Consider the following 118,906-nt stretch of genomic DNA (forward strand, 5'->3'; position numbering starts at 1 on the left):
CAGACCGCTTTTCTATTTCTGGAAATAAAGCTATTGTAGTGTCAGTCGCCATTACAAATAGCCCAGACTTCAGAGCGGCGCGACATGCAAACATAACGCACACAAGTAAATGATGAGTAAATATTATATTCATAGCTGCTAGGATTATAAACTAAGCATTGAGGTCAGTGGAACAGATGCAATAAGCCTTGATGACCATTAGGTCAAAACTTGTGGCTATATATAAAGAATTTGAGGATTCTAAGGCAAAACTTCTTTTCTCTGGATTTGCTTTATCTATAATGTCTTTGATAACTAATTAAATGTTTTAGGAAACCTAAATTTACTGTAGTATTTTAGAATAGGATATGTATTAAACGAGCACATACCTATTGACGTCGTTTGACCAGTGACTCACTCTGACTGACTCTTTCCAGGTCCAGATAACGTTTCAAAGCTATGGACTAACTCCACATTGACACAGTTTGAAGTCTCTGGTTTCGATACTAAAAGATTATGAATTAAACATTTATGATAACATTTTGGGGACATGAAATAATCAAAACTCTAGCTTGAAATGTCATTAAATAGTACGATAACATTACAACTTCAACTATTTTCTTCAAGTTCAACTATTTTCTTCAACTATTTCTGTGACTTAAACGTCTCAAACGGATAAACCTATAGGCTATTTAACCAGTTTTCTTAATGAAGCAAAATATTTATCTTATGAGATTCAACAACTTACCTGCACATCATTAATTACATTTCATATCATCATGAACTTGTACATGGGTTATAAATGGTAAACCAGTCCACACTGCACCCAGTGCATTGACACACGGCGTCTTCAAAATAAAACCATAGTGGTTACCTTGCTCAATTGCTCAGACGACCGAAATCAACGGGTCGTATGCGAATGCACCCGAACGGCAATCTCACTCGACTCGGTCGGTTCGTCCCCGTCGCCCCGGCGCGGCCGTCAGTACAGAGGTGTCCGCGGGCGAGGCGGCACGTGCGGTGCACGCCTCGCTTCATTGTTTTGGCTGTGTACACCATTGTTTTACTCCATTCGACTGCAATCAATACGATATTCAGTGAAATACGACGGGCGGCATTATTTACGAAGATAGTGCTGAATCGTGCAACGACATTAAAGGTCTTATCTTTGCAGATAAGTACTTGGTGGCTTATTGACAAGTGAAACTCTCGATCGTCCCATTCATATAGGACGGTATCGTTTGTGTTTTGTTATTGGACCATAAATATTGTGTAGTGATCTCTCCCGTAAGGATAGCATGCAAATCAATAATCAAGTGGATGCCCAGCAGCGAACAGAAAAGAGCTCTTGCCGTGCGGCTTATAACACGGTTGCATATTGATTGGTCCAACCGGGATCACTGGAAACTGTCGTCCTATTACGGTAAGTAAACAGAAGCCTAATTTGGGGTAATAACTATAATCAGAGTAACAAAGCCAATGCACATAAAATAGAACTTGCACTTAAATACTAAGGACCCCTGGAAGCAATTTAGCTTTAAGTTGAAACAATGGGCAACACAACCATTAATTAACATTGATGATAACCAAAACATTGTTGAACTACCCTAGCGTTAAAATCAGTTATTCCTGCTGGTAAAATCAGTCAGTCATCAATCAATCAATCAGTTAAAATCAAACTTAAACCTAACTGATTACAAAATAATTTCATTAGAAATCACCCTTACATTAGGTAAAAACGATTAAGCTTTTTTAATAGAACCTTCAATTCACTGCAACTATAAAAGACATATGTTTTCCAAAGAGAAAAACAAAATGCCAAAATAACATCATTCGTCCACTATAAAATTTAAGGCCGACAATCTGACCAGTTTCATGGTGCTTTCCTCAATTTTCTTTCCGGGTCAACATTACGTGACCTCTTTTTTCTGACCTTGTCTATAGGCTTATATCTAAACACCTTTAATAAGGATTATGTTTAGAGTTATGTGCAGGACCTACTCGTACTTACATAAATATACAAATTGTAACTTTACAGTTTCGTGAATATAATTGACCGAGTTGAATGCAATATAAGTCCTTCAATAATACAGGGAGTTCCCTGTATTGTTGTTCTTATCCCTTACCAATTGCCAGGAAAACCGTTGCTTGTCTATGTCCTGTAGGTTTATGATGCTGTCTTGATTTCTGTAGAATTGAGAATAAACGAAACCGTTATTAATACGAGTTTCTGGTCTGGTTGCAGATGTCGCTTGCCATTTTGACAATTGGCAGATACAAAGTTCGACAATGATGCACCTTGCGCGCGGCTTCGTACTTTTATTAGAATCTAAACACTGCATCTAAATCAATATTTCTACATCTAAATAAGGTTTCCACCACTGAATATTACAAAATAAATATAATAACTGAATAATACAAATCCAAAAAACTACAATAGAGGTTTACCATAATAACATTTGATGTTTATAGAAATAATTTGTAAAAATAAATCAAGATTAAAAAAAAACATGGTAACATAATACTTAGATTTTAAGAAATCTTCTCAAAATAGTGGTTAACCTTTAAAATATCACAATATTAATCTTTAAAAAGCTTAATAGCATGTATATGACATTTAAAACACTTCCTTACGTAACAAAACACTATAGAATGAATAATTAATACTTTTCTTTAAAATATTACTAGAAGGTTTGAAATTAATTTTAAATTATTAATATAGTCATTAAAACCAATTTATTATCTTCAAGTTTTAAAAACCACGATTTACGATATTCGAGCATTTGCAATTCAAATTGGACCATTAATATTATCAATCCCTGTGACAAATAGGAGCTAATTCAGCAATTGGAGTTTGGAAGTAATTAGTGTTAAAATAATCGTTTGCAACGCGATCCAGCCTTAATCTGCCTTCTTTTATAAATCTATAGGAAAACAATATAGATAAATCAACAAATTTTTAAATCAGAGAGATCAAGTATGGATTGTCATTGAATTCGGTTACTAGACTGGGACTGTGCCCAAACACTCTCCGAACCCAAAACAAAATAAGGTAGTATTCCCTTAAAACCGCAATTTTATATTCTAGAGGTGGACAAATAAATTTCTCCACGCATATAATGTTGACTTGTCTGGTACTGCAGATTTTAATTTTGGACGACAGTAATCAAATAACATCAAGGTCACAGGCAGGGTCATTGAATAATTTATTAACACTCTAGATTTTTGTATTTTCTTCTAGTACAGTCTGGTAAGAAAATAAGAATGAAGAAGATCAGGTATCCTAAACTTTAATACCTAGTTTCAATAAGTACAATGTTTGGACTACCTGAACGGCAGCACATGCTTAACTGCACAAACGAGATAATAAATTTATCAATGGAACTCTAGATAACGTTGTTGGAGCAGCCAAAATTTATTTCTAGCATAGCGTTGGCTATTCTATAAGAAAAACGTCAACAAAAGACCTGTGTCTGTAATGACGTAAATAATAAAACTCTATGGTCAGAATGGGATTTTAGTATTTATATGATTATATCAGTTACTGTTATTATTTTGCTATAATTTTATTAATTGATCAAAAGATTAATTCCGTGCTACTCTCTAAAAATAAAATAAAAAAATCTTTCATAATTTTACAGCGAAGAAAGTTTTGTATCTTATTCTTATCAGGGCTTAGTTACGACATCGTAATATAAATTTTCGAGATAAAGTGTGATTTAACTTTATAGTTTACGATAAATTGTTGCAATAAATACTCATTTCTGTATTTCGCCTCAAGGTAGATTTACCACTTAAGACTGTTATTTCAATTCCTCATTAGGTTTTCACTAGCACTAATGTAAAGAAAAGAGAGATATTCTACAACTTAATCAAAAACATGCAATTTTAAATTACTAAGTTAAAAAATGTATTGTTATATTCAGCTGATGAGAAGATATTAGATCTGAAATGAAATAATATTCTTCTCAATTTCTGGTTCATATTTAAAGAGATGTGTGACTTATTCCCGATATTGTTCGGAAGCCCCTTTCTTATAGTGCATTGTGTAAGAAATCTGGAAGCGCAGTGGCTTAACACACCTGACCGCAGAGACGAGGTAACCAGTTTCACCACCTGGCCGCACACATACGCTGCAAAATATAGATTTGTTGCTTAAAGGTACTTTATAAATGCAAATATTTATGTGGGTAGTAGTATCTTTTAGTCATGAGTACTTTCACCCGTATTTCGTTACCTCGTAAGTAGCGAAGTAAACAAGTTTTTTTTTGCTGTAAACTGAATCTTTATCACAATAACAAATTATTTTCTGCAAATTTTAAAATATTGCACTAGAAGCAACAAACTGTTGGCTGTACGTTTTCATTTTACCTATTGACCTATTTATTAATATTCAGTTATTATTACATTATCTTCATTATAAATATCAAGTCTATTAACAAACAAAAACGTTGATCCGTTTGTGAAAGCAATATGCTATCTAATGAACAATTGATTAAAAGATCTGCAATTATAACTTCTATTAAACAGTCTTATTAATATTCAGTACACTTTCATTCGATTACACCAAGTCTGCCAAATTAATGATATTACTTTGTTTTTATTTCATGTTTATACTTTCTACAGTAATTACAGAAAAAATAGCAATGCGAAAATATTATTTTGGTGTGAAAGTTTTTCAATAACTTAAATAACAATGGATATTATATTAGTCATCGTTTTAAAGCTTTGCTCATAGTGTTCGATGTTATGTAACTTATTCGTTAGATAGTTTTCTAGGTGTCTTTTTACCGACAATTTCTAAACGCTATAATGAAAAAAAATTACGTGAGCCTAAAAAACAAAAATTGAATTTAATGAAAAAAAGGTTTGCCGGTAACTATCCGGTGGTATCCAGCAATAAAATACAATAATATTTTGTTTTATAACATGCACAACAGCTACAAACAACTTAAGCACTATGTTTTGTCAATATGTACTTACTTAATAACTTCGACTTCTTAACAAGTTAATAACATTAATTGTCGCATTTATGAAAAACAATAGAACTGTTGGTAATATACTTAAAATAGATATACACATGTTTCATTCCATTTAGCATTGGAATGGAAAAAAACTGTAAGACGTACATTTATTTGTACACGCATATCTTTATCCTGAATCATCCCATTTGTTGGGACCCTCAAAAAGGGTTTGCTTTGTGGTTGGAAATTCCAGAGGTCCCTGTGATTCAACAATCTTTCAATTATTTACCAGTGTCATTAATGTTTTATTTTTGGTAAAGAACTTTACAGTCTTGAGAACCTATTAAATACTAATTATTGCTTACCCATTTTAATATACGTAACAGCAATTCGACCTCTTGACTAGCATCATAAGCGTTGTTTAATGAAATCGAATGTTTACTTCAGCAAAGTTTCTGAGTGTACGAATAGACTAATAGCTAACATAATTGCAACAATATAATTTAAGTTATACGCAATAGCAATTTACAAGTAACAAATGAGTCTTATGTGCATAAGAAACGGAGCTCGTGCTCGTTTTTTTAGCTCACATAAACATGACTTTAATATAAAAAAAAATCTATTTCTCAAATTTTGCTGTTAGTCGTAACATCGCTTTAGTCACTGTGATAATTGTGAGGCCGAGTCTGAAGGACGAAATCAGTAGATTGCGCTAGTAATACAATGTTAACCCAAGTTGATGACTTTGGATGTCTGACTTTAACTTTTATTTTTTTCGGTTCCTCTGGGAATAATTTGAGTCATCTGTCACGGTCATTATGACTTACACCAGAGTTTTATAGTTAGTTAAGACTTAAGAGTCAGATTTCTCATTCTTTTCTTTTACTCTTTTAGCTCTAAATTATTATATAAAATTTTATTACAAGTATTAATTAGCTTACGTATTATTGTAAGTATGAAAACAGCATACTTCTTTTTAGTAGTGCAACGCTTAATCCAAGCAAGTCTTTATTTAATGAACAAATCCATGCATATTAAATTGTATCAGCATTAGGTTGGCGGGTAAGCTCATTAATTTGGTTAGTTACATTTCAAATATATACGCTATCTGCGACCTTAAACTAATTTGCTCGAGGTTTGTTATTTTTTTGAATGCATACTCTAATACTCTTCTGGTTTCTTCGGCAAGGTTTTCCTTAATACTAATTATAAACACTGATTTATGAAACTTTTGACTCTCGTCATGGATGCATAATAAAATACAGTATATTGTTATAAGACGTGATCATGACATACATGCTGAATGGCTAAATCGCATTAAGTTAAATACTTTATATTAGCACTTTCATGAGCAACCTAAATATTTAACAATTTCCTCCGTTTCCGTAATGTTAGTACGGTTTAAAAACTAGGGCACTAATGTAATCCTTGCATACAATTTGTAAAGTTTATGTAAATGTACTTGTGTACAACATATCACCATCGCTTAAAATGGTTACAGTTAACATTTACGGTCATAACACTTCTGTTTACTTAACGGTGATATAAAATGGGTAAAGTTGAAGACAACAACTTTGCTGTCAAATGTGAACTTATTATCTATAGTAGTACTCTTGCGGATTAGAATATACTATGTGAGAATTGCGATTTTTTTAATTTCTACACCTAAATCTTAACAATTTTTGTCTGTTGTGTTGTTTAGGTGTTCGTAAATATATGCCTGTATAAGTATTAAAAGTAGGTATCTTTTGTTACTAACGGATATATCAAGGTGTCGAAAGTCAAAGCTCTTTAAAAGATGTCCGTAGCAGGAGTATGCTCACCTTTATTTTCTCCAGCTTGGTCTTAAGGCTGCATGTATTGTTAATTTAATACAATTAAGAAGCCTCACTGGGAACAAAATAACGCTGAACTTAAATCACTGATGTCAATTTCAGTAAAAATATATTGATAACTAACAGGACGCTTGGCATGTTTGGCGGCAGTTCCAATAGAGTCAATACAAACATATTTTTAACAGACTTCAAAAAGGAGGACCGACCGACAGACCTTAATTCATCGCAATCTTTTTTTTAAGTATGTTACCCGATTAGTCGAAGACGCCTGAACAGATTTCAAAAATTCTTCTTTGGTTTTAAAGGGCAAACTTTTCAAGTAGTCCCATTTAAATTTTATCGAAATCGGTCAAGTTGTTATTAAAAAATCAACAATAATGTAACCCAAATTTTATGTAAGTAATGTAAAGCAAATTTTTTAGTTCCTGGACGTATCTTGAAGGTGGTTTTTTTTTTGATAATTTATAGTGTACCTACAGTAATAGGCACTTTGGCCATGAGTCAAGGGATTTTACTTAAATATAATCAGTGTCCTGTGGCTTAAAACATAACCGGATGCAAAGCAAGTATTACCAATTGAGTCGCTTTCCCACGCACTCGGAACCCACGCCTGTGATGTACTAATAAGTACAGAGCTACTGGTTTAGACTGTCATATGGTTACAATTAATATTATCTTCAATTTGCAGATTTTCCCTCTCTGCAAATTGAGCCAATTCTGCTTTTTACAAATTTCTAACCCGCAAACACCAAATTGATAGTGTTCAAATAGCGCTATCCTTGTCTATGTAATACATTGTGAAAAGGACAGCACTTTTAGACCTGTCAACAGAGAATTGAATATAGTTTTGATTAGAGTATTGTGTACCTACCTACGTCAGAATCGGCAAAAATATTATTAGAAAATATGTTCTTAATATTAACAAACTATCAAATACAACTAAGAATATTTTCTAGCCATACATATTTCTATTACATCTGTATTATTAATAGGATTACTGAACCATATATTACAATAGATTGAACTCCTTTATACTTAGATAACTTAGATCGTGATGTCTGGATGCACAAAGTAAGAGATATTTTGTAGACATGAGAAGAAAATAGAAGGGTCGTGTCGGAGATATAGCATAAACCTATACCATCTCCTCTATATAGATATGGTGAAAACTGTCAGTTATACACAGGGGACATTATTCTATCAATGAAATTATATACCTATCGTTTTTGGCAATCGCCTCTTCAATTCCAGCTACTATTTAAATAAGAAGCAGAAATACAGATTGCACCTTAATTAAAATCTTTTGTCACGTTATCATAAATTGGCTTGATTATGTGTCCACCCAAATTCCTAAATCCTTGCAATAAGAAAATGCCCTATTTACTATTCCATAGCAATAACCAACACAGGAGTTTGTGCCTAAGAAAGTTAATTTCGTTTGACACAGTTATAAAGCAACAGTAAAATCGTAATACAATAAAACAGTGTAACAGTATTAGTTCAATTGGTCACGTATTGAGTACAGTAACACGATGAATGTAAAACATACGTTCATACAGTTTTTTCATGAAAATGTTTATTGCCATCAATTGGGATGCTTTAAATATATATAAAATGTCGTGGATGTGAAGAAATAGTTGGTAGGAAATGAGTTTAAACTGTATTTTTGAAACAGCCAGCTAATAAATCCATAGACAGAATAAAAAGAAAATTAAATGAACTAAGATGGAACAAATAAAGTGTCCGTTAGACTTCAGAAAGTTTGTAAATCAACTTTAGGCGTGCAAAACGTCACAGTCTTACTAGATCGATTATAAAGGACAGAGGGTGATAACTAAAGTCCTTAAATACTTGTAACCTTCTCGCATATCAGTTTTCATCAAAAAGATTCTCTTACACTCGCTAATAAGGGCAAACAAAGGGTGAGGAAGATCCAGACAACCAATGTTCTTCATACATGCGCTATATTTGAAAATATTTTTAAGTTAGTGATGTATCTTATTACTTATCCATGTTAGACTATAACATTTCAGCATATAATTTACAAATTTATTTATAACTTGCAGTTGCCCGCGACTGTATCAACGTTGGTAGACGATAATAAATATTCCTGTATAAACTTTCGCACCCTTTTGTACACGTCCTTTCCGGGTTGTTTTTCAAAAGAAATATTTCTTGGCAATTTTTATTGAACTATTAATCTAACTAGAGATTTTCCTGCCTCTAATTTTAAAAAGCATGCAACTTATGTCCAATCTTTCAAACCATATCCTAGAGGTGTATCTCAATTAGTTGCTAATAAAAAATAACTGCAGAGTTCTAATGCTCAAAACATGATATTTGACACGGTTCCTATATATGTGTATGTTTTTGTTGTTTATATGTAATGTATACATTTTGCCAAAACTTATCAAATGAGACCAAACTAGACTGGTTGCATAGATGCATTACAGAGTTCCTATGGCCACCTTCCAGCTCCGCCTCATCTCCGTCAGGACTATCACCTCCATGCCACAAAACAGCACTGTCAATACAGCGCAATTGGGAACCCAGAGATGCGTCAAATTAAACTTGCATAATTTGATTACAGGTAGACTAGATACTGGGATAGGTGAAACTAAATAGTAGCTGGTAAAAAGGAAATCTTTTACGACTAACTAAATAAGATCAAAATACAGACCGTTACTAGGGTAACAGCCCCATTATGCAGTGTAATAAGTCGTACAGAAACGCTTGTAGTAAAGACCAAATCAAAATAATAATAATCATGATTATGAATAATGCAATAGAGAAAATCTTTTATTCGCAGAAGTAACGTAACTATATAATATTGTGACAATCAGTTTATCAGTTCTTCATAGATATCAATCGTTATACTATTCGTATCTGATTAGTTTGTTCAGACACACTCGTAAATAATAATGTCAATTATCAACATGCAATAACATAACAGTCTTTATGTAATCTATTGTCTTTTTAGCCCTGCTCCGAAAGAAAACGGTATGTAATAATGTCGCAACTTTCTCTTGATAACACATGCATTCGAATAAAAGAAAACCTTATTGGTTTTAGTAATTTTATTTATTGTTGTACTTACTAAACTAAATCTTACATGGCACAATCGTATCAGTACAGGTAAAAAAATGGAGTATACGTTCCGTAACTCGTATTTTTAAAATTTCAAAATATAACAGTTAATACATACTCTATTTATTACCGCGGATGACTCCGACCTCTGCAGACTATTATACAATTCGTCTATTGCCCCCTGAGTTCATTATAATCACGTAAAAAAAAACAATATTTCAGAGCGGTTAATTGACTTCCGCACAATTAATGGAAAGAATACAAGCACAAGTCACTTTCATCGATCTTCGTCTAACAATCCGCTCGGTCATTTACTATTAAATTATCGTGTCTTGTTAAAAAGTGTATGCAAAGTTTAATCAAATGCTTCCTTTACAATTTCACTTTACGAGTTACTTTGTTAGTCAATGGCAAATTTAAGTGACACTGTCACGATATCTGAACAATAATTTATAAGTGACGTTACGTTTTATTCACGTGTTGATAGCATTGTGACCATGCAAAAAACGTGAAATAAACTTAATATTGAAGAAGACTCCAGCCTGAACTTAATCGCAATCGAGTGTGCTTCGTCCTCGGTGCAATCTCTCCTCACCTTGGTAGTATACACCATAAATTTTATATATAACTATGAATTTGGTATTACTCATATCTATTCTTTGTCCTAAATATAAGGCGCAAGCCGCACGAAATTGATGTGGCTTGGACATCCCAAGGACTTTCTCAGTTTTTTAATTTAAATTTCATACAAAATACATGGATACATTCACTAGTTGCTCTTTTAATACTTGCAAATTCCGTACTTTCATTAGCTTTAAGACGGAGGTACTCGTGTATTGAGAACTTTAAATTTGGTAAAAAAATATAAATCTGAATGCAACGTATAGTATATAGTATATAATATACGTTGCATTCATATTGCATAAGCAATAAAATAAGTAAAAAAAGAATGCGCGTTTCGATGGCTATTTTCCTATATTAATAGAATGTGAAGATATACATACCATAGGACAATCCTACGCCCACGGGGGTGAACGTCCAAACTACAGTTAACATTTAATTTAATTACACTTCGGTCTCATGCACCGACGTGACTGACAGTCTTAATAAGTCCGGGAAGCCGGACTAAATAAGGATATAATATGTTCATTAAGTTGTTCTGCTGATTCATTTTTGACGACGTTGTCTGCATATTATATCAAGCAATCAAAAATACAAACCTATCCAATTATCCTATCCTTCTCAACCAGATAATGCCTAAGATCATAAGTTAACCGTGTAGACTTGGTTTCAATTTGACATGATAACTGGTATACGCGATTTTACGTAAATCCAGTAAATCATCATAGTATCTGTCTCGAGCTATGATGTTAAGTTTTTCTGCTTACAAATTCGCAGAAAGTACCTCGCGACCCGTAGTACAGAGTTAGGACTTAGGAAGACGGCGTTGTTCCTAGTCAGAGAACGTTAAGACCTTGGTTCTGTCCATTATCCCTAAATATGGAATTTGTTAAAACCCGCCAATCTGCATTGAAACAGTGAAAAAGCTCTAAATCCCACTCATATTATATAGAGAGCTTTCCCCTGTGGCATAGGGTGTTTATTTGACCAGAATGAGCAGACATAAATAAAATAATAATTTCTTTCTCCAATACGAATTTAAAAATAGTTATAGGCGATTTTGGTGGAATAGACGCCTGTCCCTCTGTAATTGCTAAAATAAATTGAGATAAATTAAAATGGCCCAAAATTTTCAATGCGTCGTGTTACCTTAATAGGCTGAGGATGATGATTAATAAATATTTTCTTCTTAATGTAGGTAAGAGTAACTAAAGACTATAAAGTTTTATAATCAAGTTTATTCCGCATAAAAACGCAAAGGGCCCGGAGTAACGTCCGCTAGTAATCGTAAAACTTAATTAAAATTCAGATGCACACACCGCGCGTCCACTTATGGCCGACGCGACTAGACTCGGTTATAAATTTCCATTCACAAACATGCGGTGTTTCCATTTATATAGGTATAAAAATATAACATAATATATATATCAGCAATACACACATAGCCATCTAGCCCCAAAATAAGCGCAGTTTGTGCTATTACCTTTCTTCTTAGATCCTAATTGATGAATATTTTATGAATAATATACAGATAAACACGGGCACACTGAATACATCCATGTTCATTACACAAACGGTTTCCAGTTGTGATTGTTACCTCTGATTTAGAGAGCAGCGTCAATCAACGGTCAAAAAAATACAAACATAGCATTAAATATTGTAATAGAAATATGTAAAGTAGAGATAAAACGTGAAATCTTTAGAACAAGTTAAGATATGACCACAGACAAGAAACCTTATTCACTAAAATGTACGGGTTTAGGATCAAACATGTTGAAGTTAGATTTTTTTTAGAGTTTGATGCCTAGACATAAAAAAAATTACATATTTAAAGGCTGAAAATATATTTTATCGAAACAACATTTTTGACGAGATGACTTACGTTACACACATAGGTAATAATAGTAATCTAGGAGCAGAAAGTTTTGGTTGAAATAAGCCTTTCTCAAATCCAGAAATAAAAATAAAAAATAGGAACTAGAGTCGTGAAAATGTAATAGGCCGTGGACGTTTTGACATTTGTCATCGCGACGTAACTAGTTATGGAACCATTAGACTCGGGACTCTCGATAAATCAATTCAAGTTTGTATCAGTACCTACTTGATTGATATGATTATGTATTGTAAAGTGTTCGTTCGTTCAAAGTATTCCTTTAACTTCACAACCAATACGCGTGACTGGCTGTTGATTATACGTCCACTTTTCAACATGTTGAAACAGAGTTAGTACTATATAACAACAAACACAAAAATCGAGTCATCACTATGTTTAAGTTAATGTCCAAAATAGAAGAGCCATAGTTAACGTAATAGTAAACAATATATATCAAACTTAAACGAGCGCACAGTCAACTTTACAAGATGAGAAACGAAAAACTGCGCAGTGCGCGCGGGGACGCTTCAGTCATGTGCCGCTTGGTCAGATACATCAACTGAGACTCATTATTTAGAACCCATTTTGAGAACCAAGCTCATTCTCTGCAGTAAAGATAACTACACAATATTTAATTTCGATATTCAGTAAAAAAATGGTTACAGCTCTAATATAAAAAAAAGACTGAGAACGTAACTGTTTTCGGAACGTTTCGCAAGAATTATAAATTGCATGCTACTATAAAGAAAGCGCAAAAAGAATACTCGCGATATATTCTTTTATATTATTTAACGTCCCAAAAATTTTTTTTTTTATTTTTTAAAACACTATGTAATTGATTTTTATTTTATTGTTTCTTTCAGTTTCGTTCCAAGTTACATTCTATGACCGTTTTGACATTTGTGCAAGACCTTGCACAAATGTCAAAACGGGCCTATTACATTTTTACGACTATAGAAAGTTCAAAAACATCGCTTTAAAAAGTCCATTACTGGCAGTTTCATAGAAACCATCACAAAATGCATCACAATACATTCTATTTGCTGTTTTATTGTATATGAAAACAATAAACATCACTTGGTCGCTAAAACATACGACACAAACAATTCTCTTGGAAACATACTTCTACATTACACCTACAACTATCTTCGCAGAATTAAGAACATACAGAACCTTATTCTTATTCAGTCAATATGGCATGCAGTGCATTATGACCAAAAACAGTGAAAACGCCATTTTATCAAAAACGTTAAGAACATAAGAGGTAAAATAATTACTGTCTAATACTAAATGGACTTAAGTGACTAGCCGCCTGTTTTGATGCTTGCTTGCTTCAATATTAGTCGTGTACATGATTTCTGCATGTGCGTTACCTTATGGATCTCTTTTGCTCATGCGTAGTTTTACATTACATTATTTCCGAACATCCAAAAAGCTTTAAACAGGCATCGTTTCAGAAAGTGGACCCACTGAACACCCAACTTAGAAATACATAACATGTCGTCTCAAGTAAACATACCCTTGTAGATCTCTATACTGTCGATACATTATAGTACGAGTAAGATAACTCAATACTACGCGAAAAATAACTAAGAATAATTATATACATCTAAGAAAACAGTTTTTTTGCAAAAAAACAATAATGAGATGAAGTAGACCTGAGACAATTCTCAGAATTCACATGATGGTGTGCATCCCAAATCCCAAAAATTCAACCTGTCGGGTGGACTCGTGGCAAATACGGAAGTAAAAGTAATAATGTCTCACTGGTTTAGCCTAAATTTTCAAGGACAAGATTCCCGTTGTTTTGGCCCTCATAAACTTCGTGACTACTAAAAATTCTTGAGTAAATTTGTCCTTTACGATCTTGGGCGAACACGCACTCAATATAATTGCTCGAACCATCAAAATTCCAGTTGTAAATGGTAATTGCTTATTACATTCTCGACTCTTAAAATCTAAGAGTGAAATGGAGTGTAAACGTTTGCTTATGGAATCATAGTCTTAGCGTTTACGGTTTGGTAGTTACTCTTCTAAGCAAAACCTATGGAACTGCACGGGATATTAAAGTCAACTCCACGCTGACGAGGCCGCTAATAAAATATTAAATTTTCGCCCAAAATTCATATGCCAAAATTAAATCCTAGCACCCTTTACTTAAATCACTCCAGGTATGCAAATTACGGCGCCTTGTTTGCGGCTGCTTTATTAATTTTGCTAATTTGAAATATTTTACACCGGCCTTAATTATTTTACACGAATCACTGGATTATGGTTATTTAAACAAGGCTTTAATTTTTATTAAACTAGATTTTAAAAATGGGAATAATTTCTTTGGGACTTTACTGTGTAGGCTTTATCGAACCCGTAGCATGTTACTCGATTTGTTGATTACTCAAGTTAATATTAACGACACTCTAGTTAGGTTAAGCTAAGTTTATGCATTAAGCGCAACTAAAATATATTTTATACAGTAAGCGAGGTCAAAAATATCAGTTATTTTATGTTCGTGGTTTTTTCTATTCTTAAAGGTCAAAAAATTTCCTTTTATAATTTCTCTAATAAAATCCTTGATTATGCATTTCTTTTTTAACATTATTGCAAAATAGGATTAAAAGAAGTACGTGCTAGTAACACATGACTGACAAACTCGACGAATTTTCATATTTTAAAATGGCGCCATACAGTCGATTAAGTTCTCTCCAAAATTAATAAAATCAGTTTCAATCGGTATGATATGAGAATTCTAATGATGCCTTACAAATCCAAAGCTGGTCAGGTATTTAAAAGTTAGGGGATATCAAAGAAACTCGAATCATACAAATGATACATATCTGGGCACTCGTCTAATAAAATGTAAGTAGGAACTAAATGTATAAATAATGTAAAAATTTAGTAAGTACAGCATAATATATTTTGAAATTAAGAGGTCTCGCGGGAATTACCGACCTAAAATATGTTTAAGGCTTCTGAAGTATTTTTTTAAACGGATGTTTATAATTCCAAATTTCATGAGACAATATTTCTAAATCCGCGCACAAGGTATTATCCCGACACAATAGCTTGGTGAAAAACCGATAATGGAATTCATGAGGGAAACCGACGCCACGCTCCACCCATTCATGTGTCAACGGCTCGCCTCGTAACAAGAGGTTATTGATCTAAAAATATAAAAGCTTTCCTTCTGGCATTGTCTTAAACGACCGAGTTAGGATGCTGAAGTACGTTGAACGTGTTCAAGTAATACCAAAGCGTTTAATAGCAATGTAAAGGATATTTTACACGATGCGAGTTCTTAATCTGAGGGGCAATTGTATAAAAAAATTCATATGCTTAAATGTATACAGCTTAACATGTATAGGTTAATAGATTGTTTGGAGCTTTAGTGCATGTTTGATTGATTTGCGTAAAGATGTTTTCAACATTCAATGTTATAAATGATAAATAAATTTATTTTTGGTAATATAAATAACAAGTTAGTTCATAACATTCAGTTTAAGACACTATAAATTTACCTATAATCGCATTAGTGACAATAAACAGCTACTCCTACAATCATGTAGTGTATACTGGTGAGAGTCTTTACTCTTTTGCAACCTTGTATATCAAAAGGACCTTCTGGTATAGTTCCAGAAGGTCCAGTACTACTAATATACACACACATACCACATAGATTAGATTAACATGTTGATTAGGTCAAGTGAGAGTAACTAGACTACACTAGAATTAAATAGAAGCAGGTGTTAAATTGCGGTTTTAAAGCAAACTTGTATATGTTGTTTATTTTACTTGCTACCGTGCAACCTAGGCTTTACACACTAAGTACAATGCTATTTATGATCCATACGCTGCAAGTAAGATTCGGCCGTGCATGCAGCTCTATTTTAAGCAAATGCTTGCATTGCACAATATTCTTGGTAGTAATACTCTCTTTAGGAAGCTTTTGCAAGTATTTAAGGTATTTTTTGTGTTAAATAAAGATAAAAGAATTAAGCATATAAGTTCCGGCTACAATACTTGAATGTTCTCTAAAATGGAAGAGTAGAATTTATAGAGCGCTATCGAATTTTGTAAAACCTGTCATTTGCTTAGAAAGCTAACCACATTAGAAGTAAAGAGAAGGGTATTTGGTATAAAACTATTCAATGTCAGCCTCTTTGTTTTCCTTGGTTTGCTAATGTTAGATTAATAAGAAAATAGTTAGTATTACCTCATAGGTTGCGTTCTGGACATTATCCATCTAATAAGTTCGCGTTTCTAATGAAGAAAGCTAATTCTGCCTACTGCGGTATTTGCGGTACGATAGATGATATCCAGCATGTACTGGTGGAATTTAGCAGAACCAATTTGGAGCGACTCGATGTTATGCGGAGGTACAACATCAACAGATTTGACTTAGTTGCTCTAACGAGCCTTCTCTCTCAACCGACCATGGAAGGTTTCAGGTTTTAAAATTAAAAAATTAACATTATAAAATGTCTCACGGTTTCCGAGAAAAAGGAGCGACAGACAGGCGAACAGCCGGTAGAATGAGTAATCCCAAGAAGGTTTCATTTCACCTTTGAGTGAACGAAACGTTAAAAGCAAAACTAATTTCTTGGTTGTTGCCCAAAATTTACAACACGCATGCTACCTCTACCTACGTGCTTGGATAAAAATATCTTAGGCAATGAATCTGTGACATTGAGCTTGTTTAAATTCGGATCGACGTACGAGGGTAGATATTTATAAAGTCACGCTCACCGCAAAACGACGCAGCTTTCAGCTTCAACATACTGTAAGACTTGAGTTTCACAAAATGAGGTATTTGGCCACCAGGAATTTGTATCATATGACATAGCCAAGATCTTTGGGTTTCGATGATAGTTTTACGTAGTTTTGTAATCTGCTACGGCAACTGGCCAAGACGAATTTAGACGGTAGCTACGTAACGTAATGAAATAGGTTTAATGTTTGAAGTTATACTTCTTTTCGTGTGCTATCAAAATCAGATGAGAGATTTTTTCCCCGAATAGAATCATGTTTTTTTTTTAATTAATTTAAAATGTTAGTATTTTTAGTATTATTTATAGTATATGATGTTGCTTATGTTTAAATAAGCTTGAAATAATTAGAACTCTTCATTTGTAATTATACGCCAAAGAAAAACAACCTTTTACGTGCGTAGTACGTAGTAGTTAAGTACGAGTTTTACCTAAGCTAAGATAAGTAGTCGATAAGTATGTTAAGAACACTCGAAAGTATTATATTTATGAATTATTCATGCACTAATCCTTCCGATCCCGCAATGTGCAATTTAACGTACATTTTGCCTTATAGGTATACACTAGGTATACTTGTGTCAGCGGAATCTGATATCGGTCATTTAAACACTATAATGCCAGATGTGACCAAATCATTCTATTTTAGAAGTACGGTGTATGGGTAAGGGTACATGTATGATAAATATATATATAAATAAAATAGTCATAACGTAATCGATTGAAGTACAAATTAAGAAATTAAAGAACTCTGTTCCGTGCAGCGTTACAAAGTATGAAATATCGTTGATTTAATGTCTTGGTAAAACATACCTATAATCCAAATAGAAATAATTACATTACAACATGCATTTACATCTTCAAATAGAGGTCATATCAAGTGTTAGTATAGACTCCTTTGTCTAGAGTACCAGCACAAAACTGGACAGCGGCGTTTAATAAGATTGTTTCACGTACATAAATGTTGTAGAAATATTTACAAATATCCTGTAAAATTAAAAAAATGTGCAAATTAACAACAATTTTCCCTTGCGGCAATACACAAATTTGCATTTGCAATTATAACAGGTAGGCTTATTTGCTCAATGTTGCTTGTACCAACCAATAATGTATACAATTACGCGCTCCGGTAATAAAAGGGCTTAACAGTTGTGAAGCTTCCTTATACTACTAACCACTTAAAAAAGATCTTAAAACTATCACAATAAGAATCAAATTTGCATGAAAATTGTAAGATTTATAACGTTCTCCGTACGGTATTGGTGTTTTGCCATGAATCGCATAATAGCGTGAGATTGCTCTACGTTCCTTGAAGAGAGATTCTCAGCGTAATCGTTACGTTGGTATCAAAGAGTTGGCACGCGCGAAGAGCGCAATTAGTCACAGATAACTTGATCAATCATCACGCTATGCTGAAGAAATTACATAGTTTCATGGGCGTTAGTCTATAAAAAACTGACTATACTATTGGATCACAGCAGTAATACCCGCGATTTCGAGCTAGTGAAATTTGTCTTTTCCTATTTCCTGCGGTATAAAATGCCTAGAATAATTTATATCTCTGAGTTTCTTACTTCAAAAGTTTCTTTAAAATCGGTTTATCCTTTCTCTCATTCCTCTTCCTCATTCTCCGTTCTCGAAATTCGTAAGGGACCAATAACATAAACATCTAATCAATTTAACTGTTTTGAAGCCTGTCCCAATTTTTAGTTTTAATTTTATGCTATCGTTCCAAGAATCCTAAGAATATAACAGTTAAAAATAATCATATAACAGTTACATTTAAATCGCAGACCAATACAACCATTCTATTGATATGAATAATGTTAATAATACTTTTATAAAGTGGGTAAATAATTTAACTTTGGATAGCTATAATTTGATTTATGCCAGATATTTTATAAAATGTATTAGCATTTTAACAAATTTGCGGATAATCGTTATTTAATTAATAAATAGTTTACAAGATATAATTAAAATATATTTGATTCACAGTCAATGTTCATGACATTGTAGCTGTATATTTTTGTTGTAAATACGGGTGCATTTTCAATACACTTTAGTCTTGTATGAGACTCTAGATCGTGCAAAGAAACTTTACGGTGTCTTAGTCGCTATCGTATATATTAAATTCGATGGACTACATATCTATATATGAAGTCCATCGAATTTAAACCAAAAATCTGTTATTATGACATTTAAGAAATGAACAATAACAAGAATCAGACTATACGCTATACGTTACTAAGCATTGGGTTATTCTATTTTAGGATCGGATTCACCGTCCGACGGTGACCGCACTCGACAAAAAACCTTTAAGCCTCCCATTGAGATAAAATATGAAAAAAATTGCACAAAAGGAGCCTCGCGTAAGAATTAGGAAATTGGACTTTATTGATATAAGACGAGGGCCCTTTTTGTCAAAAAAGCTACAGGAGTAAAAAATTACTTTGGCACATGGAACACGGACGGAACTTTTCGTCTCTACTTAGTGCTTGTTCTTCTTTAGCCCTTTGATACAGTTGAATACAGTTTTGGAGTTCAAAGGAGAGTTTTTTCATAATCAGAATCTTTTCACCTTGGTATATTACGACATATTGTTAAGACACAAGCTTTGTAATACACCTAATCACAAAAACGGTATTGTGAACCTATCACTGTGAAATCTGGTTGCAACTGAAATTGTTCTTAACCAAAAATCCAGTGTATCACATTCTACCTGGCGTGCCGTCTTCTAACGTTGAGAATCATTGGCAACTAGGGAGATCCCAGCACTTAATTAAGATTTGGTGCCCAACCTAAACCATTGATGTCAGTTTTTCAGTTATTTCTTTTTCGGCCTTCTTCTGCCCGCCAACCTGGTATAATTAGTTGAAGAAGTCACTTTATCATGTTGTGCAAATTGACAACTACTTTAGCAATTCCTTTTGTATCCTAATAATGGTACCACATTGTAATTGTTGTAACACATTGTACAATGTGCCTCCCAGTTTCCATCAACCTTAGGCTTAGGAGTTAAGCCTCATGGGCTTTGAATTACACCGGCTACCACACCCTTCAGACCGAAACATAGAAATGCTTCTTAGAGCTGCAAAAATAAGCGCTCTTACAAAAAGACCATATTTCTGTAGTTAAGTACAGTCTACTCATTGGGTAGATAGTGATAATATAATATGTATAACAGGATATTACAGCCAATCACTTTTCCGGTGGATTCAGGCCTCCAAACATCCGCGCTTACCTTCCGTTAATTCAAACACATTTACCCTTAATCCGTCAGCGTGAAGCATTTTCATCCCGCCCTGACCTACTTTCAAATACAACCCACTTTCGATGTCAATGTTTATTGATTTTCTTACATTTACTTGCTACAAAGTTATTCGGTTAACATATTTTTTGCTATTTTATTACCTGTAGGTACAGTTTTTGTGATTGTATAGTAGAAAGTAACGTTAAAATAGCCCCATACTATTTTATTAGCCAAAAGCCACAGAATACATAAGGCTTTATTGCCTTTTTGTATTTCGAAAAGTTACGAGGGAGACCCACCCAAGAACGGAACCCAGGACTTCGTGATCCGAACTCAGACATTCTCTACGTGGTGTTCCGAAAATTATCATCGCTGGCCTATTCAGCTGAAACAAGGCTGGACAAATGAATTTGTGTCAAGAGGCCAGTTGGATAGTGCGCAGTAAACACTTGTACTTACACGAAACACATGATAAATAATGTAAATAGAACGAATGTAAGAACTATAATCATAATAATAATAATAGTATAGTAAGATTTTAAAATAGCCCCATACTATTTTATTAGCTAAAAGCCTTATTGTCTTTTTTAAAGCACTTTTTTTTTAATTGAATAAACTGTGCTATCTAAGCGCACTTAAGGTAAATCGAATTGTTTAGATTTATATTTTGCTTAGCTCCAAAGTCCTTGCCTAAGTTTATAGGAATAAGAATATTTTTTCATTATGTCCAAATAATGGGCAACCCTCCTAGTACTATCATACTTTTAAAGAAACATTATTTTTTACTACTTTTTTTGTTTGGTTCAAAGATCACATATTGCAAACAATATATAGCTTGCATCCTGGAAATAGACAACGCGTACTTTTTACACTGTTTTTAAGGAAATTTTGAAGAGTTAAGGAAACATGGCATATTTTTCTTACTAATGGTTCCCATTCACCCGATCGGAAGTAATTAGAGCAATGACCCAACTCTTCTTCTTAGGGTGCCGTCTCCGTCTCGTCACTTACGAAGGTTGGCAATCATTAGGGCCACCTCTACTTTGGACACCACTGCTCTAAATAATGATTTGGTGCTCTTTTCAAACAATTGTCGTAGGTTTTTGAGCCATGGTATTCTTCTACGGCCAGGCCTTCTCCTGACACATTACATCGTATAATAAGTCGGAGAAGTTCAAGTTTCTAAAGACCCACCGCGCTGTTGAAATACGGGTTTGAAATCCTTTATTTGTATTTTTTTATAGGAAACATTGGATTGTTATAATGGTTGCAGAACAGGCGCTAAGCAACAAATGATAGTCATATATAATTATGCCCTGACAATCCAAGACTAAAAATTACTCCTTTTCGTAGCGGATTTTAAAGTTGTTGTTTTTTAAAGAACTTTATACAAAACAACATAGACAAAGGCATAGAACACGTAGGCGGGCATTACCTTCTGACGATTTGGTCGAGTGAGGTCACAAGTCGCAACTCACAATGTCTTAATAGGTAAATACAAGCTTAATGCTTATGTAATGAGGTTATTGACTCGCGCAATATAAGGAACAACTACTTCCTTATTTGTTTACATTTGCATACTCCAATTTCCATGATGATACTAAAAGGTTATCCGTATTTGTGCAATAAAGTCTACATACAAATTCTAACAGATTTCGTAAAAAATAATAAATGTCTATCATCATCATTATTACCCATTACTGATCCACTACTGACCCAATACAGGGCACGGGTTTCGGGTTTAGGTCATAATCCATCAAGCTGGCCAAGTGGCTGGTAGACTCCACACGCCACTGGGATTTTAGCATACTGGTTTCATCAGAATGTTTTCCTTGACCGTTACAGCAACTAATATTTAATTGTTTAAATTTTATACTCATATAATTTCGAAATGTTATAAGGGATACTCACCAGAGAATGGAACCCAGGACTTCGTGATCCGAACTAAGACGTGCTAACAATTTCTCTTCATGGTCTTCCGAAAATTATCAACGCTGGCCAAATGAATTTGTGTCAAGAGGCCAGTGCGCAGTAAACACTTGTTCTTACACGAAACACTTGATAAATAATGTAAATAGAACGAATGCAAGAACTATAATCATAATAATATCTTTATTGGCCAATAAACGGAACATCCACACAAAACTCCTTATAAAAAAATGGTTACAGAGCGACATAAAGCCAACAACTTGGGCACTTTTTATTGGAAAGCCTGTATCGTGAGTACATGCAACGGCATAGATTGTAGTTTAATAGTTCTAAATATTGGATAGAAGAATTTTTTACTTTGGAAAAAAAAATCCATAATATATTATGAAAATTAATTAATTTCCTATACTCTAAGATAGATTCTTTTTTGCGGAGTATACCAAATTTAGCTTAATTTTCATAATATTGTAGTTGTTGTCTACTTCCTTAACACATGTCAATTCAGGCGGTACTGCTACTTGAATGATCATCATCATCATATCCACCCATTACCGGCCTACTACAGGGCACAGATCTCCCACAATGAGAAGGGGTTAAGGCTGTAATGCGGATTGGTAGACTCCACACACCTGTGAGAACATTATTTAGAACTCTCAGGCAATCAGGTTTCCTCACGATGTTTTCCTTCTCCGTGGAAGCAAGGGATATTTTATTTACTTAAAACGCTCAAAACTTAGAAAAGTTGAAGGTGTGTGCTGGTATTCAAACTTACCCCCTGAAAGTGAAGTCGTGTTCCTACTCTGGAAATGTTCATTGAATGTTAATTGCGAACAGTGTGTTATTACGTACGCCATCTTAAAAACTGACCTTTTCGAATATGTTGCCCGACTTCTTTGTTTCTCAAGCATCCCGTAGGACAGTTTTTTGGCAGATGAGTGGCATTCAATTAAGCTTTAGGTTATTTTTAAGTTGTTTTTAAAATCGGTGTAGTTTTAAAAAAGATTTTATTTTAAATTTCAATAACTTCTAAATTAAATGTCCAATAGAATTATACAAGCTTTAGGTCATTTTTAAGTTCTTGTTTTTAAAATAGGTGTTTTTTTAAAATAGCTTTTTCATCATTATTTTTTTAAATCTAAATTAAATGTTCAATGGAATTATATAAATACCCTGGATGATAAAAAATTTTAAAATACGAATTAATACTGCGATACTCATGTAAGCTACTTTTGTTTCCATCGGCGATTTAATAGAATTTTAGAAGACAAAAGCTTGTATTGCGACTTAATTATGATAGTTAGATATACTTCCTCGTGGATTTTATGTTGGTAATAATGGGTACTTTAATCATGTAGTTTAAACTATTGATGATAGATAATTTTTATGTATCATCAATAGTTTTCAGCGCACGCCGGTAAAAGTTACGAATTTTATAGGCAAAATTTTGCTACTTTGGGTTACATAATCGCAATTTGCTTGAGGATCTCCAATTTTATTAGAAACTAATTATAACCTTTGTTACTTCGTGATAGTTTAATAGCTTTATATTAGCGAAGAAATGGTTAAAATCGATCCAATACTTTTGGAACCTGTTGGGTACGAACAAACAAACAAAAAATCTTTCCTCAATATAATATAAATAAGTATAGATAGTATAGATAAATAACATCTTGCATATGTTAATGTTCAGAAAACCCTAAGTTTTTCGTGTGTTTTCGTATGCTTTCATCCACAAAGTTATACTACTGACCGGGAACAGATAATCATGCTATAAATGAAGTGTATTGCTATATTTAGTGTTGTGTGAGACTTATAATATTTATGCTCGTTTAAAGACTTTGAGTCACTCTGAAATAATATTTTTATCTTCATACATTTATCCTCTGTCAGTATAAACAACTAAGTAACAACAATTAGGTACAACAAAAGTACTGTTAAGGTTAACAGCAAATGTCTCTGACACTTGTTATCTTCATAATTATACAAACAAGCAAACCTATCAGTACAGCCTCGTATACGATTTATGGAGTCTGAAAGCAATTACCAAGTGTCGAAGAGGCGAATAGAATTAGGTAAATAGACAGAGAGCTTACGATAAAAAATTATAGGTGAGAGCTTAATTTCGTGATTATGTGAAAAAGGTTAGCCGACACGGGATGCCTCGCAAATGTGGACAATGCAAACTATTTGGGATAGAAATTATGCATGAAATGTCAGTTTATGAAAGGAAATAAATACGGCATAACCAAACTTTTGGCATAAATTGAAAAATTCTGATTTCTGGAAAAATATTTTTTCTTTATTTAAAAAAATATAATGCAAAGCCATGCCAACAGTAGATCAGACAAGTCACGTTATATATTTCACATTAAAAATATACAGTTTACACGATCAAGTGGATTTAGTTATTCATAATTAAAAATTAAAAAAATAGGTATGTTATTTCATAATTTTCCGTAAATGTAGGCATCCTATTTTCTTTGCTTTTTAGTAGAATCTGTGTAATTTTTAGTCACTTCAACAGGGTTTATTTTTAATATATAGTAGATTACACGCTAATAATAAACGTGACATAGCGATTCCTTTTACAAACACTTCTTTTTCGAATAATTAATTGCAGACAGGGAATTTATTCAATATACAAAATATATCAGTTCACCTTGATAGTAATATTTACATTCGATTTACATAAAGGCTATAATAACGACATAGCGATATGTTCTGTGTTAATAGATAATAGACCTATCTTACTAAATTGCATGCAAAAATATCATCTGCATTGATATCATTATTAACTTCGCATATCTTGGCGGGTTGTGTTGTTTACTTTGCGGGTTCTTGAACTACAAAGTCCTAATTACTTTTTCTGAGTGTTAGCCTGACTAAGCATTGAACCTTAGCCTAATATTTGGCAAGGATTTTATGACTAACTACGTATTCCTAGAGAGATATAACTCACCCACTTTATAAAATATATTAACTTTTTTATCCTTGATGAGTTTTTTTAAATAATACTAAACGGTTTTTCCATTTTCCCGGTATTCAATATCCGAACCATCCGAGCTCTCAATTATTGCGCCTTACATGGGTGATAAACAAACAGACACACTACCACTTAAATAATATTAGTATGAAATTCGGAAACGTGCCCTACCACTTGAAGGGATATATATTGTCTAAGCTAAACTAAAAAAGTAACGCTCTACTTATCCACGTGCTTCTAGAATATTGACAATAGCAAAAACCACAAAAAATTTACAATGGTTGGAAAACTATAATAAAGCCATATACTTACCTATTTACATAAACATTATGCGTACGAACTACGAATAGGGTATTGTGTGCAAACAATAGGTGAAGCAACGTGGGCTTCGGAATTTGTAAATCTCATCGGATTTCATTTACCCACTGATGAAACACTTCATAATCAACGGTGAAACTGTAAATAACCTTGTGGTTTATGGTCAGGACTTCGGATTTTGATTCCTGCCACGCACATCTCACTAACCTCAAAGATTACAAATTAAAGAAAACATCATAAGAAAACCTGCATGCCTGAGAGCTCGCCATAATGCTTTTAAAGGCGCGTGGAGTCTCCTAATCCGCACTAGGACATAATGGTGGATTACAGCCCAAATTCATTTAACTCTAGATAATGATGATGAGGAATCTAAGTAACCAACCATCGTAAATAAGGAAGCTTGTTTCAAATCTTCTTTTAGATTGATTCCAGGGAGTTATCTGAAAAATAAAACCAGCGTAAATTATCCGTTCGGTCCGTCTATCTGCAAAGTAGAATCAGCATAAATTATTACCAATTATAACACCCAAATGTTTAGGCCAGTTATGCAATTCGGATTTATAACTATTTTATAACTGTTTCAATAGTTCTTGCTTACATCTATGCGGGACACTATAGGATTATTTTTATTTCTTGCTAAATAAAGCATAAAAAAAAATATTTGTAGTATGTACACTTCTGCTATTAGTTTTTAAAGTACCTAACATGAAATTCTTTTAAAAGTGATATTAAATTTCTGTTATCAGCGAAAAAGAATTCCTTCGCCGGCCGTAACCTTGTTGGGTAGGTACTTACTTAACTTCATGAGTATCTATGATCAAAGATAGTAAAAAAAATAGCTGTGAATTAATTTAATCCATCGCGTGACAAATTACACGTGAGCTTGACGACTCAAAGAATCCACCACCTGAACTGTAACTCGCACATACTCCCGCACCTACGTAGCACGGATCTCATTAGTTACATGAGCAAGCACTGCCTACTCTACTAACGAATCCCTAGATGTAAAAATACACAGGAAATTCTCCCCTGTATCACTCACCCTACGATATATATTTGAGTAAACACATTGTAGATATGTGAATATTTAAAAGGATTTTATGAGCTCGTTCACATAATAACGGACCGTACGTATAACTTAAAATTCTGTGCTCTGCGTAATATCAAGTGAAACTGAAATTATCTTTTTCGAATTCTCGTCGAAGTTATGATGAGATGAGGAACATCTCAATTTATAGTAAATTACCATTTTAACTAAAAATATTGAAACATCTAAATCTTAAAATTTTTTCGACATTTAAATTGTAAAAAAATAAGACTTTTTCTATCCTAGTACGCCTCAGTCGTTTTTTGCAATATGTAAATGCATCGATATCTTTACTATCTGTATCATAAGGTTGGACAATTTGTTTGTAAGTTTGTATATTAAGAACTTTTATTTCGATTTAAAAAAATTCAGGTCTACCTGAGATTTTTTTTGGATTTTTTATTTACCAAAGAAGGTTTTAGACTATCTAATAGCATGATTCGTTCTGCCGTTTACGATGCTGGTGTAACCGCAGGGCACAGCTAGTGTTTCATAGTATATTCATAACGGTACACTTTTTTCATTATTACTTTTTAATCAGTCAAAAGATACAGTAGATACCTATTCCATTATATACATTTCTATTATCTAAGTTAATACCTATACACACTATAGTTTGTAGGTATGTATTACGTAACAATAATTAAATCGATAAATTTTAATGACTGACAAGTTTTGTCGGTTCGTGATGATGAAAACGTGTTCTATACGGTCCCCTTCCCTATGCATATGAGCGTATGTAGCTTGGTACATAGATGGTATCACTTCCGGACTCTTCACAATGATCGACCGGCCGGAAGCTTGGCACGTGCGTCGGTCATGGAAGAATCAGAGCGTCAGATCGTTCACTACAATAGTTGAGATATTTGAAACTAAAATTGTGCGTTCTTAAATTTTCCAAATATTTGACTATTGCTGTCGTACAAATGTTAATGTAAACGGAATAAAGTGTATAAAATTAGAGTATTTCTACCCTGATGTTTTAAATGGATGACAGTAAAAGGTAACAGGTAAGCGCTTCACAATCTCCCTTCATATTACCTACAATATGAGGGCTGAAAAACGAGCTGCTTGTACAAGTGTTTAAACGAAAGCAATTGTGCAAGGTAGTTATTACTGTCACTGTATATGATGTTTAAAAATAAATAAAAAACACGACAAACACCGATTTTTCATAGTCTTTCTCCCACTCATTTCCGTGAATTTAATAAAGTAATTTCCTCTTTTTCAAACTAGTATGACAGTGCGTTACTTTTAGCAGAGGCGTTATAAAACACATTACATTTGTGTTCTTGATAACATCTGAATTCTAAAGACTGTATGTTATCTTATCGCGAGTCGCAACACGACAGAGATTGAAGCCGCATAATCAAGATAAAATACTTCATTGTGCAACGCTAAATAATTGTTTTCGTTACGTAACTTAAAATTCTAGTTACTTTAAGAGTTTTCATGCATTAGGGCTAGACATTATTCTGAGTTATCTAGGGTGAGCATATTATTGTTGGGCAAGAGGGCGGTCACCTACTCGTTAGACAAATACGGTGAAATCGTTGACCCAGACCACAGTGGTGGAATGCTTCCGACACGCTACCAACCGCCACAAGTGGCGGAGACTCACGCGGGAAGCACTAAAAAGGATATTATTGTTGACTATGGGTCATGAAGGAATCTTTTCCCAAGTCAAAGTTATTATTGATGGACCGAAGCAGATGGCCTACCTCATAGTAACTGGACGGTAACAGAGCAATTCAACGCAAGGCGTGCAAGGAACTCGTCATGCAACCTGCCGCTCTGTATCCGTCAACTTGAGGCACTAGGTGTTAAGCTTAATTGTGCCTGTTATTACACCAGCAACCACGCCGTTAAGAACGGAACACAGCATTGCAAAAATGCTGCTTAGCGGCAGAAATAAGGATAGCGATAAAACTTACCCGGACGAGCTCTGTCACAAAAATCTCCAATTTACTGAAATATGTAAAAAAAACCTTTTTTTTTATTAGTTTAGAATTTAGATGCGGTCTACAGAAAAAGTTGGCGAAATTCCGTCATTTAAATAGCAATTAATTCCAACGAACTCATCAAATTTTTAGTAGCGTTAATACAAACCATGCCCTGAGAGAGTAGATACCTGTTTGTCTGATGTATTTTTTCCATAAACTCGTATCTACCCTCTGTAACTGCTCTATGGAAGCGCCCTTTGTTCTCGTGTTCCATTGACTGCACCACTGTGAATGTTACACTGTTGAAACACCATTGACTGATGCAATTACGATATACATATATATGGACCAAAATGGACATTATCAGAGAATATGTAGCTACCAAAACTGATGGAAATGCCGATACGTCGCAACAAAGGGTGATAAACGTAGTACCTATGGCCAGTTCATTTATGACAAACATTACACGTCCCACTGCTGGCCTGTGCCCAGCTCTCTCATAAAAAACACAGTTTTAGAGCATGGACCCACCACTCCAATGCGGGTCGGTGGGCTTTAACGACTATCACCACAATTAGGTGATTATAACCGGGACCGGCGGCTTTACGTGCTCTCCGAGGCACGGGGGCTGACACCGCCAGTGGCGTGGATAGAGCGTATGAACAGGGTATGCAAATAATATGAAATGAATAAAATATCCAGTATTTGTTATAAGAAACTTAAGGAGAGGCATTGTAAGAGTTATAAAAAGCCTACCCTTAATTATTTATAACCCGTACGGGAGATTTTCTTAAGAAAATACATAATACGCAAATATCAGAACAATAATATTTTTAATATCGAGTAATGTTTTTGTTTTCATGCTTGAAATCATTGTAATTTTTATCATAAGTATGAATATTTATACAAAGTAAGGCGTAAATTAAGGTACTTAAAAATAATTTAGTCAGTCGAATTTCTTAATTAAAAAAGGCCTATTCACAGACTCTTTTGAAACTTTCACACATACTTTTACATTGCTTTGAGCTCATGGTGATAATTATACCTACCTTTTCTTTAAACAAAGCTAGGACTCTTTCACTCCAGGCTAGCATGACCAGAAGGTAATTATCCGGGGTAAGGTTAAAAAATAATCTTCTCCCACAGCTTTATCAACTCTCAGAGTATTGGCGACAAGTGGAAATAATGTATATATGCGAATAATAAACAGGGGTAAACTTCTCCTATTGCATGTTCCGTTTTCCAGATATAATTTTTGTCTCCTGCAATAGGACTAACGTGCGCACCACGAGAAAACTTTGTCTACCCATTATATCGTCTATCTCTATAGTCAAAAAACTAGTTACGAAGAGAAAATTATCTCGTGACACGCATGCTAGTCTAAAGGCGTAGACATGATTTAACCACCTAAAATTTGTAAGAATGCGGAGCTCAGTTGAACCCTTCTGATTTTCGGATTTACATATCCGTCAAGTCGATAACGAAATGACCGCCGCACGTTTTTTCTCAAATAGATTTGCTTATGGAATTATAATCTTCCACTTTTTGCCGTTACTTCCAGCTATTTATATTTTTTTAATTTTTAGTACACTGTAAAAATGTTTTGTTTATGAGCGACTTAACCATAAAATAAGTGAAAATTCTCCTTTAGGGCTACCAAATTTTCTGGAATGAGTTGTATAAAAATTTAACCACAGGTTACGATGTTTACGTATATAAAACTCCTTCTTCCTTCAAGAACATTGTTGTCAAACCTTTGTATATATTCCGTACTAACCTATGAGAATTCCAAACGCGCTCTGTTAGAAGATGGCCATAACTCAGCCGCGTATTACTATTATTATTTATGACGTTCAAGCTTCGAAAATATTGAATACATAAATATCACGCAAACACAATTTAAAAAGTCCAATTCCACATTATAAAGCTAACGATACCACAAAAACGTGTCCTGTTATAAAAAAATTAAAAACGTACCCTGTTAGAAATTATTACGTAAACATCAACCAACGAACGCTCCACCATTAAAACTGCAAGAGGCGACACTTCACAGAGTAAATTAAAACTGCGCTCTAGTTGGAATAACCGACACATGTACCATTTGTACCATCCGCGCTTTTATATCTAGGTTTGAAATAAAACAAACGAATGTTAGTTTATTTTTAAGGTTCGTACCAAAATGGTACGAAAACTGGTAACGTTTTACCAGTATATTTTACAATGTACAAGGGAGGTTTACCAACATCATTTAAATAAGTGTTTCTTAAAATTACATTTTTGTGATAAACTTTGATAAATTAATTTTGACCTCGTTAAAATAAAGATTACAATTCTGAAACAAAACTCCGACAGTATTAAAATAAAACTGTTTTTGAATTAAAGCGATTGTTGTGAGCCCCCTCGTAGTAATTAAAAATCCTTAAGGTACATCTTTGTCCGTCTGTAACAATTTCATATTTACAGTTGTGATAGACAAAGCACGGATAGAAACTAATAATATCCTTGTTTTACTTTAAAACTTTAATTTTAATCAGAGGTTTTTATAATATCACATCAAAGGACTACATTTTAGATCTGTTAAAAATGTTTTTGTTGTTGCAGCAAATAAATGTACTTTATAAGAGTTGGATGGATCCATTTAGAAATTTCTGGTTTGAAAAAAATAACTGTTCCTTTTTCCTTTCCTTCCATCCATTTTTTTACTTCATTATAAATTGAGACTATGACACTCATTATAAGTGAAAACGCAATAACATAACTATTAAAAAGTCAAGATTGTTGGCACTCGCACGAATTAAAATAGAGCTTTAGTACAAACATTTTCAATTGAACGTATAAAGCGTACATAAAAATACTTGTAAAAAAAACATCAGTAAAACATGTTTTTAAACTTCATGTTATTTATGATTGTCTTATTAAAAATCCCTACGTAATCACAAGCCTACATTCCACTATTGAAAAGACAAGAGAGTCGGCACTTCATGGCGTAAATTAAAACAGAGCTCTTGATGTACCTGCATCGTACCATTTGCGCTATCCACCCTTTATTTCTGCTCCATGAAAGTCCTTTTACCGCATCATGGATACTTCAGTATGAATGCATTGTTAAGCCATCATGAACGCAGTTCTGTTTCCTTTATTGAATACTAGCAGTATAGCAGCGATGACTTCAAGCAATATTTCTGTTGTAAAATAGGCTTTTCCACGCAAAATCTATTTTTGTCTATATAGAAATTAGAATTAGTTAAGTGCTTTTAAAGGTTTAAAGCAGCATCTTCATTCTACTCCATATATTGTCCTCTAGCTTCATCTGAAAGTTCTATGAAAATTTTGTGCAACAGTTTGCAACATGAGGCTTGACTCGATAGCCAAAAAGAGAGACAATTAATTCAAAACTTTTAGTGTTATACTCTACCATTCATATGAATGAGCTGAGTAGGTAGTTATTTTGAAATCATGGAAAGACAGAAATTTAAATTATAATTGAATACATATTGTAACAGAAATATATATATATATTGTAAATATTACAGGAAAATATCCAATAAAAACATTCATCTTTATAAAAACATTTAAAAAAGCTGTAACAAAAAATATTACGGTGATTAAAATAACGATCTAGAAATATTTAGTTACACTAACTGTAGTTTCACTTTCTAACCAAATAAGTTACGAGCGTAAGTTACTTATTTAAGTGCAGTAATAAAATATATATATTATAATCGAGTAAAAAAAAAATCTCTTCCTTATTTTCTTAAAAAAAACCGTAAATGTATTGATTCTTATAAAAAAAAAATTATAATAATAATAATATATCTTTATTTCAGACATTTGTCCATATCGTGTTAGTAGAACAAAGAACTTAAACCTATGTTAGTACTTAACAACTAAAAAACAGCCTTATTCTATACACAAAATTCCTTATAGTCTACTTATAACACCCCTATAGCGCGTGTGCACACCATCCCAGCTTCCCCAGAGAGAGCTGTCCAGCCTGAATGCCAGTGTACTGAGGAGGGTGTTGGTGCTGCTCACGAGCCTGCTCATCATAGACGCCGCACGCTTACGGATGATAAATGATTAATACATGAGCTAAATATGTAGCTAATTGTCTAGATTGTAAGTAAAAAAAATATGTACGAAATTTCAAAGCGCATTCCGTCAATTAAACATTTCGATGCTTGATTCATCGTTTCTTAAATTGCTAAATCGATCGATCAAATTCATCAATCAGTGCCTGTGTGGCAATTGAAATATAAAATTACTTACATTGAATAAGAAACAATCTACCGTTAAAGCACAAGGAATTTAATAAAACGCTGATAAAATTCGTAACAAAATTGGCGTATCGTATGGCACTAGCTAGATTGATTGATCTCGTTAAGCCCCGTCAGATACGATCCCTCAAAGGACTGTCAATACTGACTGCACTGTATTCATAGAGGCTTCAAACTTTCGGATACATCTTTCGGCATCCCTGCTACTATTATAAATGCAAAAGTGGCTTTATTAATTAGTTGTGTGTATTAACAGAGTAACATCAATAAACTATAACCGTCCACTGCTCCCTCCCAAAGGGAGAGTTTGCCCATAATCACCACGCTGGGTAAATTGGCAGTAGATGCTAGCAGTAGCACAGAGGACTCGAGAAGAGGAGCACTGAGATTGTTCTTTGTTCATAGAGATTATTCAGGGGCTGGGAAATAGCAAAGATTACTTTTAATTTCGATAAATGTAAGAAAATCCCTCAGAAACATTGCATATAAAAGAGTTCGTGACCACTTTTGCGTGTATACCACACGCAAAAGTTGTCGCGATCTTATTTAACGTAGCGATAACATAACTTTTTTCTTGATCGAGATCAACACCTGCGAAGGTTAGATACGTTGAATATTTTGATAGCTATTTAGACCAAACCTAATTGTTAGTACAGTAGTAGTAGTTTTTGTTACAGCTCATGCAAGGAATCTATATCGCCATGGTTATTTGTGCTGCCAAGTACAAGTACATGGTTACTGCTCCGATGATATTAGGCATATAGCTTACCCCTTTAAATTGATGAATACATAGAGAAAGTGTCGCTAGGACGTGTTCCTCGAATGCCCTTCGAACCATTACTCTGTTTATAGGCTATGGTTTTCCAGTTACCATAAGGGTCCTCAAATATTACTATTATAAACCCTTTTTATTTGAACCTTACTCAAAGTACAATAGTTGACCAATGGACAACCTTTTCAAGCAATGACGTAATGTGTTATATCAAACATCGATAACATCTGTTAAATAAGCTGCACGCTGTCAGTTGATAAAGCAAATACAAAACAAAATATCCGGTCGCAGATCCAATGGCATTGGCCTGATTGATCTCGTTAAACGCTGTCGGGATCGATCCCTCAAAGGATTGCTATATTTGTCCAGCCATGAATCTACCGTGATAAATCTTTCGACGAACGCTAACTGCTCTTTGATTCTATATTTAGACAAGTTTGGAGAGATATAATTAAATCTTTTGAACGCTTTTCATCGCTTTAATCCTCATTAATTGGACATCTAAAATAAAAGTTTAATAGCAAGTACCAAATACCGATTAGACGAATCTAAAATTATATTTATTTATTCAACTTTCTTATAAGTATGTATAGATTATAGAATTGGATAAGATAAAATCGATTCGTTTTAAAATACAAGGACATTTCTTACGACATATTCTTTCTTCATATTGATTACAGTCAGTGTAACGATGGTATAAATGATTTAAAAAAGTATTTAAAGTTTTAATAAATAGGATATAATACTATTGCGTAAATTCCGAGGGATTTACGTTTGCTTTGTGTTGTCTTCTTATCAGAAGTCTTTACCAAATTTATAAGTGACTTCCCTTATGTCGCCTATCAAACAACAGAGATTAATTAAAAGTTCGAATTTAGAAATACCTTGTTTAGGAAACGCAGTACTCTGAGTATGATGATTTCGAACTCCGCGTCACGGTGATACGCAGTGGTATTACTAGCCCCTTAAAACAGAGGCGCCCCATGTATAATCATACATTCACATATCCACACGTAACATAAGTAACTATGTAAAACTAAATCCATAGGTAATTATTTAGTGCCTAATTTACTTTAAGTTTTAAACTTTTAAAGAACTATCCTTTACCTTCGCAACGCGATGCACTGCAGGCAAATTTTCAAAGCTCGCAAACTAACCGAACAGATATCAGTCGTACAATTTAAATATTTTATTATTATGTGTCTGATATGTGAGTAAAAGTGCAAATACTCGGACATTTTTTTTCATTGGAACCATTAGCGGATACAGAATGTCATCAAGGTTTCAAATTAAAAATTGATAGTTCACAAATAAACATCGTAGCGGATAAGGCCGATACCTCATTACAACACATAAGTCTGAAGCAAATTGGATATTCACCAAAAGGTTCATAATGATTTCATGCCGATGCTGAGGGAGGCTGGCTGACTGATTTTACGATTAATAGAGGATTAAAAATTACCGCTTTGAAACCAGCGGTTGTGGTTATTAGTTTGTTTCCAAATATGAAGAATGTTCCAGATTTGTTGTGCTGCCCCACATAGCGTGGAATAAGGGCAATAAGATTTTGATTCTAGTCAGATGAAGGTATCTAATAACTATATTTCGTTAACTTAAATCTAACAACGAGGGTTTCATTGCTTTACTTATCATTAATATCGGAAGTCACCACTCTCTCCTGTAAATCGCACATAATATATAAGAGTCCGAAACAGATGCTAGCGTGTACGCAGGAATCTTTTACAATGAAAGCAAATTTCAATCAGTGTCCTATCCGTGCTGAGATCCATGTACATAATAGAATGAAGTCTCACAGAGTAGTTCCCAGACTGTACCCAGTCATTTAATAAGCGTCCCGACAGACTCGATTGTTAGCTTGTCTGGCCCTTTATTCATTTGAATACCTACCATGGCAAGTCTGAATACGTTATTTATTATCTAACTCTTCTATTTCGTGCTTACACACTTTCATTCATATGTTCTTAACGTATAAGTTTGTATTATAATTGGTTATCTGTTTATAACTAATACCAGATTAGCAAATATATAAATAGTAAGATAGCCTAATCACATGTTACTAAGTAAAACATTTTTTTCGATCAAAAAAGTAGCGCATATATGCAGCTTTGTTTATTTAGGTATGTCTACTGCAGATTAATCTGTATTAAACGGTAAAAAATCTTGGGGCTTATAATACTTGTAGTTGAGTTGTAGAGGAAAGCTGGAGTCCTTTCCTTCTTTTGTTAAAATGTTGAAATAACCATCAAAATAGTAGTTAAAGCAAAAGCCAAATTTTTATCTCCACTAAATTTTTAAGCAAAAAATGCCTCATTATTCTGAATAACCGATGAGACCAGACTAGAAGTACATATGTACAAATTATTAGACCAAATTCATTTTAGTTCGGTTTAGCTGTTAATGCCTGTCCATCTACTAAATCAAGCTCAGGGCGTTAGTTTATACAAGGAACAAATAGATACTCTTTCATATATTCTAATATCCGGATAGGTACAGTTTCAAGAATTAATGACCAGCAATCTAAATGTTCTATGTTCATCGCTTGCATGGCCTAGCTCAGCCGCAAACCACAAAGTATGTCTTATGATCATCCGGGTGCGCATTGCAAACCAACTTTCCTACTAATGGTGTATTGTCAGAGACCACAGCCTCCTTGTAGTGGTCAACTCTCCCTATTAATGACCCACTACTGGACGATCTCTCTCTTAAGATCGTGACATGACCGGATTTGATTTCAGTAATTTTCATTTTTTATCCCAAAATTTTAATAGATAGCCACGTAAACAAAGACAAACGTACTAACGTAAGTCTATACTTATAATACAACTGTAATGGATTGGATTCTGTACATTGAAGATATTTTAAAAATGTATTTTTTTTAGGGCAATATGAGAGTAGGTCCTCGGGACGGGCATTTGCGATTGGCAATATTTACGTGATCGAAGACAAAACAGATTTATTATTCGCCCCCCCAAATCGATAAATCGAATCTCCAAAGCTAAGACGAAATACGAATGACAACAAAACCTTACCTCATTAGAGCTTCATAGAAAATGAAGATGGTAATGGAATATGAAGCTAAAATTCTAATTTAGTGCTATCAGAACAAACCCGCCAACAAAGAAAAGTAATAACTAAGTCTCCAAAGTTCCACTTCAGCTTTTACTGATCTTGTGACTAGCGTAGTTTCGATGGTAATCGTGCCAGCGTGTTTCTATGTCTCCTTGTGATACTTTCTACTTACTACCCTATTAATAGACGGATAGGGTTCAACTTAGCTTGAATGTTAGCAGACATAATATGAGTTTTATTGTATAAATAGCCCGCAAGATTTACGTCATCAACGTTTTTGTATAAGGAAATCTATTTTTTGGTATCTACGCAGATGGTACTTGGTACAACCTTACCTCTACAACCAGGTATAAGTTTTTTTTATTTTAAAATCATATAATATTTAGTAGACCTTTACATTTATCTCTTATTTGTTAATAACGTCACGCTTCGCTGAGCTCAGTTTGATATCGATTCCCCTTTCAGGGGGAACAGAAATAATTTGCAAGCAATCTTACTTAGAAAAACTCATAACATTGTGTAAAAAAATTAAAATTAATCTCTCTTTCTACTCTTGAGTTTTGCAAACAAGTCTTAGTCGGTAGGGTGGTAACTAGCCACGGCCAAAGCCTCCCACCCGACAAAATTTATTTTATATCAGCAATAATATATCTGCATGCCTGAAAGATCAAAATATTCTCAAAGGTATGTGAACTCTACCAATCTTCACTTGTGGACTACGGCCTAAACTCTTCTCATTTTTAAAAGAGACCCGTGGCTTATTTGGAGCTGGTAATAGATGATGAATAAATAAACGAAATCCTCTTATATAATCCCCGTTTATGGATATAAAAAATGCTTTTGCCTTCACATTCAAACATCAAAAATTATCGCATACGCGATAAACATGGCCCATTTTCCGGAATCATTTTTCACAACAAAAACCTTCATGCGAGGCACATTTACCCAGAAAAGTTCGGTTTTGTTTAACTCTAAATGGGCTTTACGACGGCTGTACCGCTGACAGTAAACCGCATGCGAATAATCGCTTTTGTGATAGGTGCACCACTGATACCTATGACAAATTCTATGTAATTTTATACATCCCTCGGTTACAGCAGTACATTACAGTATTAAAAATATCCGCTATAGTGAGTAGGAATGCGCATCGCGCATTTTAAGGAAATAAGAAATGAACAGCTATCCTAACAAATAAACCCTCTTCTCTCCGTCATTGGTAGTTTTAATACATAAGTATCTGATACCTTATTTTAGCTGAATTCAGACAACGCAAGCCCTATATTCCAGCTACAAAAAATGTCTCTATTGTTGTAACACAATCGCATTTCATCCTACTATTCATTATTCAATAGGTGTAACATTCAATAGCCACATTATGCAGCCCACGGCTTTTGGAAGTATATCCGAGGGGATAAATGAAGATTAATTAGATTATTTTGCGTTTTGGATGCCAACTTGACGATTGTCTAGTAGCCGACAAAAACGTGCTAGAGAAATAATAGGATTTATTTGTAGTTTACACTGTTGCGTAAAACCTAGATTACGACCTAGATTATTTTCTCACAAATAAAAAAACTATTTTGCAAAGGAAACTACCCTACGCTTTTTAACAGTAGACAATATATATAGCAGCTTTTTCATTCTTTTATTTAAAAGCAACTAATTTTTTTTGAAAATTTATATGATACTTGTAAATGTGAAGTATGTATGCTTGATTGTTTGTTACCCCTTATGAAGTACCCCTTTATTTAATAAATCTATATTTTAAACCAAATAATATAAAGTAACTCATAAAATACGTATCGCATTGACTCTCAAAAATGTTCAAATCTTAAGTTAATTAAAAACAAAGGTATAATTTTTTTAGGCAGTAAATTAAGGGAAAATTAATTATTGTCATTACAAAAAAAATATACATAAAGTAAATTGAAGTAAATAAAGCAAGGAATTTATTTAAACGCTATTATGTATTGTAAAGAAGTACAAACACGCATACAAATCATAACCACGAGTTTCAAATCTAGGGCAAGCACTTCTGGCTTTCTGTTGTGAGTACTAAAGTGTCTTGGAAGTTAAGAAACGTGCAACCTGCCAACCTAAAATGGGGCACGGCTATGGAGAGGTCCTTCTATATTTTTTTTTTATCTTAGCAAGGCGACTTTAATTAAGGTAAATTAAAAAAAGTATTCATCTCAGAAAAACAGCAACCGGGTAGCTTTATTACACACTTTGATAATTACTTTTTTTTTTCTGGAAACACGTTATGTTAAAATCATTTGTAGGCGAAGCAGCGTTGGTCGACCCCAATGAGGTGGACAGACATTAAACTGGGAGCTGCTGGAGATAAGCGACCATGGACTTTGAAACTCTCTAAAAGACCTATGTCCAGTAGTGGACGTCAATTGGTTGATATGAGTATGATAGACTAATCACTTTACTAGGGAATTAGTTATTAGGACAAAACACTAATAACTCGAATTTTCCGTTGACTGACTAAGAAACATTGAAAAACAAAGACATGATACTACACTATACGAGATTCCTTTTATTAAAGAACAATTGATAAATTTTAAGTTGTTTTATGAAATAACTAGGTTTAAATTATTTATCTTTTTATTTGCAGATCGCTACAAACCGCGACCGACTTATTGGTAAGTCACAAAAAACTGCACTAATCTTTTGCTTAAACTGTTGTAAAAACATCTCAGAGCCGACCCACCCGCATTGGAGCAGCGTGTTGGTTCTAAGCTCTTGAACAATCTCTTCTATGAGAGAAAAAGAATGTGCCCAGCATTAGGACGTTAATAAGCTGCGGATGATGAAAGATGATACAGTTTTTGTATGTAATAAAATAAAAAATAAAAACCTCATCCCTACAATTGACGACCAGGGCAGCAAAACTGCTTTCGGAGACCAAGGCTGTGGGTTTGATTCCCACAACTGGAAAATGTCTGTGTGACGAACATGAATGTTTTCCGGTATCTGGGTGTCAATCTGTATATTATAAGTATTTAAATATATTATTCATAAAATAATAATCAGTTATCTTAGTACCCATAGCACAAGCTATGCTTACTTTGGGGCCAGATGGCGTTGTGCGTATTGTCATAGTATAACAGTACTGCTGTGTTCAGCAGTTTGCTTTTTACTTACTTACGATGTAAGTTTTACTTACGATATATGAAGTGACTTCCATGCACGGTCTCGGTAAACGTGCCTACTAATCTTAACCCACCTGCATTCCTAATCTACGCCATAGAAGGCAGTTGCCCTTAGGATGCGTTTTCTGTTTTCCTCGATCCCCAGTGCTACGTCTTTGCCAGAACTTCCACGCTTACTTTATCCCATTGCTGTCACTTTTTCAGAATAATACGCTTATAAGGAGCTAACGAACTATTAAGGTTATTTGCGATTCCTTAGGTGTGAAACCTGTGTTGTATGCATCGTTTGCAAACAACCTTATACGTTGATATGCCATCTTGTTTCTAACTTCAACCCATATAAAGCATTCGAAGAAAAGACCTATGGGTAATTAATTAATAAATAATCATATTATGAGAACCTGTGGGAGCTTTAAATAATTGTATGTGAGAAATCCTAGGAGCCCTTGAAACATCAGTCAACTGTTAAGATATAAAAACTGCATTCACAAAGTTTCACGATCATTAACGATGTTTATTCGATCCAATTATGATTTCTTTCATTACTGCCTTAATTGGCATTTAAACGTAAGAAGCTTATACTTCTTTAGTTGTGTTTATTGTACCGATGTAAATTATACAAAAAAACTAAAACAGAAGCGGAGTTAAAAAGTGTGCAGAGCGGTGCTATAAATATTGTTTGCTTTTTTTTTATTCTCTAAGCCACATTTAGAATTACTTTATACGCATATACCTGTCCTGTGGAAAATCTATTATCAAAGAAAGAGAAAATAGACTACATCTTATTATGTTATATTTCTGTTATTCTTATCAGAATTCCGTTTATTCATTGCGGTTCAAAGCCATAAAAATTCTTTTTTGGAATCAGATTAAAATTTAATCGAAAATATTAAACTATCGACATCTTGTTTGCAAATTAGCAATTGAATATTGAATTGTCTGGCATATACATTAATATTAATTGTTTAAAACGCACATAACTTACGAAGAATAAGTGGTGCGTGAGTCCCAGATAGGGGAGCCGAAGCCCAAAATGCTATTACCGCTTCAGTAATAGACATGTTAATACAAATACGCAGTTTTTAATGTATGTTGGATTATAAATTATAACTAAATAACTCATCTGTCTACTAAACAAAAGCTGCCTATTTGGCCAAAATCAATATCTGAGCTTTTGATTTTGGCAGCCGCTGTTTTGCTAAGTTCCACTAATTTTAAAAAGAGAAACGAAAACGAATAAATACAACCGAAATGAGAATCCTCCTTTTTAAAAAAAAATCAAACTTACCGCAGTCACATTTTTCTACTTAAACTGGAGGCGCAGGCGCTTTGCTCCGCTTTGAAGTTTTCAGGTCGGTACTCCGTTGACCGGTGACAAAATGTGGAGGTTCCAAGAGTAGATATTAATCTTTTATATTAAATAGGTACACAATTTCGTAAAATTGTCCAAAATATCTTCCTTCTCGGTATATATGTACTAAATATAGGGTAAAAGTTACGTGAAAAAGCACAGTGTGGGATGAATTATTTTGTATGTTAGAAGAAGAGGAATAGAGATCTATACACATTTCTTACATTGTTTTATATTTAAAATTTGTGTTACGCGGTGCTTTAAGTTTGAATTGCCTGTGTGTGAGTTTGTATATGTATGTCACAAACACAGATTACATTGTTTTTGTTGTTCCTCAAAATATATAAGCCTTACAAAAAATAATACAGCAAAAAATATTGCTGAAATAAAATTATGTGATATATCTTCAATAAAACAAACATTGTTTCAGAACGTTGTGTGAAACAATGTAATTTCACCACATCGTTCCAAATTCAATGTCACAACAGCGTTCCATATTTTTAAATTAAAGCACAAACGCTGACTGTTTGGTAAGATATTTATGAATACTTTCTAAATGTTATGTTAAATGTTCTGGACATAAGGTATCTATATGTCTAGGGTCACAAATTGATGAAACAGTAATTATTAGTTAAATGAAACCATGTGAGTATTTTTAATAAAACTGTAATATTGGGGTGTAACGAAACTAAACAAGCACTGTATGCATAGTGAGAGCAATACCAGCTGTACAAGGTGTATCCGTCAGCGCTGTTTGCACATCCGGAGTACAAAGTGCGCACAAAGTGGCACGGAGAGTGGAGCACGGATTCACTCATAGTGCACATGTGTGGGAACAAACCCTACGTGCAGGTTGCAGCTGTTTGACTGTGGGAATATTTTGAGAGGCAATAAATTCTAATTCAAAATGTGCTTATACAAATAAACTAAAAGCTCTTTTGTACCGTCAAATATCTTTCTGATGGTAATAAATCTACCGTCGAGCCAAGCCGTTTCGAAACGTTGATCTTCTAAGAAAGAGACATTAACATGTGATAGTACTATTTTAAATATAGTTACGGTAAAATTGACTATATTACCTGACAATGGAAGATACGATACCGGTATATTTTAATTAAAAGATAGTCTTTTATTTTCCGATAAAAGGGATATGACAGGAACAATGACAATGACAATTTCATTGAATCGGGATGCGTTCGATGTCATTGTGTAGTGGTGCATATATCATCTTTACCTATACCTATCCTATAGTAATGTTAGATAATTAGTTAAACGTTATAAGGATTACTATAACGTTTTATATATTTAATATTCGATACAGTGTTAGTGTCTGTTAAATATTATTATCAGAACGCTAACTAGGTATAATGGGTTAAATTTTAGAAGTTAGTACGGGGTTGGTTAATCGTAGAACTATGAAGGTAAGTTTGTTAATAATAACCGAACGTAGATTCGAGGTTGCGGAGTTCTTCGTGCTGTTTAAATAGTGTGGTTTAGTAGTTACGTAATATTGAAGTATCTCTACAGATGCCTTTATTAAAACAGTTGCCATAGTGTTCGTTTTTATGAACACTAACGTCCCATCTTCGTTAGCGTAATTACCTATGTCATTTTAAACGAGGAGCCAACGTCGACGTTGACAACTCCATATCCATTTGGCTATGGAACTATGATCTAGAGAAGTTAGGTACACTAGGGACACTGCAGTATTATATCTTAAACGCAACTCGGCCCTTAAGCCATATCGTATGTGTTCTATGTCAAAGCCTATATACTCGTATATACAAAACATCGCTGTAATCACCGCGTGGAAATGCATGTTTTGAAGTATTCGTCATTCTCCATTCAACCGGCGCGTGGGCATCAGTTTCATAATGTGTAGAATACACAATGGAGTCCTTAGACAAAAGGACTTGCTGGATACACGCTTGAAATGCCGCCTCTCAGCAAACAATGGCGAACTGGGCCAGCGACGATCTCGAGACATTTGTATTTCTTTATAAAGTGTGAAACTTTTTCTGCTATTGTTTCTTGTAATATATTTCTTTCATTTCAGTCAAAAGATGAATGTAAACAGTGAATGTTTTAATCTCTTCCATTAAGAACAATCTTGACAGTATCCAGGACTTACAAAACTAGCGTTGTCTAGTCCCGTGCTTCGGAGGGTACGTTTTGTCGGCGATCCTTGCCATCAATAACATGTATAACGATCGTTATTGCCTGCTAATCTGCATTGGAATAGCATTCCGGTTATGTGCCTCCCAGCAGTGGGATAATAATAGGCTAAAATGAGGAACATGCCTGCTTTTTATTTGATAAAAATCTGTTATACAAAACCCAATACCCAAAACAAGCCTTTATACAATAAGGAGATTTTTGTTCTGACTTGATAAAAACGAACTACTTTTATTATTTGTGTTACCTAGAGGTAGGAGGTAGAGGAGGTTTCACTCTACAGAAATGTATATAAATTAAATTCTCAGTATATTTTTATATCTTCCGGGAAATATCCGAACATAGAATAGGTAGAAGCTATATTTAGTCACCGTAACGATGTTTTTATGCGAGCGAGTCAGCTGTGTTCATCATATACACCCACACTCCGGTAGAGAATAAAAAATCACATGTGCCGACAGATTGACGACCTTGTGCTTACCAACTTTCTCCCAAAGCGTAACTAAAATAAAATTTTATTTTTAGTGCAGAAAATCTTACGCGAATATAAAAATTAAGAAGTTTCTGGTAGTAATAAGACTATAAACAATTTTTAAAGTTAGTGTCTGACTACCTACTACACTGTAGACTCTCAGAAAAGACTTTATGGGAGAGACATTAAAATTAAGGTGGGTTGCTTCTAGGGTTTAGTATCCGTTAAGAAGGAGTTACTGAAGAGTTCATGGCTAATCAAATAGAAAAATCAAAGTGACCTAATTAAAAAAATCTATAAGAAGCAACACGGCTAATATAAAATATTCAGTACATGAAATACTATACGTTTATTTCCATCCTTCCAGCCAGTAGGGCAAAATGGTTGGATTTTATTGAATACAGCTTTTGTTCAAATGTGGTAATTAATTAAAAAGTTATGATTTCAGATTATTTAAATCATAATAAATATATATAATTTAAATCATTTTTTATTGATGTATTCATATTCTACATGACCCATTCCGTGTTCGATAAATGTGTATTAATCTAAAAAATCACCATCTAGTGTCATGACATCCTCCAAAATGTACTAAAATAACTTTATATGCTCCGTGATACCTTTTATCCTTAACTTTACTAAGAATATATTAAATAGAGCAACGAATACCTACCCATTGGCATCCTTAAGTAATCAAAAGATATTACAGCTTTCTTGTGAGTCCCGAAGTGTTATACGCGTCCCCTTTTATTGGATACAGTCTTATATGAGCTGCTTACAAAACACCTTTGTTGAGAATTACTTCGGTGACCCGTGGTTTTAGCTGCATTATATTTTCTTCTTTCATAATCATCGACATCGCCATATTCAGCCTATGAATGAAGGCCTAATAAAAAGGGTTAAGCCTTATCCTGGAATCGAACCTAGGATCTCGTGAACAGTGGTCGACCACAAGCCAACGAGGCAGTAGCGATAAGATAGAGTAGCGACTATCTAGTATTTCCAAAATAAAAACGTTTAATAACTACACCTATGAACTTATGCGTTAAAAGTTTATTCGCTTTGTACCTTTAGTCTTCGGTTTCTAAAGTTGCACATTTTCGCTGTTTCCTATTTGTTAAACCATTAACAAGATCGTTTTGTCCTTACTATAGCGAAATGTTAGGACAACGTAAATGTACTTTGTAGTAACTTTGACATAATTTTAGCCAGATGAGAATTCTAAGAAGTCAGATGCCTCATCGCATAAGTCTATCTGCAAAGTTATTTGTCTGCCTTAAGTATTGAATTTTTTCGATCTGACAAATATTATTAAGCTCTTTTACTTAGAATTCAATTAGGAATATACTTCGAATTCAATTAGGTATCCATTTTTTAATTTTTATGATGCCAAAATAATAAGTTTCAAAAGTGCAAAACTATTTTGAAAGTCCTCGCTATTGTTGATTACAATAAAAAAATATGCAAAATACTTACTTTTTTTTATTATAGATGACAAGATAGGTTTTGCTTTGCTCTATATTTAAATAAAATCTTTCTTATATCCATAAGAATATAATATATATTGTTATATACAGGAATAGGGAGACAAGTCATTTTCTATTTACAATGCTATTATGGACAAGAATTTTCATCCCCAGCACATTATTTCCATTTTTAGCTTATTGCAATCACTTTATTCGAACAACCTACTTTCAGTATGATGATTTAGTATAGCTTTAATGAATATCGACAAATATTTTTAAACTTGTGTTTATTACATTTGAAAGAAACATAACTAAGACCCATGGATTTACTTTCTATATATTAATTAGTGTAATTTAATTAGTGTAATTAATATATAGAAAGTAAATCCATGGGTCTACTCTAAATCCCTGTATCATGTGACTGTGCCAAGCAGTTTGACGTTATTGTTAAGTATGGATTGGATGAACAATAAATATGTTAAAACATATGTAGATATTTAGAGGCTATACAATTAATGAATTTCTTAATAATAAGGATGCTCGGAAGCATACCACTCAACTTTAATCTTTCGCAAGACAGAATAATAATTGTACAATTGTAAATTGTTGATATTGGAAGAGACCAATTGCATTTATTGGTAGCGTCAAGTCTTTTTATTTTTTTGTAGTGACTCTGTGACACAGGTTCGGAAGGTAGCTTCCACCGAGTAGAAGCCTCAACTCAGCAGTTGCTTTTTTCCAACATCAACAATTTACATTTTAACATTTATTTTACTATCTAGTGAGAGATAAAAGCGGATCCGGATGCTTCCAAACAACCTACTCATTAAGAAATTCGTCAATTGCGTAGTAACCCATTTTAACCGTCAATGCGTCGTAAAACAATTATTTTTCACTTCACTGGTACTGCCTACACTTCATGATTCACATTAATAGGTACTCTTGTGATGTGGGATGAGTAGATCGGATATTAGAGGACCGGAATTTGCCCAACTAGGTCGCTCTAGTCTAATGCAATATTTCTCTATACGTCGAAACGCTTAACGAAAATTAATTTATGACCGCCACATGCCCTTAATAAGTTGATAATAGCGTACACTAGAATAAACATAAATCGTAATACGAGCTTGAGTAAGTTACTTTATTTATTGTCCTATTTCAACTTTATAAACAAGATAACGAATTTATTGAATAGTATATTGCATGTTACCAAATGGTTATGATAATTTATGTTTTTAAAACGCTATAATAGATGAAAATGTAAATGAATAGTAATAGAGTATAGCCATTACCGTAATAAAGAAATTTGTACTTGTGGTGATCGTTTAATGGTCAAATTTCGCCAGATTAGCACTCCTTCTTTAGCAAACTTATTATGCCAAATCTTACACTTTTCCGAGTGCGAAATATGCTTCAAAAAGGCTACAAAATTTTCTCTTCCACTGTCCTCTTCCCGTATTAATAACATAGATTGCTTAATTCTCATGATGGTGCTGGAATATTACATTAAAAACGTAGTTATACTTTACCTCTTTTTATCGGCAATGTTAAAAAAGTTATCACCATACTTTATACTTTTAAACATACCTAGTTAGACGTATATAAGATATTGTTTGAAGTATCAGAGAGTGACAAAGGAAAAATGTCCTACGGAAGGTTTTAAATTCCCACGCAGACATCGTAGGTAAAGCTAGTGAAACATTTTAATAAATATAATGCCCTATTTAAGTCAAAGTAGGTCAGATAAAAGAGGAAAATAATAGGAAGCACAAAAAGAGCACTGTACTGTTAATAAAGCTTCACAAATAGGCTTCAATGAGTAAAAATTATGATGGGACATTATATAATATAAAGATATGCAATTAACAGGAATAAACGCCGGCACACCCAATGCCGGTAAGGTATCAATCAAACCTGAAAAATCATAAAACATGTTATCATCAAATTGGTTTGAGCTTTTTAAAGACATATTCCAACACGTTTGTGGCTTAATTTAGTACTGATCTTCGTTATTTACTACAGGATTCAGTGTAATTTACATTTTTTTTTTATTCTTCTACAAATTAGCCCATGTCTGCAATCTCACCTGGGTAAGTGATCATTCACTCTAAGATGGTAGGGGGCTAACCTGTTAGGGAGTAGGTGTCTAGTCATACCCCTAATCGGTTTCTACGCGACAACGCACCGGAATACTAAATCACTTATACACATATAACACACTTAGCGGCACGTCTTTGTCGGTAGGGTGGTAGCCACGGCCCAGCCTCCCACCAGATTAGACCAGAGAAAATTTAGAAATTACAAATTTCCAAATTGCCTTTGCCGGGAATCGAACCCGGGACCTCCTACTTAAATTCACAGCGCTCACCGCTGCGCAAGGGAGGTCAACAAAAATGTGATAAAACACACAACAGTCAGCGCATACTGGGATGGCAGGCCAGAGCATTTTTATCTTTACCCAACGTAAATTCATACGTATCTAACTAGCGGTAAAAAGATACATATTCATCAGGAAATCCCCTTTGATGCCTTACGCAGACCTCGAGAGAAACAATTTGTACATAGACTAAATTCATATTAAAAATGTACAATAATCGGAATCATAACACACAAAACGAACACAAAGTTGAAACGAAAATTTAAGCCTGAATCACCGACGGGAGGGCTCCATAGCGTGGAAATTCTATTATAAACACGTGTATGACACACGGTACTTTTTTTTTTTTAAACTTTGTGTTATATTTAATCAATCTATTGTATTTTTTTTTCTATTTTTCTGTGTCACTGTCTACTTGTTTACCTAACGCATATTTTATCTATACTATTATGAATGCGTAAGTGATGAATCTTTTGGATGATATTCAGCATCTAAATATATTATAGTCTGAAACAGCGCAAAGCTACTTTGGGAAGTAGTACTTAGTACTAACTTTTACTTACTTACTAATCACTACTTTACTTACTTTACTACTACTCCCTACTACTACTTTTTACTACTTTTTTACTACTACTACTACTACTACTTTGCCTACGCCTAGCCTACGGAAAAATGTACGATGCCGTGGGATAGATCTGTATATTACTAATTTTAATCATAACATAAAACTAACATTATTTGCTATAATATTTATTGATTTTAATACAAACAAGATTTTTAATGGCACGCCATTAGATACACTCGTTATAATTATTATACTTTTAATAGCCACTGCGTGATACAAATTCGACTATTAAGACAAATTTGTAATAAACAAATGCGTACTTATTTCACGCAACTGTTTTAATGGTGCTACAGGCTCTTAAAATTATAAAAAAACATTTAATTTCTCAAATTATGATAATTAAGATACCATTATGTATTTTTATGTCCAAACCATTTAGTTTAAAAATATAAATTTAGGTTTTATGTATGTACGTAGCCTGCGTCACATATGCCTGAAATAATGTTGTGAATGAGTCACAAAAAGGCAACTAAAAACGAGTTCATACGTGTTTCCTTCTTAACTTTTTTTCCTACACCACTCAGACACATAACGTTCTATATAATAAAAAAAGGGATTTTATTCAGTACATACATTAACTTCTCAATTGAATTGGTTCAAGTTTTATTTTGAATCATGTGATCACGTAACGAAGAAATTAAATAGAAATGCTAATTTAATTCAGTATTGTTTTCATTGTTGAAATGTACACGAGATTTAAAATCTTTATGATGTTACCGAGTAAAGATGAAAGTTTGTGATAAAATTTACCATTATATTAAACAAAGCGGTGATAGCCCACTAGGATTTTGGCTTCACTTTCGGGGAGCCGAGTTCGAATCCCAGCACGCACCTTTAACTTGTCTAAATTATGTGCGTTTTAAGCAATTAAAATATCACTTGCTTCAACGATGAAGGAAAGTATAGTGAGGAAACCTACATACCTGAGAGTTCTCCATAATGTTCTCAAAGGTGTGTGGAGTCCACCAATCTGCACTGAGCCAGCGTGGTGGCCTTAACCCCTCCTAATTGTGGGAGGAGACCAGTGCCCTGTAGTGTGCCGGTAATGGGTTGATATGACGATGATGAAGATAATGATATTATACAACAACCAAAATCATTTAGTTTTGATACAAAAAAAGGGTCTAAATGTCTTTTAAAAAAGCCTTTATGTCACCGTTCTCAAAATTTTACTGTAGCCTTGTTGTGCACATGATAATCTTAACATACATGCTGTACGTAAAATTTAAATTATCAATAATTTTAATTTATTATTATTCAGAAGTGCTAGCTTTAACACAACAAATGTATTTAAAATCGTAGCATTTACACGGGTTGATAACTGAATCTCCTTTCTATGAAAACCTCGTTTTGAAGCACAGGCTTAAAATGTTGGTTTCGAATTTGTGTCGAATGCTGTTGAAGAGCTTATACTATTAATATCACAAATATCACATGTTAATGATATGAAAAGGGAGGGTCGCTTAGTGTACTTTTCCAGGAATTAGAAAATGATAATTTCGTAATACCTGCTGTAATAATTAGGAAGTTTTCCTTTTCTCGTTTAAAAGTTGTCTTCATTTAATGCTAATTTTCTTTATGCTTCATTGCAACTAGGAAATAACTACGCTATAAGTTTTGGTATTTGTCATTGAGTGGAGTTTTTAGTGTAACAGAAACTGTGCTTTAAAATGTTCAATTAAACTTAAAAAAATTCACAGCAATTAGAGGCCATTTCCACGGCTTTTTCACTTGGTAAAAGTTTAAATCGCATCTGAGGAAAAGGGTGGTGCGAGCCGAGAACGGAGTTATCCTATCTGGGATCTGGGAACCCTAATAACAGAAATGATATATAGATTGATATTGATTGTCTCCGTCCATGTATGTTACATTTAACATTCATTGGGGGACGTGCGTCACGCATTAATTATTCAATTCCATTAGGGATCTCGATCCATAAGTAACAACGGTTGCAGTGCTGCCTCCCAATTTGCCGTTATCTTTCCTTACCTGACCCACTTATTTTAACCTCGTCTCAGTGCCATAACCTAGATATATTTTTTTCATATGTTCATAAATTCATCAGTAATACCTTGCTCTAAAAATATCCTCAACAATCAAACAATAACTTGAAATTCGGTTAGGTTAATGTAGAAAATAAAACAATTTAAAGATTTATTTTAACTAGCTGTTGTTCGCGACTCCGTTCACTTGGAAATTTTTATGTTTATAAAAAAATAAAAAATAAAAAATAAAAAATAAAAAAGCCTTTTATTTCCTGTAACTTACATTGACATACCTAAGATAGTTTAAAGTTAGTATTTTATTTTTCGTTTACTTAATATTTATTATTATGAATGTTAGTTTATTACAAGAACCCCAGATTGGGTAAAGGCCTCCTCCAACGATGTCCATTTTTCTCTATCTTTTGCTACTGTAGCCCAATTTGGGCCGGCTATTTTTTTGATCTCGTCCTCCCACCGTGTCACTGGTCTCCCTCTGGCTCTTTTGCCTTCCGGGCCTTTCCACATAGTTGCTCTCACGGTCCACCTCCGGTATGTAAGCCTCGCTATATGACCTGCCCATTTCCACTTCAGTTTTAATGCATAGCTCAAGGCATTTGTTGCTTTTGTTATGGATCTTATTTTTGTATGGCGTATTTTATCAAGTTTTTTTATGCTGAGCATGCTGCGTTCTAGTCCTCGCTGGCAGGTGTTGATTTTTTGTTTTGATTTGGCCGTAAATTTCCATGTCTGGCAGCCGTATGTCAGGCAAGGTAGGAGGCTAGAGTTCATGATCTTTGTTTTTATTTTTACAGGCATGTTACTTTTAAAAATTTCTTTCAGGCTCCAATATTTATTCCACGTTTGTTGAACTCTTCTTCCTATCTCTATGTCATTATTTGTTTTATCAAAACTAATTGTTTTTCCCAAATATATGTATTTTTCTGCGTATTCTAGTGGGCTTCCGTTAATTAATATTGGTATCTTGCAACTGTTTGTCATCGTCATAGTCTTTGTGAGATTGATTTCCAAACCTACATCTGCGCTGGCTAACTGTAAAGATTTTATCATATATTGCAGCTGTGAGCTTGTCTCGGATAATATCACTATGTCATCTGCAAACCTCAAATGACTTAAGAAAGCGTCATGTATATAGAGTCCTAGTTTGTTCCAGTCCAACTTGCTAAAGATTGTTTCTAAAATGGTTATAAATATTGTAGATGAGAGCGGATCACCCTGTCTTAAACCCCTCTCTATGCGGAAACTTGGGCCCAGGTTTTCTAACTTTATTTTAGCCGTATTATTTTTGTATATGCATCTAATGACCTCTATATACACCTCGCTAACTTCTTGTTTCTTTAAGCTTTCCCAGATACTTGCGTGTGTTACAGTGTCGAACGCTTTTTGGTAATCAATAAATGCGAGATATAGGGGTCTTTGATGTTCCTGGTATTTCTCAATAATTAACTCAAGGGTGTGTATATGGTCGATTGTAGAGAAAGCCTTCCTGAATCCTGCCTGCTCTACAGGTTGTCTAGCTCCAATTGTGGGACTAATTCTAGCGTTTATAATCGTGGAGAACAACTTGTATAGAGTCGGTAGCAAACTTATGGGTCTGTAGTTGCCTATGTCTTTGGGATCGCCTTTCTTATATAATAAAATGATGTTAGATTCAGACCATTGTGTAGGCGTTTCAGATTTTTGCAGTATCAAGTTGAATAGTTCAGCTAATGGTGTAGCCAAAATTGTGTGTGCTGTTTTTAATGCTTCGTTTGTAATGTTGTCGGGTCCGGGTGATTTTTCTAGTTTTAATCTCTTTATTGCTTCTATGATCTCTACTTCGCCCACTGCTGCAATGTTTTCAAAAGTGACATGTATGTTACTGTTGGATTTTCGAGTCTTGTCGCTATAAAGCTTTTTATAAAAATCAGTTGCTGTAGTGATGATGTCAGTTCGTTTGTTCGTGTCTTTGTCTAAATTTTTCAAACCTTCTATCCAAGTTTTATTAGTTCTGAGTTCTCTATAGGCTTTCTTTGTGCTTCCGGTGTGATATAGGTGTTTTTCTATGACATTCTGTCTGTATTTTTCATAATCTTTTACTATGTTTTTGTTGACGAGTTTGTAGAGTGCGGAGAGTTCGTTTTTCATAGACCGCGTTTTGTTTTTTGTTTTCTGTAACTCTCTTCTTCGCTGCAATAAAGCTGATGTTCGTATCGATAGTATTTTATGAAGTTTTTGTTCACCTCTCTTTCGTCGGGTTAATTTTAAGCTGTTGGTGATAGCGTTTGTAATATTGTCGTAGAAGGTTTGCACTAAGGTATTTTGTTGGCGGACAGATGGATCAGATAGTAATGACGACAGGATATTCTTGTATCTTGTAATCTCAACTTCTGTATTTAATTTAATTAATTTTTTATTTGTATAATTGACTCTACTTTTTTTATGTTTTGTTAGTTTAATTGTTGCTCTGATTATTCTATGATCTGATGGATAATTTAGATTCATAGTACCTATATTCTGGAATATTCTAGGTTGGTTAGACAATATAAAGTCGATTTCGTTTTTAACTTCTCCATTTGGCGACCTCCATGTCCATCTTCTGTTTTTCTTCTTTTGGAAGCATGTATTTATTATTGTGAGTTTATGCTCAAGAGCGAAGTCGACAAGCCTCTGCCCTCTATCGTTTCTTTTTCCATAACCGTGTTGTTTCATGATCAAGTGCTCTTCCTTGTTGGGTATTCCGATCTTCGCATTGAAGTCTCCCATTATTATAATATTTTTATACGTATTTTCCAATGATTTGCCTATTGCTTTGTAAAATTCGTCTATTTCATATTCGCTTGCTGCTTCCGTCGGTGCATATACTTGTATAATGGTGAACATGTATCCTTGGAAGTTCATGTTTAGTACTGCAACTCGTTCTGTTATACCAGTGAAGCTCTCTATGTTGTTTTTGTGAGACTTTTTTACTATAAAGCCTACTCCGTATTTTCCAGGCGTTTGACCAACGTAGCATAGTATAAAATTATTGTGTTCTTCAATTTTTGTACCAAGCCTTCTTATTTCCGAAAGTCCTATAACGTCATATTTAATTATTTTTATTGCTTCTTCTAATTCTAATAAGCGCTCGTATGAGGATAGAGTTCTGACATTATATGTTGCAATCTGAATTTGATGACATTTGTTCTTCTCGCTTTTTAATAGTTTGGTTTCGTTTGAAGGGTTTTGGCCATAATCCTCCACGAGGGCCAGTCGGGTTGGAGGATAATATATGTTTTTTGCTTTAGTACGTTTGTTTGTCACATCTTTGCTGGAGGAGGGGATTTTCTGCTACAAATTATTGTCTTGATTTCTGGTTATGTTGGTTGTATCTTTATTCACTAAGAAATTTAGTATACCCGGTTTTATGACACCCTCTGAGATGCTGTTTGACCTTTTTACTGATGTGCTCCGTTGTTGTATTTTGTTCTTTTTATTTGTTTGTGTATTTGTCTCTATATTTGATGCTGTGACATTTTCTGGTGAAATAGGTAGTTTTCGTTTCGTGAAGTTTTTTGAAATAATTAGTTTATCATACTTAATTCGGGCTCTATTTCCCTGTTCTCTTTCCAACTGCAGTTGCTCTTGTAGTTCCTTTCTTTTTTCCAGTACATATTTTGGATAATCCTCTTTAATATAGTATTGTGTTTCTTGCAGTGCTCTTTTTTGCTTTAAAACTTTGATTTTCATGCCGAGTGTTAAGAAAGTAACTATTACTGGGCGTGGTCTTTTCTCCTTCTTTCCTACTCTTTTTACTTCCTGGATGTCACTGTACGTGAGCTTGAGAGCAAAATATTGATCTATCCATTTCATAATATTCGTTTCCAGGTTTTCATATGATGTTTCAGTCTCCTCTATACCAAAAATCACTAAATTTCGTTTTCTAGCCTGTTTTTCCAGATAGTAGAGTCGTTTTTCCTGATTTTCCACGATTTCCTTAAGTTTTACGTGTTTTTCCTCCAATATTAAAAATTTTTCTTCCAACATTTGATTAATATTTTGTGTAACTTTTTCCGTCACATTTTTTCCTGTTTCACGAATTTCATGTCTCTGCATGTCCAGTTCTTTTGTTATTTTGTTAAGCGCATTTAGTATTTCCTCCATGTTTTATGGTTCGCAGTTTGATATAGTATGATATTGCCCTCTAGTGATACGCTTTGGAATTATTAGCTTTTATATTTGGTGTATAAAGTGTCATCTACTGGCGTGTGTTGGTATTACTTAGCACTTAAAGCAATATCGTTTTGCCTCAGCTGTTAGTGATTTATCGATACCATAGAGCGCCGCTTGCTTACTAGATGGCGCCTCATAATATTGTTTTGAGTAAGTAGTCGTTAATTTGCAAATCATCAATTTAAGGTTATGTTTTATTCTAAAACTTTAATTTTCACCAAATTTGCACTGTTTTGTTTTGTTTCACTTCTTCACTATGAATACGATACCAGTTTCAGTTGGCGCAGCTCGATAATCGCGAAAAAGGCCACAGGAACGTAATATTGGTAGTTGGTTCACACTTTGTTTGTTTCAAAAATTATAAGTGTTCAGATATTTATTTTTCAACTTCTATTATTTCACCAGTTTTTGGGGGTCGTTGGTACTCGCGTCCGTAGGAATTACCGAAATTAGGTTTTAACCCTTGTTACCCTACACGTGGCCCCTGGGTGGTGCTAAACGAGTATCATTTTCTTAGGTGGTAGGCTTCGGCCGTGGCTAGAATTACCACCCTGCGAGCAAAACCGCGCCGCAAAATGACTGATTGTGTCAGTTGACTGATGCGATTTGTCGTGTTCCGGAACGATGCTCGTAGTAGCTTATCTAAAGGGGATGGGTATGTACAGTTGCGTTGCGTTTAATGACAGGATCCGATCCACGGGGTAACTACACTGGACGCCTCGAATTGGAGGCTAGCGGGATCCGAAGCACGGTGCACCGCTGGCCGACCGCAGGTAGTAGGGGGCCCAACTAATAGGTTCGTCACCTATGAAAGGCTGCCCCGCCAACTAGCGAAAAATCCTGGGATGGCTTCCATCGTGCTGGTTGACGACCAGAGAGAGGACCCGATGGTGATTCCCAGGGGGGTTCGGGCGTCCCCGCAGTCTCCAGTCGAGTCTTCCTTTTAGTGTGGTATCTTCGTGGATTGAGGAGTCTACAAACGTCGCGCCTCGTATAACTGCCATCCCTTTTCCTATTCACCCTTTACATCAAATGACACGCAAAATGAAGAAAAGTAAGTATACACAGCGGTTGCACCTCCTCTCCTTAAAAGTGCATTTCTCAAATATAAGAGGAATACACTCTAATCTCTGTGCAGTCCACCATCATCTGGAGACTGAGAGGCCGCATTTACTTTTTCTTACGGAGACACAAATTGGGGTTCCAACTGATGTAGCGTATCTTCAGTACCCAGGGTATTCACTTGAGCATAATTTTAAACCTCGTGCCGGGGTCTGTATGTTCGCACGTAATGACGTCTGTTGCCGGAGTCTCCGTAACTTGGAGGTACCCAACTTCTCAATCATGTGGTGTCTATTGGATACAGGTACGGATCAGATTGTTTACGCCTGTACTTATCGCTCACATAGTGGTGACCAGGAGACGACGCGGATGTTTCAGTATCTCAGTGAAACGGCTGACACCGTACAGCGTCGGTATCCGACTGCCCAAATGGTTTTTCTGGGTGACTTTAACGCTCACCACCAGGACTGGCTATTCCCATACCAGAACACCGACCACGCCGGGAGAGAGGCGCTTAAATTTGCCTTATCGCTAGATCTCTCTCAGCTAGTCCAAGAGGCAACACGGGTACCTGATATTGACGGCCACACACCTAATTGCCTAGACCTTCTGCTGACTACCGACCCAGACCGTTTTTCAGTATCAGTTAGAGCTCCCTTGGGCACTTCTGATCACTGTTTGGTTAGGTCAGTGTCAAACTATCACCCCCTGGACTCCGGTTCTACTGGAATCAGACGGGTGTGGCGATACAAGTCAGCAGATTGGGACGAGATGCGGCATTTTTTTGCATCTTTTCCTTGGCGGCAAGTATGCTTCTCGTCTAATGATCCGTCGAGCAGTGAAAAAGCTTTATCGGAGGTCATAATGCAAGCCATGGAATACTTTATTCCATTCGCTGACGTATCACTCGATGGCAGGGTTCCACGGTGGTATAACGCTGAGTGTGCCCAAGCCGAGGCACATAAAGATACAGCGTTTGCAGCGTGGGCTGAAGCCCGTTCAAAAAAAGCTCCGGATATCACCGCCAAGAAGAGAGCTTTTAACTTAGCCGCCAAGTCCTACAAGAAGGTACTAAAAAGAGCTCGTTTTAGTCGCACCATACGTATCGGGGCAAAATTAGCTTCTTATCCACGTGGTAGTAAAGCTTTTTGGTCCCTTTCGAAGTCCATCGAAACGAATTTTTGCCGTCCTTCGCTGCCACCCCTTTTGAAACCTGACGGGTCTCTGGCTTTTACTGCAACAGATAAAGCTAACCTCTTAGGATCTCTGTTTGCAGCTAATTCACAGCTAGATTCAGGAAGTGCCTCACCACCAACCATACCTTTTTGTGACTCTGTCATGCCAGAGATACGCATTCGACAGTGTGAGGTTTTAAAAGTGCTCCGCAATCTGGATGTGAATAAAGCCAGTGGTCCAGACGGAATTCCAGCAGTGGTTCTTAAAACCTGTGCTCCCGAATTGTCTCCTATTCTAACACGTTTATACCGCCTCTCCCTTAAAACCACTCAGGTCCCGAAAGCTTGGAAGATTGCCAACGTGCAACCTGTTCCAAAAAAGGGTAGCCGTGCCGACCCATCTAACTACAGACCAATTGCTATCACCTCTTTATTATGTAAAAGTCTGGAGCGTGTACTTAATAACAGACTTCTGGCATACCTAGAAAACAACGAACTCCTGTCAGACCGTCAGTACGGTTTTCGACGAAATCGGTCAACAGGGGATCTTTTAGTGTATGCCACGCACATCTGGGGTGAAGCGATGGATAAGCACGGTGAAGCGCTCGCCGTTTCACTCGATGTATCGAAAGCTTTTGATCGTGTCTGGCATGAAAGTCTTCTGCACAAGCTTCCAGCCTACGGGTTACCCATTAGTTTTTGCAACTGGATCGCTGATTTCTTGAGTGGACGATTTTTTCGGGTTGTCGTCGATGGGTCCTCGTCTGACCTAATGGCCATCAACGCTGGTGTCCCTCAGGGATCGGTTCTTTCCGCTACGCTCTTCCTGCTGCATATAAATGATCTGTTAAAACCCGGCATCTTTGGGTATGCAGATGACAGCACTGTGACGGCTAGATACATGTCCAGTCCACGAGCTAGTGGAGACGAAACTCTTGTGCTCAGAGAGGCCTTGGTGGAACGCGTTAATCTGGCCTTAAGCGAGGTGTCCGATTGGGGTGACACTAATCTGGTACAGTTTAATGCTTCCAAAACCCAAGCGTGTTTGTTTTCCGCCAAACGGAGTCCGTTCCCCCTAACTCCGACTTTCCGAAATGTATCTGTGCCAATCACGAATAGTATTGAGCTCCTAGGTATCAGCATTTCGTCCAATCTAAGCTTTGGACAATGCATCGAGTCCAAAGCTAAAACTGCTGGCAAAAAACTTGGCATCCTCAACAAAGTTAAGCGCTACTTCACGCCAGAACAGCTTCTAACCCTGTACCAAGCTCAGGTTCGGTCGTGCATGGAGTACTGCAGCCATTTATGGGATGGCTCTGCCAAGTACCAGCTCGATGCTTTGGATTCGGTGGATCGTCGTGCTAGGAGACTCATTGGCAACGACCTTGTAGTCAGTAGACTTCAAAGCCTTGAACACCGGCGCAAGGTTGCTTGTCTGGCTGTTTTCTACAAGATACATTTCGGAGAGTGTGCTCAGGAGCTATTCGATTTGGTCAAACCATCTCCTTTCTACCATCGAACTGCGAGGCACCGAAAGAATCTGCACCGTTACGTGGTTGAAATACCATCAACACGTACGAAGCGTTTTGCTTCTTCCTTTCTGATCCGCACCGCAAAGGCCTGGAATGCCCTCCCATCTTCCGTCTTCCCTGATACCTATAATCTGGGTACCTTCAAATCAAGAGTGAATAGGCATCTTCTAGGCAAGCGCGCTTCATCTTAGGCTGCATCATCATTTACCATCAGGTGTGATTGCAGTTAAGCACTTGTCTATATACTTTAAAAAAAAAAAAAAAAAAACCAGTTGTTTAAGCACTTTTTATCCGTAAATAAATGTTTTGTATTGATATAAACGCACTTTTTGACTTTTTGTTAATGTAGAAAATAAAACAATTTAAAGATTTATTTTAACTAGCTGTTGTTCGCGATTCCGTTCACTTGGAAATTTTTATGTTTAATCCTATATATATCCCTGAAACTCCACTATGTCTATTATGTCTATTATATACCATAGTCATATTTATTAACTTAAGATATAATATCGAAAGCAATTATTTACGTACTATATATAGCACATTGAAAATTAAAAACTTTTATTGAATGATAACATTATTTTAAGACTTTAAGACTATTTAAGACTTGGGACTTTAAGAGATGATTAGATACTTTATCCGCACACAAAATATAATTAATATTGTCAAATTCTTAACGGTGGATTTTTGAAAGGCTCAGTTGCTAACCAGCTTCTTCACGGATCTCACGTTTCAGAAATTAACAATTTAGTCATTGAATATATTTTTATTTCTTAAAACAGATGCAACTGTCAAATGATTTCGGATAAATGAAAATGACACAATCCGATTTCGCTAAGAGAAATCACAGAACGAGGTGAAAAACATAAATATTAGTAACTTATACGAATGGAAATCAACATTAGTAGGTCAATCATTTGACTTTGATACCGCTAGTGTAAACACTTTCGTAGAATAATATTTACTCTCCTCCTATTGCGTGACTAGTTTCTAACTAGATAGCCGATAAATGACACATTTGCCCTGTTGATCCAGTTGCCATTGCCCTCTACGAATAAATGAATACGCTTTTATTGCACACGGAACAAAAATACAGAAAAATAAGAAAAAAAAACACAAAACTGCACATGCAGTTTGGCGGCCTTATTGCTTCATTTATATAGTATACCTCCCTTGTAAATATGTTTGTTATAATATGAACATCCTGGGTTAAACTTAGTTATAATAGGGTTAAAAAAACCAAAAGTACGTATGTTTTGACAAAAATACATTTAGACTTTATTTAAGCCGACTGCAATCCTAATGGTTGAAAAGTTTTACTAAATTATTAATAAAGGTTGTTTACTAAACTTCCTATTGCATTGGCGATCTGCTGTTTTACTTTAAAGAGTTCCATCACTTGTCTCTACGTTAATATATATATTTTTAAATTGTTACCTATTTATTTGTATTGTTACCATTTGAAGTCAATTAAGAGTTGAGTTTGTTTCTTAAAACATTAATTAGTGTTTACTAAAAACACATACAATAATATTACGTCATCTTATGCAGTCTGTGTACTCTGTATCATGTGTCGGAAACGCTAGAGTCAGCCGGCAAGGTTATCTTAGCTATTATGAGCTGGAAGCCGCATGGAATGAAACTGATAACAGCCTGCATGTTACATAGAGTAAAGTCAACGCATAATATTTTTCTTATGTTGTTTTAAGCTGATGCATAATCGAGACACTAGAAATTACTGACAGAAAAAAAACAATAAGGTATGAATATCGAATTATTGCTTAGGAGTGCGGTTGCAAATACAAAGTCTAAACTTATTTATTTTTATTTATTCACATTATTTGTACCAAATCAAGTTCAGAAAAACACAAAACAATACAAAACTTTTTTTTCAATTTTATGCTTCACACATAATATAGAGGTATAACATCTCACTTTTTTTTAACCATGCGTTTAGTTTCGTATTCGACAATTTTATTTACGGTCGTGGCTTCGTACGGGTGGTACCATCAGAACCAACGCTACAGATTCCACTTGCATCGAACCAAATATTTGGACCACCATGGGTTTGTATAACATGCCTTGATAACGATACGATAACTCGTAGTAGATGCATGTTATTGCAAAAATGTAACTAAACAATGTAAGCAAATAAATTCAATTTATGCTATTTATAAACAATATCAATCTAAAGAGACTTTTTGATTTTGGACGACTATCGTACTGTTACTCCATATTATGACCTCCATCTAATGGTTACTTTAGAACTTACTAGAACATAATGTATAAAATATGTTTAATAAAAAGACAGGTGGCGCATTCTCGCTTTTGATGAATATTAACGCAAGTTAGTGTTTCCTCAAGTTTTTAATTAGTTTAATTTTCGGGATCGGTAAATTTCGGGATCTCAAAAGGGTGCACCGGACAAATTATATTATTACAAAAATTTGCTTACTGTCTTGCATACCTTCACTAACGGCCAGATTCGATTGGAACGTCTGGCAAAAAATATAACATCGCTCGATATTCCGGTTTCATCCTTCACTGAATTTCTTATTAAGGTAGCGAACATTATCTGTAATGAGTATTTTAAGATTGCCGTCTCGTCTTCGAGGTACATTAACCACACCTGTACAGTTCAAACACTATTACCGCACGATCGCTTTGGACCTTGACTCCGTAAGCCTGTAATACTTTTTTTTTACAATCGCGTACAATTGCCTCGAAGGTGAATTCGATTTGCCAGGCTTTACAAACGTTGGATAATCATTTTAACAGCAATTTCGTTAATTGGTTTACGACGCCACCATCAGTTTTTTTAGGACAGCTCAAAAAACATAGCTATATGTAGACTCGGCATATAGAACACATCTAAGTGGGTAAGTTGTTCCAAATTATCGCCCTTATGTAACCAGGCCTTGTTATAAACGAATGCGATGATTTTATGCAATAAAAATGCATATATATAAAATTTATTGGGTACCGACAGAATTCGAATCGGCGGTTCTTTGGCAATCGCGGCTTGAGTGCTTTGACCACTAAGCTACGGCTCTCCAACTAAAAATATACTAAAATTCGTGATATTTAACGGAGTATAAATATAAAGTAGTAGTAGAAGAGGAATCTAGGTAGAGCTATGAGAGAGAAGGCCTCTGCTAGGCAGCTCTCTCATACTTCATAGAAATGCCTCTTGATTCAGAGCTTCGACTCTCCTGTTGCTCCAATTGGCTTTAACCACAGCAGTCCCATGCAAATCATTATATCGAGGACCGATAACTTAACTTACCTTCGGAACCATGAGGTCGGACACCGCCAATTTGCTTCCGTCAATTACGGACTGGTACAGAGATTTTTGACGGATAAACTCAAATTATAGGAATGTATTTACGGCCCGAATCGGAAATCGAACTGACGACCTTGCTATCTGTTATAGACTACTCTAACCACTACAATAACGATATATGTAATTATTTTATCATTAAGTTAATTTGTCTTAGCACAAACGTACAAAAAGTAATAGAGCTATATCAAGGTAGATACTTAAATTACGTCACTGGCAATATTCTAAAGTTCAACAACTTGCCTTTGTATGCTGGGAGATGTCAGATGGCAAAGTTGAAAACGCACAATATACCTAACAAACAAATATAACAATTTAACCATTCCTACTTTACGAGATAGTTCCTAGTAGTATTGTGTGACAGAGCTCGTCCGGGAAAGTACTACCACCATGCTTATTTCTGCCGCCAAGCAGCATTACTTTGGTACACGTAACGTTTGTTTACGTTACGTTTGTCTTAAGGGCGTTGTTGCCGGTGGTTACAGGCACAAGAGCCGTATCACCTATCTCTGGTTCATGGACACAGGGCGGCAGTTTGTTGGATATGCTCCTTGCTTGCCCTGCTAAGTCTTGTTCTATTTACAATCGATATATAATCGAATCTAAGCAATATTGATGCGTTTATTATACTTGCTTGATTGTTCCCTAATATGGTAACACTCTTTAGTGTATCCTGAAAACTTTGTTAATTACTTGCGCGGCGTTGTGAAGCGACGAAAAGCATTTTACAAAAAATAACGTCCACATTTAACCCTTCAAAGTCAGACGGCACACATTTATAAAAACTATTGTTTTGCCGAAAACACACAATCCTGTCATGACGCCACAAAAGCACAACGTCAGTTTTCAACTCAATATACCGCTAGTGAGCCTGCAAGCGTAACACTGGAAACAATGCACCAGCCAAACGACAAAGAGCAAAAGCAAATCACGTAGCGTTTCAAAGTCACTCATCCTAAAGGCGCTGTTCCACTGCAGCGCACATACACGCCGCTGCAGAGGAAGATATACCTAATGAATGAATGAATATACTTTTTTTGCACACCTCAAAAAGTACGTAGAAAAAAAAGAAAAGTATAACAAAACAACGTATACAATTTGGAGGCCTTATCGCTACATAGCGATTTTTCCAGGCAACCAATAGCGAAGATTAAAAACAGTAAGTTAAATAAACCAACGGAGATTTGGAAAAAGCTAAGAATACTTGGTCGATGTCGCTGACAAACGCATACCCTCTGGGTGCAATCGTATTCTATCTTGAATAACGAAAAATTAAAGCGTAAAACATAAACAGAGATAATGCTTCTCATTTTAAACTCGTACATTTTATACTTATGACTTTTATTTTACAAAATTTCCGCTAGAATCTGTAACGTGTTGTAACTGTCGTGCAAATTTTTGAGTATTGTGAATCAGGAGGAGGTTTGGGTATGTGCTTTTCTGCTACGTTAGACACCACTGTGGAATTTTTAATAACTGTGCTATTGTTAAATACTTAAACGCAGCATACGATGTACTGGAACGGAAGATAGAATAAGCCTGACTGATACAGCAGCGTAGTAAAAAAAATCGTGTGCTACGACGTGTGTAGTAATGGAACACTACCTTTATTTCCACAAAGCTTTACTTAACCCAGGAGTTTTATCTAGGTGTAATTAAACAGTTCTAAAATTAAACGAAATAAAATAATTAAACATAGTTCAAAATTTGTCTGGAAATAAGTGCAAAAGATTTTAAGCTAATTGAGTAATTTAAAGCCTTTACCCAAGTTCTTCTTTCTTAATCCCCGACCCAAAATATGCGTTTATCATGAATAGATGATTTTTTAGATTAACATATAAAAATATGTTAATAAGTTTGCATTATTTGTGTGTCTTTATATCTTTTTTATACCAATACAAGTAAGCCCTTGACTGGAATCTAACCTGCTAGGGGTACGGTAGTTTTTTATAACACATAGCGGACTGCCGGAGCGCCGGAGTGGTCAATCGCTCGGCGACACGACTTCTTGATCGCATAATCAACGAACTAGAATAGCAAAGAATAAAAATAAAACAAAGTAGCTCGATTTATGCAGGGTCTAATAGAATATATTACATACATATCGTTTTTTTTTTGTTTTTAATTTTTGACAGCGCTATTAGGTCCGGTCAGGGCTCCAGAGTGAAGAAGCTAATCACAAAACGCGCCGTTTGAAGGACTACTGCCTTTTGTATCCGCCCCTTGATCTCACAACCAAGCGAGAGCTTCTTTATTCGAATATAGTATTATTAGTTATAAGTTAGAATAAAAAATATAAAGATTAAGTATAACGTTATTGCCCACAGACCAGAAAAATAACGTGAAAAGTTAACAAATGACCAGAGTTACTATACAGATTATCCAGATGTAGCTTCTCAAGTCAGCGACCGCAAAACGGAACCTGTTCGATGGCCAAGACTCATTTGCAAACTAGATAACAAGAACAAAATAAACAGATCTTCTCTAATCGCATCAAACATCTGTTTCCATTTTTATGACATTTATCCTCAGCCTTTTTATGACCCCTAACAGTGGGCAACATGCCCACTCCCCTCTCATAGGAGATAGGTCTATGGAGCATAGACCACCACGCTTAATTTGGTATACCTGAATCTGTATGATGTTATTTATAATTACTTCAATCTTCATACCAATTCTTCTTTAATTATCCTTCTACGCACGTTTCGTTCCGAAACCGGAGCATCCTCAGAAGATGTCGACTTTACAATGAATAATTGTTAAGTAACGTTTAATTATAACCGAAACCGAAGGTAAAACGTGTTCTCCGAGACATGGGGGGTGGACAACGCCGATTTCGGAACTCAGGGATGGTACTGAGAATTTACTAACAGAAAACTCTTACTAATCTACAGTGACAACGTAAGAGAACCGTGTGTTGACGGCAGATCACAATACAGTTGTAACCACCATCACCATCTTTCCGCGGGTGTCTTACTACTAAGGGAATATAACGCAGAGCGAGCAGCAGCGTCCTCTGTGCTACTACTACCATTTACTGCGATCACCAACCCGTCTGCCCAACGTGGTGATTATGGGCAAATCCCCCAGTTGGGAGAGGCAAAGTGACAGCACAGGCAAATTCAAATTCAAATTCAAAATTTCTTTATTTATGTAGGCATATCACAGGCACTTACTTATGAAGCGTTCATACATATTTGTTTACATTACAATTGTAAGGGGATGGTGATAACTTCGTTCGCCAACTTAAATCTAAAGCTACGAGGGTTCCAAACACGCCCTGGTCTAAGAAGAGCCCACAACAAACTTAGCCGGGTAAACTTTTTTTTGTTATCACCATCTTCCAGTAAATTTATATTAAGCTAAGAAGCTAGAGCATTTCACACCCAAGCTTTTTTATCGTTTAAGTAATCCTTAATATTAAAATAGGATTTTTCTGTAAGCTTACGTTTTATATAAACTTTGAACTTATTGAGAGACATTGAAAGGCTGTTGTATGACATTCAATATGATGTTAAACGACCGACACACATATTATTCAACAGATCGCAAATTTTTCGCTTTTATTTGCATTTTATGCGAGGTCGTTGCTGAATGCGAGATTTTATGGAAATTCCTGAATAGCAAACTCTCACATCCTTTGAGTCTGAGGCTTTGTAAAAATTTTTGTCCGGGTAAAATTAAACAGCAAAGTATCCTTGAAATTTAAACGTTTAATTTTATTCGTCCATGGTTAATAAGGTAATAAGTCTCAATAAAATGTTATATAGTGAATGCGATTTGAATTCATTCGTACGAATTTGCGCTTAGGCGAAATGCGGTGAATATCAGTCAAAGGATGAAAAATATTTTTTATATGAAGTTTTCAACTAAAATAAACTAAATGCCGGAATCGTTTGTGCAAATGCAATTGCCTGCTTTCGGGAATAAATTTTAAAATGGGACCAAAAACTCGTTACGTCCTGGTAAAACCTAATCTATTTATTTTGCCACAAATAAATACGTTGCGCTAGCAGACCAAAACCAAATAGTAAGTACTTTTAAAAAAAAATACTGTCTGACTTATTATTTAACAAATCGCTGAAACTTTCATAGGTAAAGCAAAGATAGAAAGACACTTGTGATCTGGGTAAGTACCTAAATAAAAATGTGCATGTGCAACAAAGCAGCTTGTTGAATATAATTGCACTCTAAGCCGACGCATATAAAAAGAAAAAACGTCTTAACACAGGATTTGCAACGTATCGTGTCGCCACGCAATAATTGAACTAACCAGACAGTGGTCCATCAATGTTCCTTTTTAAAAAAGGAAAAAGGTTTTTTCAATATTTTTTAATCACATAATAAAAGTACTCGGAGCTGTGTCTCCTAATGAACTGAGCGCCACATTGAAACGCACAAATATGACATAAGCGATAGTGAAATTAATTTTCACAGAAATAAGCATGGTGGTAGTAGGTACTTCCCTGGACGCGTTCTGTCACACAAAGCTCTACCACTACTTTTTTTTTTATGCGATGCGTTCCAGCCTAATGCGCGCAAGGTTTTAAGAAAATACCGATTACCTCAGAACTATTTCACTCAGGTAGGAATGGACCTTTGCAAGAAATGCTCTAATTTCACACCACGAGAACCGGGACAGCAGAAATTCCGCGCGGACAAAATCGTTGTTAACAGTTATTTAGAAATTTAATATAATACCTATCTAACTACATATCTAACATTTCTAGTGCAACGTAGGTATAGTATTTCAAAAACTGTAAACATAAAACTATCTTGTTTCTTGGTCATTCGATACAAACTTAGTAAACTCGAGACAGAAATATAAAACTACAAGCACTAGTATTTCAATCTTGGGATAAATCTGGCCCTGCAGGTAGGTACATTTCATTTCCCCGTTGACTTTAGGATTTTCGTCCTTCGGCTCTTTTAGGCTTTGGCCGAGGCTAGTTATCACCTTACAAACAAAGACGTGCCGCTTAGCGATTTAGCGTTCCGGAACGATGTCGCGTAGAAACCGATTAGGGGTATAGGTTTAATATAACTTCTATAGCCCTAACAGCTTAGCCCGTTACCATCTAAGATTGCAGTCAAGGGCTAAGTTACGTTACTTAATGGAATAAAAAAAATGGCCTTTGCTCAATATTTGGACATGAATACATGATGATGATATAAACGAGCGCTAAAAGTGTAGGTAATTTATAACAATTTAAGGTATAAACCTTGCACTTAATGATTATAAAAGCAATAAATAAAAAGAAAATGTAAACATTCTGACTAAATAATCCTTGGCCCAAAAATGTTTTTCATACTATCATGTTTGAATTCTGCTGTGGTCTTTTTATTCCACGATAATACTTCCGTTTCTTAACTCAAATTTCTACAGAACCTAATTATCCTACTACCTATTACTGCTCATTTTTCTCTAGACTTGTATAAAATAGAATTAGTAACCATTGTAACCGCCTTGTTGGTCTAGTGACTCATGTTTGGCTGTGGATCGCGAGGTCGCTGACGATTTTTATGTGTTTGGTTATTTTCTTAAGATATCCTACATTTACCTAATCTTTGCTACCAACCAACCCAACACAAGTTAAAAAATGTACATCGTTCATCTCCGTACCTTCGATAACACAACAAGAGCATGTTAAGCAGTTGGCGTTAGTACCTGTTACTATCTCTACATGTGGTAAAAATCGTTAATAAAGCCCGCCAACCTGAATTTAAGTAGTATGATGGGTCTTAGCTATTAAACCATCGCTCCTTCAATAAGCAGCTAGCATATACGAAACATAAATGAGCTGAGGATAAAAAATAAATCATTAAAATCTTTTGGTTCACATTATTTTGTCAAATCAAAAATCTGTTGACAAAAGTAACCAATAATAAAAATTATTATTATTTGACGGCGAATTGGCGCAGTGGGCAGACACTCTGCGTTCTGAGTTCACGGCTGCGGGTTCGATTCCCATAACTGGAGAACGTTTGGATGATGAACATGAATGTTTTTTAATATCTGGTTGTTTATCGTTATATTAAAAGTATTTATGAATATTTATAAAAAAATCTACCGTCATCTTAGTACCCATAACACGAGCTACGCTTAATTTGGGGCTAGATGCCGATGTGTGTATTGCCGTAGTATATTTATTTATTTATTGTTTACTATCATTGCAAAAAAAATGTTTTATATGAATGATGTAAAATATGAATAATTAAAGACGGAAGGAATATACCTTCCGTCTTTAATTATTCACCTGATGCCTATTCACGAAGGTAGCATTATCGCGATGTAAGCTGTTGAAAATGATATGCGGTCAACGCCTTCTCAATGGTTTTTCCTGAAGGCAGATGCAGTGAAGTTTAGATTGCCGGTAGATTCAAGCTATAAGAAACCAGTTTGTTTCTCAGTAAAGGCTTCGGGTTATGAAAACTCGCTTATTTTATGCAATAGCAGTAGTTTTTATTAGTCACAGTAATTATTCTTAGTAATATTATAAAGTTTCCGTGTATTAGTAGGTATCAAGAATGTTAAAATTTCCGCACTGAAAAAATGCTTAATAATTTTTACCCGACTGCGGACAGGAAGTGTTTTCAACAGTTTATGTAGTTATATACCTACAGATACCTCATTTTTTTATTCAAGACTTGTATTTCATATAAGTTTATCTTTTCAATATAGAAAAATAGAACACATTAAAGAAATACGCTCAATGATTTCTATAACGAGCTTGCTTGTGTTATATTTGAACCTTCTACGGAGCTTAGAACGATTAAAGTTAAAATTTAGATTGTCTGTAAAAAAATTTATGCGTAAAAATCCAAGAGATATTTCTAAGTACGGGCTCCAATTGACTTTTTTAGTCAAAACATCGAGTCCCTTAGCTTTGCAGCACAACATTTTGTACAATATAAAGTAATTTATATATTACGAGATAAAACTCAATTTCGACTTATGACTCTACCGCAGTTTGCGGTTTTAATATTCGGTTTAAATTTCCCTTACTTACAACACGTTTTCGTATGTGAAATTGTTTTTATGTTACTATTAAATGTCTGCCTCTTTAATTTTTTGTAATTTTGAATTTGAATTGCACTCAATCGCTTGAAGGTTAACTACGTTTTGTATGGAATCCCAAAGCGTCATCTAGTTGCAACTACTAAAACTATTATAGCATAAGTAGCGAACGAAAAAATATTTCGCAAACGCTAACCAAAATTTGATTATATTGTACCTATATTAAAATCTAGCAAAAATTTTATATTTTATATAAATATATATCTAAAATGCTTCAAAAACCTTAAAATTTCAAGCATTTAAATGCTAATCGCTGGTGTTTCATTAAATATTTGCAAACATTTAACGTTTCTAAAATGGCCGTAAACGACTACGAAATATAAAACGTTATTCAACACGCAAACAACATTCGTTCGCAAATTATAAACACTAAAGTATCCGACGAGCTGTAATATTCGTGTAAAGCTTTACGTTTGCGAAATGCAAATCCGAATATAAAATCATTCCCTTGAACACGCAACCCGCCTGATGGATCGTCCAGGCCGTACCGTATTTAGTTTTATCCTGATGAAGCAAGTTTATGTTAACCTCTCATTCATTTTAGTTAGGTTTCATTCCTAGTTTGAGAGCGCTTGTGCTCTGCCGCCATTTTGATTTCCATAAAATCCAGACTAAATAAGGACTTAATGATAAGACCAAACGTATAAAGCTGATATTTGTTCATGCTCGAAAAGAGACTATAACTTAATATTTAGTTAGTTCAGATTCATTCAACGGGCGATGGAGAAAGCTTTGTGCGGAGTATCAAAGTGGTATACTGAGAAATGAGAACATCTGCAGATAAATAGTGCTTCCGATATACTTGTATTGAACTACGAAGCAAAACGGCATTGCCCGCGGGGCATGTAGTATAGAGGTTGCAGTGAGTCGCTGGATACGTAAGACCCGTGGTAGTTTACGATTATTAAAAAAGACTAGCATGGATGTCGACCGCTACTATCTCACCGTATAGAGTCTACGTTCTTAGTCTCGGTCTCGTAATAAAGAGGAAGCCTACACGCAGCAATGTAGCATTAATTGGCTGAGGATGATCATGATGCTTATGGTTTTGCTGGTTTTTAAGTAAAACATAACTAACATAGTAATGGTATTCCTATGTTATCATAACCCTTTGAACTTTCAAATGTAGTAGTAATTTTTAACGATTTATAAACTAAATACAATGCAAAAATAAATGCAAATAATACTTATAGGTACTCCGTACTTTCGGGTTCAGAATACGACAGTAAAAACCGTTTCGGTAAGTATTTTCTCTGATTCTGAACGTCTGCAGTGCACAAGCGCTCTTAAACGGCCTTAAAGCTAGTTTTCGTGGGAGTTTCGTTACACAACACTGGCAGATATCTAGACATATAACATAGTCAACCTTAAATAAATATATATTGAATTTGAATTTATACCTAGCGTTAAAATAGATTATTACTTGGTCTGTCTTAATACTGTCGTTAATGCTTGATTAACTTCAGGATTTATATATCCTTTCCTTTACTGGGCCAACCCGGGAATCTAGCCCAGGATCTTGTAATCTACTGTCAAACATGATAAGTACTAGAGCAACGAGGCTCCTGCTTTATACATACCGAAAGAATGTAGAAATGTAAAAATAAGAAAATACCTACTTGCAAAACAAGTTTTAACTCAGTGGAAACGCAATGTCAAAGAATGCTGCCGTTTCGAAATAAGGCCAGCAAAGGACATTAAACGAAATTTATTTTTTATTAAGCTTCAGTGTAAAGAAATTTCTTTGTTTATCATCATCGCAACCGATGATACCGCTAGATGTGGGTCTTAAGGGTTGTAAAAAGTGACGTGTCGTAAACAGACAAAGATTAGCAAAAAACCCGTAAAAGAAAGACTGTTAACACAAAACTTAACTTTTTGAGAACCCAACGCGAAAGACGCAAAGAGTTAAAGGCGAGACCACAAGCGGCCTTCAGGTGTAATTGTAACAACGGAGGGTAGCTGACATGTAATGAATAAGGCCGCACATTCACTAACAAGATTGGCTAGATAGCCACTGGAGAGGCCATAAACGAAAGTCTCAACTAGAATTAATCAAACAGACGCTGTTGCCGAATTTGGTCGTGATGATGATGAAATGGTTTTCATATCCAACTGTCTCGCACCGCCTGTATCCACGTCTCCCTGATATTCGTCTGATGTTATCAGTCCCCTTTTTTATTTGCAATGTCCAAACTGAAGACTGTCTCAACGAGGTAACGATCTACCAACCCAGCGCTTTACGATGCTTTGTCACTCCAGCACCTAAAAACACGAACGACTTCTTTTTTCTAAATTATATTAATAACTTAGATCCTATATTTTTAAAGCTAACATTAAAAGCAAAGATCACTTTTTAATTATGAGTAAAACCTTCATGGTTATAAATAGGATAATAGGCTAATTAAAAAATAACTTGATTCGTTCCCTAAACAGCCGAAAAATTGCCTTCGAAATTTCACTGATTACTAATTAATGAACTGTGAACTTCACAGAAAATTTGCACCGTTTTGACTTATTCAGTTTTGACTGTCCGCTGACTGGCGCAGTGTGCAGCGACTCTTCTGAGTCTAAGGCCGTAGTTCGATTCCCACAGCTGGAAAACGTTTGTGTGATTAGTATGTTTATCTTTATATTATAAGTATTTATGTATAATGTCCATTAAGTTATATAGAGATTAGATACATAGATTAATACACTTATATATAAATACATTACATAAATACATATTTGTACATATTTATTATTATTATTCTCAGAAATGAAGACACCTACAAAATAACTAAAAAGCAAAACCTGCCGAAGCGTGAAGGGTCTAATCACTCAGTCTTTCTGCCCTATAAGAGCATGAAGTCTGAGCCCTGCAATGGGACATTTAAAGGCTTATGCTACAATACGTGTTTTTCGAATTATGATGGCAATGACTACAACTGTACACTGCCATGTCCGTATGATGAAATTTTTCTTAAACTGCATTTGAGACTTGGAGCTCCTTTTGCAGAAATATAATAAGCCTGAATCTCAAGTGCAGAACAATTAACACTTCAATTTTAAATTATAAACGATCCAAAAAACCGAAACGTCCGATAATCTTTTTTGAAAGTCCTACTACTACTTTAAAAAAAATATTGCATAAGTAATATCACATATTACACTTAAGGTTATACCGCTATAAAAAATTTAATATATTTTTTAAATGATGTTACGAACGATAAAAAAATATTCAAAACCTTGCAATAATTATGTTAAAGGTCAATTAAAAATAGTTGTTCTTGTGTTCATACAGTCAAACCATCTCTAATTTTCTCGTCTATAATTTACCAAATAACGCTGAGATACATACAGACGCATACACTGAGGAATATCATTGGGAGGTGCTTTAGGTATAATCCACATTAGAAGCATTTTGATGGAATAGATTTTTTTCATTACTTTGTTGGACTTCGTATATTAAAATTTATATGTTTTTTAAGCAACGACGATTATTTGCAATACCCACACTTATAGGTCATATATTTTTAAAAGCTTTTTACTAATTACAATTCATCACAGATATATTCTGTGATGAATTGTAATCGATACTTTTGATCAGTGCGATTAAACGTTTCATTTGAATAGAAGCGCGAATGGAAAGCGGATATCAAATGAAATTTACGTCGTATCTGTGGTACGGCTGACCTCAATCCCATGCCGAACTGTGACATCGCGTAAATGGCTAAGGTCTCACTGGGATTCTCTTAATGCACGGCATAGTTTAAACGTTGAAGCAGCCATAAAATTAACAATTATACATTTATCATCAAAGTCCGAAATACAAGTGTTGTAATTTATGGAAAAACGCTTGTAGGTTGGGGACTGTAACCTTTAAAGCCCAAATATGATACCCGAGATCTTCAATCATTTACAATACCCCGTGTGCTCTAATAAGAACCTATTCCAGAGGAAATTCTAGTTTCTTATTGTAAATAATTCACTGTGATTTTGTTTCTCATTTCTATCCCAAACATGCCCATAAATACTTCTTTAAGCGCGATCTCATGTAACACATCGTAAAATTGGCTGACTTATAGACTTTCAGTGAAAGTAGGTTATGTATCTCCCACTGTATATTTTCCTATAGCAATTTTATACTCAATACAAATGAGAGGTTGTCATTGAGCGAACAGCTTATTAATATGCCTCCGTTATTACCCGTTCTTGTAAGATTTTACTGTCTAGAAAGTTAAACGTTATTCTAAAAGTAGTAGACCGTTCCGCCAGATTGTACGAGTACATGCATACCTATCTCCTACCTGAAGGATGTCTTGAAACAACACTTCAAATATATATACATACTCGTATTTCCATAGTAACTGTGATGTTTTACTGTACACTATGCAGCCTCCTGGTAGAGGCTGTTAGAGACTTTAGAGGCTCTACAACATGGGTATAGAATAATTAATTTAAAAAAAAGATTGCGAAGAATTGAGAATATCCTCCGTTTTCAAAGTCGGTAAAAGAATAAATAGACACCTATCGTGCCAATTTATTTAGTATATCTGCAATATTTATTACGTGAGAACGTAATAAATATTCCAAAAAAACATGATCCGTTTGAAAACATGATCTCATCACATCCATAAGAAAATTATTAGAACTATCACAATCATGACCTAAAATTAAGTAACAGGACTATGGAAATCGAAACATTCCTATCACTCACTTATGAATAACTGTCTTGTAATACGTTACAAGTAACGTGCTAGTAATATAACGATAATGTCTACAAAAACGGAACACATATCATCACGAAGCGCACCATAAAGTCACGCCTCGGATCCGAACCACGACTTGGGTTCAACGGACATAAATATGAGAACCGAATGTCATAACAATAACCTAAGAGCAAATGGCCGGAGATAGTGATCCCATAATAACATTTATTTGAATTATTACCTAATCGTGTGAACTCTTATGACCAATTCGATGTAATAACTAGCTATCGGTCATAAGTAGACCGTGACATTATATCCGTTATCAAAAAAGAGGTTCTATGATTCTTATTAATATATGTGTTATCTAATGTCTTCTTATTCATAACCATATGCTTACTCTCTTCATTACTTCGAGGAGGTTATATGTATCGCCGTCGATATGTTGGTCTAGAGTTTAGACGGCCGATTGGAGCAGTAGGCAGTAGTAGTAGTAGTAGGCGCAACACTGCTTTCTGAGTCTTAGGTTTGGTTCGATTTCCACAACTGCAAAATGTTTGTGATGATAATATTCATCAGCTATCTTAGTACCAATAACTCAAGCCACGCTTATTTGGGGCTAGATGGCGATGTGTGTATTGTCGTAGTATATTTATTATTTTATTATTATAGTTTTGCATCTCGAACTCCAGATTGAAACAACTACAACTATTATATAACTAACTATAATTCACGAATACGACTGCTTACATAATGTAAGCGTCATTTGCTAATAAAACATAATTAAAGAAATCATCAAGTACGTACCATAATAAACTGTAAATATTGTAGTGCTGATATTAACAATAATAACGACAACGCCCTAGTCGTATCTCCCACGCCCATTATGACCATAAACTCGCATAAATTAGCACACAATACACAAACACCACCGGCAGATGATACAAAACGGTTACTTCCCATACGTTGCCACTTCTGTGATTTGATACATATTCATACTGTTACATAATAATGTACATCTCATGTTACATTTGTGTAATAAAATAAAGTTATAATAAAAATATTACAGCATTGGATATTTAAATTACACGTGGGAGTGCTTATGAAGAAAAGTAATGCATTTAAAGTACTTATTAATTTTGTATAACTACTTAAAAACCCATATTGCCTGCATTACGGGTAAAGCGTATTGTAATGTGTCTTACATAAACTTTTGATTTATTTTTTATAATAACATTATTTTCGATAGGAAATCAAGTCTTTAAGTTTTTTGAGTGGAGTCCTTACCTAAATACATTTGACACATGTCTAACTACTATGATATATTACGGGAGTGTTAGCATGCAATATTTAGGTAAGCTACAAAACATTTTTCAAAAAAAAAAACACCAATAAAGTTCTATATAAAATTCACAAAACGCGTGTATCTATTAAATACATTATCTATTGTTTCGTTACTAGACGTTTTTAAGGGTCTATACAAAACGATTGTACCTACTTGCAGTTTGGATACTGTTGACATAACGGCATCGAAACTGCTGACCAACTAATTTTGCAGTCCGTTCCCAATTGACGGCTTGCAGTTCTAGTATTGTGTCTACGTAAATTTAAGGCTTCGATGATCAAATTGACATCATATGGATTAAGCTGTCGTCCGTTGTCAAAAGTCAACTGCAAGAAAAGAGCATATCTGCATTGCAGTTTTTGCAGTTTGCACTTGCAAATTTTTGTTATTATGCATTTCGATATGACACCTTCCTATCATAAATCATAATATCACGTGATAAGAATACTACTGGAATGCTAAAGCGATTCCTCGCGATGATTTCCCCTTTACCATTGAAGTGAGTTATATTTTACTTGAAACGCACATAACTCCGTAAACTAAGAGGTGCGTGACGGTGATCGAACTCAGTACCCCCGAGAGGGAAGCCGAAGTCCACTGGACTATCACCGCTCACACACAGTTTAGATTATACCAATGATATTACTTACAACATCATTGCATGAGCCTGCGGATAGCGTAATCGCAGCTTTGCAGTAAACCTTATAACCGTGACCGTCTGTTACGCTATGTCAATTATCTAGAAGAAAGAACAGGCCCCCAACGCATCTCGCCGCGGCACGTGTAACAAATTACTAACGCAATACTTAGCTCACTGTAAAGCCTACTATCCACTCTGGCGTATCTTCATGAGCGTCCTCATAAATAATTTACGCTTGCGGTACGCTCAAAGATATCGCATACGCATTAAATTTAATGTAATGGCTGTATGTATATTACGGGGAATAAACACGCCATAGATTTCCCTTAGCATACCTTGCACCTTATAATGTAATAGTAGGATCACTTTACAAGTCGCATACAATGTATGAGGGTATTTTATAATAGTAATTATACTTTATATTAGCAATAGTAACGGATAAAAAATAGAACCTGTGTCTTTTTTAATTCAATATGTATAATCTCTATTACACAAATTATTTTGTCATATTTAAGTTAGCTTACAATTAATTTAGCTTATAAGTTGCGTATTCATGTAGGTCTATTATAAGTACTTTTGAAACTATATGTCTGTCTGTTTGTAGTTACTCTATCCCAGTGATCAGCTATAGTAGGTACTTTTATCAATTCAACTCGCATCGAGGCTCGATGCCAGATGTTAGCGGAAAATGAAATGGAATCTGTTAGCGTCTGTATGCTCTCGTATCGACCTCATTTGAATGCATTCACTGGATATTTTAGGAACTTTATTAAGCACTTGACCTTTTATCACTGAGTTTTAAACATGCTAGATAGAAGACGTTACATTGCAATTGCTAAATTTCTTGGCATTCATTACACTTTTTTTTTAAAGTTTTAAACTAGTTTTTTACTTCCGCACACACACATAGACACTTCAAACTTATATCATCGCGCCGTCGCGACGTCTTAGCGTCGGGGGTTAAAAAATGTCTTTATTTATTATACAAAACACCACCCACCGGATACCGGAGTGCCTACGTACCTTTCTATTAGCACATCACTCAATTGCAAAATTATATATATTTAAATATTTTAATCTTTAGTGCCATAATCAAGAGCCTATAACAGTCTACTGCTGGACTAAAGGCCTCTCACTATTGACTATCTGAGGGTTTGCCCATAAACACCAAGCTTGGCAGACGGATTGGTAATCGCAGTAGATGCACAGAGGACGCTGCTGACGATTTTCTTTTCTATTCCCATAGTTGCCTCGAACGACATCCACGGGAAGAGGAGGCGTGGTGACAACTGTATTCTGAATACATTAATAAAATAATGCCATAAATAAAACTTACCCTAATTTTCATTAAGATCTAATAACACAGGTTTAAGTAAAACATTTATATTCATATAGCTTACTCCTACGGTTCGTTTCCGTTATTACATAATAGTTTTCTTAAGTATAAAATATGGCGTGTATTAAAGCAATCTCACGAGTTAGAACATTATCTCAGGCTCATCCAACGATTTCTTTACATTTCTCACCGTCCACGACATGACACAGCACGAGTTTGTAACTACGTTTACATCATTTAGCGATATAATCACCTATTTACTGAACAGAAATCACATCTTTTAGTTTAGCATTTTCACTCTGCTAGTGTTTGTCTACCTAATAAGCTTTCGTTTCTACAAAACCATGTTCTTATTTTCGCACTACAATACCACGGACATATTAACATGCATGTAATATTACAGTCTGCTGTAATATTGTCATAAATATTTTCGCATGTTTATAATCTTCGCTGTCTCTTTACATAAAATGAATAAGACTAAATATGTGTATAGAGTATTGAGTAATCTATCTCGTTTTCTTCAATTATTATTGGCTTGAGAGCCCTTATGATGTTAATAAGACAGATCAAAGAGCATGCGGGCTCTCAATTATAAAATACTGCACATAATTCAATAAATTCTTCTGAATTGAAAGCCTCCCGAATATAAGCTCTATTCAAGGCATAATTACTGAAGATATAACCGTCTTCGTCCATAAATGTTTTGAGTGCGACTACTTAATTGGCCCTCTTTTAAGGTTTAACTCTCAGTGCTTCAGAGCCTTTGATATTATACGTATTACGTATATTAAATGCGAAGACACTTAAGTAAGAAAGCTGAAAATGAAAACGTAGGATGATTAAAAACAAAAAAAAATTCTCATATTAATAATATACCTATTACTAAGTATTTAAAAGTGCCGACAAATGTTCTATACATATTCTTTAATAATCACTAAGTTTTCTACTCTCCATGTTGTGTACACATACTTTGGGTTGTAGCTTAGAACAAAACTTGTTATTACTTATATTTAGATCTACTTTTAGTTATTACCTGTTTTTTGTACCTAATAACAATAAACAATAATGTGGGTATAAACTAATGAGTATTGGATTAAAAATCACAAGTCAAGAAATGAACAGGGAACGTGGAAATCCGCATCTTCATTGTGCTCGAGAAAACGGATGTAAACATCCGCTAAGCTACGTTCAATATTTACATGAATTCCTACGTACAGTACACGCGATCTAAGTTAGCAAGACTAAAGTAAATAACAAATGCTGACATTATAGTAGTAGTAGAGCTCTTTTTTGTGACAGAGCTCGGCCGGGGAAGTAACTTCTACCACCTTGCTTATTTCTACAGCTAAGCAGCATTGTTGCAATGCTGTTTTCCGGTCTCAAGGGTGTGGTTGCCAGTGTCAAAAGTCAAAAGTCAAAAGTCAAAAATATCTTTATTCAAGTAGGCCCACAGGTGGCACTTTTGATGCGTACATAAGAATTACACGGTAGTGAGATGATGGCGATAACCACATTCGTAAACTTAAAACTAAAGCTACGAGGCTTCCAAACGCGTCCCGGTCTAAGAAGAAGCCCACAACAAACTTAGCCGGGTGTTTTTTTTTTTTTTTTTGTTATCGCCATCTCACAATGTCATTTAAAAGTGTTCCTACAGGCTCATCAGGCGTCCTACGCCTCAGTTTAATGGAAACATGGCGGCACATTGCAGGACGTGTTAGTTGCATGCCCTGCGAATTGTTGCTCTGTTTATAGACGATGGTTTCCCATTATAAAGTGGGACATTTGCTTGATGCATCTATTATTACTTAAATGTTAAATAAATTGGAACATAAGCAAACATTGTGTTTAGCCAACTTTAAGACGTAACGCCTGAAGTTAATATTAGAATTCCATGCAAAATCATCATCATCAATGGCTGTTTGAATGTAGTATTGCTGCCTTTATCTACAAGGAAGAGTAGAAAAATAAAAAAAAACCTTAAGGTCGTGCGATTTGAGGCGAATTTGCTTTGCATATTTGTCCCGTCTTTATTACGACATTGATTGGGAAGAAATCGCTCTGTAGTGAAAAGGCCGCCAAATTCTATGCCGTTTATTGTGTTTGTTTTTCTGTTACCTTGCCCTATTGTATAGTTTACAATCAAAGTATTCTATTAATATTTGCGTTCCGCACACGAAAATATGTATCCATACATTCATATTTGCACGCTGCTCATTATGAATCACAATACTTGTCCGTTTGAGCAAGTCTTGTAATTTTTCGTGTGGAGTTCGAAAAACGACCTGTCGTCGGTGAAGAGGCCTTGTTGTGCGAAGCGAAACGCTACTAAGCCAGTTTCGGTCATCGGTGCCATGACTGCCCATTTGGCATTATTGACTGGCGAAAGTGGTTTAAACAACTTAAAGTTAAACTAATATACTGTAAAATATAAAAAACTGTTAAGACATAAGTAGGAGATGTACATAAAGAGGGATCGAACTAATGTTGAGGGATTTAAAGGGATTTCTCTTTTTCTTTTTTTTTTTATGACATTACAAGTTAGCAATTGACTGCAATCTCACCTGGTAGTGAGTGATGATGCAGTCTAAGATGGTAGCGGGCTAACATTTTGGGATGGCAGTTATATTTAACCCCTAATCGGTTTCCACGCGGCATCGTACCGGAACTCTAAATCGCTTAGCGGCACTTATATTGTCGGTAGGGTGGTGAATAGCCACGGCCGAAGCCTTCCACCAGACCAGACCATAGAAAATTCGGAAATAATAATTCCCAAATTGCTCCTCGGAATCCGGGACCTCCAACTTAAAATCAAAACGCTCACCACTGCGCCAGAGGTGTCGTCATATAACACCGGCTACGTTTCATTGTACTCTTCTTCTTAGACCAGGGCGCGTTTGGAACCCTCGTAGCTTTAGTTTGTAGTTATGGCCATTACTTCCATGTACACGTCTATTTATGTCACGTACGCATCAAAATTGCAATCCATCGGCCTATTTGAATAAAGAATTATTTGACTTTGACTTTGGGACATAGTTGCTCATACAAGAACTTGCTGATGTGATGTGATGATGTGTTGATGGAAACTGTTCGTTGCCATGAACTTAAACGTATTCTTTATCCTTTATATATTTCGTTAAGTGGTAAGCCCTGCTAGTGACACTTATTTGCCAAGCAATCCATATGCCAATTTTTGGCATGATTAGTTGAACCGTGTAACAAAAGACACTTTAGAAGACCGCATTTATTATTGATTTTTAAGTTAAACTTCTTTTGACGCGTTAGGGACAAATGATGAGAGTATTTTTTTACGATGCGCGCGCACACCGTCACAAAAACACGACACCCTGAAGTTAGCTATAGTTAACATTTTAGTTTTTCAAAAAAGTTACCAACAAAGTAAAAGTAAGGATCAAGGATCTACGTACGTGTGCGTGAGAACTGACAACTGTATTAACGATATATATTTATTTGTGACATTTAAATTAACTTTATTAACAAGATAAAGCGTTATAATAAAACTTTCAATGCATTGAATACCTTTTTTCTATTGTTAGTGTCGTTTTTTCTGCGAACGTAGAATAAGGCGAAAGATAAAATTTTTGAAAACATTTTTATCTTGTAACGCCAAAGAATTATAACTTCTAATTCGTGTAAATAAGTGCACACACGTTTTAATATTTTTTTTTTATTTATTAATTGTTTACAATTCCCTATTCAAGGAGAATGTCCGGACGTTATGTGCAATTTTTGATTATACAGATAGTGGATTTTATTCTGCAACTGAACTCATCGAATTTTCAGTGACCTATTTCTGTTGAACCGCATGACAAATAGAAAACCGCGTCCAACCCACGTGAAAATATCACGTAATGAATTGATTGCGTTCACTCTATCTCACTCTATCTCACTATATCTCTATATCCCTGCACTAAAAGTACTCAAAATAGATAATCATCTGCAGCCTATTAACGTCCCACTACTGGGCAATGGTTTATCTCATAAACGTGACGGTTGTAGATCATAGACCCACCACGCTGCTCCAATACTTGGTGGGCTTAAATAGATAAAATAAATATAGAACGTAAAATAAAGTCGTAATTGGATGTATCTATCAGAATTATATCATTAAAAATTAGAAAAAAAAATGAAATTTTTAATCACCAGACATACTGTTCCAATCACCAATACCAATGACAATCTAGCATTGTAATAATATATTTGCATACCATAATCACACAAAAGTGTATCTACCAAATAAGTTTAAAAAATATGTTACACTATATACATTCTATTTGAAATTCATTAATATCACTTCCACATTTGTTATATAAATATAACCTAAAATAAACTATGTAAAACTAAATATTAAAATCCTAAACGTCTTCGAAAACACCGCAGCGAGGCACAGTTCCTAAAATGCTGGCCGCATTGCCCCTTTGGATGGCAAAACTAGCCGAGGCAACTGCCCGCTCTAGGATCACCGGTAGACTCGATAACCTTTAAGAAAGGACCATAATACCAACCAGGGATTTCTTACCATAATATATTAACTTGACGATAGAGTAACGTGATTTGCACTAATTTTCTACTTATAAGCCATCCCACAGCAGTGTGAAGGATATTTTTTGGAGCCTGCTTCCAAGCAGCCTTGTCGTTAAGAAATTAATCAATCGTAAAGTAAGCACGATTTACGACCAGACCTAACTATAATAAGATCCCTCCCACCTATGAGAGAACATGCCGGCGGAAGATAATTCATATTGACTTTGACTTTATGGTTCTAAATTATCTGACGTCCCACACTAAAAAATTCAGTAATCAAACTTTATCACTTTGAAGAAGTCATATAGTACATTGAACATAAGCTTAATTTGCTAGAAATCATTGAAATAAAAAGTTGACTTTACAGCACGAAATTGCAAAGTCATCCTTTTTTTAAGTGAGCTTACAAATACCTTACAAATTAGTAACTAAATAAAAGCTCTAATCCGTCCGGACGGAATAAATGAAATTTCACCCTAATTAAATTTAAAACCTCGCTTAGGTCAACAAGTCTTTGAACACTGTGTGTTACAAGAGATCACATATTGTGGTTTAATAACTTAACAAAAGTTTTCTTATATAAAAGAAAATCGGTTATTGCACAGTCAACATCCCCTGCGGTATGGGAGCGAAACGTGCGTAGCGAGCTAATTTCGAAGTAAGCGTGTAATGTTGTGAATAAAAAAAACATGTATGAGATACCTGATACAGTGTAAAATTTAGTCTTGAAGTGGCGGATTATATAGAAATAATATATAAACTATATGAAAATGAAGACACCATTATTATTTTAAAGCTTGCATTTTTTAAAGATCAGCGACAACAGAACTTTTGACTTTATAATGCTTCAGTACTAAATTACCTACAATTACCTTCGACAGAATAATCATATCTATACCGTAATTGTCCCCTATGCTATACGTACTCGTACATTATATAAATTACTTTTCTTTTTTTTTTCAGATACAACACGTAGCCGGGTCTGGAGAAACGGACGTATATTCAGAAATTCTGTTTTCTTTAAAAACGTAAGTATTACTTTACTAAACCGAATTTATCTTGGATATACATTATTCAATACTGGGGGTTGTTTAAAATTCGAAGATCCATCTTAATATAGTTTTGCGATGAATTTCCCATTTCTGTACTCAAAAACTCAATACAAACAAACAATTTTTTGGAGCCACCCGGGAATCGAACCCCTCTTGACTATACATTAGATTACCGAAGCAGATCTGTAAATAACCATTTATAGTTTAGATCGCGCCGTTACGCACGCGACGGTCAGTCAGTATGCATTTAACGGTGGTCTCGATTTGATATGCACTGGCCGACTTAACCGTTCGATGCACCGATCCGAGTGGTGCTAAAAACGATCGAGTATAATTGCTTTTGTAAATACAATTACATAGGGATTCCAGGTGATTGTCGAGATATTAAGAGAAATTAGCTAGTAGGGGAGATAGCTGTATCCGCCAGTCCCTATTACGGACTTAATTTTACTGCAATATGCTTCAGTACTGTTTTAATTATAATGCGGTTTTTGGATTTCAATCAAAACGTTTAACTGACCAGTCTAAACAATTATATATAAACATTTTACTGATTGCATCTAATCACCGTGATTACCATGTCTATATTTTATAGGTGCATAGTACATAAATAGAAATTAAATGTTATTTGTAGTTCGAATAAAGCCTTTAGGAAAAAAAAATAAAATTACAAAACACTCTAGGCGCGTTTGCTGAGATCTTTTAATGAATTCTCCGAAACTCATGAATAGAACGATTCCGTTATTATTTGTTTAATATGCCCGTTAAAGTTCTTTCAGATAAAATAATTGGGATATTTATAAAGGAAAATCGGATAAGTCCGATATTCCGCAAAATTGAAAATTTGAGATTGATTTTTTTTTTGTTTTTCTTTATGCTCTCTAAATAACTTCTTTGTTTTGAAAAATTTCAACCGAAATGAAAGTAACTTTACTCTCAATTATTTTTGTTTATAATTTGGTAAGTATAATAGATATTCGTTATTTATTTGAAGCTGCACGAATTATCCTATTCTTTACCTGGTGATTTTGTCGAGTGTTGTGTCGAAAGCCTCCCGCTTTGGCCGTGGCTAGTTAGGTACCCTACTGACAAAGACCCCTAAGCGATTAAGTGTTCCGTTGCGATGTCGCTATGATTACCATACCTAACAGGTTAGCCTGCTACCATCTTGGACTGAATTATCCCTTACCACCAGGTGAGATTGCAGTCAAGGGCTAACATTTAGACATAAAATAAAACAATTCTTTCCGATACCGAAAAATGTTCAGGACAATTTTTCGGAAGCTGATTAAACGAAACGTCTTTTTTTATATCCTGGAGTGTCTCAAAGTATCGCCGGCTTCTATCCAAATAAATAAGCCACAGCAGCTTAAGTCCATCAAATACTATTATCACGAGTGAACGGAAGACTAAATTGGTAGCGGAACACGCACTTGACAGTAGGTTATAAGCCTAACTGGGGCTGGGTCATGCGTTCCGTACCGACAGGTCGCACACGCGACGCATACGGATGAGTAAACACCATCCGCGGGGCTATTCTAATCTGCCAATCGGGATCGTTACAATCTAAAAAAAAATTGACGATTCATAAGACGGGCTGGGTTGGCGAGAGCTTTTTTTATAGTAACAATTGATGGACCAAGCAAACCGTCCACCTGATGGTAAGTGGAAAACCATCGCGTATAAACAGTGATGCAAAGAACATGTCCTAGAAAGTGTCGCTCTGTGTCCATCATCCTGAGGCAGCAGTGGACGTCCCTTGATTACCACGACAGTGATGATGTTTCGATTTGATCAAAAATATAATGTAATGTAATACTAGCTTCTGCCCGCGACTTCGTCTGCTTGGGCTTCAGAATTGGGTCTTATATCATCGTTAACAATTTTTAATACTACTACGGGAAATTTTTGAGTGTCGGTATAAAAAGTACATGTCCTTTTCCATAGCATAGGTGACATGCATACCAAAGCTGCCTGCCTGCGGCTTAGCTCGTAAACAATTTTCAATCCCTCGGGAATTACTTAAGGAATCGGTATGAAAAGTAGCCATGTCAAAGGCTAATGGATGCCAAGTTTCATCCAAATCCGTTCAGCCTTTTTTGCGTGATTCAGTAACAAACATCCACACTCTCACCTTTATAATATTAGTAGGATATAAGATTTGGTACAGCTACAAAACCAATTAAGTACAAGTAAAAACAAATTAAACTGAACACTCGTTTTACTGGACGCATAACGGACCAAATCTACGCAATACGCAGTGGTCTGAAACCAATCCGAAGCTCCTCAAAGTACACTTACGTTGCGGATGCTTATCATGCAGAACTAGGTCTGCCCGCGGCTTGTCTCGCTTTTATGTATTATTCTCGTGTTCCTACTTACTTACAAACGTTGTAAGTTGCTACGTGCTACGTGTTATAAGGACAACCATGTTTTTTTGAGATTAAAAGTATGATATGATGCGTTTTAATAAAATTACTATGATACTTTCAAATATAAAGAAAAATTAAAAACACAATGAGCTTGAACATTATCTTGGCTTTTTATAAAATGTCCTTATCAGATTTTGACGCGGTGACAGTGGGATTTTGAGAGTACTCTTTCAAACAATCAATTTTTTTTTTTTGGCTTGCTTTTTATTAATTGGGTACAATTTACTCCGCCAATGTTACGTGGTACGGAGGAGACACGTTTTGGAGAATGATCGATTGTAATATGAAATATTAATAACAGACTCGCGCTTTATATATAGAAATATATTTCTTGATAAAAAAAGAAACATTTGACAAAAGCTTCACTTTGGGCGTAAACCAAAATCCTCGTCAATCGATCGCACTCTTCGTACCTTAAAGACCGGTCGGTTTTCGGGCCAAAAAAAACTTTCGCATTACTTAAAATTTTAGTGGGGATTGTCTATTCCCATAAAAAGCTTAACGGTACACCGTCATTCATGTTTATGGCAACTCAAATGACACCAAATACTTTCTTATGTTTTGATCAGGTTTTTACTTTCTCCCGCAGTGACGAAGATGTTTGCTTATGAGTAGAACTTAATTATAATAAACTAAATAAGTAGGTATACAAATGTACACCGGGTTAAATATCGATTCGAATCTAGTATAGCTAGCATGCACGCCACGAGATAGTCATATCTTCCCATAATGCCGTATAGAAAAAATACGCGTAATGGATAGAGATAATTATCTCTTGGCGCACCTGCTAGCCCTACAGGTGAAACTAACAAAAATATAATTTAGTCAAATACGCGTGGTATCAGCTTTTAATTTAATCCTGCTTAGCTTCGGGTTCAGGGATGATTGCTTTTGTCAATAAATTATATATTACGCCTTATAAATGAGATCCTAAGCAGATAGATATGTATCATAAGGGCAATTTAATTTATAATACCTACCAATTTCGCAATCAATAAATAAAATAATAAATAAATAAATATACTACGACAATACACACATCGCCACCTAGCCCCAAAGTAAGCTCTGCGTAGCTTGTGTTATGGGTACTAAGATGACTGATGAATATTTTTATGAATTATATATACATAAATACTTAGAAAATACATATAAACACCCAGACACTGAAAAACACTTAATGCTCATCACACAAACATTTTCCAGTTGTGGGAATCGAACCCACGGCCTTGGACTCAGAAACTTGGTACTTCTAACAAAACTTTTCTTTCATATTAAATTCCTGAGTAGGTAATACTCAAAATAGGTGGAGAATATCGCGGCTATGTCAAATAAAATTTTAACTCAAAAGTGAGTGTTGATTTTTTTTAATAGTAATAATCGAGGACCTGATAGCAAGTGAAGAAAAATCACCTGTAAACAGAGCAACACTTCGCAGGGCATGCAACGAAGGGTGTGGGTGTTAAGCCTTATGAGCCTGTACCTAATTACTCAGCCAACCACTCTTTTCAGCAAGCTGGGAACACAGCAATGCTTCTTGGCGGCAGATATAATGCGAGGCGGAAAAGCTCAACGGCTACAAATAAATTTTAATTCATTTACAAAACGTTAATCCTGCCTGTTAATGGTGACTCTACCGCGGGTTCGGAAGGTAGAGTCTAGTGAGAAAGGAGATCAACTCGGCTGGAAATAAGAAATTAATAGTAGCTCATTTCCAAGTTCATATTGGACAATTTAACAATCATTGTTTGTAAATTTTATTGTTTTTTAAAAGTTACACCTTGTCTGCAATTTTATTTGGTGTAAAGTTTAAAATTGTAGCGGATGGATGATAATGGGTTTTACACGGAATCGCTAAATCGCTTGGCCGCACGTCTTATTTGGTAGTGGTAACTAGCCTGAACCGAACCCTCCCACCTTACAAACTGTCATCCAATGGATCAATTTTTTGCTTTCTCTTTATTTACTACTAGCGTTCCCCGCTTCACCGGGCTAGATTTTGCTTTATTTTATTTATTATTTTATTCATTATCTACACCCATGTGCACCCAACTGGCACCCAACAATAGAATATCATCATAATAAATAAAAGCTGTATTTGACAGTTCAAAAATAGGAGTGCTCCGATCGTCACCAAACTTTACAGGATTACTCGCCAGGTCAGTCCGGAGATTCCCTGAAAGTTTCATTGTAATCAGTCCAGCCATTTCGGAGCCTATACGGAACATACCCACACACTTTCTCTTTTATATATATAGATATTACGTACTTAGGTTTTCTATAAAATTACTGGGTTGTTTTGGTTTTTGATGTTCCTTTTTATATTAACTTTATTGTAGAGCTTTCATCTCTCCCTACTTATTAAGAAAATATAACATATCTAGCAAAGTTTGTAATCACAAGCAAAACATAAGGATAAAATAGTCGTAGTCACAGCTTGCCATATACATACAAGTCTACTACTTAACAACTGCCTTGTATTGCTTAAACAAAGGTAGATTTTAGGTAGATACACTATAACGTTGTAATTAGTAAATAATCGTGACGGAAATAGAAAAATGATTTATTTCTCTTGAAGGCAGACGGAGAAAGTAAAGGGCTCCCACCATCTCGGGCTTTCTCTCGCCTCCATTGACCCCGGCGACATTATTGGTGAAGCTTAATCACTTGGAAGAAATAAACAAAATTACATATGGACCAAAAAACCAACCATAGTTTATTCATTTCTCAGGATTTAAATTTTCTTGTTTATACAACTACATTTGCAACTGTAACAGCTTTTTGTGCTCTTGTGCATATAAGAAACTGTTTCTAGTTAAACTAGACGACATGATAATGATAAAATTGTAATTTAGTTTTTATAGTGAGAATTAGTTTATTTTTTATAAAAATTGTTGAACTACAACAGATACTACTAATGTCCAAAATTCAAACAAATACTGCAAATGTTCTATATTATGTATCTTTTATCGTAATTGAAGTGAAAGCAAAGCGGTCATAAAATGACTTGTTGTATGCACTTGTTTTAGACTACTATTTCACAATACATACCTTCATCTCATCTCTCAATGGGATCAAAAACGTTACATTCCTTTTAAATTTTCTGTTTCTATAATTTATACAAAAATTACGGAACCGACTGATTTTGTACCTGCGAATCTCTAGCATTCGCGGCCTAACATTGCTGCCTAATTTACATTCCTTCCCTAAAAAGCAAATAAAATCAAAACTAAGAAAGAAATACTGGCTCATTCTCACTTATATATTTTTTAGTAGACGACAATGAGAAGTATGCGGATGTATTGTTTAAGTATAATATAATCAAAGATCATCTACTTTTACATTCACAATCTTATGAATTAGTTTTTCGCCGCCAGCTCAGGATCATATGATGCTGAAGCGAGCAAATTCTAATGTCGGTCAAACAAAAACAAAAGTCGAAATACAAGTTTTTCAACATACGCAGGTCGAAGGCCCCCAATGTCGGGTCCCATTTGCCATTTATATGACCTCGAATTTCAATTTAGAAACTCTGACGGACAACCTGTATCAGTACATATTTATTAAGTTTAAAAGGCATTGCTAGAATTTCATCTTAACATTCTTAATGCGTGTTCACAAACAACTCTAACAATACTAGTGATATTTTTTGAATTAAATAGATATCTGTTAGTTAAAACCGGGTCTTGGTTCTCTACTTTTAGTCCTAGAGGGCTAGGATGCGCGCCACAATTGGATTATTCACTCGTGTTATCTCATAAAAATAGGACGTAAATATAAGAGACATAAATATCTCATGGCACGCATAGTAGCCCTGCGGAAGACTGACAAAATTCATTTATTTCAATTACGCCTAGATTATAAGCACTTTTAAAACGTCAAGTCAGTCTTTTTGTGGTTACTCTACCACCGGAGAAGGCCCGGCAAGAAACTCAGCAGATTGCTTTGCTTGCTTGCTTGCGCTACTAACATAATTTTATAGTTTAACAATCTTTAGAATTTTTCTGTTTTGTGAGAGATGAGAGCGACGTGGCCTGCTTCCAAGCAGCCTTGTCGTTAATACATCAATCATGTAGTAACAACAGTTAGTTAAATGTGTTTTAATATATTGTTTAAACTATAGGTAGGTAGGTTAGGTAGATCTAATATTACCTTCGATATCATGTTATAGCATATTTAAGCCATATAATGTTTAAGCCTTCGATCACTGTTTTAAATACTATCGCAACAAAAACGCCAATTGTATGTATACAAGTACCTACTCGGAAATCGGAATATTACATACCTAATAAGGAACGGGATTCGCCTATGTAGGTACTTACACGTGTTAAAACTAAAGATATGACAAAGTTATGGCGCAGGGACGTAATAAGTAGTTTGTCTGAGAGATATATTTCTAAGTTTTAGAGATGTATCTTTTTCTACTCTTAATAGATTTAAATGATAAAAAAATGACCAGGAGGAATTCCAAATGCTGATCATGCATTTTCAGGTAACACTGTACGACCAAGTTATCGTAGGAATGCCGAGGTCCCTGACCTGTTATATCAAAAATAACAAGCAAAATTTCAGCCGGAGCGCAGTTAATGCAAAAAAGTCGTCGAACTCTCTAGTGTCTGCTACGAATAAAATAAAGTTTGTAGCGCCCATACGTATTTATTTATAAACGCATCCACGACTGTATTTTTCTATAAGCAATACAATTATTCTATCCTCCTCCCAACTAATGAACTTACATTCAACAACAATGTTCGATGGGAGGATTCGGCCGTGGCTAGTTACCACCTTACAGAGTACCGACAAAGAGGTGCCGTCACGCGATTCTGGTACGATACCGCGTGGATATAAGAAGTAAGGGTTTAGCATAACAACTATAAATGCCATACCGTAACCACACTAGCCCGCTACCATTTAAGACTGCATCATTACTTACCACCAGGTAAGATTGCAGCCAAGGGCCTACTTGTAAAGGAATAAAACAGAATAAAAATAAAAATTGTACCACTAATGTACGTATACCCAGCAATTTGTCAACGATCCCTTCGTAGGTACCTACTGGAAATTCTAAAAGCACCTTTCGCCGCTTTTGTAGCTCCTAAAAGCTCATTAGATGTTGTAAATCCACCTAATGGAAGTTCCACCAACGCTGCATCACTGTCGGAGATTCTTAAAATAACCCACCGTCCACAGAATTAAGAACATCCAGAAACCGTGTACACGACCAATATTGAAGCATCAAAAACCACTCCACTTTAGCAGTATTTCTCGAACTTGCGGTTAGTCACTTTGTTCCATTAAGCAGTTGACTGTAATTATTTCAGCTCTAATGTTCTGAACATACCATAACATGGGGAAAATGGGAAAGTTTGTGTCTTAGCAACATTCCGTAGGTGTGAAGTAAGACTTGCGCGGGGCGTTTTCACTGTTTTTGGACACAATGCACTGCATGCAATAATGGCTGAATGAGGGTTCTGTAAGCTCTTAATTCTGTGCCACCGCTATTGCGCGCTTGAAATTGGCTGTTTACCTTATTATCATCATCAATCCATCATCTGCCAACTACAAGGCACGGGTCTCCTTTCAGAGTAGGATTTTAGCCGTAGTCCACCTGGCCGAGAACTCCCAGGCTTTCAGATTTCTTCACGATGTTGTGTGCCTTTACCGTTAACTAACTAAACATAACTTAGAAAAGTTGGCTGCGTGCTGGGATTCGAACTCCCCCGAAAGTGAGGTCGAAGTCCTAATTCCTAACCACTAGGCTATCACCGCTTTCCAACAACTTCGTCTGTGTATATCTGATTCCCGCGTGGCCAGTGCTCGTCTTCAGAAATCAGACAGAAAATAGAATTTAAGAACTGGTACACCTCTATACCTGGAACAATTGTCTCTCAGAATTTCAAATTCCGAAGTTCAGCCGCCTAGGCTATATATAGGTTGTGTCTTTTTGTCGATCAGAACAAAGCTTTGTATATTTAGTTATAGATTTTTATAAAGGCTGCCTTTCAACTAAATTTGTCCGTGCGATAAACACGAAACTATATACGCGACCAAGTGTCTAGTCTTTTTAAATCGTAAGAGAAAGTGGGTACCTATCATGTGAGAAATTACTATAAAGGGCGTCTGGGCGACATCTTGTCTCGTCTGCACTCAGTCCGTTAAGATTACAAATACCGTTATTGGGTTCTACCTGCTATATCTCCTGTATACGCCGGTCTATCTTCGAGTAGTTATGTAGCGTTATAATCAAATACCTAAGTAAAACTGTCTGTATAGCTTGGGCAACTGAGCTTCGCTTCGGCACATTTTTGTGCTATATCGTTCTTTTTTTTGAACATGAAACTCTTAATTTAGATAAAGTTGTAAAACAAAAATAAATCTCAATCGTTAATACGTATTTGGATCATGTTATAACATCTCACAAAACTTTAATGAACTCATTCCAATAGCAAGTATGTGCCTAAGATACTTACGAGATATGCAGTTATTTAAAAGAAAGTAAAAATTTAGGCGTCTTTTCACGAAATACCTAAATAGATTATGAAACAAAACTACACCTGAATCGATAGTAGTTTTCGAGATAAACGATATATATATTTAAATATATTATTATAACGTAATTTCTCGTTCCAAGAAATAATACAAGAGTCTCAATCTTAAATTGTACTAAACATAATTGTTTTTTTTTAAATTGCTTTTATAGAGCTTCTGACGTTAAAAGGCTGTGGATAAATAATTGATGTTTATCCAAATTGTCTCAACTACACCATTCATCAATTATCCTCTCAAATGCGGGTCGCCGAGCTATGTTAGCGGTAATGGACCTGTGGCCGAACATGTTCTCCGAGGCACAGGGTTGGACAAAGCCGATTTCCTAACTCCGGGCTAATACTGAGAATAACTCAAACGCGAACTACTACTACAACTAACCTAACAATTCACTAACCTAACAATTCTTGGCCATACCGGGCAATCAAACCCAAGACATCGTTATCTTCAACTTAATGTGCTAAACACTAAACCAATGAGACACTTGGTCAGGAATTCCTACTTTTCTTGTAAAACTTTATGTTTGTTCACATATACTCGATATTCATAAAAGTTCTCTCTCTTACTTCCAGGTTTCACCGTATGCTCATCATGTTGCGACCGGACGAAAGTATCAGATAGTCAGCCGGCCGCAACGCAGCATGGGTGCAAATATGGGCAGGAACTCGAGCCTGCTCGACGCACTGCCCTCCACGCAGGGCACTCTCCATGTCGTCATGCTCGGCCTGGACTCCGCCGGCAAGACCACGGCGCTGTACAGGCTAAAATTCGACCAATACTTGAACACCGTCCCAACTATAGGCTTTAATTGTGAAAAAGTCAAAGGAACAATCGGAAAATCTAAGGGTGTAAATTTTCTTGTATGGGATGTTGGCGGACAGGAAAAGCTCCGGCCGCTATGGAAATCATACACGCGATGCACGGATGGTATTATTTTCGTTTTAGATTCCGTCGACGTTGAGAGAATGGAGGAAGCTAAAATGGAGCTGATACGTACAGCTAAATCGCCAGATAATACTGGTGTTCCAATACTAGTACTCGCGAATAAACAAGATTTACCAGGCGCAAAGGAACCACGCGAATTGGAGAAGCTTTTAGGATTACATGAACTAGTCTCGTCGCCTCACGGCTCCCGTGACGCACACTCTTGGCATGTACAACCCGCTTGTGCAATAACCGGAGAAGGACTCCATGAGGGTCTTGAAGCACTCTATGAGATGATACTTAAAAGGAGAAAACTAGCCAAGCTGCAGAAAAAGCGAGTCAGATAAATTATTCGTGCGTAATAATATATATGATAAAAATTAGTCAGGACACGTAGAAGAGTTAAACAATGCTCATGGGATGTGGATATTAGTAGGGTCCTCGATCGAACACCAAATATTGATTTTAATATAGGTTTATAACGTCTTATGAAGATATTCCATCAAAGTGTTGCTCAAATTTACATTTTGAAGGATACGAATATTTTGATAAATTGTAAAACCAATTTACCACTAGTCATTTTCTTTTGAAAATAGCTAGCGGATAAAATAATAACAGCGTCGTTTAGTTAAAATGATAAAAGAGTGGAAATATTTTAATTCACAAGCTTAGTTGACTAACTTCTTACAATACACGGGGAATCAGATCAGCCAGAAGATAAGAAATATATGTAAAATGAATGCAATACTCTTAAAACCATATTAAGAAGCCTTTTCTTTTGGTCTTAACTCCATGGGTTAATCTTGCAGGATTTTAAACAGCACATTAGTTTTTTGCATGAATAGCCAAATAGTCACAACAGTCTAAACTTCTTTATATAACACATTTTGAAAAAAATGTATCAAACTCCCTGTAAATGTAACCTTAATCTCAAATATGAAACGTATTTATACTGTAATTGTATCTTTCAACAATTATTTTCCTTATCTAACCTTGACTTCTTGTATATAGCACAATGTAAATATAATTTAGTACCTGTAATTACATTAAAAGTTCCGAACTCTATCCATTGCATTAGAACGTCTTAATCGTAAATAAGGAAAAATAACTCATTGAAATTTCAATTCACTAAATATTGTTCTTTAATATAAATGGCAAAGAGAAAATAAGAAAATATACAAACATCACGGAAGAAAGTACATAATACATTATCGTTTCATGTTTATTGATAGCGATAATATTAATTAGGTATTTATTTATTTACTCGTAGACTTAGAATAAATATAACCAATGTATTGATTTAATTAAGCTTTTACCAGAATTTATTTTACTCACCCTGTAAATATGTAAATTCCAAATATGTAGTTATCAATACCAAGATACCAAACATTTATATGAGTAGGTAAACTATCTACTTTTTGTTATTATATTTGTTTTAATAATATCATTAACGCTAATGTAATTGTATTGTGTTTAATGGTGATACATAAATGTTATTTTTAATGAATCCCCGTAATAAAGTCTGTTTTCAATATATATTGAGTATTTTATTTTATCAAAAGCTTCAAAAATTAAGTTTATCGTCATCTTTGTGGTCATCGCTGGTGAGACTTTGGAGATAATAAGTTGGATCTTCAGTCTCGGTCCAGTCAGTAAAAAGCAACAAAAACTCCATCTCAACTTCTGTTAAAGGTTTTCTTTCCTTTGGTGCAGTCATAGGCTTACGTGAAGAAATGCGTCGTTTAATTTGGTTACTATAGGATCTTTTTTTTATCGGTTTGTACATATTTCCGCCATCCATTCCATAAGCCTTGAGAAGTTCTTGCTCTAATCTATGAAACAAACGTAATTCATGAGCTGCATGTTTTGATTGTTCAGCTTTTGATCGTTCTGCCTCTACGCATTTTAACATAGCACTTCTAACAGTATTATTCTGTATCTCATCTAATCGTTTTGAATAATCCATCCAGAACATTTCTATAGACTTTGCCAAAACAGTTATGTCTGCATTAATTGGTTTCTCTAGAAATACTTTTTCATAACAAAACTCTAAATGTAAAATTAATTTTAAGATATCCGGATCACCGACACTATTGTAGAACGATCCAAATAGTATTTTATAGAATTTAAGCTCCAATTCAGTACTTCTATCTTTGCTAAATGTTAACAGATTTTCGTAATTCTTTATTAAATTAGCAACTACTGCATACTCTTGGGAAATAACCTCCTTAAGTGACTTTATTTCTTCTTTGAGTATTTTTGCGAGTGGAGTTAAATGATTTACATGTGTATAATAGAGAAGCTGCTGTTTTTCCAAAGCATTAAAAACTCCCATTAAATCTTTAGGCTGCGTAAAATAGAGTACCGGTTTGATTTGATTGCTGAAGCATATTTGACGCAATTTCTCAAATATTATTGGAAATGTATCGTCATCGTGTGAATTTCCATAGTCAAATCCTTTTGCTTCGATTTCAACAGATTTGGCAAATTCTCTGTTATTAAGACGCCATATTGGCGGCGAAATATAATACAAAAATCTGCCGTATTTAAGCTGAATACTGAACTTATATTCTAAGCCAATAAGCCTAGACTTTAGTGTAAATTTTTGAATCGCTAAATTCTGTAACTCCTTGTTTTTCAAATCTACTTGAAATTTAACTTTATCCCATTTATATAAAAAGTCAATAGATTTTTCATAATCCTCCGATATAAATGCATCGAAATATTTCGCTTGATCAGTTAGGCTTTTTACAGATAAAGAATAGGTATCAAGTTCATTACGATAGTTAATTTCTTTATTTAAATTACAATCCTTCTTTAGTCCGATCTGTAGTTTTAATTGTAGTATTTGATTTATAGAATCTTTAAAATACTTATAAACTGGATTACGAGACTGCAGTGGTCGGCCTTTTGAGTACTTATAATAGTCTGCATCTACGTCAACCACCGAATAAACATCATACACAGGGTCATTTACATGTAAACGCTTTTGCAGATCAGTGCTTACAATTTTATATTTATCATAAATACTGATAGATAAACGTCGTTTGAATCGATCTCTGTCTTGTTGCTTACAATAATGTTTAAAAGGTAAAATAATTTCAGATTGCTTTAGTTTACTTATTTGTAATGTTACCTCATCTGGTAATATATTATACTTGTTCAGTTCGTCAATACAATTCCTTGTTGCACGGTGATTCTTCTTATTTTGTATTAACCACTTATCAGGATAAGACCTGCTTTTGGATATAATATTTATGATGATGGATTTATTATCATTATTCAACATTTTCTATACAAATGGGTGTCAAAATACAAGAAAAAGTAATTAAACCATCGAGATTAGTTTTTAATTCAATATAAAACAAATTATGGTTTTTCCAGTCAATTAGAGTATCACATAACTCTCAGAACTCTAGGCTAGTGTGAAATAATACATTATTAAGCTTCTAATCTGTTGATTAGTGTACATATATGTTTTTTCAGTATTTTACTACCGGTTAGCCATTGACTGCAATCTTACCTGACCACGGCAAAAAACCACAAGACCGGACCCAAAACTCAAGTTCCAAATTATTCCCACCGAAAATTGAACCCAGGATTTCCTAGTATAAATTCTGTAAATGATGAAATACTATAAAATGAAGCCAAGGGAACTGGTAGTCCGATTTGTAAAATATATTTTTGTTAGATAGTTTTTTACTGAGGAAGATTCTAGGTTATATATATTAAATTACATAAAATGGTAAAGAATAATATTTATTTGCTTTGATCGTTCGCCGCTCTCCATTTGAGACTTTCGTCTATCCGCAATTACTAATGCCATTCTACTTTTGTTATCAAGAAACTTTATTAGAACTGGTCTTTTGTGCTTTGCTGGAGGTAAAAAAGCCTTAGTCATGGCCATAGTAATTTCACACAAAGCCCTTAATTCACGCTGAGCAATAAAAGCATTTTTCATTGTTTTTAAGTCCTGAGCAAAGAAATCGTTTCGAGCTTGATTTACTATCTTAAAATCTAAAGAATCAAGACGTAAATTGTAATCTTCATACATGACTTCTAAAATTTTCATAGGATCTTGCAAGTTTTGATGACCTTCTTCACATTTACCGAATACTTGTCGAAGAGTAATCAAAGATACATGTTATTTTTATTTTATATAAATAAAAGGTCAAGGCAAAACAGATTTTCGTGATACCCATTCAAAGGCAGGTTTTACAAATTTATAATATTCCGCCAAATAAGGAGCCGGGTTCATTCCTTCACACCATTCAGTAAATAGCAGCAATCCATCTCTTTCCTCTTGACTCAATTTATATTTAAGAGGCTTTGATCGTTCACCGCTCTCCATTTGAGACTTTCGTCTATCCGCAATTACTAATGTCATTCTACTTTTTTTATCAAGAAACTTTGTTAGAACTGGTTTTTTGTGCTTTGCTGGAGGTAAAAAAGCCTTAGTCATGGCCATAGTCATTTCACGGAAAGCCCTTAATTCACGCTGAGCAATAAAAGCATTTTTCATTGTTTTTAAGTCCTGAGCAAAGAAATCGTTTCGAGCTTGATTTACTATCTTAAAATCTAAAGAATCAAGACGTAAATTGTAATCTTCATACATGACTTCTAAAATTTTCATAGGATCTTGCAAGTTTTGATGACCTTCTTCACATTTACCGAATACTTGTTCATACACATATTCTATACAAATTTTTAATTTTAATGTACGTGGGCTTGCTACACTATCATAAAACGTTGTATTAAGAATCCGGAAAAAATTACCTTGCAAGTGGTCTTTATTATAATTTTCTCTAGCGATTTCATTTTTAATACTGTCTATGTAAAACTGAAAATAGTCGAGTTCTTGGATAGTTGCCTTTTTTAAGTGCTTAATCCGATCTTGTAAAAGTCTATGAGGGGCACCTGTTTTGGAAAGTTGTATTAAGTATTCTCTACTTTGCAATTCCATGGTTCGAAATAAATATAACATTTGCTGTGGACGATTAAAATACATATAAGGTGGAAAGGGGTTCTGCAGTTCTTGTTTAGCTACTTCGATCATCCTATCGATGTCCAATGTTTCAACTAGATCGTTATCTGTAACAAACTCGCCAGTTTCAAATTGTATGGATTGAACCTTATGTTTTAATTTCTCATCGTACAATTGACGCCATGATAGAGGTGCGACAAATATCAAGTAACTCCTGTAAATCTTTAAAATACCACGAATAGCATCGAGTTTAAACAATATATTATTTAATATAGTTAGCTGCGTTACATATCCGAGAAATTCAGAATTTTTTGCTACTAACTCTGCATACAATTTTTCAGCTTTAGAAACCCTAACACAAGATCTCTTATAATCTTCTGTTAGAAATCTTTGGAAGTTTTTAATATGTTGTTTTAAGCCGACTAAAATTTTATCATGCTCGTTACTTTCTGTGACGACATTTTGTTCTATCTTCAGAATAAGATCTCTTCGGTATCCGATTTGTTGGCGATTCATTGCATAGCTTCGAATGTTATTGATATAAACTTTAATATCGTCAAAGCATCGTAACGGCCGCCCTTCAATAACTGTATAAAACTCAGGGTGAATTTCTACCACTGCTCTTACATCATCAGGTGGTTCTTCAATAAAAAGTCTTTCGGAAATGTCTCTAGTTGCAGCTATTCTAAGGTTATCTTTTAAATGTAAAGGTTGCAACCATCTATTTCTGCTTAACAGTTTTTCTTTACGATCACTGTATTTTATATACGAAAGTAACTTTTCAGACCTTGGTACGTGAAACGGCCGAGAAGTTTTTTTCACTCTCTTATCATCAAGCACAGCATGCTTTCTATTGGCGAAATAATGTTGGGTGTTTTGCACATAGCGACGACGGAAAATAATATCTAATGTTTTCAAGGGAACCATTGGCTTACGTTCTGTTTTCAAGCAAGACATAATAAAATATATCCTACTTACTTAATTATGATAATATAAAATCAACAAGTCATAAAAGTAAAAAAATGCACAACATATCAAGCAAATTTACAAATAATGTAATTCTTTACAAGTTCTTGTTCAATTCTTTAATGTGTCATTATCAAATACTTGACTATTTGAAATGGTGTCAAAGGCAACAAGAAGCCCTTTACAGAGAGTTTTTTTTCGTATATTATTTAATTTTGTGGGATTGTCTTAAAACCTCTTTTCGAAAGCTGAGTTTTTTTGGGTAATCGGTGGCAACGATGATGTTTTAAATTGAAATTAGATATTTTGGCTCGTAGGTTATTTACGTTTTTATTATAAAATAAAAACCGGATATTATTAATATTCCCTAATTATCATTAATTCATCTATTGCCTAGGTTCGTAGGATGACTTTAGCCGCTTGCTTAACTTGTCCACATCCTTTAATAACTTGTTTGCAAGTATTGCTTGTTTCATTTCTTTAATTTCATTTTCATAGGTTTCTTTTTCAATAGTTTTTATAACATTCAAATCAAATGCAGACAAATCTAACATTAAGTTATTGTATTCCATTTCAAGAGTTAACGCCATGTCCAAAGAGCTCAGATTGGCATCGTTCGGTGCTATTATTTGTTCGTAGGCGAATTCAACGTAATTAAAGATTTGTAAGACCATTTCAGATGAGACCAAATGGCGAATTTCTTTATCTAATATTCGGAAAAACGCCTCCTTTAGTTCTACTTCACGTTTCTCGTTCAAGGAAATCATTTCATCAGTTTCTTTAACCTAAAATACAATATAGTCTTATTTTAACAGTGTAATAATAAAAATTAAACATTTTAAAACTCTAATAGCACTTTCTCTTACCTTTTCTTGTATACAATCCAATTCCTTGTGTATTAAATACTTTAAAAATCCAAGCGATTTAAGAAATTTATTTTTTTCAGTATTCAGTTCCTCAGTTACTAAAAGGTAGTTTAAATTTTGTTTTTCTAGTAGATCGAAGACATGAAGTAATTGTTCAGGACTTTCAAAATAAAGTTGCGGAAAAGGATATTTGCTCAAGCGCTCCTTTACTATATTCTTATTAATTTCACTAAAAATGTCTGTTTCCATAGTAATGATTTCCAAGTGCTCAATGTTTAGGTTCATGTTATGTTTTTCTTGCCATAAAATAGGTGCAGCTTTATGAAGAAAACATTGAAAAGACACCAAAATCTGAAAAGTCTCGTCAATATACTGTAACTTAGATTTCAGGGTAGCTAACTCGAAATTAGCTTGTTTATGCTCTTCCGTTTGATTAGATAGTTCTTTAGCTAAGTTATCGGATTTTTGCATTATCGCAATTGTTTTATTATTATCATCTGCTAAAAATTTGTCAAAACTATGCTGATATTCGTCAAAATGTTTCGAAGTAGTGTTATAAATTTTCCTTTCCGTGTCAATTTCCTTCGTAATTCGTAAAATTTCATCCTTCAAGAATCCAAGCAGAGTTTTTTTTAAAGCTATATCTCGAATGTCTTGCTTATACTTGCTGATTGACTTATTTGATCTAATCGGTCTACCTTCTACTAAGGAATAGAAATGAGGATCAACATCTAAAATTGTTTTAATATCACTATCGCCACTTTCTTCAATAGGAGGTAGTTTTATGCCACACATTATTTTTTTGGAGTGTTTTTTGACTGACTTTTTATTCATTTAATCCAAGAGATCAACAACCCTTGAAACTTTTCTGTACAGTAGGTAATCTTACTACTGACTATTACTATGGTTACTATAGTGATGGGGAGCACTATGAGTAAAATTTGTTCAATATCACTATAGAAACTCTCAGTTATAGTGATACTGAACAAATTTTATACTGTTATGCATATAATATATATATATATATATTGCACGGTATATAAACAATTTTCGTAGTAGAAATAAAAGTCAGCTTCTTTATAGGCTCTATTCTTCTACTGCCTTTTATTAAAGTGACAAACTTAGCATGAATATCTACACATAGAATGATTTCAATGAAACATTATTTAACACACTGATTAGATAATAACATATTATCCCTTAATTAGATAATAAAGTTATAAAGAGGTTTAATTTTTAATCGCTAGAAGAACTAACGCTTTGCCGGTCCTCTCTCTCTTCCTCTTCGGCCTCCTTTTTCACCAACTCCCATGGCATCACGGGAAGAGGCTCCACAAAAGAGTCGTCCACTTTCAACTTATACAGATGTTTTGGCGTGAAATGTGTTGGAAGCGGCCATACATTTTCTGTGAAGAAATAACCGAATCACAAAAAAGATATCTACGAAGAAAAATACTTCTAGAGATTTAAGTGCCCTTTTACCAAAACTGTGCGATTTAGAACAGCGGCACAAGGATCAAGATATAAGAAAGCGGTGCCCTTATCAACTAAAGCCTAAGTTAGCCCTTGACTGCAATCTCATCAGTATCCAAACTGAGATTTTATTTTACAATTTCACCACCCTAGAAACAATGTATGACAAATCGATTATCTGAGTGTTGTGCCCACGCATTACCAATTCAGCTTGGATCTGGTCTACCTGACTCTGCTTCTGAACTTTCTTATTTATAATGTAGGTATATACCTACATCATTATAAATATAGGTTAGAAGCCGCAAATGCTTGTTCGTTAGTTTGTTAATTAAATCCCGCGATAATTTTCTTTCCCGGGATATAAAGTTCCTGCTACACCTGACCCCATGTTGCAAGCTATCCATACAAGTTTTCGCCAAGATCGGCTTAGCGAGGTGCATAGATAACAAATGCCAAGTTTTTAAATCCCGTGGGAATGTTACCTGAGTTTATTTGGGATAAAAAGTATCCTATCCATATCCAGGATACAAACTATAGTCCATACCTATCTATTGGTGGTAAATTTCATCAAACTTATGTCACAAAATGCATACAGCAGGATTTCACATGATTTGAGCCTCATTATTTGTCCATGCCCTATGGTCATGCAAAAACGACTAATTGCCACATTGCTCTATTTTGATCTATTTTGATCGTTCGAACCAGGGATCATCAGTGTTACTAACAACCCGCATTTAGTAAAGCGTTGTCAATCCTCCTGCATCCGTGGTAAACATCTTTTCACTAGGGATTCATACTGAATCCTTCTCTCGTATTACTCCTATGAGACAGGAATTCAATATGCGGGATATTAATATTGCTATGGCAGAAGATTGGCTCCAAATGTACGTTACAGACATACCGAAATAGAAAGCGTAGTCATCAACGCGTCGATGCAGATGACTGACATATCGCAGATCCAAAATATATTGCGATTGCAAAAGATAGTCAATCAGAGCCACTTCTGGCAATGCTTCCATTTTTGGATCCACTGCGCTTAATCCTTCGAATGATAACTGTTGATGGAAAAAGTCAGCTCATTAATCTTCTTTATTTTAAGGCACATAACACAGCAAGAACCAGTTGGTCTAGGAGTATGAAGTTAGTTTCGCACATTTCAGATTTCATTAAACTTTCCTAGTTTCCTACTAATATACGAAATATTAGTGAAACAAGAAACATAAAAATAACTAAATATTTATAAACAAATAACAAAATTTATAAAACGATGCAAAACAAGATACCTACACCTATCGCATCTATATTCTGCATCGTTCTATAAATTTTTATTATAACTGACAGACCAAGCAATCTTAGACTGCAGCGCGCTAACCTTGTAAATGGTGTGAACTGAGGTTTCAATCAGGGTAGCAATAAAACAGAAAGATGGCATAAAAATGGATAAATCCCCCTCCTATGCGAGTTATATAAAAAGCTGGGGAGTGCTTTTTTGCTTGTATGAAGTGCACGCCGCAGGGATATGGCTTTTTTAAACACCTAATCTGGTGCCTAGTAACTTGGCGGCACGTGTTTGTGGGTAGGGCTAGGCCACGGCTGAGACATCCCCAAACCAGAGCAATGAAAAATTATTTTAGCTAAGTATAAATTATTGTTTCAAATGAAAAGGATTATTTATAGTAATATAACGCTATGGCAGTAATAAATAAGCTTGGATTTGCTTACATTCGTATTTCCTTTTGCGTACGCACATATTCTTTTAATTTTGTCAAGGCATATCCGCAACTGTTCCATTTGTTCTGACATCGACCCATGAGCATCCAGGGCTCCAATGAGGGACGGTGGTCGCGCGGTTAAAGCTCGCCAATCATCAAACAATAGCTAAAACATGTAAAGGATTTTAAGTGCCTACAATGCCTGTACGCTCTCAGTTCTAAAGTCCTTTTCAAGATCGAATGACTGTAAAGTAATTCCTAGCAAAATCAATATTATGGTTGTTTTAAAGCTCATATTCTTTCACATTTTTACAGCAATAAGTAATACTAAATTTGCGATTTTAACCCAGTGGCGTGCACTGGGTTTCCTACCAGGGTATGCATACAGCAGGAAAACTGCAAAAAATGGCAAAAGATCCTCCTCCTATACGAGCCATATATCAATCTTAGGGTAGGCAGGGCTTTTGTGCATGTATGAAGTGCACGCCACTGCTTTAACCTATACTTTTTCGTATTCGAAAATGACTTCACGAGTGCGATATTGTTAGAATGCCAAAATAACCAATTTATACTAATAGTTTCTGATATTTCATAATTAAATAAAAAAACAACTTTTTTATTTTTATTTTTGTTTATTGGTCGTCTGTCTGTTTGTTTCGGCTAAGAATAGGTACAGAAGTTTTATTCATCGTGCATCGTGTATTCTTTCTATCGCGTTCCTCATTGCTGAGGGTCGTGACCTCTTCCACTTACAGCCTTTCGGAACATGTCGGGCCATTTGACTCGGCTAATAGCAACATCTAAAGCTATATGCACTTTGTCATCGAGAGCAGTGCAGATTTGATCCGACCAACACATCGGACTACCTCCTCAAGTCTCATTCCTTCCACTTTGCCAGTGACCACTTTATTTTCAAGATTGTCTCCATTTCTTCTGGCAATATCGCCGAAGAATCCTCTACTACACACACAACACCACTATTTTAGAGTTTCGCGACGAATTATTTTGAGATAAGCGAACGGAAGTCTGGATAAAGAAATACCTTAGAAAGATCTACTAGTAATATATGTGAAGTGCTAAAAATGCAGTCAACGTAAAATGAGACTGCATCGGATGCGCCAAGGCCATCCGCAATTCTCTGGTGCAGATACGATCCACTAATGCAGCGTGTTGCTGACGTCATTAAGTAGGGAAAAGTTATTGAATTAGTCAAGCCTTAAGTTCCTTCGCCTGTTTCTAGCAAACTAGGGAAGTACTCATTTGTTTATCCAATATACAAACATATTGAAAATACTTAATGAAAATATAAGCCTTGCTACTTCTGATAGATGTCATTATTTTAAGTAACTATATTGTACCAATTAAATATTTAAGTTATTGTACCAACAAAAGATGAATCACGCTTAGCAATGTCAACGCATCAGTAGAATAGCTAGGAACTATAGTGTACGAAGCTCTAGAGATTCTAGAGATCTGTTTTTTTTGTACATATCTACCTTTTCCCAAGATCAAAGCGAAATTTTGACCATATTATTTTTTATAAAGCATGAAAGTGCGCGGAGAATATATAAATTCATTATGAAAAATATATGGTGGGGCAATGCGCAAGTTCCCTTTTAAATGAGAGAACGTGTGCAACTTACTAACTTGCATATATTAGCAAACACAGTTAAACTTATTACAATGCAAAAAGTAATCTATATTTTTGTAGGGAACATCACACATCAAAAAGCGTTTGGACCTGCCTTAATAAGACCATTAAACCGTACCGTTTGTATTGAATGATAGACTGTTAACAGCTTTGCACGTTTAAATATCTTTTTTTTACATTTTTGCGTCAATTGCTCATCTAATATTTCAGCCACGCCCTCATCTGCTTCTCCGATCTCGTCTTCTTTGAATTTCTCTTTTATCCATTTACTTTCGTGCTCGAACAGGAATCTTAAATGTGTATGAACCGTATCTTCTGAACCCTAAAAATTCACGTGGTTTTAACATTTATCAACATGTCTGACGGAAACCAGTTTTATATAGATGTCGACCCCATCAAGATGTCTCCTCACGGTGTCTTTCGTGGAGTTCCTAAGTATACTCACGGAAGTGCGAATACAAACTTCACCTAACCAAACAAGACCAACATAACGTCTTACCCTATTAAAAAGGAAATATAGAAATCGGTTAACATTTGACGAAGGTAAAGGAAGGTTTAGATGCCCAGAATTCAATATTCGGTATCAGCCCATAAGCGGGACACGGTACAGTTGACTACCTGCGCGAAGCTACACTCGCAGCTATCTTTCGCAATGACATAAAGTTTGGATCGGATTATGATTATACCTAGGTACTACGTAAAGACTAACCTCAACAACATGTACAAAGTAGCTGTCATAAACCAAAAGTAATCCACGCACATTAACATCAGAATAGCTAGAGTTAACACTATTTATCGTTGCTTGGAAGAGTTTTATCATTTCATCTTTATCTAAAACGTGCTCGCCTGTGTATATCATGCGAATCGCATACGCTTTCTGTAAACAATAAACACATTTCACAGAAAAGGGAAAGAATGAGATAGTGACTTAATTTCTCTTAGGTTGTTCTTCATATAATTTATGTATACATTCAAAATCTTAGTTTTTACAAACAAGATAAGCAAATGTTTATTTTGTAACTATACAAACCAAACCGAGTCGCTCAAAATTCTCCTCTACAACATTGAGAACGTTTCTTACGTCCAAATCTGGCAATAAAGCCATAGTAGTGATTTACATATTTATTTTAAATTAACTTACAATAAATACATTATTTCTATACAGAATATTTTCTGTTATGTATTCTAAACGTACTTTTGATAATGTCAGATTGTAACTATAGAAACAGTGTCCTCCAGTTGTATAAGGAGATACAAACGTGATGGTCAGGGTTGAGTTTTTAATACCAATGCGATGTTTCTATACTCTTTGGTAAAAAAGTGGTGATAGGTTAATGGGAAATCAAGTGGGGTAATCCTTCAGCTTCGGTTCGGAGTTAGGTGCCTTTTTAATTAAGCAATAAATATGACAGGCTTTAACGGTAAAGGAAAGAACCTGCATGCCTGAGAGTTAGCCATTGCGTTCTCAAGGGAGTGTGGAGTTTACAAATCCGCACTTAGCCAGCGTGGTAGTCTAAGGCCTAAACCCTTCTTATCCTAAGAGGAGACAACTAATTGTACCACTCTGTGGTGGGTTATTGAGCACAAATTTCTCAAAAATGAGTTAACTTTATACAAAACCTAGCGAAAACAATGTGAATAATATACTCGCTAACCCTGTCGGTTTGTTACGCACACTTGATATAAAGAGATTTATGATTTAGAAAAATATCTCAAATAAAAATTATTTTTTACCAGTCTAAACATTTATTTCTATCACAATACATACTTATTTAACGAGATAAGATTAAGGTAAAATTTCGGCTAAACATCTGCCAGTGCTTAATATCTGCTATACCTATCACTTCGGAAATTATTCCATTTCTTGGTGGCCCAAGTGGGCTTTTTTGGTGAGTATCTTGGTTGTTTATCGCTTATTTTCATGCTTCTGTAGTCTCTTGCCAAGTCTTCCAATTCTTTAGGGATTTCCTATAAATAAAAAAACCATTTTTAAGGGACTTTTAGAGAGATAAATGTATAGAATATTGTAAGCAGTGTACTGTCAAGTACAATAAGAACAGGCAGGGCTTATTTTGAAAGGACTATCACACAGGTATATCGCAAGGAGATAACTAAGCTATTTTAAGAAGTTCCAGATCAGCAAACAGTTATTTATGATGATAAAAAACTTTACTAAACTCTTTCTGTCAATACTATTGGAGAATTAATTGTTTGTAATTTTTCAATAACATCAGCTGTATTTACATTTAACGTCAAATAGATTCTCAGATTATTGTGGTTATAAGGCTACGAAAAAAAAGATAAAAGTCCTAGATAATAATATTGTAACAATAAGTCATGTTTGCACATTGAATTATTGAAATTATAATCAGGTCTTTAATCTATATATATAAATGAGAAAGTGTGTGGGTATGTTCCGTATAGGCTCCGAAACGGCTGGACCGATTTCAATAAAACTTTCAGGGAATTTCCGGATTGACCTGGCGAGCAATCCTGTAAATTTTGGTGACGATCGGAGCACTCCTATTTTTGACTGACTGTCAAACTGTCAAATACAGCTTTTATTTACTATGATGATATTCTATTGTTGAGTGTACATGGGTGTAGATAATGATCTTCACCCGCTCGAGAAGAGAATAGAAGAGAATGAATACGGAGATAAATAAATAATTTTATATATTAGGATGGTGGATCCGACTACGTGACATGGATTTTTTTTCCTTATTTTTCCCAGAACTGGTATGAGCTGGCCTCTCGGCTGGTACCATTTTATCGTCAAGTTTTGGGACACCCTGTATAAGAGTTTTATGTTATAGCCAAGCATGGCCAGTTTCGGGTAGTTTATTATTATTTCCTAGTAGCAGTGATATTTAATGATGAAGGACAGCATTTGAGAAAACCAGCATGCTTGAGAGTGTTCTATAATCTTCTCAAAGGCAGGGGAATTCTTCCAGTTTGTTCTGGGCAACTTTAGTGGCCCTAAGCCTAGTAAGCTAAGAATGATGATAATAATTCCTGAGAAAAAAATCTTAAGATGCAGACCTGATTTGCTTCTTTCAGAACAGCTATCAAACTTCTAGCTTGACGTGCGTCTTCTGTGGTAAGTATTGTATGGGCAACGCCTTTGTTTTGCAGGCGACCAGTCCTTCCAATTCTATGAATGTAGTCTTCTGATGTATTCGGAAAATCGTAGTTAATAACATGTGTGACACCATCAACATCTGAAACCAAGATTTTAAGATTAAAATCATAAAATTAGACATTTGCTACACATCTTGAGGTTGCTTTGCACATTTTAAATAAATACTATTTACAAAAGTTCTTGTCTTTAATAGATTAAACAGTATGCACAGCCATATAATCTCAGCCGTTAATTAATGAAAAAAACAATTTTTAAAATGCAAAAGTGATTATTAATCTTCATTATTAGACATAGAAATATAATCCTTACAAATATTACAGACTGCTAAATTAAAGTAGCATTTCCGTGTCTAGTGAATTAGTGATACAAAAGGTAGGTAAGAAAAATGCATACCTAAACCTCTGGCAGCAACATCAGTAGCAACAAGGACGTTTGTACTGCCACTCCTAAATTTATTGATTGTGACGTCTCGTTGTTGTTGTGACTTGTCACCATGTATGCCCACAGCTGGCCAACCATTTCTTTTTAGTGTTAGTGTCAAACTGTCTACAAATCTCTTTGTATTTGTAAACACTAGCACTTTTCCAAAACCTTCACCTGACATTTCATGCATAATTGATTTAAATCTGAAAATTATAAAAGTTAAAAATGTTTTGAATACTTAAGTTGTTGTAGCTTGGCATACATACTATCCACTGTTTTTATTTTTCCTGAAATAAGCCAAGTCAAGCATAATACTTATATTGTAGCACAACATTGGTAGCTTACATTTTAAAACCTACCATTTATGATGATTTTGGTCTTATAATATTCTTATGTGTATCAATTCCTATTGCCATATATTTTACCTATGGATGGCTGCTGTTTTGGAAAACAATAAAAATGAAAGACAAGTAGGTAAACTATTTTAGCTTCTACTACACTAGACTTAACTCTCCACAAAAAATCAGTATTGAACCAGCTTGAAAGTAGCTGAGTAGTTGGGTATTAGTTCTAGATATTTTTGTGACAGATCTTATTCAGGTAAAGTACTACCCCATGCTTAATACTGCTGTAACACAGCATTGCTACATCCAATGTAATTATAGGCACATTAGGCACACATGCTTATAACCTATGTCTCAGGTTGATGGACACATGGTTTCCCACCTACATCAGGTGGAACATTGGCTTGGTCTGTCAATTACTACTATAAAACAAACACAGCCTTGTACTTTGATATTAAATTCTTTTGCAATTTTGCAACTAGTAATCTTGTTTAAGTATCACATTGGTAGTGGAAATTTCCTTTATAAACAATTTTCCCTGTAATGCAAAAAAGCTGTAAAAATCAGCCAGATGATCAATTCTACTTAGTTTCTTCTAATGTATACTTACTTAGCCATTTTCTCTTCTTGTTCACAAACATGAATATGCTGCTTGATATTGTGATTTGCTGACAACTCTGTTGATCCAACATTAACTTGCACAAACTCCCCAAGATAATCCTTAGCTAAGTATTGCACTTCTTTAGGCCATGTAGCTGAGAACATCAAGATTTGTCTCTCAAGTGGCACATCCTCTAAAGCCTTTCTTATTTGAGGTTCAAAGCCCATGTCTAACATTCTGTCTGCTTCATCCAACACAACATATCCACAGCGACTAAGGTTTGTAACTTTGCTATCTAGGAAATCATTCAACCTACCAGGGGTAGCTATAAGTATATCTACTCCATTTTTTAATGCCTCCATCTGTGGAATTCTACTAACACCACCATATATACACAAACATCTTAAATTAAACAGTTTTTGAAATTCTTTTGCTACTTCCTCGATTTGTCTCGCCAACTCCCTCGTAGGCGAAAGGATTAACACCCTAGGACCTCTCCCTTTCCGTCCTTCCTTCTCTTTTAGCTGAATAACTGCAGGCAGTAGGTACGCTAGAGTTTTACCAGTCCCAGTCTGTGCAATTCCAACAAAATTTTTACCAGATATAGCAATAGGCCAACCTTGAGCCTGTATAACTGTTGGTTTCGTAAAACCTTGTGCATCCAAAAACTGTTTTATGTACTCGGGAAAGTAGCTGTTATCTATGTCCTTAAAAGGGCTAGGTATGTCTTCTCCAACAATCGTAATGTTATGTTCTTTATAGTATTCGGCGTCGCTTTCTTCTGCAGTTTTTACGGAATAAAAACGATTGCAAAGAATTTGTTTTCCAAATTTTAAATTGTTTTGTTTTCGAGCATATGTGCCAAAAAAGGTACTCCGATTGGTACTCACGGTTAATACGTAAGTTTTACTTTGCAGAAGCTGTTTACCATCTTGATAAAATCTATAAAAAATAGTAACGTGAGTTAAATCTAACCTTTATTTAAATATAGGAGAAAAGAAATCCACTTACAATTTTACCAAATCATTGCGCCGCATAAAACTTTTTGCTATTTTTAGTGCCATTATTGATCTTTATATTAGACATGAACATGGGTTGTGCAATAACTTAATTACGATATTAAAAAAAAAAAAGGGATATAAACTTTTCTGAACACGAACTAAAATTTTAGGTTATTACATTTATGCTTTTTTTTTGTCTTCTTCTGAACAGGCAAGGATCATTGACCATACAGCATTTTCAATCGTGTAATTTATTTAATGCTCTATAATAGTCTATAATAGTGCTGTAATTTATTTAATGCTCTATAAAAGTCTTGCACTTGTTTTATTTTAATTTATAATTTAAGCATGAATTTTCAGTAATCCACTTCTCTTACCTTCTTAAATTATCTTTTGTCTCTTAACTTCTGTCTTAACGTATATCTCTTTTATGAAACAAATTTCGTTAATTGTACTATCGACAAATTTGTACAAATATTTATATGGATATTTTAATAAATCGTCAACGTAAGCGCAACGTCTTCCTTATAAATAATACCCAAATCCTCAATCAACTTAAAGCCCTGAATGCTGCAAGATGTGCAATTGCACCGTGTAATACAAAGATTACACGGTGGATAGTCACTCATTTTCTTTCTGAATAAATGTGAATTGACTAATAGAGTAGGTAGGTACATAATAGGTACCTTCTGTTTATATGAATCTCGTCTGTACAAAACCGCGGCTTTTTATTTGAATCTTTAAAATCATACCACAAACCCATGCATGGCGAGCTTCATGTCTCTTGCCAATCCTTCACAAAAATATTTTTCATTCTTATGAATATTTGTATCATAAGGTAGGACAGCAGTACGATCTATTATCATTTTGAGTTTTGTACGTTAAAATTAGTTATACCTACTTTATACTAGTCCGCATTTACATTGACTTTCAAGCCAGTATGTTCAGGAACTACGTCGACATACGTCGTATGTATCCGATAATTTGCCGTTAAAGCACTATCCCACCGTCACAAGGTAACCTTGTATAAAACGTGCATACGTCCCATAATGACATTCGTCTGCGTAATATTCGCCCATCGCCCTCACAGCTCAAAGAGCTTTAGTCTAGTCCTACAGAACTACACTTGCGAGCAAAACTATGGAATCACAGACTTGTAAATTGCTACGAGCGATTTTAAAAAGTATTTGACTTATGAAAATGGTACCATCTGAAAGGCTATACTGTTCACTTTAAATTAATACCACATTCATTAAAATTGTACCTGTATTTCGGGAGCTGTCTTAGTTTGAGTGAATCAGAAAGAAAAAAGTGAAGTGATAAGGAATTTTTAGAGATTTTTTTTATTTAGTCTTGCATATTTGATATCAATATTTTGTGTTGCCTCCCCTGGCCCTAATTACGGCATGAAGTAGATTCTTCATGGACCTTATGAGCTTCTTGATGGAATCTTGTGAGATACCTTCCCATTCCTCTATCAACGCCGATTTAAGCTCATCAACACTTGAAGGAGCCGGATTTCTGGATCGAACCTCCTTTTTCAGGTCATCCCACAAGTGCTCGATAGGATTTAAGTCAGGTCTGAGAGCTGGCCAGTCCAACGTAGCGATACCGACTTCATTTAGAAACTGTGATGTGACACGTGAGGTGTGTCAACGGGCGTTATCGTGCATTAGGAGGAAGCGATCGCCAACATATTCCGCATAAGGAACGACATGTTCTAGCAGAATATCGGATATGTATCGGTCTGAAGTTAGGCCGCCTCCTCGTCCCCCACCAGGCACAAAAACAAGTTCCGTTTTTCCTCTCTCTCGCTCTCCAGGCCGCCTGTAGACTCGGCCCCTTCGATCGCTACCATGCAGGCACATTCGGCACTCGTCTGAGAACAGAACTCGCCACCATTGCTCGACTTCCCAATCAAGATGGGCACGAGAAAATTGAAGGCGTGCTTGTCGGTGACCTGCCGTCAGTTTTGGGCCTGTGGCAGGCCTTTTTGAAGTTAAGTTCGCTTGCTTGAGTCGCCGAACTGTCCACTCACTAACAGTCACCCTACGGACTTGTCTGAGCTCATTCTGAACGTCGACACCAGTCAAATTGCGATTTCGAAGTGAAGTTGTTGTGATGAAACGGTCATCTCTGTCCGAAGTGCATCGGCGCCGTCCAAATCTTGGTCTCGGGATGAAGCCTCCAGTCTCCCGAAAGCGCTTGTAAACTTTCGAGACACAAGACTGGCTTATTTGGAGCTGCCGTGCCACAACTCGCTGGCTAAGCCCTTGTCGCAGTAGGGTAACAATTTGCGCTGCTTCTATTGGTGTTGCTTAAAAAATTTCCAAATGGCCGTTTTAATTTTTTTTATTTCCTGGGAACTTATAATATTTTTAAACTTATAATTTACAGACAACGCATATAGAAACCATCGCCTATAAACAAAGCCAAACTTCGCAGAACGCTTTGTTCAACTTACAATGCTTCGCCCTGTGTACATCAACCTGAGGCGTAGGTGTTTAAGCCTCCTGTGTTTTAAATAACACCGACAATCGCGACTGGAACACAGCATTTCCACAGTGCTTCTTGACGGCAGAAATAAGCATGGCGGGATTACTTCCACGGACAAGCTATGTCACAAAAAGCTCTAATACTAATATGTTCGTATCCAGGGTGCAAGATAGACTTACAAAATGTTCCAAATATCGTGTGAAGCCTTACATAAGTAGGTAACAAGAGATTTTTTTTTTATTTTATTTACGATAGGTCAGCGCTCGACGACAATTACGCATGTTAGAAAGCAATGCTGGAGGTCTAGGTGGTTGGAGCACGCTTGCCTAGAAAAAGCCTATTCACTCTTGCCTTGAAGTGGTACTCAAGTTACACGTAAAGAATACTTGTATTTGTATTTGAAGAAAAATGTAGGTACCTACTAGAATAAATCTTTCCAAACAACATTCTGTCCTCGTGTTTCTGTTATAATCAAGTTCATTTATATCCGCCTCGACAGGTTACCAATTTGCATGCAACGCAACGTTGCGGAAAAATGCACACCGCTATCTGGAACAATACTGCAGCCGCAGCTACGTGTCAGATCCCCGCAAATGTTCTTTTCATGCAATTTTTTAAATCGCACCGCACCTACAACTTGTAGCCTACGTACCTATTGGACTCCCCAACCCCCTAGTGGTAGAGGAGTCCACTTATACCCCCGTCCCAGATGTAGGTAGAGCTCAAGCGGCGACGTCCAAAGCATGTCCTTGACGACCCTGACGATAAAATAACTAGGTAGGTACTGACGTGTCCAACACACACGCAAAAAACAGCATCTTCGTCGGCGAAGACGGGGCCCCGATTTCGGACGTCCCTGGTCCATGGTCACGGGGGCGTTCCGAACTGATTAGTCCATCCACCAACAGTCAGATTAATGTCGAACAGAGACGTCTCCATACCACCATACCCCCGATGTCGTACAGCCCACGGGGCTCCTCATGGAGCTCTCGCGCTCACCCCATCCCCGAGTGACGCCGTAGCAACCCCTCAGGTGGTTATCGGCATGTGTCCATCCGAAAAAGAAGGAACCTAAGTCCCAAAGAAGGAATTAACTCCACTTGAATATAGGCACTTTATAAATTTTATTCTTAATTCCTAAGCTAATTTCCCTCTGGCCACTCGGTAGTAACTCTTGATTGGGCGAGACTAGTTTGGAAATCACCCAAATAAATAAGTGCGACTCGTTGCGTATTTTCTTTTTCAATAGTTTCAGGCTCCTCAGTGTAGTTCCAGAGATCCAACTGTTACATATTACTACTAAACCAAGGATGGCCCCATGGCGCTAGGGCACCGTGGCCGCTCGGTAGAAACGCTAATTCGAGTCGCACCTGTTACTTGTTGCTACTATTTTTTTAATTACTATTCCCAACAAGTTACAACCAAGGAACAGAACAGTGGTGCTAGATAGGAAAAAAATTCCGCATGAGTGTCAATTGGGTGCGACAGATGGTAATCATAAGAATAAAAACAAGATTTTTTGATTAACCTATGGTTTATTTTTAAACCAACATCGACAGATCATAACTTGGAATGACATTTAATGTGGGGGGCCATAAATATTCTGAAAACCTAGTGTAGATAATAGATATAAATAAGAATGAACTTACATTTAGACAGGAAATTAATAATTTAAGAAAGAATCCTCACTAAAATATCACAGTAAAAACTTAAATAATTACTCATGTTCTCATTTGCTACATTTCTATTACTTTATAAAACAAGAAGTAGTAAAACAATATTTCAATCCACATTGAAAGGTCAAGGGCTATTACATAAACACCGACAAGTACATTCTCTATGTTAACACCATTCATACACTTATATTGTATTTCTGAGGATTCACCAGTTATCACTATTTATAAGAATCTCAATATTCATTGAATCTTTTGTGGCCACCCCCCCCATGTCCATTGCCTCTGCCAAAGTTGGATCCTCTTTTGAAGGAACCACCTCCTCCACGTCCACCACCATATCTGCTCCTGTTCCATCCTCCTCCACCCCCACCAGAGCGCTCAGCCATGGTTTGAAGTTGTGGACTCACCACCTTAAAATGACAGTAAAAAATATTTAATAAAATTCTAATTTCTTAGACAACCTACATATTTATATGATCTTTAAAAGAATTTGTCTCAGCATCTGAGGATGGGATCCAGATAATTTTTATATGGACACCGAAGGCATGTAGCTGCATTAATCTACCTCATACTTGCATTCATGTCACGCCATTGATGGACGTACCCATGCCAAAGGTATGAGGAATAAAAAAAAGTACCTTATAATTCTATAAAATTATCAATACTTGGCAATTTATTTAAGAAAAATGAATGTGAATCATCATTGCTCTGTATCAATCATGGTTGGTATATTTGTTTTTGTACTAACCTGATTGGCTTCTTGTAATACTGATACAAGATCTTTGGCCTGCCTGCAGTTAGAGGGTGTGAAAAAAGCATATGAGGTCCCTTTTGATTTTGAGCGACCTGTCCTTCCGATTCGGTGAATGTAGTCCTCAGATGAGTTAGGATAATCAAAGTTAATAACATATTTGATTCCATCCACATCTAAAAAATTATTAAAGTTAGACAGAATTTACAATAATTCAAAAGCATTTGATTGTGTTAATAAAGTGTGAAAGAGAAAATTGGTTAGATAAAGAACAATAATCTTTTAACCAAAATTCATGAGATATGAATATCTGCGAAGTAAGCTTATAGTACTCTCTCACAGAAATTAAACATAGTTTAAAATTATTTCAATGTTTAATCATAACAAATATTTTTGAAAGTCTACTCAACATGTTTTCGAAACGTGATTTAGACAATGTTTATTTTGCGTGAGAGCAAAACAAAAAGGTAACTCAACTGCATTACTTACATGAATCGAGTTACACAGATATGTACCAAAATAAATATTGCCTCTCACTCGGAACCCTGGAGTCTTGCAATGGGCGAAAACTAAGTTGATTCATATTTAAATAATATTCTTTGCCCTCTTGAAAACTCCAATATGGCCGAAACAGAAAACCCTTGACCTCTTGCCGATGATTCAACTTGCGGTCAAGTTTTTCAACAATGCACTCTTCTTTATTAGTAATTGTTCAATGTAACTTGTAGTGCATCACCAGGTTTTCCACACTTTCAAGTGTATCCGAATACACGGACATACTTTCCAGCTTTCCGGCCGCGGGTCCAGTCACAGTGAAAGGCACAAGGAGGCACCATTTTATGACGAGTTATTGCATTCTCCAAGAAAAGTACCACTGCATCAGACTAATGTCTTATCTACAAATCCAGTGCAGTAACTTGTAATAGTAATCAAATAGAACACAATAACTTTCCGCCAGTGCCTCTGAAAGTATAAAACAAAACAATGTACATATAATAAGAGGTAGGTTAGGTATAATCTTTTATAAAAAATATTTTGAGAAAGTATATAAAAAGTTTAGCTTTGTTAAACGTACCAAGTCCTCTAGCCGCAACATCAGTTGCAACTAGTATGCTGGCTCTGCCTTGCTTGAATTGATACAGTACATCATCTCTCTCTTGTTGAGTCTTGTCACCGTGCATGCATACAGCTGGCCATCCATATCGTCTTATATTTCTAGTAATATTTTCTACTTTTCTCTTGGTCTCAACAAAAATAATGGTCTTTGCCCCTGGTTCTTGACTTTGTCCTATTTCTTGAAGTAGTACATTTAATCTAAAACAACAGATATTATTAAAAAGGGTAATAGAAATACAGAAAGCTGTCTCAATATTCAATTTGTCAGATCTTCTTAGAGGTAATTTAATATTATAATCAAGATACAAATCATTCGAAACATAAGTCATCACATAACAGAAATACAATTCAACTAACAGTTTAAGCATACATACTTGTTTTCTTTTTCATGTTCCTGGCATATGTCTATAATTTGTAGAATGTTGTGGTTAGCAGACAGCTGCATAGATCCAACATTAATTTGCAAATAGTCACCAAGGTAGTCTTCTGCTAGTTTTCTTACTTCTTTGGGCCATGTGGCAGACCACATTAAGGTTTGTCTGTCAGGACGAATCTGTTCTATAATTTTTCTTATTTGGGGTTCAAAACCCATGTCTAACATACGATCAGCCTCATCCAATACTAAGTAAGTGCATCTCTGTAAATTAGTTGTCCCTTTCTCCAAAAAGTCTATCAATCTTCCTGGTGTGGCAATAACAATTTCAACACCCCTTTCCAAGTCACGAGCTTGCTCACGTTTGGGTGCTCCACCAAATATACAAGTGTTACGCACATAGGCTGCATTTCCAAAATCAGTAGCAACTTGCTGGATCTGTTGTGCCAACTCTCTTGTAGGTGCCAAGACTAGTGCAATGGGGCCATCACCTCGCCGTACAGGTGGTTGGTTGTTGATGTGCACAATAGCAGGCAATATGTAGGCCAAAGTTTTTCCAGAGCCAGTTTGAGCAATACCAACTAAATTCTTTCCAGACATGGCAATAGGCCAGCCTTGCGCCTGAATAGGTGTTGGGTCTTTATATCCAGAGCTTTTAATGGTTTGCATGACATAATCAGGGAAATTTCCTTCTTCAAAGTGCTGAATAGGGTTCGGGAGCTCAGCTCCACTCACTGAGATCTCATGTTCATTTCTGTATCCCTCCACTTCATAAGGTGATCGGTTTAAAACAGATGGAGGTGGGTTATAAAAATCTTTGTTGAATGGCTGCAGAGAAAGAGTGTCCCAGTTTGGACGTCTCATGTTTTGGCCTCCTGAGAATTCTTTTTTATTTCCGTAGCCCCCACCACCACCTCCACCAAATCTAGAACCACCATTTCCGAATCTTGATGTACCATTGCCAAATTTGGAACCACCACTCCCACCGCGGCTATTATTCCAATTTCCAGACCTGAGAACAAGAAAAGCATGTATTGCAAGTAATCTACGAAAAAACAAATTTAAATATTTTGCCCATAAAAACAAATTTAAATATTTTGTCTATATAAAAAAAAATTTATTCCTAAGGTAAGGGTAAGGGTAAGGGTGCAAATTTCTAAAAACTAGGCTTTTACTAAAAAAAAAAAATTAAAAATCTGCTGACTTCGAATCAACCAGAGGACCATATGACCTACAAGTTGAAATTGTTATGCAGGCGGCATGCCGTGCCATGTGGTAGTGATAGAATCTGTTCTTATGAATAGATCCAATAGATCTATTTTGCACTAGTCTAGCAACTCATTGATATAGTACCTACCAACTCATTGGTTACCTACGCAAGACAAATTGAATTGAAGAATTCGGTCAAACCATGTGCTTAGAGAAACAAAAACACGTTAACAACCACGTGGTACTTTCAAATATCCACCGACACCTGTTTAAGGGTAAAAGTAGGTACATAAAACGGATACCCCACCCAACCCTTTACACCGTAAATCAATATTTCGCATGCGTAATGCAAACCCAGATTGATGTATGACGTCAAGGCTTGGGGAAATATTGATTAATGTTGCGGTCATGCGCGATAGCGGTTTTAAATCTTTAAAATCACAGCTACAAACTAGGCGAGAAAAAATTTAGCTAAGAACATACTCGATAGGAAAACTCTGCCCCTTCTATATGCTCGTTAAGAATAATTTAAACCGTAACACAGCTTTGCTATTGATATTACAAAATGGCGCAGATGTTTAGGTTAGAATGTATTAAGAAGATTATTGTCATTATAAATCTTCGGAAACAATGATTTCCCTTTACGATCACTTTAAGAACATGTAACTACGAAAGACAAAATGTGTAATTGCGGTAGTTTGTAAAAGTAAGTTGCCTCGTAGAGAAGAATGAAGTATGAAAATTAGGTAGGTATCGAATTAGTCTCAAAAACATATGTATGAAGACAAAACTGAAAAATATAAATTAAACAACGGAAAATATATATAGTTACGTTACTTACATTTTGAATTAATAAATGTGCCTGTAAGATGTTCTTGATTGAAAAGGATGTTCTTGTTATCCTTTTTGAAGCAGGGTATATCTGGAAACACCACTTAACATTACACAAAGTTACATTACCTAATCATAGTTATTTCAAAAACAAATGATAAACGTGGAATTTGAGTAATCTACTATTTAAAAAAAAATTAAGAATAAAATATTAAAATGAAATAAAACACGTCTCACCTTAACCACTGCTTTTAGAAGAGAGACAATATGGCCGATGGCGTCTAATGTCTGTTTCGCCGAATGAGTCCACGACCGAAACGAACGATTTGCGAATGAATTGAAACGATAATAAGTGACAGAATGAATGAACTATCCTTTTATTGTCTATGCTAAGTTACAATGGTCAAAGAGGATTTAAGGAAGAATACAAACCTGACGGATCCTTTATCAGAGACGGCCGAATAGTGCGAAATAAAACACCATATGTAATTTTATGTTATGTTTTATCACAATAGCGTCTAATTGGATAAAACGCGTTTACTTTTACCAGACGAAAATTGGCCAGTTTCGGTATGCAAGAAGATGTGTCTAAATGGCCAGTTCTATTATTCGTCATTTGTGAACGTATGAACTGTACTGCTGTCTGCTACTTAAAAACTGTATCTACGTAAAAATCCACTGTTCATACTTGACTATGGAACTTAGCATCTGGATGATCATGTGCCGATACTTACTATATATTTTTTTATGTTTATAGTCAAGCGCTTGACCGCAATCACACCTGATTGTAAGCGAGGGGGGACATATATCAAACAGTTCTTGAGCACACTCTCCGAAATATATCCTTTAGAATATCGAAAGCAGGCAACCTTGCGACGCGACGATGTCCTTGTGATCATTATTCAAGAAATTCGTGAAACCTTACAGAGAGATCCCTAGGATATAAATGAAATCATAAAAAAAATATTATCTAATAGGGATCTTAGGAGTTACAAGGTAAAGAATACTGA

General features: G+C 35.2%; 6 protein-coding genes and 1 non-coding gene across 9 annotated transcripts; 1 reads left to right on the plus strand and 6 right to left on the minus strand.

The window, feature by feature from the left end:
* Positions 1-955: 955 nt before the first annotated feature.
* Positions 956-93,804, plus strand: LOC120630237 (ADP-ribosylation factor-like protein 4C). 2 transcript variants are annotated; one of them, XM_039899388.1, is made up of 4 exons: positions 1,270-1,402; positions 39,392-39,419; positions 82,294-82,358; positions 91,930-93,804. In XM_039899388.1, the coding sequence occupies exon 4, from the start codon at positions 91,999-92,001 to the stop codon at positions 92,626-92,628; it is 630 nt and encodes a 209-aa protein (XP_039755322.1). In that variant the 5' UTR covers positions 1,270-1,402; positions 39,392-39,419; positions 82,294-82,358; positions 91,930-91,998; the 3' UTR covers positions 92,629-93,804. The 2 variants fall into 2 exon arrangements, with proteins under 2 accessions (XP_039755321.1, XP_039755322.1); XM_039899387.1 differs by lacking the exon at positions 39,392-39,419 and having other exon boundaries at positions 956-1,402.
* Positions 93,805-93,813: 9 nt separating this feature from the next.
* LOC120630623 (cilia- and flagella-associated protein 100-like) lies at positions 93,814-95,570 on the minus strand. The gene has a single exon (XM_039899887.1). It carries the CDS (start codon positions 95,568-95,570, stop codon positions 93,846-93,848), a length of 1,725 nt encoding a protein of 574 aa, XP_039755821.1. The 3' UTR covers positions 93,814-93,845.
* A 3,047-nt stretch (positions 95,571-98,617) lies between these two features.
* On the minus strand, positions 98,618-99,931 carry LOC120630624 (cilia- and flagella-associated protein 100-like). The gene is made up of 2 exons (XM_039899888.1): positions 99,098-99,931; positions 98,618-99,016 (listed from the first exon to the last, which is right to left on the minus strand). Exons 1-2 carry the CDS (start codon positions 99,929-99,931, stop codon positions 98,618-98,620), a joined length of 1,233 nt encoding a protein of 410 aa, XP_039755822.1.
* A 345-nt stretch (positions 99,932-100,276) lies between these two features.
* LOC120630516 (testis-expressed protein 47-like) lies at positions 100,277-105,090 on the minus strand. Its single transcript, XM_039899766.1, has 6 exons — positions 104,964-105,090; positions 104,643-104,810; positions 104,052-104,255; positions 102,293-102,448; positions 101,472-101,625; positions 100,277-100,503 (listed from the first exon to the last, which is right to left on the minus strand). Exons 1-6 carry the CDS (start codon positions 105,036-105,038, stop codon positions 100,334-100,336), a joined length of 927 nt encoding a protein of 308 aa, XP_039755700.1. The 5' UTR covers positions 105,039-105,090; the 3' UTR covers positions 100,277-100,333.
* Positions 105,091-105,650: 560 nt separating this feature from the next.
* LOC120630562 (ATP-dependent RNA helicase p62-like) lies at positions 105,651-109,620 on the minus strand. Its single transcript, XM_039899818.1, has 5 exons — positions 109,455-109,620; positions 108,453-109,385; positions 107,469-107,701; positions 106,976-107,154; positions 105,651-105,901 (listed from the first exon to the last, which is right to left on the minus strand). The coding sequence occupies exons 1-5, from the start codon at positions 109,505-109,507 to the stop codon at positions 105,755-105,757; spliced, it is 1,545 nt and encodes a 514-aa protein (XP_039755752.1). The 5' UTR covers positions 109,508-109,620; the 3' UTR covers positions 105,651-105,754.
* A 3,835-nt stretch (positions 109,621-113,455) lies between these two features.
* On the minus strand, positions 113,456-118,221 carry LOC120630262 (ATP-dependent RNA helicase p62). Of its 2 annotated transcripts, none has more exons than XM_039899418.1 (6): positions 118,134-118,221; positions 117,907-117,987; positions 115,858-116,868; positions 115,443-115,681; positions 114,365-114,543; positions 113,456-114,026 (listed from the first exon to the last, which is right to left on the minus strand). In XM_039899418.1, coding segments are annotated over exons 2-6 (1,608 nt in total). In that variant the 5' UTR covers positions 117,909-117,987; positions 118,134-118,221; the 3' UTR covers positions 113,456-113,849. The 2 variants fall into 2 exon arrangements, 1 of the variants encoding a protein (XP_039755352.1); XR_005659017.1 differs by lacking the exon at positions 113,456-114,026 and adding an exon at positions 114,857-115,330 and having other exon boundaries at positions 114,402-114,543.
* LOC120630759 lies at positions 114,105-114,239 on the minus strand. The gene has a single exon (XR_005659039.1). It is a non-coding gene; the product is annotated as a small nucleolar RNA SNORA57 (small nucleolar RNA).
* Positions 118,222-118,906: the final 685 nt, after the last annotated feature.

This window comes from Pararge aegeria, chromosome 16 (genome assembly GCF_905163445.1).
Source record: "Pararge aegeria chromosome 16, ilParAegt1.1, whole genome shotgun sequence".
In the NCBI taxonomy this organism is placed as follows: Eukaryota; Metazoa; Arthropoda; class Insecta; order Lepidoptera; family Nymphalidae; genus Pararge; species Pararge aegeria.

What these genes read in the sequence shown, in the direction of transcription:
- LOC120630237 (XM_039899387.1), top strand. Translation starts at nt 1,300, where the DNA reads ATGCCCAGCAGCGAACAGAAAAGAGCTCTTGCCGTGCGGCTTATAACA. An exon ending in GAAACTGTCGTCCTATTACG is followed by an intron (nt 1,403 to 82,293) that starts GTAAGTAAACAG and finishes TTTTTTTTTCAG; the next exon opens with ATACAACACGTAGCCGGGTC. An exon ending in ATTCTGTTTTCTTTAAAAAC is followed by an intron (nt 82,359 to 91,929) that starts GTAAGTATTACT and finishes TCTTACTTCCAG; the next exon opens with GTTTCACCGTATGCTCATCA.
- LOC120630623 (XM_039899887.1), bottom strand. Translation starts at nt 95,570, where the DNA reads ATGTTGAATAATGATAATAAATCCATCATCATAAATATTATATCCAAA.
- LOC120630624 (XM_039899888.1), bottom strand. Translation starts at nt 99,931, where the DNA reads ATGAATAAAAAGTCAGTCAAAAAACACTCCAAAAAAATAATGTGTGGC. An exon ending in TGGATTGTATACAAGAAAAG is followed by an intron (nt 99,017 to 99,097) that starts GTAAGAGAAAGT and finishes ATTGTATTTTAG; the next exon opens with GTTAAAGAAACTGATGAAAT.
- LOC120630516 (XM_039899766.1), bottom strand. Translation starts at nt 105,038, where the DNA reads ATGGCTTTATTGCCAGATTTGGACGTAAGAAACGTTCTCAATGTTGTA. An exon ending in ATTTTGAGCGACTCGGTTTG is followed by an intron (nt 104,811 to 104,963) that starts GTTTGTATAGTT and finishes TATTGTTTACAG; the next exon opens with AAAGCGTATGCGATTCGCAT. An exon ending in TCTATCATTCAATACAAACG is followed by an intron (nt 102,449 to 104,051) that starts GTACGGTTTAAT and finishes TACATGTTTTAG; the next exon opens with CTATTGTTTGATGATTGGCG.
- LOC120630562 (XM_039899818.1), bottom strand. Translation starts at nt 109,507, where the DNA reads ATGGCACTAAAAATAGCAAAAAGTTTTATGCGGCGCAATGATTTGGTA. An exon ending in TGTTGCTGCCAGAGGTTTAG is followed by an intron (nt 107,155 to 107,468) that starts GTATGCATTTTT and finishes TCTTGGTTTCAG; the next exon opens with ATGTTGATGGTGTCACACAT. An exon ending in TTCTGAAAGAAGCAAATCAG is followed by an intron (nt 105,902 to 106,975) that starts GTCTGCATCTTA and finishes TTTTATTTATAG; the next exon opens with GAAATCCCTAAAGAATTGGA.
- LOC120630262 (XM_039899418.1), bottom strand. An exon ending in GAACATGAAAAAGAAAACAA is followed by an intron (nt 115,682 to 115,857) that starts GTATGTATGCTT and finishes CTGTTGTTTTAG; the next exon opens with ATTAAATGTACTACTTCAAG. An exon ending in TGTTGCGGCTAGAGGACTTG is followed by an intron (nt 114,544 to 115,442) that starts GTACGTTTAACA and finishes ATAATTTTTTAG; the next exon opens with ATGTGGATGGAATCAAATAT.